The sequence below is a fragment of the Salvelinus fontinalis genome, chromosome 21 (genome assembly GCF_029448725.1).
Source record: "Salvelinus fontinalis isolate EN_2023a chromosome 21, ASM2944872v1, whole genome shotgun sequence".
Taxonomy (NCBI): domain Eukaryota; kingdom Metazoa; phylum Chordata; class Actinopteri; order Salmoniformes; family Salmonidae; genus Salvelinus; species Salvelinus fontinalis.
The window spans coordinates 15,184,611-15,306,506 of record NC_074685.1 but is presented as its reverse complement, the minus strand read 5'-3'; the positions used below and the strand labels follow the sequence as shown (position 1 = coordinate 15,306,506).

The 121,896-nt window shown below is 43.7% G+C and overlaps 2 protein-coding genes, 1 long non-coding RNA gene and 1 pseudogene across 4 annotated transcripts; 3 read left to right on the top strand and 1 right to left on the bottom strand.

Moving 5' to 3' along the window:
* The first annotated feature begins 1,270 nt into the window (after positions 1 to 1,270).
* On the top strand, positions 1,271 to 62,513 carry LOC129818306 (synaptic vesicle glycoprotein 2C-like). Of its 2 annotated transcripts, XM_055874058.1 has the most exons (13): positions 1,271 to 1,521; positions 15,130 to 16,173; positions 18,838 to 19,018; positions 30,767 to 30,918; positions 34,966 to 35,099; positions 40,807 to 40,896; positions 41,197 to 41,304; positions 41,431 to 41,519; positions 42,950 to 43,114; positions 55,865 to 55,998; positions 58,886 to 59,089; positions 59,297 to 59,456; positions 59,565 to 61,913. In XM_055874058.1, exons 2-13 carry the CDS (start codon positions 15,555 to 15,557, stop codon positions 59,746 to 59,748), a joined length of 2,220 nt encoding a protein of 739 aa, XP_055730033.1. In that variant the 5' UTR covers positions 1,271 to 1,521; positions 15,130 to 15,554; the 3' UTR covers positions 59,749 to 61,913. The 2 variants fall into 2 exon arrangements, 1 of the variants encoding a protein (XP_055730033.1); XR_008753921.1 differs by lacking the exons at positions 1,271 to 1,521; positions 15,130 to 16,173 and adding an exon at positions 61,934 to 62,513 and having other exon boundaries at positions 18,778 to 19,018; positions 59,565 to 61,336.
* Positions 62,514 to 72,424: 9,911 nt separating this feature from the next.
* Positions 72,425 to 77,814, bottom strand: LOC129818305 (uncharacterized). Its single transcript, XR_008753920.1, has 4 exons — positions 77,588 to 77,814; positions 77,320 to 77,391; positions 75,385 to 75,659; positions 72,425 to 75,256 (listed from the first exon to the last, which is right to left on the bottom strand). It is a non-coding gene; the product is annotated as an uncharacterized LOC129818305 (long non-coding RNA).
* Positions 77,815 to 77,854: 40 nt separating this feature from the next.
* LOC129818304 (proteinase-activated receptor 1-like) lies at positions 77,855 to 83,671 on the top strand. The gene is made up of 3 exons (XM_055874056.1): positions 77,855 to 78,105; positions 79,161 to 80,054; positions 80,195 to 83,671. Exons 1-3 carry the CDS (start codon positions 78,045 to 78,047, stop codon positions 80,614 to 80,616), a joined length of 1,377 nt encoding a protein of 458 aa, XP_055730031.1. The 5' UTR covers positions 77,855 to 78,044; the 3' UTR covers positions 80,617 to 83,671.
* A 918-nt stretch (positions 83,672 to 84,589) lies between these two features.
* On the top strand, positions 84,590 to 94,840 carry LOC129818303 (proteinase-activated receptor 2-like; annotated as a pseudogene).
* The last annotated feature ends 27,056 nt before the right edge of the window (positions 94,841 to 121,896 follow it).

The following is a 121,896-nucleotide window of genomic DNA, read 5'->3' as shown; positions in this document are numbered from 1 at the left end:
CACAAGCCTCTTTTGAGGTGTTCAGAGACAAGCCTCTTTTGAGGTGTTCAGTCAAGCCTCTTTTGAGGTGTTCAGAGTCAAGCCTCTTTTGATGTGTTCAGTCAAGCCTCTGAACACCTCAGCTCATGCCTCATACCCTCATTAAGTCCCTGCTGTGATCCCTTACCAAAACGGTGTAAGTAGCCCTCTCATTCCCATTCCTCATAATATTGTACTATAAATATCTTTATTAAATGCTTTAGGTTAAAATAATTACTCTTTGACAATATTTTTAAACACACTTTGATGTCTCTGTGCATTCCGCTCCGATACCGTGGGTCTCCCATCCTCCTCAATTTTTCAAGTCCCCAGCCTCCACTGATGTTTACATACAGTATAGTGGCCATAAGATTAGCCAATTATTCTAAGCAACACATACAATTAGGTAGGTTTATCCTTGCATCTGTTAAAGTATATTTGTTTTTATTTCTGGACCAGTATCTCTCTGTCTGGGGGACAACCTCTGGGAGTGGCGTTACATTTTGGCATTTGAAGAGCCAGGAGGCTCTTGGGCAAAAGTATCCTCTCTCATCCACGTTTAGAAAATGCGGTGATGCTAAAGATCACAGGGTTGGATATGAATCAGAGTGAATTATTTGTTGTCATGGAACCTTCCTGAAGTATGCGAGGGAGATGTGTCTGCTGCATGAGGCAAATGGTGGTCACACCAGATACTGACTGTTTTTCTGGTCCACGCCCATTTTTTAAGGTATCTGTGACCAACAGATGCAAATTTGTATTCCCATTCATATGAAATCCATATATTAGGGCCTCCATCAGAATAGTAGTGGCCAAGCTGCTGGAGTGACTTCTCTCAAAATATATTTGTATACATCATTGTTAATCATCATTACTGTGTATGACAAATACACTTTAAATATGACTCATTCGCAAGTTGTATGATTCCGATTGAATTTCAGCCAACTTGAATAGGTCTACTTAAACAAATTGTAAAAAGGAATGCACAACTAGTCTGATAGTTTATGCAGTTATCTTTTGACCTCAAGACCAGCTGTTAGATGTTGTAGCCTATCCTCTTATTTATCTGCCTCATTTTTTTTGTATTTTTTTGTATTTACTCGCAACGTAACCGACAGTGTTCCCTCCAACACTCAACCGTCCCCAGCATCAGATACCATACAGATTGTTCCATTACACGGGATTACCCACTTCACTGGTATACGATTATTGATTTCATTCTTCCTAGTCCCTCATATACAGCACACCCCCCATCCCCTCTCTCTTTCTCCCTCGCTCTTTCTCTCTCAGGGTCCTCTCCTCTTTCTTTGAGTACTGCAGAGGCACGGCTGCATCGTGCATCGCGGAGGAGAGGAGAGCGGGAGAAAAGAGAAAGAACCCTCAGCGCGCGGGTACTAACTACCTACATTCCTGTGTCGCGAGGGAAACTAGGGGAAATCGACTGGAAAAGCACACAGCTGGCTCCCTGCGATGTTGTAACGAACTGCCTATTTTCTGTAGTCGGTGAGTATTTCTTCCCCGTCTTTATACTTTAATTTGAGTTAATCTCTTTGACGTCAACCCTGTGTATTGTGAGTGGGCTATCCCCGTGATCTTTGCTCTGTTTACAGTAGGATACATGTAGATTTGAAAGGTGTATCGAACCGTACTCACATTAGATTAGCTCACCAATAACTATAAATATTTGCTATGTATGCTACAACATGTATAGAATACGAGATCATTAATAAACAGGCTTCACGTTTGCATATTTGAGGGAAACTTAAAAGGTGTCACGTTTCTGAACTTCAAATGTTGTAGGTATTTGCGCATGCTGTGCCCTCAATGTAACTGCTGTCGCTGTTGGAGTGGGACACCTGATCAACACGTTTCATCCCGCTGAGATCACATCACCGCGCATGAATGAATTAGATATTTAGCTGTACTCATGTAGGCTACTCTAGGATACATGGGATGCTTAATTTAATTTATTCAGTAGGTTTATAGTTAAGCTGGTTAGACTAACAGTTCTACAAAAATGTAGTTGATCAATTAACGAATGCGCACAACCCTTTCAAATAAATAAACTTATTGACTGAAAGATAATGAGTTAAAAAACACAACACATATGTTTATGCCTTATAAATCCCCGAGAGCGTCTCGTGGAACTCATCAATCAATCACCATAGGATATTACACTGAATTTGAATTACCCTTATCCGGCTTCGCCTCGGGCTCACTTACACACGCACACACACACACGCGCACATTATGCAGAAAGGGAACAGAGCCATCAATTACAGCAGAGAGGGAGAGAGAAATAGGGAGCGAGAGAGAGAGGCAGAGAGAGAAAGAGGGAGCGAGAGAGAGAGGCAGAAAGAGAAAGAGGGAGCGAGAGAGAGGCAGAGAGATTTCGATGCTGCTACAAATAGTGCTGCTTTACTGAGTAATCTGCGGAGAGAGGAGCAGTCCGAGGATAGAGGAGGATGGATAATTGATTACCGACCACAATGTCAGGACAAGACAGAAAATCACATCACGGGATGCATTTTGCTATAAAAGTCCGGCCGGTGATTGATGTCCTTCCCGACCGGGTTTACTGTGGCCATGCAGTGCAGCCTCCGCACGACTTCACGGAGCCGCGGTAGTAAAGGGTGAATCTGCGGTGCGTGAAGAGAGGGAGAAAGAGAGGAGAAAGACACCGAAGACAGTCTGCCCAGTACTACTATCTCTGCCTCCATTGTCAATGGCTGAACATACACAACTATCCATCGGCCCAATGTCTCTCTTTCTTTTTTACTGTCAAATTGGCTGTGTGACAGTTTGATGGAGACCGATTCTAAACAGTTCATTATGGGAGCTTGAGCAGGACTGGACATAGCATATTGACATTTCCTTGGCTCAGCTATACAGGCAGGTGTGTGTCACAAATGACACCCTATTCCCCATATAGTGCCCTTCTTTTGACCAGAGCCCTATATGCTATGGTCAAATGCAGTACACTACAGTACATAGGGATCAGGGTGCTTTGGGACAGAACCTACCTTAACTCAATGAACCTACCTTAACTCAATGAACCTACCTACCAGAACCTACCTTAACTCAACTTCAGGTTGGAATAAAGGGAGTGTGTATTTTCCCCTGCTTATCTTTGGAGTTCATGCATCATAAAAGGAAATCTTATCCAGCTCATTTATTTTATTTCAACAAAGCCTTAATAGCAGTAAAATACCAATAGCCTATCTGTAGCTAGATGTAGCAGCCTACAATTTATTGGTTTGAAAAATGTGTAATTTATCAACTGATGAGTAGATTGTTCCATTGATATACTCACATTTAATGTAATTACTTTTGCAACTGATTTAGAGACCATATGTTATGGTCTTTATGTCAGTATACTGATTGCATAACAGAACTACAAGCCCCAAAAAATCGAAAATAAATAAAATATTTCAGGCATTGGGAGTTCTCACAAATTCATGTCATCCAACCCACAACATGTTAAAAAAAAGTACAATAATCTGTATACATACAAGTATACAGATAGACAATGATAACATATGCTAGGGGGTACAACAAATTACAGCTTATACAAAGACCTTAAAAGATGCACACATATTGATTGTTTTAACAGCTTTCTTATTAGAAGAATGTTGAATGGTCTTAATGTAGTACTCTAATTCCTTATAGAAAACACGGAAGAGTGGTTTTTTATTACTGAATTTACATTTATGAATTTGCCATTTTGCCATTAGCACAATTAGATTCATGAGGTAAAATTGTTTTTCTTTATCTTTATTATACTTAAGGAAACCGAGCTACACATTCTCCCATAACAAACAGAAGTCATCAAGAATATGAACAATTATAAAACTGTGAATATCTTTCCATAATTGTTTTACATGTAGACAATGCCAAAATAAATGCAAAACTGTTTCTGGATGCTCAACACAAAAAGTACAGTCAATGTTAATGTATTTTTTGAGTTTCTTCTGGTAATGATTCGCAGGGTAATACTTATGGATCATTCTGAAAGAGACCTCTTTGACCTTGTTAACAAGCAGGTATTTGTGTGGTAATAACCATACTTTTTCCCAACAGATATTAGCGGCCAATGTATTCCAGTAAATTGTGACATAAGGAATGGATACAATATCCCTTTGAAATAAAGCACGTATAGATCTGTTGTTCTGAGGGAAGAAGCAGAAACAAATTTTCCCTATTGGAATGTCAACTGGATTAAGCGAGGGTAGGTCAAGAAGGTGAGCTCTGGCTACACCTCTGAATAACATGAGAGTTCCAGATGGAATAGCATGAAGGACTATGGCGAACTCTCTAGGTGTTACAGGGATATTGTAACGAGATAAAAATTCCTCATAATTGAGTAACAATCCTTCTGCATTAAAAAATGTACTCACCAGCAGGATATGATTATTGAACCAGTTCTTGAAAAATAAAGACTTGTTTCTATACAAAAGGTACTTATTGTTCCAAATGGGGAAAAATTATGTTTATATATTATTGACCACACTAAGAATCCTTGTCCTTGTCCTTGTCCTTGTCTATGAAAAGCAGATAATTTTTCAGGAATTTCATCAATGTTATAGTTACAAAGTAACATAAAATTGAGGCCACCAAAACGGGAGAAAATATGAGGGATGAAATTCCAAATTGAAGTTGGATTCTTTAAGAAATGTTTAGCCCAATTTATCTTAAAAGTATTATTCAAAGTAGGAAAATAAAAAAAATTGAGACCACCATATTCATATGAGTTCATAACGACAGATGTCCTATTAAAATGTGTACGATTTTTCCAGATGAAGTTGAAAAGCACCTGGTCAACCGCTTTACCTATTTTGTTGTCAAGATATAGGGACTGGGCTGCATAAGTAAGTTTGGAGATACCTTCAGCTTTAGAAAGCAATACTCGACCTTTCAAGGATAAATCCCTCTGCAACCAATGGTTCAACTTCTTTTAGTTTTTTTCAATAATAGGTATAACATTTTATGAGCATCTTTCCTGTTGATCCTTAGATCCTAAGGTAATCCCAAGGGATGATACTTTTTCCTTGACTGGAATATTGCATATAGAGGGTATCACACAGTCTTTAACAGCAAACAGTTCACACTTATTAAGATTTAGGCAAAGACCAGATGCTTTGGAAAATATATTTATCACATCGACTGCTCTAGGAATCTGGTCAGCATCTTTCAAAAAGAGGGTTGTGTCATCTGCAAACTGACTTATGATAATATCTCTGTCAACAATAGAGATCCCTTTATATCGCTGGATTTAACAGAACTTGTAATAAGTTGGGTTGCAAGCAGGAAGAGGTAATGCGAAATTGAGCAACCGTGCCTAATTCCACTTCTCAAATCGAATGTAGGAGAAGTGCCATGCTTTAATTGAATTGAACTGTTCCCATTCATATAAAGAGTTTTAATAGTACTAAAAAATTATTCCCCAAAACCAAATTTCTCAAGGGAGAGAAATAGAAACTCATGTTCCACTGTATCGAAGGCGTTATAAAAGTCTAAGAAGACAATAAAACTATCTTTGAAGATTAAATCAGAATAGTCAATAAGGTCTAACACCAGCCGGATATTATTAGATATATGTCTATTCCTCATGAATCCAGATTGGGTTTCTTCTATAATTGAGTCCAATACTGCCTTCATTCTTTTTGCAAATATAGAGGCTAATATTTTGTAGTCATTATTGAGCAGACAGATTGGACGCCAATTATCGAGTAGAAGCAAGTCTTTCTTGGGCTTTAGGGATTAATGTAATCAGACCTTGAGTCAAACTGGGAGGAAGAGCATTATTTGTAATGCTTTCAGAAAAGACCTCCAACAGAAATGGGGCTAACTGTTGAGAAAAAGTTTTGTAAAACTCAGCAGATCAGTCCCAGGAGACTTATTCTTTTTAAGGTGTTCAATAGAATAAATGATCTCTTCAACTATAATAGGGTCATCACACTGTTCCCCCCAATTGATTTCACATTCCCCAGAGAGTAAAAAAAAATTGTTATAAAACAATATAAATTCCTGTAGAAGTTGCAACTAAAGTTAGAGATTAATTTGGGATCATCTGTGATGAGACCATTAATATTTAAATGTTAAATTGTATTATTTTTAGAGTGGTATTTTTCTAACCTTAAAAAATAAGATTAATTTTGTTCACCCTCCTCTAGCCACTTCTTCCTAGAACTGACAAAGGCTCCCTCTGCTTTCAATTTATACATATCATCCAACTTGTTTTGTAGCTCAAACAGAACAGATTTGTCCTCCTCTCTGAGACTTTCAACAGGCAGCAGGTAGCCTAGTGGTTAGAGCGTTGGATTCAAAGATTGAATCCCCGAGTTGACAAGAGTGCAAATCTGTCGTTCTGCCCCTGAACAAGGCAGGTAACCCACTGTTCCTAGGCAATCATTGAAAATAAGAATTTGATCTTAACTGACTTGCCTAGTTAAATAAAAGTAAAAACATTTTTTTTTTAAATCGGTGATCTTTGTAATTACACTTTCTTCTTCAGCACTCCTCGTCTTGGCAAGAATACTCTCATATTTTCTTAAATATTTTCCAACCTCATATTTAAAAAGCTCCCAGTTATTACTGTATGAATGGTCATTTATAGCTTTGTTCCAAAAGTGTGTAATTAAATTGTTTATCTCCATCTTGACCAACTCATGTTTTAATATAGAGATAGTAAGCATCCAGTAGGATGCTCTGCCAAGGCCATTATCAGAGATAAAAAGTTTAATGTCAATAAAAATAGCTCTAAGGGGAGTGGCAAGGATGTTAACAGAAATGCCCTGTTTATCAAAACATTTAGACACCAGCCAAAAATCTATGCGTGATTGTCTGGAGCATGCCTCATTACTCCAAGTGAAAGACTTGTCATTAGGAAACTTTACTCTCCAAAGATCTATAATATCAAACCTTTCCATAAACTGCCTCAAACTTGTATTCATAGAAGTGGACTGTCCCGGAGGCCATCTATCAATTAAATTATCCGGAGAAATATTAAAATCCCCACCTACTATAAGTAAAGCATTCGGGAACTTGGTTAGCCAATGGAGAATACGCTTTTCTAAAGATTCAAGTAAGTGATCATTTTCAAGTTTGGAATTGTAACCATAAATGTTGCTAATAATAATGATGATGTTGTTACAGTTGATAACAAGACATAGAAAGTGACCAGAAGGGTCACAGTCGGAGTGCAAAATACTTCCATTGAAATTATTCTTTTGAGTGATAACTCCAGCAAAGCGTTCAGAACCATGAGAGAGACATACATCATTACCCCACTGAGATCTCCAGAAGTTGACGTCGGTAGCAACTGAATGAGACTTGGGAAAAAATATACATCTGTTTTAAGCTGTTTGGCAAATAAAAATAATGCCTTGCGCTTTACATTATTTCTTAACCCCCTAGCATTGAGTGAAACTATAGACAACAACAAAGTGGAATATAGAACAAAGTACTATGAGCTAAACAACAATTGCAAATTGAAAAAGAATGCAAGGAAACCAGCGTTGCACACCAAATAGATATAAATAATTGAGTGAGAATAGTTTAGCATAAGAAAGCTAATTGCCAGAACAAGAAACAACAAAGAGCTTGCTCACTGCCTATACTACAGGTAAAAATATCAGAAGTGAGAGAATAAATAAAATAGTAAATATCCATTACTCCAGTAGTCCTGTGCAGTTAGAACGAAGGTTAAATCACCTTAGAGCCAGGAGTGGGATCTGCTCACATCAGAGGTAGCTATCTAGGTAGCCTATGTTGACCACTAGGCACAGTCCATGGCAATAGTCAAGGAGGAAGGTTGATTTTGGATCCGTTGATGAAAGCGCGCCCTCCGATGAAGTAAGCCGCTTTCCCTTCTTTTTGTGCTTTTTCCACAGCTGGCCACAGTTTCTCTCCTTTCTCTGTCTGCTTTCGAGAGGTCTACAGCAAACCGCAGGTTGTTATCGCGTAGGAAAGTAGATTTCTTGGTTGCTTTCCAAAAGGCATCCCTGTAGATCTGTGATGTGAACTGGAGAATGACACATCTGGGCTTGGAGTCACCCTGCCTTCTCGTGCCAAGGTGATGTACAGTGTCGACAAACTCTGCTAGCTTAGCCTTCTCCACAGGTAGGATAGCTTGGCAGACTTTGATGGTCTCTTGCCGCACGTTCTCCCCATCTGCTTTGGGATCTCCATACCGTCTCAGATTCCACCATCTGGAGTAGCTTTCGAGTTCCGCGATTCTTCTTTGGCACAAGTCCATCTTTCCCTCCTTTTCGACATGCTTTTCGATGTGGGTGACCTTCTTAACATCCCTGATTTCCATGCATGCATAGTCAACTGTTTTTTTTAAGCCCTCGATTTTCATTGCGTTGTCGCCAACCATTTTCTCTAAGGCATCGGACCTTGCATTGATGAGCCTGGAAAGAGTGGCGATAACATCATTATTGGCAGTGGCATCTGGGCCCAGTTCAAACATGCCTTTCTTGGAAGCTGGAGGTTTGCTTGGGGTTATAGGCAAAGAAGGAAAATCCTCGCCTGACACGCAAAGTGTCATAGAGTCTGTCAGACCAGTATAGTTGTCAATCAAAGCATTTGCCTCCTGTATAATGACATTGGATGATGCTTGAGGAGGTAGCGATAAGATTTCTCCTCTGTCAGCGCGCTGTGACATTTTGGAAAATATTGTCACGTCTGCTCCCGCTCTCCCCCGCCCCCCCTGGCGCTTGAGGGCGCCAGAATGCCTTGCATCACTCACTCCTGCCATCCATCACGTACATCTCCCTTTCCTCGTCACGCGCATCAGCGTTATTGGACTCACCTGGACTCTCTTATCACCTGTTCATTTTCTCCCCTATATGTGTCAGTTCCCCAGCTCTGTTCCCCGCTTCTGCAATGATTGTTTTCTGTTTGCTAACGCTGTTTATGTCTCGTTCCATGTCCGTTATTTATTAAATGTTACTCCCCGTACCTGCTTCGTCTCTCCAGCGGCATATTTGTGACAGAATGCAGAAGCCATCACACGAAGCATCGGGGAGTACTGGCGTTCTGGTTGGTTTAGTGGCATCGGCTCTGGGTCACCACCGATGGAACCGGGGGTGCCTAGCCTGCTCGTCGGGCTTCCACGCCCTAGCAGGCTCGAGAGGTTTCCTTGCCCCGGTTGGCTCGGATGGCGCCCATCCCACGTCGGGCCTCAGCTGGATCGTCAGTTCTTGTCTGCCCAGCCGGTCCAGGAGTTTTTTGTTTGTTTGTTTTTTGTTTTGTCGGTGACGTCGGGGGTGGATTCTGCCGCCGATAGAACCGGGGGTGCCTAAGCCAGCCCGTCGAGCTTTCATGCCCTGGCTGGCTCGAGAGGTTTCATTGCCTCGGTTGGCTCGGTGGCTTCCCATCCCACGTCACACTTCACCGGATCATCGGGTTTCCTCAGCGGGATCGACAGGCGTCTTGACTCAGCCGGATCGTCAGGCTCCCATGCCTCAGCCGGCTCGGCAGGCTCTCACGCTCCTGCCGGTTCGTTGGGCTTCCACGCCTCAACCGGCTTGCCCAGCGCCCATGTCTCGGCCGGTTTGCCCAGGTGGGACGCCGGGTGGCGCCCCTAGAGGGGGGGTACTGTCACGTCTGCTCCCGCTCTCCCCCCCCTGGCGCTTGAGGGCGCCAGAATGCCTTGCATCACTCACTCCTGCCATCCATCACGTACATCTGCCTTTCCTCGTCACGCGCATCAGCGTTATTGGACTCACCTGGACTCTCTTATCACCTGTTCATTTTCTCCCCTATATGTGTCAGTTCCCCAGCTCTGTTCCCCGCTTCTGCATTGATTGTTTTCTGTTTGCTAACGCTGTTTATGTCTCGTTCCATGTCCGTTATTTATTAAATGTTACTCCCCGTACCTGCTTCGTCTCTCCAGCGGCATATTTGTGACAAATATAATCTTAAATCATCAATAACCTGGTGTTTTTAGCAAGAAAAGTATTAGTTTGGTAGTTCAAAACAATACACTTTTTCACTATCTTTCAAAAGTTGATATGCAGAGCTCGGTAGGAAGCGTGCTTTCAAGCTGCCATCTTGGAGCCTCCACCAACCCACAACATGTCACAGCTCCAGGATCACGACCTTATGATGTCACAGCCTGCCAGCTGACCACTGGACTGGAACCAAGATGTCTCTCCCCTGCTGGTAGAGAGGTCATGAACTCGGACACACACACACACACACACACACACACACACACACACACACACACACACACACACACACACACACACACACACACACACACACACACACACACACACACACACACACACACACACACACACACACACACACACACACACACACACACACACACAGTCCTCAGTGCCTCTATGAAACTGTCTTGGGCATCCGTGGTGGGTCTCCTACAGGTGCTGTCCAGTCAACCCACACAGCCATCCATCACTAAATTGCTGCACTTAGCCAGGCAGCTGGGTGGGTGTGTGTGTGTGTTTGTTTGTTTGGGTGTGTGTGCACTTGCGTGCGTTCAATCAGGACTTACAGTAAATTGTATACTGGTGTGCGTTTCTGTGTGTGACTGCGTGTTTTTGTCAACAGAGGGACTTGCCAGTGTGCGTGTGTGTGTGTGTCTGTGCCTGTCTATAGCAGAACGTAAATTATAAACTGCTGCGTGTGTATGTGTGTGTCCGTGCGTGCGTGAGTGGGGTTCGGAGTTGGCAGCTCGAGCGGTTAGCACGGGGAAACCATTTCTGATGCTACTGCCGTATCCTGCAGCTACCTAGACTAGAGGATGGTGTCGTTCCTTCCTGAAACATCCTTATAAGGAAACATCTCCAACTTTCACACACACACACACACCACATTCTCTCCCTGAGGAATACCTGGGTAGTGTTCAGAAAGCACCAAACAGGAGAAAATGTTTTTAAATGGAGGAGGTAATACATCGCCATTCCAAGTTTTTTGTCACTCTCCGTTTTCGTGTTTACTGATCATGCTATGTTTTCTTGTTTACTGATCACAACCCTGGTTGGATCTGGAAATATGTCATGCCCGTACCACCTGTCCTGAGCTATTGTCTGTTCTATATCACAGTGCAGATGAAGGCCTTTTTTATTTTTATTCAGCTTTACATTTTATGACCCATAAATGGGACAAATCTCCCCTTCTCTGTGATTCACTGTGTGTGTGTGTGTGTGTGTGTGTGTGTGTGTGTGTGTGTGTGTGTGTGTGTGTGTGTGTGTGTGTGTGTGTGTGTGTGTGTGTGTGTGTGTGTGTGTGTGTGTGCGTGCGTGCGTGCGCTTTTGTGCATGCACATGTGTGTGTGTGATAATGAAGATGGCTGTGTGGCGTCAGCGGGCCATGACAGCCCCACTAGGAGGAAATCATTTGTCCCTCATAGCAGGCTCCTGATTCCAGCCAGCAGGAAATGTGCATTTTGTGTAAAACGCACCGTGAGCCTATAGTAACCATAATCACTGTGCTAGGCACAGCAGCTACGCTACGCAGGGATAGAAATGTGGACAGGCATTTGACTGGATTTGTGGGTGGATGTGTGTGTGAATTCTGCATAAGTGTGATTTTGTGACCACAACTTTGTCAGTGTGTGTGTTTATGCTGATGTACCATATACATTCACAGTGTTATCTGGGAATCTCAAGGTGCACAGCGGCGACTTATGTCAACATTAAGGGCCATTAGCATATTAACTATGTGTAGGAAGGGATGGATCCACCATCATACAGTATAATGAAATGCCAACAGACCGACAAGGCCTTTTAAGTTGCGGATCGCCTTCTGAGCAGCTAACAGATCGCTGCAGCTGTACACAGTCCATTGTGTAAATAGCCCATCCAATCTACCTACCTCATCCCCATATTGTTTTTATTTACTTTTTTGCTCTTTTACACACCAGTATTTCTACTTGCACATCATCATCTGCACATCTATCACTCCAGTGTTAATTTTCTCAATTGTAATTACGTCGCTACTATGGCCTATTTATTGCCTACATCCTCACGCCATTTGCACACACTGTATATAGACTTTGTTTTTTCTATTGTGTTATTGACTGTACGTTTTTTTTCTTCCCATGTGTAACTCTGTGTTGTTGTTTGTGTCGCACTGCTTTGCTTTATCTTGGCCAGGTCGCAGTTGTAAATGAGAACTTGTTCTCAACTAGCCTACCTGGTTAAATAAATAATTTATAATTTAATAATTTAAAAACAAATGGACAGCCGATCTGGCCAGCCGTTTAAATTGTGGCAAGAGAGAGAGAGGGGGTTGGAGGGAGGAAGAGAGAGATAGAGGGGGAGAGAGAAGTTAGGAGACAGCGAAAGAGAAGAGTCTTTCAATCAAACTCTACTTAAACACTTCACAGGCATTCCTATTCCACACTCTATATCCCACCCCTATCTTGGCTGCTTGGTATCCCATCCCCACCAGCATTCATACCCCCCTTTGTAAAAGTTCAGTCTAAGTTAGTTATAGAGTTGATCAGGTATTCCCTCCTTCCCCCCTGGGTGCAGAGCCTCAGTATCCAGTGTGATGATGAGTCTTATGTTCTGCCGGACACCACTGAGCCGTCAGACACTGTGTTAGAGAAGCTACATTACTGTCATAGAGTTTAGGGGAGTTGTCTAACGGAAAGAGAACACTGTCTGTGTCCCAAATGGCACCACTATTCCCTATATAGTGAACTATGTTTGACCACGGTCCATAGCAATATGTAGGGAATAGGGTGCCATTTGGTACGCAGCCTCTGAGACGGCTCTCTCCTCTCTAGATGGGCCAGATGAACAGGAAGTAGAGATAGCTGGGGGTTTGTTTGTTGTCTTGGTGGTGGATTATTGTTGTCTCTTTGTTTGTTGTTACAGTGTGGTTTACCTTTGGTTGACCTGTTTTATCGGACTGAGTTGATTTGGTGGAATGAAGTAGGACGAGAACATACGTATAACATACCTGTGGTGCACACACGTCACATACTGTACACATACTGTACACATACTGTACACATGCATATGGGCACACACACTCACGGATATATAAAGTTGCGTTTTACATCACACACATGACTACAAACATCCCCCCTCAGAACAACGCTGCTTTCCACTCTATTTGACTGCAGCAAAATCTCCAGGGCTGGTTGAGTTTGTTCTAGACCACAGGGCTGGTTGAGTTTGTTCTAGACCACAGGGCTGGTTGAGTTTGGTCTAGACTTCAGGGCTGGTTGAGTTTGGTCTAGACCTCAGGGCTGGTTGAGTTTGGTCTAGACCTCAGGGCTGGTTGAGTTTGGTTTAGACCCCAGGGCTGGTTGAGATTGTTCTAGACCACAGGGCGGGTTGAGTTTGGTCTAGACTTCAGGGCTGGTTGAGTTTGGTCTAGACCTCAGGGCTGGTTGAGTTTGGTCTAGACCCCCAGGGCTGGTTGAGTTTGGTCTAGACCTCAGGGCTGGTTGAGTTTGATTGAGACATCAGGGCTGGTTGAGTTTGTTCAAGACCTCAGGGCTGGTTGAGTTTGATCGAGACATCAGGGCTGGTTGAGTTTGGTGTAGACCCCAGGGCTGGTTGAGTTTGGTCTAGACCTCAGGGCTGGTTGAGTTTGGTCTAGACCTCAGGGCTGGTTGAGTTTGGTCTAGACCTCAGGGCTGATTGAGTTTGGTCTAGACCTCAGGGCTGGTTGAGTTTGGTCTAGAACCCCAGGGCTGGTTGAGTTTGGTCTAGACCTCAGGGCTGGTTGAGTTTGGTCTAGACCTCAGGGCTGGTTGAGTTTGTTCTAGACATACGGTGGCCTCACCCCGCACTCACCTCTCAGCCTCACCCTTCAGCCCAGGCTCACCCCTCAGCCCAGCCTCACCCCTCAGCCCAGCCTCACCCCTCAACCCAGCCTCACCCCTCAACCCAGCCTCACCCCTCAGCCCAGCCTCACCCCCCAACCCAGCCTCACCCCTCAGCCCAGCCCAGCCTCACCCCTCAACCCAACCTCACCCTTCAACCCAGCCTCACCTCTCAGTCCAGCCTCATCTCTCACCCCACACTTACCTTCAGCCCCACCCCTCAACCCAGCTTCACCCTTCAGCCCAGCCTCAGTACTTTACACTCTACTCCACTCGAGTCCTGGGACATAAACAGATATCATGCTAAAACAAGTTTGGAGAATTTATCCAAGATAGATAATACTGTGTACTATCTAAAATAACTCCACTTGAAATAATGTTAGGGATATGTGTCCTATACGGTATGTAGGCTCTGTTAAAATAACATTTGATTTGTTATATGATGTCTGAGATGCTGTCTGTCAGCAGGCTGTGGTGTTGAGGGCAGGGTGGTGATGTGGCTCAGTTGGTAGAGCATGGCGCTTGCAACGCCAGGGTTGTGGGTTCGATTCCCACGGGGGGCCAGTACAAAAACAGTACAAAAAAGTATGAATGTATGTACTTGTAAGTCGCTCTGGATAAGAGCGTCTGCTAAATGACGTAAATATAATAGTAAATATAATAATGGTGAGGCCTGATGTTTTGACAGGCCCTCTGAGATCCTCAGTCACAGTGTCAAGTAGTCACAGAGGAGGACGCCAGTCCCACACCACATGACATGTACTGGACTGTAGTGTACTGTAGCCTGGCCTGGGAGCAGTACATAGATTCCTGGAAGAAAACAGCAGAATACATTGAGCTAGATGGAATGGAACACAAAGGCTCAGACAGAATATACAGACTCTAGACCAGTCTAGACCGAATACAGAATAATGGATAATAGAACTTGACAGATCACACAGACCTAGATGGATGTCATAGACCCCAAACAGAAAACACGGGTGTCTCAGAGGCCCATTCCAGTCAGAGGGTGCATGGAATCTATCCACTTTTATTTATCCCCTTCTCTTTTTTTGGCCTGTTTCAGCCTTTTACATTAATTTCCTTCCATTGACCTCACAGACTGACAGACATATCCCCTGATATTGTTGAGGAAGATTTTTGGCGTACACTGAAGGCCTCAAGGGTTCCTCACTAACTACCGGCAGAAATAGTCCACTCTGCAGAAAGCCTGATTGTCGGAACTTATATTGACAAAGGGAACCTGAACACTGCTGTATCCAAATCATTGTATTTCTCTCTCTCCTCAGACAGATGAGCTGTGACCAGATCTAACCACAGTCTGCATGGTGATCTCTATTACTGGAACTCAGCTGTCTTCACCGCTCAACCTTGTCACTGCTCCCATCCCACTGCCGTAGAGATCTGCTTTCCCTCACCACAGCAGCAACAGCTAGCGATCCTAGCCAACACTAGCACCATTTGAACCACCTCCAAACTTACTGTGGTTTGCTGCAACTGAATTGCCATTCAGTAACTTACACTCTGATACTTCAGAAGAATGTAAGCAAGTAGGCTAACGTAAGTTAAGTTTCTGACAGTTAAGTTGTCCTCCACTGCAGTTCTTTGGCAGAAATTCTTGCCAATGAGAATTGGTTCCCAACTGACCTAGCAGGTTAGATAAAGGACAAATAAAGACAAATAGATAGATAGATGACCAATCAGAGTTAGTGAGATGGATGAGTCGTACAACAACAGGATGTCGCTGGTGAAGGGCGCCAAAGACATCGCCAAAGAGGCCAAACGCCACGCCGCCAAGAAGGTCAGCAAGATCGTGAACCGCGCCACGGACGAGTACTCCTCCCAACGCAACTACAGCCAGTTCCAGAACGAGGACAAAGACAATGACGACATGTGCTACACACAGCCCGACAGCAACGGCCACTTTCCCTGCAGCCGCACAGCCAACGGCGAAGACGGCGAACACTACGCCAGTGACGCCACAGAGGGTCACGATGATGAAGATGAGATCTACGAGGGGGAGTACCAGGGGGTGCCTGCTTACACTGACAGGATGCCCAGGGATGGGCAGGATTCTCTGGGTCAACCTGTCTCAGACAGCCTGAGGGACCGTAAGGAGCTGGAGCTGGAGAGGCAGGCAGACGAGGAGGAGCTGGCCCAGCAGTATGAACTGATCATGCAGGAGTGTGGCCATGGCAGGTTCCAGTGGCAGTTGTTCTTTGTGCTGGGCATGGCGCTGATGTCAGACGGTGTTGAGGTGTTTGTGGTGGGGTTCGTCCTGCCCAGCGCCGAGACTGACATGTGTGTTCCCAACTCTGGAGCTGGGTGGCTAGGTAAGGAAGAGAGTGTGTGTGTGTGTGTGTGTGTGTGTGTGTGTGTGTGTGTGTGTGTGTGTGTGTGTGTGTGTGTGTGTGTGTGTGTGTGTGTGTGTGTGTGTGTGTGTGAGTGGTGTGTTTGTGTTGGTAGAAATAAGGGCAGTGAGGACATTGGATGACATTTTCAAATGTACTCTCATTACGTTAGAACAGGTTTGGTTGTCATGGCACCAGGTATTTGGATGCCTGAGTAGAGAGCTGTGTGTGCGGTATGTGCGCGTACGTGTGCGACTGTGTGTGAGTGCGAGTGTGGAACTGCCATTTGCTCAAATGAATAGAAATAGTTGTAATTAGTCTCCTAAAATGAGAGGTCTGTATTCCTGCTGTACACCAGTCTGTCTGACAGCTGCTCTCAGACAGACCTGTTGATCAGACATCATCCTCAGGGGATTCCCTGGAGCTGGGGGAATCCTCAAAGAACATCCGGAATGTTCCCAATGTTCCAGATCCCCAATTTGTCAGCTGTTTCTCTCTGCTGTCTGCCTTCCTCTCCTCTCATCCTCTCATCCATCCTCAGAACAGAGTGATGAGGAGCGTAGCGTGGAGGGGGAATTATGCTTACACATAAGAGCTAATTATCATCGAGACAAACTCACCACGCCGCTCCCCGCTCGGCATGCTCATCTTGTCTGGTGGAGATAACAGCAGCAGCTAGCATTGAGTTAGTTAAGTCCCTCTGGGCTTAAGGCAGAGCTGCCCGCTGTACCGTACCGTTGGAGAGGAGAGAGCAGAAAGACAGTCTGCAGAAATATTTCTAAAGAGTAGGATTTTCTTTACATTCAATTAGACTAAATGCAGCTACATTTGAATAATGCTTATTACACAGTCATTTGTTGTGGAAGTGAACGTCCCTTACAGCAATTCTCAGAAAAATGTGTGTGAATCCCATTATTTCATAGCAGGTGTTGTGGTAAGAAGTAAAGACGGAATTGCACCCTTTGTAGATCCCCTGTCATCAATGACTGGGAATTGAAGAACCCTTTTCGGTTCCAGTTAGAGCCCTTTTGGTTTCCATGTAGAACCGTCCTGTAGTCTCTGCTTTAGAGTCCAGTGTCTGTTGTCACTTATAATGAATAAGTGTCTCTCATCGTCCCATTTGTACGTCTCAATAAGGCCCTCTACCTTCAGCCTATCAGTCGCTTCACCAACATTCAAAGAAGGGAAACCAGAAGTGAAGAAAACAGGAAGGGTCTGGGTTGTGGGCTCTGGCCTTCCCGGCAGTGATGAGGCATAATGTCGGTAAACGATCACCTCTCCCCACAAACACTGATTATAATTTGTATTAACATTTCTCGATTCTGGAGTGAAGTGGATTATTTTCTGCCCCCTTTTCCCCTCCTCCACTTCCCAGTGTCCCTTGGGACTTGAAGAGAGATCACACTCCCTTCCTGCGGAAAAACAAGACTTGACCATTTCTGTTAGCTCACTCAGACAGTTGTTTTCAGGTCAGTGTTGTGGTATGAAACTCTCCCATATCAATTGCTGCTGTCAGAACACAATATTTTTGAGGTTCAGTTAGAGTTGTGGTATGAAGTGATACTCCATGGTGAGGTTCAGTTAGTGTTGTGATATGAAGTGATACTCCATGGTGAGGTTCAGTTAGTGTTGTGATATGAAGTGATACTCCATGGTGAGGTTCAGTTAGTGTTGTGATATGAAGTGATACTCCATGGTGAGGTTCAGTTAGTGTTGTGATATGAAGTGATACTCCATGGTGAGGTTCAGTTAGTGTTGTGATATGAAGTGATACTCCATGGTGAGGTTCAGTTAGTGTTGTGATATGAAGTGATACTCCATGGTGAGGTTCAGTTAGTGTTGTGATATGAAGTGATACTCCATGGTGAGGTTCAGTTAGTGTTGTGATATGAAGTGATACTCCATGGTGAGGTTCAGTTAGTGTTGTGATATGAAGTGATACTCCATGGTGAGGTTCAGTTAGTGTTGTGATATGAAGTGATACTCCATGGTGAGGTTCAGTTAGTGTTGTGATATGAAGTGATACTCCATGGTGAGGTTCAGTTAGTGTTGTGGCTTCATGGCTGCCTGTGTGTTCTTTATTACTGTAGGTCTGTCTGTCTGCAGGTCCCCAGGCACTGTCCAATCAGATTGACCAGATCTCTGTGATCCCTCAGTTGTTTATCAATGACTGGGAATTGACAGGCTTGGTTAAATCACACCACGTGACCTTGTCTGCTGTGGACTGTACTAATAGTCAGACATGCAGCAATTCTGACACAGGTTATGCGTGCAACACACTGCTTCTGTGTGTGTGTGTCTTCTCCATAGTCAGCAGTTTGCCTTAAAAAATAAACATGCTTGGTCCAGATGGATCAGATAATTCTCAAGTGCTGCAAAATATAAAAGGGACACTTAAAAAGGCAACACTGTGTAAATGAATATTTTCTCACTCCCTCTCTTACCCATTATTCTTTCCCTCCCCCTCTCCCTCCCTCCCACCCTCCCACTCTCTATGTTTGTGTTTCTGTCTTTCTTTCTCTTTCTCTGTCTCTCTCCCCTCCTCTCCCTCCCCTCTCCTCTCTCATTTTCTCCCACTCTTTTTCTTTGTCTGTCTCGACCCCCTTCTCTTTCTCTCCCTCCCCTTCCCTCCCTCTCTCTCTGCAGGTAGCATAGTGTACCTGGGGATGATGGTGGGGGCGTTCTTCTGGGGGGGTCTGTCAGACAAGGTGGGCCGTAAACAGTGCCTGCTCATCGCTATGTCTGTCAACGGCTTCTTCTCCTTCCTCTCCTCCTTTGTCCAGGGGTACGGCATGTTCCTCTTCTGCCGCATGTTTTCCGGCTTCGGGTGAGTGGTGTCCGTTATGTTCTATTCTACTATATTCTACTATACTTCTCTACTCTAATTTACTCTTCTATACTGTACTATACTTTACTATACTATAATATACTGTACTGTACTATACTGTGCACTATTCTGTTATTCTATTCTACTCTATTATAGTACTTTATAATGTGTCATGTCTTGTAGAACATTTCCTTCCTCTAAACCTTTCCTAGAACACTTCATAAGTTCCTGTCACGCTGGTATGAAGAGATTTGGGAGACAGGCGCAGGAATGCGTAATAGTTTTTAAAATGATACCCCAAATTAGGGCGTGCCGTGTAAAGGCACGGGGACGAAGACCAAACAAACACGTAACAAAAACACAGGGTTGAAACCCAAACAAAAAAGCGAGGATGTCACGACTTCTGCCGAAGTCGTTGCCTCTCCTTGTTCGGGCGGTGCTCGGCGGTCGACGTCACCGGTCTTCTAGCCATCATTGATCCATTTTTCATTTTCCATTGGTTTTGTTTTGTCTTCCCACACACCTGGTTTCAATCCCATTCATTACCTGTTGTGTATTTAACCCTCTGTTTCCCCTCATGTCTTTGTCAGAGATTGTTTTATGTCAGTGTTGTTTATGGTTGTATAGGTGCGCGACGGGTCCTCGTACCCATGTTTATTTTATGTATGTACATATTAGTGTTTGGAGCATGTTAAGTGGACATATATTTAAAGACTCCATTTACACTCCGTTTGACTCTCCTGCGCCTGACTTCCCTGCCACCTATACACACGACTCTGACAGAGGAGTACCTTGAATAAATAACACACGTGCACAATGATTAACTCACAGGACAAGACCCGTAATCATCTACGCAATCCACAAGGGCACGAAAACCCAAAACACACAGCACAGGTACACCCACCAACGGACATAGTAACAATCAACCCCCCAATGGAAACCAAAGGGCAAATATCATATATACAGATACTAATCAGTGGGAATAGGGGCCAGGTGTGCGTGATGAAAGTTCTGGAGGGATCCGTGACAGTTCCATTAAGTTCTCTTCCACTAAAAATCTTCCATGACGACATTGTGTTCTCATTGGTTGAGAGGTAGGGGTTTCTTTGACCATGCAGTACTCTACCAGACAGCGCTCTACTCTCATGGCTCTCTCTTTCTCTCTCTCTCTCTCTCTAGCTATTCTCCACTCCTCCAAGGCTCGCTCTCTCTCTCTCTCTCTCTCCCGTCTCCACTCCACAGCTGTCTCTCAATTCAATTAATATCAATTCAATTTAAGGGCTTTATTGGCATGGGAAACATATGTTAACATTGCCAAAGCAAGTGAACTAGATAATAAACTATACACATTTAGAGTAAACATTACATTCATAGAAGTTCCAAAAGAATAAAGACAGTTCAAATGTCATATTATGTCTATATACGGTGTTGGAATGACATGCAAATAGTTCTAGTTCAAAAGGGAAAATAAATAAACATATATATGGGTTGTATTTACAATGGTGTTTGTACTTCAGTGGTTGCCCCTTGTGGAAACAGGTCACAAATCTTGCATACTGTGATATTTCACCCAGTAGATATGGGAGTTTATTCAAATTGGGTTTGTTTTCGAATTCTTTGCAGATCTGTGTAATCTGAGGGGAATATGTGTCTCTATGGTCATACATTTGGCAGGAGGTTAGGAAGTGCAGCTCAGTTTCCACCTCATTTTGTCGGTAGTGTGCATATAGCCTGTTTTCTCTTGAGAGCCAGGTCTGCCTACGGCGGCCTTTCTCAATAGCAAGGCTATGATCACTGAGTCTGTACTGTTGTGTCTTTGGCTATGCCAGATTAATTGCTATGACATGCTATTCTATAAAATAATTTCTCCGTAATTAATATTACCTGATTGAACTAATCATGTAAATGTTAATTAACTAGAGAGGGACACCACGAAATAATATTTGTAGAGCTGTTATCTTTCGAATAAACTCTTAAAGATTTAGTAATATTTTACATCATAGCAGTCACATTAATCGTCATTTTATTCAGTCTCATCTGAAAGTGGTAAATCCTTGGTTATCTGCAAGAATCCTGGCTAACAAGTTGAATCAGCAATACAAAATTGGGTTTAATTATTTATTTACTGAATACCTAACTAATCACACCGAAACACACATACACAATTAAATCATAACTTGATTACAAAGTGCCGTCATAAAGAAAAACGTCCCTAGGGGGCGGAATAGATATGACAGCTTGTTACACAAAGGGAAGGGGCTGAGTTTTAGTGAAAGAGCGGGAGACTGGAACAGGGCCGAAGCTGTGCCATCGTAAATATAGTATCTTATGCATTCTAAATTACCGCCCATTTGAAAAGGAAAATGCAATAAATATTTACTCTGAACTGCGCTTCAGTAGGTTGGTGGTAGATGGAAGACCGTCTTGCCAAACCGAGTCCTCTGTCCTTTGAAGAATGTCTCTGGTGGTCACTGGATACGTTGGAGTAACGTCGTGTGTAGTAGACGGGATACTCTGACTGTCCTTCCTAACCTGCATTTGTAGCAGCTGTTGCCAACTCAACGGCAAGGAGGTATCTGTCATGTTTTGTCTTTGATCATCATGTCTTGTCCCTGTGCTTCCCTCTGCTGGTCTTATTAGGTTCTTTCCCTCTTTCTATCCCTCTCTCTCCTCCTCCCTCTCTCCCTCTCCCGCTCTCTCTCTCTATCGTTCCGTTCCTGCTCCCAGCTGTTTCTCATTCTCCTAACGACCTCATTTACTCTTTCACACCTGTCCCCTATTTTGCCCTCTGATTAGAGTCCCTATTTCTCCCTCTGTTTTCCGCTTCTGTCCTTGTCGGATTCTTGTTTGAGGTTTGCTGTTCTGTGTCCTTGTTCCGCCCTGTCGTGTTTTTGCCTTCGTCAGATGCTGCGTGTGAGCAGGTGTCTATGTCAGCTACGGTCTGTGCCTTCCTGAAGCAACCTGCAGTCTGTGGTCGCGTCTCCAGTCGTTCCTCTCTACTGACGAGAGGATTTCAGTTTCCTGTTTTGGATTTACCTTTGATAATATCCAGGAGAATCATTGTTTGTTTAAGACTGGAATAAAGACTCTGTTTCTATTACGTCGCTTTTGGGTCCTCATTCATCAGCATAACAGAAGAATCCGACCAAGAATGGACCCAGCGACTACGGATTCTCGCAAGACTGCCATCGAGATCCAGGGAGCAATGCTCGGCAGACACGAGCAGGAATTGTCTGCTGCTCGTCATGCCGTTGAGACCCTGGCCGCTCATGTCTCCGATCTCTCAGGACAGTTTCAGAGTCTTCGTCTCGTGCCACCAGCTACTTCCTGGTCTTCCAAGTCTCCGGAACCTAGGGTTAATAACCCACCTTGTTACTCTGGGCAGCCCACTGAGTGTCGCTCCTTTCTCACCCAGTGTGATATTGTGTTCTCTCTCCAGCCCAACACATACTCAGGAGAGAGAGTTCGGATCGCTTACGTCATATCGCTCCTTACTGGTCGGGCTCGGGAGTGGGGCACAGCTATCTGGGAGGCAAGGGCTGAGTGTTCTAACGTTTATCAGAACTTTAAGGAGGAGATGATACGCGTTTTTGATCGTTCTGTTTTTGGGAAGGAGGCTTCCAGGGTTCTGGCTTCCCTATGTCAAGGTGATCGATCCATAACGGATTACTCTATAGAGTTTCGCACTCTTGCTGCATCCAGTGACTGGAACGAGCCGGCGTTGCTCGCTCGTTTTCTGGAGGGACTTCACGCTGAGGTTAAGGATGAGATTCTCTCCCGGGAGGTTCCTTCCAGCGTGGACTCTTTGATTGCACTCGCCATCCGCATAGAACGACGGGTAGATCTTCGTCCCCGAGCTCGTGGAAGAGAGCTCGCGTTAACGGTGTTTCCCCTCTCCGCATCTCAACCATCTTCTCCCATCGGCTCAGAGACTGAGCCCATGCAGCTGGGAGGTATTCGCATCTCGACTAAGGAGAGGGAACGGAGAATCACCAACCGCCTTTGCCTCTATTGCGGTTCTGCTGGACATTTTGTCATGTCATGTCCAGTAAAAGCCAGAGCTCATCAGTAAGCGGAGGGCTACTGGTGAGCGCTACTACTCAGGTCTCTCCATCAAGATCCTGTACTACCTTGTCGGTCCATCTACGCTGGACCGGTTCGGCTGCTTCCTGCAGTGCCTTGATAGACTCTGGGGCTGAGGGTTGTTTTATGGACGAAGCATGGGCTCGGAAACATGACATTCCTCTCAGACAGTTAGGGAGGCCAACGCCCATGTTCGCCTTAGATGGTAGTTCTCTCCCCAGTATCAGATGTGAGACACTACCTTTAACCCTCACAGTATCTGGTAACCACAGTGAGACCATTTCCTTTTTGATTTTTTGTTCACCTTTTACACCTGTTGTTTTGGGTCATCCCTGGCTAGTATGTCATAATCCTTCTATTAATTGGTCTAGTAATTCTATCCTATCCTGGAACGTTTCTTGTCATGTGAAGTGTTTAATGTCTGCTATCCCTCCTGTTTCTTCTGTCCCCTCTACTCAGGAGGAACCTGGTGATTTGACAGGAGTGCCGGAGGAATATCATGATCTACGCACGGTCTTCAGTCGGTCCAGAGCCAACTCTCTTCCTCCTCACCGGTCGTATGATTGTTGTATTGATCTCCTTCCGGGGACCACTCCCCCTCGGGGTAGACTATACTCTCTGTCGGCTCCCGAACGTAAGGCTCTCGAGGATTATCTGTCTGTTTCTCTCGACGCCGGTACCGTGGTGCCTTCTTCCTCTCCCGCCGGAGCGGGGTTTTTCTTTGTTAAGAAGAAGGACGGTACTCTGCGCCCCTGCGTGGATTATCGAGGGCTGAATGACATAACGGTTAAGAATCGTTATCCGCTTCCCCTTATGTCGTCAGCCTTCGAGATGCTGCAGGGAGCCAGGTTCTTTACTAAGTTGGACCTTCGTAACGCTTACCATCTCGTACGCATCAGAGAGGGGGACGAGTGGAAAACGGCGTTTAACACTCCGTTAGGGCATTTTGAATACCGGGTTCTGCCGTTCGGTCTCTCTAATGCTCCAGCTGTCTTTCAGGCATTAGTTAATGATGTACTGAGAGACATGCTGAACATCTTTGTTTTCGTTTACCTTGACGATATCCTGATTTTTTCACCGTCACTCGAGATTCATGTTCAGCACGTTCGACGTGTACTCCAGCGCCTTTTAGAGAATTGTCTCTACGTGAAGGCTGAGAAGTGCGCCTTTCATGTCTCCTCTGTCACTTTTCTTGGTTCTGTTATTTCCGCTGAAGGCATTCAGATGGATCCCGCTAAGGTCCAGGCTGTCAGCGATTGGCCCGTTCCTAAGTCACGTGTCGAGTTACAGCGCTTTCTCGGTTTCGCTAATTTCTATCGGCGTTTCATTCGTAATTTCGGTCAAGTGGCTGCCCCTCTCACAGCTCTGACTTCTGTCAAGACTTGCTTTAAGTGGTCCGGTTCCGCCCAGGGAGCTTTTGATCTCCTCAAGAAGCGTTTTACATCCGCCCCTATCCTTGTTACTCCTGACGTCACTAAACAATTCATTGTCGAGGTTGACGCTTCAGAGGTGGCCGTGGGATCCATTCTGTCTCAGCGCTTCCAGTCTGACGATAAGGTTCATCCTTGCGCTTACTTTTCTCATCGCCTGTCGCCATCGGAACGCAACTATGATGTGGGTAACCGCGAACTGCTCGCTATCCGCTTAGCCATAGGCGAATGGCGACAGTGGTTGGAGGGGGCGACCGTTCCTTTTGTCGTTTGGACTGACCATAAGAACCTTGAGTACATCCGTTCTGCCAAACGACTTAATGCACGTCAAGCTCGTTGGGCGTTGTTTTTCGCTCGTTTCGAGTTCGTGATTTCCTATCGCCCGGGAAATAAGAACACCAAGCCTGATGCCTTATCCCGTCTCTTTAGTTCTTCTGTGGTTTCTACCGATCCCGAGGGGATTCTCCCTGAAGGGCGTGTTGTCGGGTTGACTGTCTGGGGAATTGAGAGACAGGTAAAGCAAGCACTCACTCACACTGCGTCGCCGCGCGCTTGTCCTAGTAACCTTCTGTTTGTTCCTGTCTCTACTCGTCTGGCTGTTCTTCAGTGGGCTCATTCTGCCAAGTTAGCTGGCCACCCCGGCGTTCGGGGTACGCTTGCTTCTATTCGCCAGCGGTTTTGGTGGCCTACTCAGGAGCGAGACACGCGCCGTTTCGTGGCTGCTTGTTCGGACTGCGCGCAGACTAAGTCAGGTAACTCTCCTCCTGCCGGTCGTCTCAGACCGCTTCCCATTCCTTCTCGACCATGGTCTCACATCGCCTTAGACTTTATTACCGGTCTGCCTTCGTCTGCGGGGAAGACTGTGATTCTTACGGTTATCGATAGGTTCTCTAAGGCGGCACATTTCATTCCCCTCGCTAAGCTTCCTTCCGCTAAGGAGACGGCACAAATCATCATTGAGAATGTGTTCAGAATACATGGTCTCACGTTAGACGCCGTTTCAGACAGAGGCCCGCAATTCACGTCACAGTTTTGGAGGGAGTTCTGTCGTTTGATTGGTGCTTCCGTCAGTCTCTCTTCCGGGTTTCATCCCCAGTCTAACGGTCAAGCAGAAAGGGCCAATCAGTCGATTGGTCGCATATTACGCAGCCTTTCGTTTCGAAACCCTGCGTCTTGGTCAGAACAGCTCCCCTGGGCTGAGTACGCTCACAACTCGCTTCCTTCGTCTGCTACCGGGCTATCTCCGTTTCAGAGTAGTCTTGGTTACCAGCCTCCTCTGTTCTCGTCCCAGCTCGCCGAGTCCAGCGTTCCCTCCGCTCAGGCTTTTGTCCAACGTTGTGAGCGCACTTGGAGGAGGGTCAGGTCTGCACTTTGCCGTTACAGGGCGCAGACTGTGAGAGCCGCCAATAAACGTAGGATTAAGAGTCCTAGGTATTGTCGCGGTCAAAGAGTGTGGCTTTCCACTCGTAACCTTCCCCTTACGACAGCTTCTCGCAAGTTGACTCCGCGGTTCATTGGTCCGTTCCGTGTCTCTCAGGTCGTCAATCCTGTCGCTGTGCGACTGCTTCTTCCGCGACATCTTCGTCGCGTCCACCCTGTCTTCCATGTCTCTTGTGTCAAGCCTTTTCTTCGCGCCCCCGTTCGTCTTCCCTCCCCCCCCCCCGTCCTTGTCGAGGGCGCACCTATTTACAAGGTACGGAAGATCATGGACATGCGTTCTCGGGGACGTGGTCACCAGTACTTAGTGGATTGGGAGGGTTACGGTCCTGAGGAGAGGAGTTGGGTTCCATCTCGGGACGTGCTGGACCGTTCGTTGATTGATGATTTCCTTCGTTGCCGCCAGGGTTCCTCCTCGAGTGCGCCAGGAGGCGCTCGGTGAGTGGGGGGGTACTGTCATGTTTTGTCTTTGATCATCATGTCTTGTCCCTGTGCTTCCCTCTGCTGGTCTTATTAGGTTCTTTCCCTCTTTCTATCCCTCTCTCTCCTCCTCCCTCTCTCCCTCTCCCGCTCTCTCTCTCTATCGTTCCGTTCCTGCTCCCAGCTGTTTCTCATTCTCCTAACGACCTCATTTACTCTTTCACACCTGTCCCCTATTTTGCCCTCTGATTAGAGTCCCTATTTCTCCCTCTGTTTTCCGCTTCTGTCCTTGTCGGATTCTTGTTTGAGGTTTGCTGTTCTGTGTCCTTGTTCCGCCCTGTCGTGTTTTTGCCTTCGTCAGATGCTGCGTGTGAGCAGGTGTCTATGTCAGCTACGGTCTGTGCCTTCCTGAAGCGACCTGCAGTCTGTGGTCGCGTCTCCAGTCGTTCCTCTCTACTGACGAGAGGATTTCAGTTTCCTGTTTTGGATTTACCTTTGATAATATCCAGGAGAATCATTGTTTGTTTAAGACTGGAATAAAGACTCTGTTTCTATTACGTCGCTTTTGGGTCCTCATTCATCAGCATAACAGTATCACTTCTGTAGTGAATACGAGTTCAAAGTTCATACCATTTACAACCAAAGTCCATGCTGATGTTGGCTTAGTTCTGTAGTTATTATCTGAACCATTCTGACATCGGATCGTCATCCTAAATGTACCCGTAACAGGAAGTTATATTTTTGTCAATGGCTTTTATAGTGGAGGGAGAGGGGTGTGTCTGAAAAGTTTATAACCCATGTCTCTTCACAGGGGCGGGCCCCTAGTTGAGCAGAAGCCCAAATTTATGAAAATCCAATCTCATTTGGAAGCTAAAATTACATTTAATCTCTTCACAAATAATTTCATATTCAAACAATGGAATTAAACAACAATTCCATGTGAATCCGATACCTCTGACGTTTAGACTTTCCACAGTAGAGTTTATGTCATTCTATCATTGATGAGAATGTGTCAGAGGGCAACCGAACTGACATAATATACCTTAAGTACCACCGCATATGTTCAGTTGGTCGGATTACCAGAATATAGTTCATTTCCCCCCACTTCTGATGTTCCCAGAATCTCTATGTTAACCAAGGGGTTTTCTTATGTCACATCAGTTATAGTAGGGAGAGGGAAAAGGGGAGAAAGAGGTATTTATGACTGTCATAAACCTACCCCCGGGCCAATGTCATGACAGTACATAGTCAACATTTTCCTCAAGTTTGGGTCAGTCACAGTGGTCAGGTATTCTGCCACTGTGTACTCTCTGTTTAGGGCCAAGTAGCATTCTAGTTTGCTCAGATTTTTTGTTAACTCTTTCCAATGTGTCAAGTAATTATCTTTTTGTTTTCTCATGATTTGGTTGGGTCTAATTGTGTTGCTGTCCTGGGGCTCTGTGAGGTCTGTTTGTGTGTGTTTGTGAACAGAGCCCCAGGACGAGCTTGCTTAGGGGACTCTTTTCCAGGTTCATCTCTCTGTAGGTGATGGCTTTGTTATGGAAGGTTTGGGAATTGCTTCCTTTTAGGTGGTTGTAGAATTTAACGTCTCTTTTCTTGATTTTGATAATTAGTGGGTATCGGCCTAATTCTGCTCTGCATGCATTATTTGGTGTTTTACGTTGTACACAGAGGATATTTTTTGCAGGATTCTGCATGCAGAGTCTCAATTTGGTGTTTGTCCCATTTTGTGAATTCTTGGTTGGTGAGAGGACCCCAGATCTCACATCCATAAAAGGCAATGGGTTCTAAAATTGATTCAAGTATTTTTAGCCAGATCGTCGAATTTTATGTTCCTTTTGATGGCATAGAAGGCCTTCTTGCCTTGTCTCTCAGCTCGTTCACAGCTTTGTGGAAGTTACCTGTGGTGCTGATGTTTAGGCCAAGGTGTGTATGTTTTTTGTGTGCTCTAGGGTAATGGTGTCTAGATGGCAAATGGACCTTTTTTGGAACACCATTATTTTTGTCTTACTGAGATTTACTGTCAGGGCCCAGGTCTGACAGAATCTGTGCAGAAGATCTAGGTGCTGCTGTAGGCCCTCCTTAGTTGGTGACCGAAGCACCAGATCATCAGCAAACAGTAGACATTTGACTTCAGATTCTAGTATGGTGAGGCCGGGTGCTGCAGACTGTTCTAGTGCCCTCGCCAATTCATTGATATATATGTTAAAGAAGGTGTGGCTTAAGCTGCATCCCTGTCTCACCCCACGGCCCTGTGGAAAGTAATGTGTGTTTATTTTGCAAATTTTAACCACACACTTGTTGTTTGTGTACATGGATTTTATAATGTCGTATGTTTTGAAATCAACAAAGCATGAGAAGACTTTCCCTTTGTTTTGGTTTGTTTGTTTGTCAATTAGGGTGTGCTGGGTGAACACATGGTCTGTCGTATGGTAATTTGGTAAAAAGCCAATTTGACATCTGTACATTGTTTGCACTGAGGAAATGTAGGAGTCTGCTGTTAATGATAAGGCAGAGGATTTCCCCAAGGTTGCTGTTTCTCTCTCTCCCTCTAGTCTCCACAGTCAGAGAACAGCACAGGAGGTTATTCAAGCTGCCTGGCATCAGCCCTTCCCCTGAGTGGGAGAGAGAAAGAACAGAGAGAAACACAAACATTAGCTAAACATTCACAGCAGACTAAATGTCCTTATTTTTCTGTTTAATGACTGATTCAAAGTCTGCTTGTATAATCACAAATTGTCACTGACTTTGACAGTGGAAAGAAAAACTTTTTTTGTCATGAATAAAAGACTAAACAATAGGTAGAAACATTGATACAAGCTTTGGCAAACTAGAATAAAGCGTTCTGCTAAAAGATGAATAAGCAGATGAGACTGACAGAATATTTGCCCACCACTCTTAGATAATACACTCTCTGCACAATTGATTACCTGGTGATTGTTGCACATGATTGTTATTCATAGCATGACCTGGCTCTCTGGTGCGTTTGCATTAACAAGTAAATGTAATTTAATCTGAGACAGCCTGTTTTGGCCCGAGGGGATTCATAAATCACAGGACTGTTTCTAAAGCAAGGTTTCAGTTGGACAGAGCTGTCAAAATCAATCTGGAACAACACAGTGGATTTACACTCAGCTGTGGTATTAGTATGTGTGTCGTGTATGTGTGTGTTGTGTGTGTGTGACTCATAGACTACACATTATTGCAGTTCCACTCTACCAGTCCTACATATGGCCAGCACACTCTATCTAATACAATGCCTGTCTTATTTTTATTTCCATGTCGATTTAAAGACTCTTCTCTCCTCATCTCTTTGGTAGCCATCAGCTAGCTGGTGGTTTCCACCGGCTGTCAGACAAATTATATAATTTGCATTGAATTGCTACACTTAGCATACATTCGCTTCTCAATGAGACAGAAAAATAAAGAAAAGGCATCGTTCAAGCTTCCTACAGATGTAGGATCTAATTTGATCACTGTTTTGTTAATGATAATTTTCTTGCACAGCAGGAAGTGTAGTGTTTTCAAGGCTTCTAAAGTTTGTAATTTCTACTTAAAAATGTTAGACTTGATTTGCCCTAAAATGTATTAGCCCCTACAGAAAAATCCCATTAATTATAATCCACATAATAATTCACATTTCCTGATGCTGCAGGATTATTTTCCTGGTGTAGCAAACTGTCACTATTTTGTTCCCTTCCCAAACAAACCCATCAGCAGAGATCCTAACAAAAAAAGCAGCAGAAATAGACAGATAATCATCTATTAATAGTTTGATGTCTGTCCTACTGTGTTGCCAGTGGGACCAGAAGAAAGGCTTTTAGGCTACTGACTGCTGGTTCCTCTGGTAGACTATTGATTTTTATCATCCACCAGATCAGACCAAGATGGACCTCTCTCTCTCTCTCTCTCTCTCTCTGGAGGTATGGGGGCTTAGTGGAGCTGTCTGTACGGCTGGAGAGGAGGGGTTGGGTGTACAGTTGTAATGTGGTGCTGGAGGGTGTATTGTATTGCACTGTGTTCTTGTGTACTGTGTAATGTGATTGTGTGGAGGTTGCGGTGGCATGGAGTGCGCTTTCCCTTGGGGTGGGGGTGGGGGGTTCTGGTGGTTTTAGTGTAATGAGGATGTCTCATTTAAGTAAGACAAAAAGTCAAAAGTCTCTCTCTACCTCTCTCTTTCTGTTTCTCTCTCCAGACTCATTACGCCAGATCAGAGCTGCCGTATTGTTTCGCCAGCTGCCCAAAGACCACACAAAAAGTGATGTTTTGAAAGGGACCTGACAAAAAGGACAAACAGGGCACTCAAGAACATTACCCTGATTGTCAGTTAATTTGTCCATATACATGTATTTCTGACATTTTCCATGTCCCCATGCAGGATTGGTGGGGCGGTCCCCATCGTGTTCCCCTACTTTGCGGAGTTCCTTGCGAGGGAGAAGAGAGGAGAGCACCTGAGCTGGCTCTGCATGTTCTGGATGATAGGAGGGATCTATGCCTCGGCAATGGCCTGGCTCATCATACCACACTATGGTGAGTGACTGACAGCCCTGTCCTATCACGCTGCAGGATTATTTGTGCCACACCTAGGTCACCAATCATAGAGATTGATATCAGCAGCCTAGGCCTGAACCCTCAACCCGTATCCAGGGATTACCCGTGTTTACTGTCTGTCTGTCTGTCTGCTACTGTCTACTGTCTGTCTGGCTGCTACTGTCTAATGTCTGTCTGCTACTGTCTGTCTGCTACTGTCTACTGTCTGTGTGCTACTGTCTGTCTGCTACTGTCTGTCTGTCTGTCTGCTACTGTCTACTGTCTTGTCTGTCTGTCTGTCTGCTACTGTCTGTCTGTCTAATACTGTCTATTGTCTGTCTGTCTGCTACTGTCTACTGTCTATCTGTCTGCTACTATCTACTGTCTGTCTGTCTGTCTGTCTGCTACTGTCTGCTGTCTGTATGTCTGCTATTGTCGTCTGTCTGCTACTGTCTACTGTCTGTCTGTCTGCTACTGTCTACTGTCTGTCTCTCTGTCTGCTACTGTCTACTGTCTGTCTCTCTGTCTGCTACTGCCTAATGTCTGTCTGTCTGCTACTGCCTAATGTCTGTCTGTCTGCTACTGTCTGCTGTCTGTATGTCTGCTATTGTCTACTGTCTGTCTGTCTGTCTGCTACTGTCTACTGTCTTTCTCTCTGTCTGCCACTGTCTACTGTCTGTTTCTCTGTCTGCTACTGTCTACTGTCTGTCTGTCTCTCTGTCTGCTACTGCCTAATGTCTGTCTGTCTGCTACTGTCTGTCTGTCTGCTACTATCTACGGTCTGTCTGTCTGCTACTGTCTGCTGTCTGCTACTGTCTACTGTCTGTCTGTCTGCTACTGTTTACTGCTTGTCTGATACTGTCTGTTTGATACTGTATGTCTGTCTGTCTGTCTGTCTGTCTGTCTGTCTGTCTGTCTGTCTGCTACAGTCTACTGTTTGTCTACTACTGTCTACTGTCTGACTGCTACTGTCTACTGTCTGTCTGTCTGCTACTCTTTTCTGTTTGTCTGATACTGTATGTCTGTCTGTCTGTCTGCTACAGTCTACTGTCTGTCTGCTACTCTCTACTCTGTCTGTCTGTCTGCTACTGCCTAATGTCTGTCTGTCTGCTACTATCTACTGTCTGTCTGCTACTATCTACTGTCTGTCTGTCTGCTACTGTCTGCTGTCTGTATGTCTGCTACTGTCTACTGTCTGTCTGTCTGCTACTGTCTACTGTTTGTCTGATACTGTCTGTTTGATACTGTCTGTCTGTCTGTCTGCTACAGTCTACTGTCTGTCTACTACTGTCTACTGTCTGTCTGCTACTGTCTACTGCCTGTGTGTCTGCTAGTCTCTGCTGTTTGTCTGATACTGTATGTCTGTCTGTCTGTCTGCTACAGTCTACTGTCTGTCTGCTACAATCTACTGTCTGTCTGCTACAATCTACTTTCTGTCTGCTACTCTCTACTCTGTCTGTCAGTCTGCTACTGTCTACTGTCTGTCTGCTACTGTCTACTGTCTGTCTGTCTGCTACTGTCTTGTCTGTCTGCCTGCTATTGTCTATTGTCTGTCTGTCTGCTACTGTATACTGTCTGCTACTGTCTACTGTCTGTCTGTCGCTGTCTACTGTCTGTCTGCTACTGTCTGTCTGCTACTGTCTACTGTCTGTTTGCTACTGTCTGTCCGCTACTGTCTACTGTTTGTCTGTCTGCTACTGTCTACTGTCTGTCTGTCTGCTACTGTCTACTGTCTTGTCTGTCTGTCTGTCTGCCTGCTATTGTCTATTGTCTGTCTGTCTGTCTGCTACTGTCTACTGTCTGCTACTGTCTACTGTCTGTCTGTCGCTGTCTACTGTCTGGCTGCTACTGTCTACTGTCTGTCTATCTGCTACTGTCTACTGTCTGTCTGCTACTGTCTGTCCGCTACTGTCTACTGTCTGTCTGTCTGCTACTGTCTACTGTCTGTCTGTCTGTCTGCTACTGTCTACTGTCTACTGTCTGTCTGTCTGTCTGTCTGTCTGCTATTGTCTATTGTCTGTCTGTCTGTCTGCTACTGTCTACTGTCTGCTACTGTCTACTGTCTGTCTGTCGCTGTCTACTGTCTGGCTGCTACTGTCTACTGTCTGTCTATCTGCTACTGTCTACTGTCTGTCTGCTACTGTCTGTCCGCTACAGTCTACTGTCTGTCTGTCTGCTACTGTCTACTGTCTGTCTGTCTGTCTGCTACTGTCTACTGTCTGTCTGTCTGTTACTGCCTACTGTCTGTCTGCTACTGTCTGTCTGCTACTGTCTACTGTCTGTCTGTCTGTCTGCTATTGTATGCTGTCTGTCTGTCTGTCTGCTACTGTCTGTCTGCCTGCTACTGTCTGTCTGTTTGTCTGTCTGCTACTGTATGCTGTCTGTCTGTCTGTCTGCTACTGTCTGTCTGCCTGCTACTGTCTGTCTGTCTGTCTGTCTGTCTGTTTGTCTGTCTGTCTGCTACTGTCTGTTTGTCAGCTACTGTTTGCCTACTACTGTCTGCTGCCTGTCTGTTTTTTTGTCTGTCTGCTACTGTCTACTGTCTGTCTGTTTGTCTGTCTGTCTGCTACTGTCTGTCTGTCTGCTACTGTCTGTCTGTCTACTACTGTCTACTGTCTGTCTGTTTGTCTGTCTGTCTACTACTGTCTACTGTCTGTCTGTCTGCTACTGTCAGTCAACTGTCTGTCTGTTTGTCTGTCTGTCTGTCTGCTACTGTCTACTGTCTACTGTCTGTCTGTCTGTCTGTTTGTCTGTCTGTCTGATGCTGTCTACTGTCTGTTTGCAATGTCTACTGTCTGTCTGTTTGTCTGTCTGTCTGCTACTGTCTGTCTTTCTGCTATTGTCTACTGTCTGTCTGTGCGTCTGTGCGAGAACTTGTGTAACAGGTTCCGCCGCAGAGGGCTCTTCATTGACTGCTGCTGGCCAGAGGCTGAAGGATTCCTCCTCTTCCTGGAAAGCCTCAGTGTGTGTGTGTCTGTCTGAGTGTGTGTGTTCGAAGGAATTAAGTTAAGAGGCGGGTCGTAAATGTTTTGTGTAAAAAATGTGTAATGTTTTATGTGTGAAGTGCGTGTGTATATTGCTGTGTGTGGTTACTGTATATTGTACACTCCTATTTGTGTGTACCCATGCATTTGTGTAAACACCCATGTGTGTTTGTGAGTGTTTTATGCCTCTGTGTGTGTATGTGTAGGTGTTAATGTCATGGGCATTGTGCTGTGACCAAGGACACTGCAGGTGTGTGTGATTGAAGTGTGACACTGCCTTGTTCTACGTAGCGCAGCTCCATAAATCTAGGTGTGTGTCAATCAGTCAGCCATACCCTCCAGTCCATTATAGCTGTAATCTCCCTAATGAGATTTGTACTGGTGGAGTCTAACACAGCCCCATGGGCATCACATACACACAAACACCCCAACAACCCCCAACAGACATGATTTGGTTTACAATACTGTGACATCACATGAACTCCCCCTCACACCTCTGACATCTCCCTGGCTTTCTCCCTCTGCCCCAGGGGCTATCCTGAAGACCACCCACACCCTGACTCTAAACAGACCAACTGTCTGGATGTGTGTCTTTATTGCTGCTGCTGTGTATGTAGGCCTATATATACAGAGGAGAGAGAGAGAGAGAGAGTTAGCTCTTCTGTTGCTATCCTCAGAGATTGATGTATCAGTTAGTCTCACTAAATGCTTCCAATAAGAATTGAACAACACACTTTGTCTCTCTCTCCCCCTCTCTTTCTCTCTCTTACTTTTTCTTGCTCGCTCATTTCCTTCACCATGTGGTGTTCTTCAGTCTCTAGATTCTCATTACCATCATCACGCTGCATCTCATGTGGAAAATAGAAGTGTGTTTTTGGATAATTCCTCATATGAGAGACTATAATGAAATGGGTTGATTATTTAAAGGTACTTGGAGGCACTTTAAGATTTCAGGCCTTCATACTTTTACTTTTATACAAAAAAACGCATAATATTAGACATGGAATATGTATTGTTGTGCTCATTTCTCTTTTTTATGATTGGTGGTTGTGTGTGTGTGCAGGATGGAGTTTCAGTATGGGCTCCGCCTACCAGTTCCACAGTTGGAGAGTGTTTGTGGTGGTGTGTGCTCTACCCTGTGTGTGTGCTGTCGTAGCACTCACCTTCATGCCCGAGAGCCCACGATTCCTCCTAGAGGTAAGGAGTGTGTGTGTGTGTGTCTGCATACCGCCCCAACAGATTCACAGATGACACAATCTCAATTGCACTTCACACTGCCGTCTCCCACCTGGACAAGAGGGGAAGTAACTATGTGAGATTGCTGTTCATAGACTACAGCTCAGCGTTCAACAACATAGTCCCCTGAAAGCTCATCACCCAGCTGGAGACTCTGGGACTGAATCCCTCCCCCCTGCAACTGGATCCTGGACTTTCTGATGGGACAGCCCCTATAAACTTAGAAGTGTGGTGCCAGGACAACAGCAAGAAGCTGATCATGGACCACAGGAGAAAGAGGGGAGAGCACAACCCCATCCACATCGACAGGACTTTTTGGAGCGGGTCGAGAGCTTCACGTTCCTTGGCATCCACATCACTTAACATGGTCCACAAACCCACACACAGTCATGAAGAGATCACAAAGCGCTACAGAGGGTTGTGTGGACAGACCAGTACATCACTGGGGCCAAGATCCCTGCCATCCAGGACCTCTATATCAGGTGGTGTCAGAGGAAGCCCCGAAAAATCACCAGTCTCCAGCCACCCAAGCCATAGACTGTTCACTCTGCTACCGCCCGGCAAACGGTACCGGAGCATCAGCTCTCAGACCAACAGGCTTCGAGACAGCTTCTACCCCAAGCCATAAGACTGCTAAATCAAATCAAACTTTATTTGTCACATGCGCAAGTGTAGACCTTACTATGAAATGCATACTTACAAGCCCTTAACCAACAGTGCAGCTCAAGAAGAGTTAAGAAAATATTTAACAAATAAACTGAAGTAAAAAAGAATAAAAAGTAACACAATAAAATAACAATAATAAGGCTATATACAGGGGGTACCGGTACCAGGTTAATGTGCGCGGGTACAGGTTAGTCGAGGTAATTTGTACATGTACGTAGGGATGAAGTGACTATGCATAGATAATAAACAGTGAGTAGCAGCAGTGTACAAAATAAATGGAGAGGGGGTGTCAATGTAAATAGTTATGTGGCCATTCGATTAATTGTTCAGCAGTCTTATGGCTTGGGGGTAGAAGCTGTTAAGGAGCCTTTTGATCCTAGACTTGGCACTCCAGTACCACTTGCTGTGCGGTAGCAGAGAGACACGTCTATGACATGCGTGACTGGAGTCTCTGACAATTTTTTGGGCCTTCCACTGACAACTCCTAGTATATGGGTCCTGATTGGCAGGAAGCTTGGCCCTAGTGATGTACTGGGCTGTACGCACTACTCTCTGTAGCGCCTTAAAGTCCGAAGCAGAGCAGTTGCCATACCAGGCGGTGATGCAACCGGTCAGGATGCTCTCGATGATGCAGCTGTGGAACATTTTGAGGATCTGGGGACCCATGCCAAATCTTTCAAGTCTCCTGAGGGGGAAAGGTGTTGTCGTGCTCTCTTCACAACTGTCTTGGTATGTTTGGACCATGATAGTTTGTTGGTGAAGTGGACACCAAGGAACTTGAAACTCTCGACCCGCTCCACTACAGCCCCATAAATGTTCATGGGGTTCTGTTCGGCCCGCCTTTTTCTATAGTCCACGATAAACTCTTTTGTCTTGCTCGCATTGAGGGAGAGGTTGTTGTCATGGCACCACACTGCCAGGTTTCTGACTTCCTCCCAATAGGCTCTCATCGTTGTCGTTGATAAGGCCTTTCGCTGTTGTGTCGTCAGCAAACTTAATGATGGTGTTGGAGTTGTGTTTGGCCACGCAGTCGTGGGTGAACAGGGAGTACAGGAGGGGACTAAGTACGCACCCCTGAGTGGCCCAAGTGTTGAGGATCAGCGTGGCAGACGTGTTGTTGCCTACCCTTACCACCTGGGGATGGCCCGTCAGGAAGTCCAGGATCCAGTTGCAGAGGGAGGTGTTTAGTCCCAGGGTCCTTAGCTTAGTGATGAGCTTCATGGGCACCATGGTGTTGAACGCCAAGCTGTAGTCAATGAACAGCACTCTCACATAGGTGTTCCTTTTGTCCAGGTGGGAGAGGGCAGTGTGGATTGCGATTGAGATTGCGTCATCTGTGGATCTGTTGGTTCTATGTGAATTGGAGTGGGTCTAGGGTGTCTGGGAGGATGCTGTTGATGTGAGCCATGACCTGCCTTTCAAAGCACTTCATGGCTACCGATGTGAGTGCTACGGGGCGGCAATCATTTAGGCAGGTTACCTTTGCTTCCTTTGGCACAGGGACTATGGTGGTCTGCGTGAAACATGTAGGTATTACAGGGAGAGGTTGAAAATGTCAGTGAAGACACTTGCCAGGTGGTCCGCGCATGCTTTGTGTACACGTCCTGGTAATCTGTCTGGCCCCGTGGCTTTGTGAATATTGACCTGTTTAAAGGTCTTACTCACATCGGCTACCGAGAGCATTGTCGTCCAGAACAACTTGTCCTCTCGTGCATGCTTCAGTGTTGCTTGCCTCTGTTAGGTTCATATTTTTCAGAATAAATAACTCACGGACACTAGAGAAGCTTTAACCAAGTTTAATTCTTCCCAAAGGTTCTGTACAGCTGTATTCAGACACTCCAACATTTGTCCCACTCAGATATATATATCCCACTTAAAACACTCTCCCTTCTCTACAATCCTTACATCTTATGGTTTAACATGAAAAGAGTAACAAGATACCAAACCCTATTACTCCCTTTAGGTGACCTGTCCTCACCTCCTGACCTCAACCCCTCCTTCATCTAATCCACAATGTCCATCTGTCTTTCCTGTAGCAATGTGTTGCTCTTCTCCCGTCCCCCAAAACATTCCAACACATTCCACAGCTATCTGTCTTTCTACAGAGGCCCAGTCTCTTTCTCCTTTGATTATATGCTTCTTTCCTATAATTTATTTAATATCTCAATGTTCAAAATGTCGAATCCAACACTGCGAATCGAGCATAACAGGCATTTAGCAGGTCTGGTAGGCTCGTGTCACTGGGCAGCTCGCGTCTGGGTTCCCCTTTGTAGTCCGTAATAGTCTTCAAGTCCTGCCACATCCAACGAGCGTCAGAGCCTGGTGTAGGATTCAATCTTAATCTTGTATTGACGCTTTGCTTGTTTGATGGTTCGTCTGAGGGCATAGCGGGATTTCTTATAAGTGTCCGGATTAGTGTCCCGCTCCTTGAAAGCGGCATCTCTAGCCTTTAGCTCGATGATGTTCCCTGTAATTCATGGCTTCTGGTTGGGATATGTACATACGGTCACTGTGGGGACGACGTCGTCGATGCACTTATTTATGAAGCCGATGACTGAGGTGGTATACTCCTCAATGCCATTGGATGAATCCCGGAACATATTCCAGTCTGTGCTAGAAAAACAGTCATGTAGCGTAGCATTCACATCATCTGACCTCTTACGTATTGAGCGAGTCACTGGTACTTCCTGCTTTAGTTTTTGCTTGTAAGCAGGAATCAGGAGGATAGAATTATGGTCAGATTTGCCAAATGGAGGACGGGGGAGAGCTTTGTATGCATCACTATGTGTGGAGTAAAGGTGGTCTAGAGTTTTTTTTCCTCTGGCTGCACATGTGACATAGCCATAAGACTGCTAAATAGTTAATTAATGGTTACCTGGACTATCTGCATTGACCCTATATTGCACTGAATCTAAACACACACACACAGGACTATATATACACACTATGTACACAGTCACTCACACACACTACACAAAACCCACTCACATTATTACGTACTGTACTTACACACACACATAACACACACACATGCATAATGACACCACACAAACACACATACATACATATACACATACTTAAACACACACGCACCTATAGACACTAGGTCCAGGTGATTTGGCATAAAAATCATATCTGGATTTTTTCAAACTTAATTGCCGATTCACAATATATATCTCAATTTTTTAAATGTTCTCTCTAAATAAGCTTTTCTTTACAATTAGGGGTCAAAAGCACAGCATTCCAAACAGTCAGCAATAATCTAATGAATTCAGGGCTTGTGTAATTATACCTAGGCTGAATATAAGTTTTCCACAACCATAAGACCCACTAATAATTTAATGATTTTATCAACTTAGTTTAACCTGCTTTTTTGTTGTTGCAATAATCGCTGATCTGGCTTTCAAGTCTGTCTATGAAAATGCCCTTTTGTATACAAATGTAACCAGAACCATGCGTCACGTTCGTCGTATGAGTGAGACCAAGGCGCAGCGTGGTATGCGTACATTCTCTTTTAATGAATGAAACACTGAACAAAAACAACAAAATCAACGAACGAAACGTGAAGCTATACAAATAGTGCAGACAGGCAACTAAATACAGACAAGATCCCACAAACACAAAAGGGAAATGGCTGCCTAAATATGATCCCCAATCAGAGACAACGATAAACAGCTGCCTCTGATTGGGAACCATATCAGGCCACTATAGACATACAAATACACCTAGATAACCCATCCAAGTCCATCACGCCCCAACCAACACAGATAAAACAGCTTACTATGTTCAGGGCGTGACATACACATTCACTAATAATGTAGCAGGCATTATAGAAGGCTGACACATGCACATTTGTGGCCTGCTGGAGGTCATTTTGCAGGGCGCTGGCAGTGCACCTCCTTGCACAAAGGCGGAGGTAGCGGTCCTGCTGCTGGGTCGTTGCCCTCCTACGGCCTCCTCCACGTCTCCTGATGTACTGGCCTGTCTCCTGGTAGCGTCTGCATGCTCTGGACACTACGCTGACAGACACAGCAAACCTTTTTGCCACAGTTCGCATTGATGTGCCATCCTGGATGAACTGCACTACCTGAGCCACTTGTGTGGGTTGTAGACTCCGTCTCATGCTACCACTAGAGTGAGAGCACCGCCAGCATTCAAAAGTGACCAAAACATCAGCCAGGAAGCATAGGAACTGAGAAGTGGTCTGTGGTCACCACCTGCAGAATCACTCCTGTTTTGGGGGGTGTCTTGCTAATTGCCTATAATTTCCACCTTTTGTCTATTCTATTTGCACAACAGCATGTGAAATTTATTGTCAATCAGTGTTGCTTCCTAAGTGGACAGTTGATTTCACAGAAGTGTGATTGACTTGGAGTTACATTGTGTTTTTTAAGTGTTCCCTTTATTTTTTTGAGCAGTGTATAATAGTTTTTATGCTCATTGCACATTTATAAAACACAGACTAGACAACTAGTGTGGCTAGCAGTACAGAAACGGAACATTCATTTTCCAGAATCAATGTATTCATTGTATTCATTGATGCTCGCGTTTTAGTAGGGTCTGTCTTCACTCAATTTGAGGAGTTGAAACATAAAAAGGGTATCCTCTCAGAGTAAAATAATGTCTAAATGTGTTTCATAAACAGTACACACACTTTTACACTCATCATATGCTGCTGCTATTCTGTTCTTTATTTTACTCTTATTATTATCTATCCTGATGCGTAGTCACTTTACCTTGCATTCATGTACATACAGTATCTACCTCAAATACCTTGTACCCCTGCACATTGATCTGGTACTGGTACTCACTGTACTGTATCTCCATTCTTCATTCCTCTTGTGTTACTATTTTTTAAATGTTTTATTATTATTTTTAAACTCTGCATCGTTGGGAAGGGCTCGTAAGCAAGCATTTCACAGTAAAGTCTACACCTGTTGTATTCACAGCATGTGACAAATACAATTTGATTTGTGTGTGTAACCCTTCTCTCTGTGTTTAGATGGGTAAACATGACGAGGCATGGATGGTGCTGAAACAGATCCATGACACCAACATGATGGCCCGTGGAGAACCAGAGAAAGTCTTCACCGTGAGTATACAGTACCTCTCTCTTTGTCACTCTTTCGCTCTCTTTCATCCTCTCTCTTTTCCTATTTTTCTTTCTTTCTTTCGCTCTCTCCTTCACACAAACACACACACACACACACACACACACACACACACACACACACACACACACACACACACACACACACACACACACACACACACACACACACACACACACACACACACACACACACACACACACACACACACACACACACACACACACACACACACACACACACACACACATAGTGTATTGACTCTGAGTCTCCCCCTGTAGGTGAACAGAATAAAGCTCCCTAAGCATCTGGATGAATTGGTAGAGATGCAGTCAGACTCAGTCAGACTTGGCAAAGTCCTCTTCAGGATCAGGACTGAACTCAGAGGGGTATGACTGTGGGTGTTAGTGATGGGTTGCAACAAAAAATATTATATGAAATCATTATGAATAATGACTTTTTTAGGTATTTATCCATCTCTGTCTCTCTCTCTCTCTCTCTTTCTCTTTATCTAGATCTGGTTAACATTCATGAGCTGTTTCAACTACCCAGTGAAAGACAACACCATCAAACTGGCCTTCGTGTGGTTCACACTGTCTTTTGGGTAAGCAGTACATATCGCAGTTATCAGTTTCTCCTGAGTCTGTGTGTTCATAATGAAGTAACTGACTCTTAGAGCCAGTGTCTCTCAAATAGCGCTATGATGATGAATGCTAACACGCTAACTGGGAAAGAGACCACCCATCTAAATAAAGCACCATTAGGAACATCAATGCTAAATCCCAATACTTTTGGAATGTATCCACAACATAACAAATCACACAACACAGCTAGAGTCAGATCCCTGGAATGTTAGCTACTCTACAGTATTCAGACCCCTTGACTTTTTCCACATTTTGTTACGTTACAACCTTATTCTAAAATGGATTCAATTAATATTTTTCCTTATCAATCTACACACTATACCCCATAATGACAAAGCAAAAACAGGTTTTTAGAAATTGTTGCAAATGTATTAAAAAGAAAAAACGGACTTACATAAGTATTCAGACCCTTTGCTATGAGACTTGAAATTGAGCTCAGGTGAATCCTGTTTCCATTGATCATCCTTGAGATGTTTCTACAACTTGATTGGAGTCCACCCGTGATAAATTCAGTTGATTGGACATGATTTGGAAAAGCACACACCTGTCTATATAAGGTCCCCCAGTTAACAGTGCATGTCAGATTATCTGGTCTGATAAAACCAAGATTGAACTCTTTGGCCTGAATGCCAAGCGTCACGTCTGGAGGAAACCTGGCACCATCCCTACGGTGAAGCATGGTGGTGGCAGCATCATGCTGTGGAGATGTTTTTCACCGGCAGGGACTGGGAGACTAGTCAGGACTGAGGGAAAGATGAACAGAGTAAAGTGCAGAGAGATCCTTGATGAAAACTGTTCCAGAGCGCTCAAGACCTCAAACTTGGGCAAAGACAGTGCAGGAGTGGCTTCGGGACAAGTCTCTGAATGTCCTTGAGTGGCCCAGCCAGAGCCCAGACTTGAACCCAATCTAACATCTCTGGAGAGACCTGAAAATAGCTGTGCAGCGACACTTCCCATCCATCTTGACAGAGCTTGAGAGGATCTGCAGAGAAGAATGGGAGAAACTCCCCAAATATAGAGGTGCCAAGCTTGTAGCGTCATACCAAAGGAGACTCAAGGCTGTAATCGCTGCCAACGGTGCTTCAACAAAGTACTGAGTAAAGGGTCTGAATACTTATTTAAATGTGATATTTCAGTTTTTTTCTTGATAAATTTGCTACAATTTCTGCAAACCTTTTTTGCTTTGTCATTATGGGTATTGTGTGTAGATTGAAAATTGGAAAAAACGATGTAATACATTTTAGAATAAGGCTGTAATGTAACAAAATGTGGAAAAAGTCAAGGGGTCTGAAAACTTTCCGAATGCACTGTATATCCTAACTAGAGAATGTTAAGAATATTATTCCTGTGAGTGGTTACTAGTCTGTCAGTGACGCCATATCCTTTGCAGGTACTATGGCCTATCAGTGTGGTTCCCTGATGTCATCCATCACCTGCAGTCTGATGAGTATGCCTCTAGAGTGAAGACTCACAACAACGAACATACAGAAGACTTCACCTTTAACTTCACCCTGGAGAACCAGATACACACCAACGGAGTATTCGTCAACGACAGGTACTGTGTCAAAACGCACACACTGTTTGTGTTTCACCAATGTAGTCTTCATCAATGATGGTTATTGTAACCAACAAACTCACTTAAAGAGACTTTAATGAGTTAAACAGGCTCTATCACACCCCCAGTTTATCCAGTTAAAGTAGCCTATCCCATTCCAGGATAGCAGTGTGATCCGTCATTCCTGTAAACAACAAACCGCTCTCTGTAATGTTCTTCCTTTCCTTTATCTACACTGCTTCCAGGAAATAAAAAAATGTATCTCTCGCCCTCTCCTTCTCTCTACCGTTCCCTCTCTCTCTCTCTCTACCGTTCCCTCTCTCTCTCTCTCTCTTCTCTCTCTCTCTCTCTCTCTCTCTCTCTCTCTCTCTCTCTCTCTCTCTCTCTCTCTCTCTCTCTCTCTCTCTCTCTCTCTCTCTCTCTCTCTCTCTCTCTCTCTCTCTCTCTCAATTCAATTCAATTCAATTCAATTCAAGGGGCTTTATTGGCATGGGAAACATGTGTTAACATTGCCAAAGCAAGTGAGGTAGATAATATACAAAAGTCAAATAAACAATAAAAATGAACAGTAAACATTACACATACAGAAGTTTCAAAACAATAAAGACATTACAAATGTCATATTATATATATGCAGTGTTGTAACAATGTACAAATGGTTAAAGCACACAAGTTAAAATAAATAAACATAAATATGGGTTGTATTTACAATGGTGTTTGTTCTTCACTGGTTGCCCTTTTCTGGTGGCAACAGGTCACAAATCTTGCTGCTGTGATGGCACACTGTGGAATTTCACCCAGTAGATATGGGAGTTTATCAAAATTGGATTTGTTTTCGAATTCTTTGTGGATCTGTGTAATCTGAGGGAAATATGTCTCTCTAATATGGTCATACATTGGGCAGGAGGTTAGGAAGTGCAGCTCAGTTTCCACCTCATTTTGTGGGCAGTGAGCACATAGCCTGTCTTCTCTTGAGAGCCATGTCTGCCTACGGCGGCCTTTCTCAATAGCAAGGCTATGCTCACTGAGTCTGTACATAGTCAAAGCTTTCCTTAAGTTTGGGTCAGTCACAGTGGTTAGGTATTCTGCCACTGTATACTCTCTGTTTAGGGCCAAATAGCATTCTAGTTTGCTCTGTTTTTTTGTTAATTCTTTCCAATGTGTCAAGTAATTATCTTTTTGTTTTCTCATGATTTGGTTGGGTCTAATTGTGCTGTTGTCCTGGGGCTCTGTGGGGTGTGTTTGTGTTTGTGAACAGAGCCCTAGGACCAGCTTGCTTAGGGGACTCTTCTCCAGGTTCATCTCTCTGTAGGTGATGGCTTTGTTATGGAAGGTTTGGGAATCGCTTCCTTTTAGGTGGTTGTAGAATTTAACGGCTCTTTTCTGGATTTTGATAATTAGTGGGTATCGGCCTAATTCTGCTCTGCATGCATTATTTGGTGTTCTACGTTGTACACGGAGGATATTTTTGCAGAATTCTGCATGCAGAGTCTCAATTTGGTGTTTGTCCCATTTTGTGAAATCTTGGTTGGTGAGCGGACCCCAGACCTCACAACCATAAAGGGCAATGGGCTCTATGACTGATTCAAGTATTTTTAGCCAGATCCTAATTGGTATGTTGAAATTTATGTTCCTTTTGATGGCATAGAATGCCCTTCTTGCCTTGTCTCTCAGATCGTTCACAGCTCTGTGGAAGCTACCTGTGGTGCTGATGTTTAGGCCGAGGTATGTATAGTTTTTTGTGTGCTCTAGGGCAACGGTGTCTAGATGGAATTTGTGGTCCTGGCGACTGGACCTTTTTTGGAACACCATTATTTTGGTCTTACTGAGATTTACTGTCAGGGCCCAGGTCTGACAGAATCTGTGCAGAAGATCTAGGTGCTGCTGTAGGCCCTCCTTGGTTGGTGACAGAAGCACCAGATCATCAGCAAACAGTAGACATTTGACTTCGGATTCTAGTAGGGTGAGACCGGGTGCTGCAGACTGTTCTAGTGCCCGCGCCAATTCGTTGATATATATGTTGAAGAGGGTGGGGCTTAAGCTGCATCCCTGTCTCACCCCACGACCCTGTGTGAAGAAATGTGTGTGTTTTTTGCCAATTTTAACCGCACACTTGTTGTTTGTGTACATGGATTTTATGATGTCGTATGTTTTACCCCCAACACCACTTTCCATCAATTTGTATAGCAGACCCTCATGCCAAATTGAGTCAAAGGCTTTTTTGAAATCAACAAAGCATGAGAAGACTTTGCCTTTGTTTTGGTTTGTTTGGTTGTCAATTAGGGTGTGTAGGGTGAATACATGGTCTGTTGTACGGTAATTTGGTAAAAAGCCAATTTGACATTTGCTCAGTACATTGTTTTCATTGAGGAAATGTACGAGTCTGCTGTTAATGATAATGCAGAGTATTTTCCCAAGGTTACTGTTGACGCATATTCCACGGTAGTTATTGGGGTCAAATTTGTCTCCACTTTTGTGGATTGGGGTGATCAGTCCTTGGTTCCAAATATTGGGGAAGATGCCAGAGCTAAGGACGATGTTAAAGAGTTTTAATATAGCCAATTGGAATTTGTTGTCTGTATATTTGATCATTTCATTAAGGATACCATCAACACCACAGGCCTTTTTGGGTTGGAGGGTTTTTATTTTGTCCTGTAACTCATTCAAGGTAATTGGAGAATCCAGTGGGTTCTGGTAGTCTTTAATAGTTGATTCTAGGATTTGTATTTGATCATGTATATGTTTTTGCTCTTTATTCTTTGTTATAGAGCCAAAAAGATTGGAGAAGTGGTTTACCCATACATCTCCATTTTGGATAGATAATTCTTCGTGTTGTTGTTTGTTTAGTGTTTTCCAATTTTCCCAGAATTGGTTAGAGTCTATGGATTCTTCAATTACATTGAGCTGATTTCTGACGTGCTGTTCCTTTTTTTTCCGTAGTGTATTTCTGTATTGTTTTAGTGATTCACCATAGTGAAGGCGTAGACTCAGGTTTTCCGGGTCTCTATGTTTTTGGTTGGACAGGTTTCTCAATTTATTTCTTAGATTTTTGCATTCTTTATCAAACCATTTGTCATTGTTGTTCATTTTCTTCGGTTTTCTATTTGAGATTTTTAGATTTGATAGGGAAGCTGAGAGGTCAAATATACTGTTAAGATTTTCTACTGCCAAGTTTACACCTTCACTATTGCAGTGGAACGTTTTACCCAGGAAGTTGTCTAAAAGGGATTGAATTTGCTGTTGCCTAATTGTTTTTTGGTAGGTTTCCAAACTGCATTCCTTCCATCTATAGCATTTCTTAATGTTACTCAGTTCCTTTGGCTTTGATGCCTCATGATTGAGTATTGCTCTGTTCAAGTAGACTGTGATTTTGCTGTGGTCTGATAGGGGTGTCAGTGGGCTGACTGTGAACGCTCTGAGAGACTCTGGGTTGAGGTCAGTGATAAAGTAGTCTACAGTGCTACTGCCAAGAGATGAGCTATAGGTGTACCTACCATAAGAGTCCCCTCGAAGCCTACCATTGACTATGTACATACCCAGCGTGCGACAGAGCTGCAGGAGTTGTGACCCGTTTTTGTTGGTTATGTTGTCATAGTTGTGCCTAGGTGGGCATATGGGGGAGGGAATGCTGTCACCTCCAGGTAGGTGTTTGTCCCCCTGTGTGCTGAGGGTGTCAGGTTCCTGTCCAGTTCTGGCATTTAGGTCGCCACAGACTAATACATGTCCCTGGGCCTGGAAATGATTGATTTCCCCCTCCAGGATGGAGAAGCTGTCTTCATTAAAGTATGGGGATTCTAGTGGGGGGATATAGGTAGCACACAGGAGGACATTTTTCTCTGTTAAGATAATTTCCTTTTGAATTTCTAGCCAAATGTAAAATGTTCCTGTTTTGATTAATTTAATGGAGTGAGTTAGGTCTGCTCTATACCAAATTAGCATTCCCCCAGAGTCCCTTCCCTGTTTCACACCTGGTAGTTTGGTGGATGGGACTACCAGCTCTCTGTAACCTAGAGGGCAACCAGTGGGTCCGTCTCCTCTGTACCAGGTTTCTTGCAGGATGACAATGTCTGCATTACCGATTTCTTTGGTGAAGTCCGGGTTCCTGCTCTTTAGGCCAAAGGCAGATGACCTCAGACCTTGGATATTCCAGGATGATATAGTGAAGGCTTTTTGTTCCATAAAGTGTCCAATGTTGTTGGTCGGGGTTTGGCCTCAGGCCAGTAAGTGTGAGCAGAGCCTGCTGAGCATCTGGTACATGCCGTTGGCTTGGGCGAGTGTAAGAGTGGGGGTTGGGCCTGTTTGCCCGCTCACTACCTGGGCGTATGTGTGACTTCCATGTTGATGCCCTCTTTGCGGGGGTAGGGTGCATGGGGTGGGCAGGAGTGGCATGGGTCTGATCTGAGGGGGCCTAAATTGGGTGTGGGCATGGTTGATGTGGGGGGGGGGTGTGTAGGTCCAGGGGGGGGTCCTGGAGGTCTTGGAGGGTGTCTCGCTGGTCTGGGTGGGGTGTCTATTGATCTGTTGCTCCTGTGTGAAGTGTTGGGGCTTCGTTTGAGAGCGATGTCCTTTAAAGTTCCGGGCAAAGGTGGGCACTGCTGCCTTGTAGAGGTGGACCTGGTCATAGAGGCTGTTCAAGTCCAGGGTGGAGTGGTGTGCCAGAAAAACATTTGGTTTTGAGGCACAGTCACGGGAAATGCTTGCGTTTACCCGCTGTATTGTAGCAGGGTGGAAGTTTTTCGTGGTAGCAGGGTGGAGATAACCACTTGTGCGTTGGGGAAAGTAGAAGAAGCTTTTTCAATCACTCCCTTCAGTGCTGTGGCCACCCTTTCCTGCTGTGCTCTCAGGTCGTTTGTGCCTGTGTGTATTATTATGTGGCTAGGTAAGCCTAGTTTGTCCTCAGACAGAAGGTCTAGGGCGCGCTGGGTGTTTGGACACCAGAGTTTAGACACACTGTGTTTGGGAAAAGTCTTTTTTCTTCTATATATTCCCCATTTGAGTCCATAAGAAGGACAATCTGTGTCTTGTGTTTGTCCTCAGTGGGTGTGGGGGGGTTGTCAGGAGGGCTATCAGGGTGGCTGACAGGGGGGGTGCTCAGAGGGGGTGAGAGCTGCTGGGCTTGGGGTTTTTCTTTTGTCTGTTCTGTTGTGATGTCGTTTTTATGGTCAGGGTCTGGTGTGGACTGTTCTGCTGTGGTGTCGAGACTTTTGTAGGGTGCTGAGGTGGGCTGTTCTGCTGGCGTCTCTGTGGGGATGGCCACCTCCCTAGTGGGTTGTTCTCTGTCACATGCCATCCCCCTCAACCTCTCCTCCAGCAGTCTGATCCTCTCCTCCATCCCCCTCTCCCTCTCCTCCTGTAGTCTGATCCTCTCCTCCATCCCCCTCTCCCTCTCCTCCTGTAGTCTGATCCTCTCCTCTAGTGCTCTGTTCTTCTCCTGCTCCTGCTCTTTCTCCTGTTGATGTTGTCTCACCACTGTCCATAGTGCAGATATGTCTCTCTCCACCTCCAGCTCTCCAGGTCTGGTTAACCTGTCTAGGATCAGCGTGGCGCTAGCGGCACCCCCCCCCCCCCCCCCCCCCACTGAAAAACCAGTGCCGCGAAATTCAAAAAAAATATATTTTTAAAATATTTAACTTTCACACATTAAAGTCCAATACAGCTAATGAAAGACACAGATCTTGTGAATCCAGTCAACATTTCCGATTTTTAAAATGTTTTACAGGGAAGACACAATATGTAAAGATGTACATCTATTACCTAAAAACACATTAGCATAATCCACCATCTTTTATTTGTCCACCAACACCAGTAGCCATCACCAATTCGGCTAAACTAAGATATTTATAGCCCCTAACCAACAAAAAAACTCATTAGATGACAGTCTGATAACATATTTATGGTATGGGATAGGTTTTGTTAGAAAAAAGTGCATATTTCAGGTAGACTTCATAGTTTACAATTGCACCCACCATCACAAATGGACTAGAATAATTACAATGAGCAACGTGTTTACCTAACTACTAATCATCAAACATTTCGTAAAAATACACAGCATACACGAATCGAAAGACACAGATCCTGTGAATACAGACAATATTTCAGATTTTCTAAGTGTCTTACAGCGAAAACACAATAAATCGTTATATTAGCTTAGCACATAGCAATTAGCAGCCCAGCATTGATTCTAGCCAAAGTGAGCGATAAAAGTCAACATCGCCAAAAGATATTAATTTTTTCACTAACCTTCTCAGAATTCTTCCGATGACACTCCTGTAACATCACATTACAACATGCATATACAGTTTGATCGAAAATGTTTATATTTAGCCACCAAAATCATGGTTAGACAATGTGAAATGTAACTCAGCTGGTCAGAATTTGTCCTTGCGCCACTTAGACAGTGATCTACTCTTATACATAAATACTCATAAACGTGACTAAAAAATATAGGGTGGACAGGGATTGATAGACAATTTAATTCTTAATACAATTGCGTTATTACATTTTTTAATTTATCCTTACTTTTCAATACAGTTTGCGCCAAGCGAAGCTACGTCAAAAAACATGGCGTCCTAAGCCACTAAAATGTTTCGACAGAAACACGATTTATCATAATAAAAATGTCCTACCTTGAGCTGTTCTTCCATCAGTATCTTGGGCAAAGGATCCTTTCTTGGGAGAAATCGTCTTTTGGTGGAAAGCTGTCCTCTTGCCATGTGGAAATGTCAACTGCGTTCGGGATGAACTGAAAAGCGTGCCCAACTTTTCACATCGTTGCAAAAATAAATGTCCCAAAATCGCACTAAACGGATATAAATTGCTATAAAACGCTTTAAATTAACTACTTCATGATGTTTGTAACTCCTATAACGAGTGAAAAGATGACCGGAGAAATATAACAGGCTAAACTAACGCTTGGAACAGGAGAGGGTCGGTGTCTTCCACGCGCGTTACGCAGCAAGAAAAGACTTGCTAGCTAAAGGTTTTTTTCATTTGTAGGGCCTGTGAACGAGCAATCGACCCCGTTGGAATCGTCATCACGTAAAGGCATCCAGGGGAAGACGTAAGAAGTGTCCGTATAGTCATAGCAACGACAGTGCCCTTTTAACTGACTTCAGAAAAGTGGCCAACATTTCTCAAATCTGACTCCATGTCAGGGAAATTGCTGTAGAATGGGCTCTGTTCCACTTAGAGACAAAATTTCAACTCCTATAGAAACTATAGACTGTTTTCTATCCAATAATAATAATAATATGCATATTGTACGATCAAGGATTTTGTGGGAAGCCGTTTAAAAAATTAGCCACATTAGCATAAATAGTCTAAACAGCGCCCCCATCCCCAACAGGTTAAGGGGGTGTTGTTGTGCTGGACTGTTGTCTGGGTCTGTGCTGACTGGAGTGTGATCACCTGCTGTTCCAGCTCCACCTGCCTTACCTCCAGCTGGGTGAATTTATCCTTCATTTCAATGAGGGAGAAGTACTCTGTACTGGGAGGTTGACTGTCTGCTGAGGGTTGCTCGTCTGTGGGGTTATATGGTGAAGAGGTTTGGTCTGACCCACTTGGGGTGGGGGTATCTTTATCAAGGGAGAGCTTCTCCTGCTGGGCTAATTCTTTGATTAGGTGAAAGTCCAGCTGAAACTGTTTGTGGTTGCCCTGTACAATTACTGTTCCAGACTTATAGAGATTTATATTAGCTGACTCCTCGTCCTCGTTGTCAAGAATCCTGAGTTTCCACCCCTCGTTAACCCCCCCTCTCTTAACAGAGGGGTAGTGTGCTAATATAGCACTGTGCCATGCCTGGGGATGGTTTGTGTGGAAGATAAGGTTGCTGATGTTCCCATTTTTGTAATAGTCAGCAAAAGGTGTCTCTTGATTTTCCATAAGGAGCTTCATTTTGTGATCTTTTCTTGTCTTATCATTTTTTACATGCACAGGGTACTGTATTTTAATTACTTCTGAACAGCGGGAGGCAGCTTCCAAGGCCTCTCCATTTGTTTGGGGTAGACTATTCGACTCTCCTGCCATTGTTGGGCTAATGGGCTTTGACACCTCTCACTTGACACTTAAGTCCTAGTTGAAGCTGTATCAAGCTTGGCAGAGTTATGTTACTATTCAGTCCTTATAAAGTAGTGTCATGTATTTTTCTTCTTGGCTTTTGGAAATCAAATATAGTTTCAGACTAGACATTACTCACTCAGTTCCAGGTTGGGTGGTGTTCTCAGGTTTCTGTTGTTTTCCAGAGAATTTGCTGTATAGAATAATTAATCCTTGGTAGATGTGAACCATTCAGGTGATTCCGTAAATCCTTCCAAAATCAGGTTGTAGGTTTTGAGTTTTGATTTGAAGTGAGGGTTATGTTGTAGAGGGTAGCATCCTGTATTTGTTCTTGACAAAAAATCCAAGTTTATCTAACTCTAAATGTATCTTTTTTAAAGAAAATGCAGGAAAGTGCAGGAGCTCATCTGACCCTGACCTCTCTCTCTCTCTCTCTCTCTCTCTCTCTCTCTCTCTCTCTCTCTCTCTCTCTCTCTCTCTCTCTCTCTCTCTCTCTCTCTCTCTCTCTCTCTCTCCTTCTCTCTACCATTCCTTCTCTGTCTCTCTCTCTCCTCTCTCGTTCTCTCGTTCTCTCTACCGTTCCTTCTCTCCATCTCGCTCTCCTCTAACGTTCCTTCTCTCTCCCTCTCTTCTCTCTGCCTCTCCTTCTCTGTCTCTCTCTCTCCCTCTACTTCTCTCTAACGTTCCTTCTCTGTCTCTCTCTCTCCCTCTCCTCCTATCTCCTCTCCTCTCTCTCGCCTCTCTTTCTTTCTCCACCCCCCCTTCTCTCTCTCTCTCTCTCTCTCTCTCTCTCTTCCTTCTCTCTCATGTCAATATTCTGCACTTGTACTATGCTCCCCCCCACTACCTCTAACAGAACAACACGACACAACATACACTTGAAGTCTGAAGTTTGCATACACCTTAGCCAAATACATTTAAACTCAGTTTTTCACAATTCCTGACATTAAATCCTGGTAAAAATTCCCTGTCTTAGGTCAGTTAGGATCACCACTTTTTTTAAAGTAACTGAGTCAGGTTTGTAGGCCTCCTTGCTCGCACACGCTTTTTCAGTTCTGCCCACAAATTTTCTATATGTTTGAGGTCAGGGCTTTGTGTTGGCCACTCCAATACCTTGACTTTGTTGTCCTTAAGCCATTTTGCCACAACTTTGGAAGTATGCTTGGGGTCATTGTCCATTTGGAAGACCCATTTGCGACCAAGCTTTAACTTCCTGACTGATGTCTTGAGATTTTGCTTCAATATATCCACTTACTTTTCCTACCTCATGATGCCATCTATTTTGTGAAGTGCACCAGTCCCTTCTGCAGCAAAGCACCCCCACAACATGATGCTGCCAAAGCACCCCCACGTCACGGTTGGGATGGTGTTCTTCGGCTTGCAAGCTTCCCCCTTTTTCCTCCAAACATAACGATGGTCATTATGGCCAAACAGTTATATTTTTGCTTCATCAGACCAGAGGACATTTCCCCAAAAAGTATGATCTTTGTCCCCATATGCAGTTGCAAACCGTAGTCTGGCTTTTTTATGGCGGTTTTGGAGCAGTGGCTTCTTCCTTGCTGAGTAGCCTTTCAGGTTATGTCGATATAGGACTCGTTTTACTGTGGATATAGATACTTTTGTACCTGTTTCCTCCAGCATCTTCACAAGGTCCTTTGCTGTTGTTCTGGGATTTATTAGCACTTTTCTCATCAAAGTACATTCATCTCTAGGAGACAGAAAGCGTCTCCTTCCTGAGCGGTATGACGGCTGCATGGTCCCATGGTGTTTATACTTGCGTACTATTGTTTGTACAGATGAACGTGATACCTTCAGGCGTTTGGAAATTGCTCCCAAGGATGAACCAGCCTCGTGGAGGTCTACAATTTGTTTTCTGAGATCTTGGCTGATTTCTTTTGATTTTCCCATGATGTCAAGCAAAGAGGCACTGCGTTTGAAGGTAGGCCTTGAAATACATCCACAGGTACACCTCCAATTGACTCAAAGTATGTAAATTAGCCTATCAGAAGCTTCTAAAGCCATGACATCATGTTTGGGAATTTTCCAAGCTGTTTAAAGGCACAGTCAACTTGGTGTGTGTAAACTTCTGACCCACTGGAATTGCGATACAGCGAATTATAAGTGAAAAATCTGTCTGTAAACAATTGTTGGAAAAATGACTTGTGTCATGCACAAAGTAGATGTCCTAACTGACTTTCCAAAACTATAGTTTGTTAACAAGAAATTTGTGGAGTGGTTGAAAAACGAGTTTTAATGACTCCAACCTAAGTGTATGTAAACTTCCGACTTCAACTGTACATACCGGTACATTAGATTAGATCAGAGGCAGGAGCTAATACAGGAGCTGTAGGGGTGGATAAGAGACAGGCAAACTGGGACATATCAGACACACAATATCACAGGAACATATTGACGTACTACACCCCTTCCACTAGAACCCCCTGGTTAAATGTGTGTGTGTTTGTATACAACAATACTGGCCTGTGGACTTGCGTTTCGTCTTTGTTTTGTAAAGTGTTTAACCTGTCTAGGATCAGCGTGGCGCTAGCGGCACACCCCCCCCCCCCCCACTGAAAAACCAGTGCCGCGAAATTCAAAAAAAATATTTTTTTTAAATATTTAACTTTCACACATTAAAGTCCAATACAGCTAATGAAAGACACAGATCTTATGAATCCAGTCAACATTTCCGATTTTTAAAATGTTTTACAGGGAAGACACAATATGTAAAGATGTACATCTATTACCTAAAAACACATTAGCATAATCCACCATCTTTTATTTGTCCACCAACACCAGTAGCCATCACCAATTCGGCTAAACTAAGATATTTATAGCCCCTAACCAACAAAAAAACTCATTAGATGACAGTCTGATAACATATTTATGGTATGGGATAGGTTTTGTTAGAAAAAAGTGCATATTTCAGGTATATGGCATAGTTTACAATTGCACCCACCATCACAAATGGACTAGAATAATTACAATGAGCAACGTGTTTACCTAACTACTAATCATCAAACATTTCGTAAAAATACACAGCATACACGAATCGAAAGACACAGATCCTGTGAATACAGACAATATTTCAGATTTTCTAAGTGTCTTACAGCGAAAACACAATAAATCGTTATATTAGCTTAGCACATAGCAATTAGCAGCCCAGCATTGATTCTAGCCAAAGTGAGCGATAAAAGTCAACATCGCCAAAAGATATTAATTTTTTCACTAACCTTCTCAGAATTCTTCCGATGACACTCCTGTAACATCACATTACAACATGCATATACAGTTTGATCGAAAATGTTTATATTTAGCCACCAAAATCATGGTTAGACAATGTGAAATGTAGACAAGCTGGTAAAGAAAACGTCCTTGCGCCACTTAGACAGTGATCTACTCTTATACATAAATACTCATAAACGTGACTAAAAAATATAGGGTGGACAGGGATTGATAGACAATTTAATTCTTAATACAATTGCGTTATTACATTTTTTAATTTATCCTTACTTTTCAATACAGTTTGCGCCAAGCGAAGCTACGTCAAAAAACATGGCGTCCTAAGCCACTAAAATGTTTCGACAGAAACACGATTTATCATAATAAAAATGTCCTACCTTGAGCTGTTCTTCCATCAGTATCTTGGGCAAAGGATCCTTTCTTGGGAGAAATCGTCTTTTGGTGGAAAGCTGTCCTCTTGCCATGTGGAAATGTCAACTACGTTCGGGATGAACTGAAAAGCGTGCCCAACTTTTCACATCGTTGCAAAAATAAATGTCCCAAAATCGCACTAAACGGATATAAATTGCTATAAAACGCTTTAAATTAACTACTTTGTGATGTTTGTAACTCCTATAACGAGTGAAAAGATGACCGGAGAAATATAACAGGCTAAAATAACGCTTGGAACAGGAGAGGGTCGGTGTCTTCCACGCGCGTTACGCAGCAAGAAAAGACTTGCTAGCTAAAGGTTTTTTTCATTTGTAGGGCCTGTGAACGAGCAATCGACCCCGTTGGAATCGTCATCACGTAAAGGCATCCAGGGGAAGACGTAAGAAGTGTCCGTATAGTCATAGCAACGACAGTGCCCTTTTAACTGACTTCAGAAAAGTGGCCAACATTTCTCAAATCTGACTCCATGTCAGGGAAATTGCTGTAGAATGGGCTCTGTTCCACTTAGAGACAAAATTTCAACTCCTATAGAAACTATAGACTGTTTTCTATCCAATAATAATAATAATATGCATATTGTACGATCAAGGATTTTGTGGGAAGCCGTTTAAAAAATTAGCCACATTAGCATAAATAGTCTAAACAGCGCCCCCATCCCCAACAGGTTAATCAGTCAATTTCAGTACAGTATAACGTGTATCCTTATCTCTATTGGATAGAAAGAGTCAGCGTACAGGCCAGGCTGTTCTCCCAGCTAGTGATCTCACACCGCTGGTTACTGGAGGGGATATCATCAATCTTTTATTTGCTCTATCACTATCTCAACTCCTCTGCTTTGGATAGACAAAAAAAATAAGTGTTGATGGTACAATTGATTTTTCTTTACTGTATTCATCTTCTTTATTCTTATTTTCCTCCTCTCCTCTCTTCCTCTCCTCCTCTCCCCCTCTCTCTCTTCCTCTCTTCCTCTCCTCCTCTCCCCCTCTCTCTCCTCCTCTCCTCTCCTCTCCTCCTCTCTAGGTTCATCAGTATGAAGTTGAAGTCCGTCACCTTTATAGACTCCACGTTTCAGAACTGCTACTTTGACGACGTGTCAACAGTGGGCTCATTATTCAAGAACTGCACCTTCGTAGAAGCCTTCTTTTATAACACAGGTGAGTCCACACACACTCACACACATGCATGTATGCGCCAGGGTTTCCATTAGCCGGTAATGGCTTTTGTCATAAAAGGAATTGAAGCCGGCCAATTGTCTCAGAGAAGAAGAAAAAATCTCATTGTGAAATAATGATTTTTAGCCTGTTCTTTGTTGGAAATACCAGTCGATGGAAATACATTTGACTGGTCATGCTTATCGATCTATTGGTTAATTTGCATAATTTAGTGGAATTAAATTGGCGCGTGTACAGTACATTTGTTATGTATCTTTTTTATCACACTCGTACAGCATACAGATACAGAGCCTTTAAGTGGAAAATCTGTCAGACGCTGCTAGAGCTGCTGCTACAGCATCTTGTGGTGCTTTCAAGACATCTGGGAACTCTGAAAAATACGATGTGAAATCATGACGTCAGAGATCTTCAGGTCGGAAAGTCGAAGCTTTAGGAAGAGGCTCAAGTGCCTGAGTTTGAATTTTTTCCCAGTTGTCTTAAACACACTGTCAGAAGTCTGAGATTTCCGAGTTCCCAGTTGTGTTGAACTTGGCATCAAACGGCAACGGGAGGCAGGCTTCATCAGCGCATCACACCACCTTGGCATTATGCATTTTGAAAACATATACATTTTTTGAAACCTGAACGTTTTAATAGATATTATGAGGCATGTCTTAACTTGATTAATTAGCCTATTAGATCTCCTCTCTTTCTAAACAGATATTTTCATCTCTGTCACATCAAACCGCTCGCAATGGCAGTGTGCTTTTGACTGTATTTTCCCGATAATTGCATTATGGAAAGAACATTTGCGTGTAGTCTACTGCCTTGTTTGCATTGCTGCGCTTATAATGTGAATAAATCATATTTTAAACTGAAGCTTCTGATCTGTTGCATCAGAATCATTGCTTTTTAACATATTTTTTAAATGTATCCTAGGCCTACTGCTTGTTTGAATTTGGGATCTATTGTCCCACAACTGTTTGGAATATGACATGTCTTTCTCAAAGAGCTGACCAATAGACTAGGTAGCCTACACTTTTCTAATATAGTAGATTGACATATGCTAGTGATTTTGCTGTTCCTTACTCGTCTTGTTGGCCGAGGAAAAGTAAATGTTATTTACAGTTATTTTAACATGTTCAAAGTGCACATCAGAATTGGGTAAGAAAGACCGCACATCGTTGCATCCTCGACATGCCTGTTCTGTTAACATGCTTTACCATCATCTAAATGGGATTTCTGTCATTCTGAGCACCGTGGGTGGACACCCTAATCAGGTTATACACTAAACTCATATGGGTCCGCAAATTTCTGTCCCTTAAATTACAATGTTGCCGTTCAAATGTCTGGCGCCACATTTTCCTGACAGAAACCCTGGTATGCGCACGTGCTCGCACACAAACAAACACACATACACACACACTTGGTTGTTTACTTCAAATGTTACTCATTCTATTCATTCTGAGCACATCTCTTCCTCACAGCAACCATGTTATAGATGAGGTGTCCCCCTGCCTCTCACAAAACCCTTCAGACATAACTCTCTTCCTCTCCTCTCTCTCCTTTTTCCTCTCTATCTCTCTCTCCCTCTCTCTCTCTCTGCTCCCTCTATCTCTCTGCTCTCTCTGTGTTCCCTCTCTGTCTCCCTCTCTCTCTCTCTCTCTCTGCTCTGTCTCTCTCTGCTCTCTCTCTCTGTTCTCTCTCTGTCTCTCTCTCTCTGCTCTGTCTCTCTCTCTCCCCCTCGCCCTCTGTCTCTATCTCTCTGCTCTCTCTGTGTTCTCTCTCTGTCTCCCTCTCTCTCTCTCTCTCTGCTCTCTCTGCTCTCTCTCTGTTCTCTCTCTGTATCCCTCTCTCTCTCCCCTGCGCCCTCTCTGTCTCTCTCTCTCTCTACTCTGTCTCTCTCCTGTCCCTCCTGCAGCAGTTCAATTCTATCTGATAGAAGATTAGGGATGGAAATACGGTGTTCTAAAGTGAGGTGGAGGGAAGGGAAGATATCTTTTCTATTTTGGCTTGACATTACACAGACCAATGCACGCTGTAATATCATCTCAATGTACACTTGAACACAGTTCTTGGTTAACGTTATCTTTCAATACTGTACATCTGTACATCTGTTATATCATTATTACGACTGTGTTATGTAGCCCTTATGAAGGAGGGTTCATGTGGAGTACAATCTAATTATAAGAGGAGCTGACTAATAGTTGAACCAGGAAAGGCAGGGTCTCTGAGGGAGTAGTGAATTAGGGGGGACCGCTAACGGCCACGATGTGGTTCAGCTGACTCAGACCATGAGGGGCCGCAGGTTTAGAAACGGTTCCATCTCAGCATTTAGGAAACAGCTGAACATGAAAACAATCTGGGCGTGTGAGCTTGGTGGCAAAGCCTCATGGGAGACATAGTCTCATTGCCTCAAGCAGCGACACAGAGAGGAAGGGGGTGAGGGAGGGTGGAAGGGAGGAATAGAGAGAGGTATGAAAAGGGCATAGTGTTTGCTGCCTTTGCTCTTTTTCTGTGATGTCGTGTATTAATAGGTTTTCCATCAGGGGAGAGTTACGTAGTTATCCCTAAAAGACCTGGGATGTTTTGCAGACGGACCATATTTGCAGACGGACCATATTTGCAGACGGACCATATTTGCAGACGGACCATATATCTGACCCCCCGGCCCTGTTCTATCTTCCCTTCATCAAGAGAAGAGACACTCACAAGAGGCAGGCTGAGACCATGTCTCAGAGTTAAAGGCCCATGGAAGCAGCATTAGATAATAAGTATAAACCCAGCACAGTGTCCATTCAGAAAGTTCACCTGCCAGACAAACAGAACATAAAGGAGTCAAAATAGTACACTTGTCTGATTCTCTATTTCTCTCTTTGTCTTTCTCCAGATATTGACGATTCTAAGCTGGTGGGGTCGAGGGTGATCAACAGTTCGTTCCACCACAACAAGACGGGCTGTCAGATGACCTTTAATGATGACTACAGCGCCTACTGGGTCTACTTGGTCAACTTCCTGGGGACGCTCGCCGTGTTGCCCGGCAACATAGTCTCCGCCCTTCTCATGGACAAGATAGGGCGCCTGAGCATGCTGGGTAAATTTTTGAAATTCTACTTCATACAGAGTATGTATTTGATATTCAGACAAATGTTCGATTTTGTGACTGTCCCCCCTGGGGTTTTACATATCAGTACCTATGAAATGAAATAAAAAATGTATCACCAAAAAGAGAATGTATTTGTAATCTGTTATCATGTCTTTTGTTGTGATATGATGTGTAATAGCATGTTTTCTCCCCCAGGGGGCTCCATGGTGCTGTCAGGCATCAGTTGTTTCTTCCTGTGGTTTGGGACAAGTGAGTCTATGATGATCTTCATGCTGTGTCTTTATAACGGCCTCAGTATATCAGCCTGGAACTCCCTGGACGTTGTTACTGCTGAGCTCTACCCGACTGACAGGAGGTGGGTACAACACGCAGGCAGGCACGACACACACACACACACACAGACACACACAAACACACACCCTCCATCGTTGACTCTCTCCTCTGCCCTCCTTTTCTTCTCCAGGGGTACAGGTTTTGGGTTCTGTAATGCCATCTGTAAGCTGGCAGCGGTGTTGGGGAACCTGATCTTCAGCTCTCTGGTTGGCATCACAAAGACCATCCCCATCCTGCTGGCGTCGGCTGTACTAGTGGGAGGAGGCCTGGTGGGACTACGACTGCCTGACACACGCGGCAACGTCTTGATGTAGAACTACACTACCCAGCAGTCTTCACTCATGTACCCATTGGGCTTTAGTTGAACACTGTCATAAGGACTAAATATGTAACATTGTTTTATGACAGTGGTATGTAGGCCTTATGATAGTGTTCAAGTAAAGGGCTACATGTTGAAGTGCAAGTGCTAAAGTGCAATTAGTCCAACATTTTGTTAAGTTGCATTTGGAATATTTTTTTAAACCTTAGGTACTCTGTACCTGCGACCAGAGGGGTGGAGCTGGAATTCAGGGTGGAGTGCGTGGGAAGAGTTGAACGCTATTTTATTAACCTTCTGGAGGGCTCTGCCCAGGTAGAGAGATGATTGCTGTTTCTGCCCCAAGACCGGACTATCTTGCCTAACCTATTTTTCAACCTTGGCATTCCCAAACCAGCTGTTTGTTTTAGGTTATTTGTTGTTGAATATCCAGGCGTTTCGTTTGGGCAGTTGATCAATATTCAGCTCTGTTTAAGCAGAAAGCAGGAGGTTTTAATTTGATGAGATATGAAAAAGCCATTCTAATCCTAGCCTAAGTTCAATCAAAGGTACCTATTGCTTCTGTCCTCAGTGCTACGGGTCTGACATGAATACAAGTTAGGTGATAAGATACGTTCTTTAGTCAGCCTGGGTACCATAGTTACTATACGTTACAACATAACCATTCTCTAAGGGCAGAATCCTAACTAGAGAAGCGTCAATTTAGGTTTCAGGCTTAAGCTCTTGTGAGCACACGACTCTGTTGGCATGTTAAGGGATATTTAACCTATTTCACTGAAACCTAAAAGTATAGTTTGGAGTGAACTATGCCTTTAACATATTCATGACTTTGCAGTATCATAATGGCATCATTGCAGTACATGCTTTTGCATTTGACCAGGTATGGATCATTTGTGTAAATGTACAGTATGTGTGTGTGTATGTATGATATTGTGTGTGTGTGTATAATATATTGTATATATTCAAACATTGTTAATTTCCCAACCATGGGTTGGGGTCGATGTTAATGAGTTGACTTGACTCACTGAAGTGTCTGACTGGTTTCCAAATCAATTCAAACTTTATTTGTCACATGCGGCGAATACAACAAGTGTAGACCTTACCATGAAATGCTTACTTACAAGCCTTTAACCAACAGTGGAGTTCAAGAAGAGTTAATGGTTAATGGTGTGTTAATGAGTTTGTCTTTCAGCCTGTCCTACTGCATCACTTGCAGCCATCCATCCCTCATCACGTCACTCTCTGTATGAAACTACACTTCTGTTAAAAATAGGAAACTTTGCCTGTGTGTTACTAAAGTATTTATGTTGTGTGTTCTGTTGTTGTGTCTGCTACAGGGATGTAGTTGTAGGAAAACATGAAGGTGGCTAAACACTAGCTGGTTGAGATAACAGAGAGAGTAACATAAACACTACAGGTAACAATGCTCATTTGGTGGAACAGCCAGGTGTGTTAACAACACAATTCACAAAATAACCAGTGGTGTAGTCTGTGTTTAGGTGTGTTTCCACTCCACTACATCCCTGCTGCTGTTCTGTGGACGAGCAGCCATGTTCATCTGGGTCAAAGATGACTGTATCATTCTGGTGAGTTCCTTGTTCTGTGGGCAGACGTCCGTCCGTTCTTCTGGGTAATTTTGATGGGGCATGCAGTGGTGAAATGACTGTACTGTACGGAGCTACAGACATGCTATAGATTAGGACTATTCATCTCCAGCCCCTCCAGGTCCCTCCACAGTACTGCTGGTTTCCTCTTCTCCCCTTCTGTCCCTCTTCTCACTGATCAATATATCAAAGTATAGTGCTTTTTTACAAAAACATTTGTCACAAAGTGCTTAACCGTAACCTGATCTAGACACAGAAATAACAAGCATGTCATTGATTGGCCAGATAATCCACTGACCGTGTCTGAATCAGTCCCTGATTAGAGGGGAAGGATGAAAACCAGCAGTTCTGTAGTTAGTAGATCATGAGGCCCAGGTTTGAATAGCCCTGCTATAGACAATACATGGAGGTGTGTGTTAAATCATTTGTCAAATACCTGTCCTTGATCTGATTTACTTTGACTAGGGAAGGTTACCAGGTGCAATGTGAAGTATATAGAGGTAGGTTCCACTGGGATCTACACGTAATGTATTCAATAAAGAGTTACATTCTCTAACAACCATGGTACTTTGATTACAGACTTTACAATTGGTGTCATTTATCAAGCTGGCCAGAAGATGGAACTGTTCAATCAGTGTGTGGGCGTGCATGTTCAGGTGATGATCAACCTTGCATGAGACCTGAGGAGTTGCTTTGGCTAAGTGGGCTAATGCGCTCTTCTGTTGCGCAGGAGGCCCTGCTTCAAACCCCCTCATTCACAATCTAATGATTATAACTGTAGTGAGCTTTAATAGGATCATAAATCAAAATCAAATTAAAATTGTATTGCTCGTGTACATGTATTTTGCAGATGTTATCGCAGGGGTATCGAAATGCTTATGTTCCTAGCTCCAACCGTGCAGTAATACCGAACAATACAAAACAATACACACAGATCCCCAAAAAATGTAAGAAAGGAAATTAAGAAATATAGAAATATTATAACGAGCTTTGTCAGAGTCTGGAATATAAATATGTAGGTATATGATGGTGTGTGTCTAGACATTATGGACATTATCTGAATAAAAAGCCTTGACTAGAATACAGTATATACATACAGTATGAAGTGGGTAAAACAGTATGTAAACATTAATAAAATGATACGTGTTCAATGACTATATACTGTTGTCATGATGTTAGCACTTTCTGTGAATTGGCTAGCAGAGATGTGAACAACCCCCTCTCCTGTTGGGAGGGGGGGGGGGCAGTTTTACAACTTAACCCCCACGTCATAAATTCCGTAAAGAGACTCTCCCTGGCCATGCAGTATGGAGAGAGTTTCACAGTAGAACAAATGAACTTCTACTACATCACAGAATTTGAGAACTGAACAATATCCATATTTTGGAGAATGTGTAAACGGTCGGTGGAGAAGCCAGCTACGACCCGGTCCATTTTGTTTCATGTTTGTGACCTCAGGAAAGACAACACAGCCACATTACCCTAACTCGGTTTATACAGGTGCCTCAGTGATGAGGTTTGCATCAAATTCTTGTATAAAATGAATGAGTAAAGATGCAACTATTTGTGAAATGATGTAATGTGATGTTAAACCTTTAAAACAGAAGAGGTATTTTGAAGACATTGCATCTCTAACACACATTCGTTGCAGTAGAACGCTTCAAAGAGATACATTCTTAAAGCTTTTCTATTGGTACTCTTATTTTGAAGGAATGTTTTCAAGTTGGTGTTGCCAGCATAATTTTGTGCTGCTGAAGATCTACTTTCTCAAAATGTGTGTTTACATTTTAGTAATTTAGCACACTGTCTTATACAGAGTGACTTACAGTTAGTGCATTCATCTTAAGATAATGTAGCTAGGTGGGACAGCCACATTATCACAGTCATAGTAAGTACATTTTTCCTAAATAAAGTAGCTATCAACAAAGTCAGAGCTGGTAAGGGGGAGGGGTGATCTGCAGACGAGATTGTAGCATCATTCCCAAGAAGACTCAAGGCTGTAATTGCTGCCAAAGGTGCTTCAGCAAAGTACTGAGTAAAGGTTCTGAATACTTATGTAAATGTGATGTTTAAGTTTTTTATTTTTAACACATATGCGGAAATGTCTAAAAACCTGTTTTTGATTTGTCATTATGAGGTATTGTGTGTAAATCTTTTTTAAATACATTTTAGAATAAGGCTGTAATGTAACAAAATGTGGAAAAAGTGAAGGGGTCTGAATACTTTGCGATTGTACTGTAGATATTGCTTTGCCTGGAGTTCCGCCAACCTCTCAGATAAGTTTTATTGATGGGAATTCACTTTACAGCTGCTAAAGGAATAGGACTATGGCACTGAATTGAACCCCCACTCTTTTTGAATAGAGATCAGATATTTTTTTATGGGTTAAGAGAACTACTCTATTGGTTTACTGATCAAGTCACTTGGGTTATTTAGTCAAATAGAGGGTACAACTCTAGTAAACTTCCTATTATGGAATAAAATACAGTGAGGTGTATCCTCCTGAGACTCAGCAATTCATTTTTGTCCTCTCTAGTGGATATCAGTTCTGGGTCCGTATCTCTGAGGCTATACAAGACACTGTATTAAGTCCTGTTGTCCCTTTGAGAGGACAGTATGGGCTTTTCAATGATATCACGTGCGGGAGTGTGACCTTGTCAACCTTATCTTCCTGGTTCTTAAAATAATGGCTGCCGTCAAAATTAGCACATTAGTAAAAATAAAGTAATCCCCTTGAATGAGTCGGTGTGTCCAAACATTTGACTGGTATTGTATTTTCTGAGGAAACTGGCACAAATAATTCTGTTTTTACCGATCGCACAAATAAAATTCTATAATGAGTCAGCTGTTCAACAGATTAATAATATTTCTAAATAAAAATGCTGTCTTTCCGGCTATGTATTGTGTGAGTGGGCGATGGTGCAGATGCACTCTCTCAAAAAAAACACTAGTCACATCATCTTTCCTGTAGCTCAAAGACGGGTTTACAAGAAATCTCCCCACTTACATCTTTATGTCTGAAAACAAACAACATCCGCTCAAAAAGACACACTATGCCTGCTGTGTCCCTCATTTACTGGTTAATAATAAATGCTACATGTCCAACAGAACAACAACAATGGCACGTAAGCCGTTTTTTACCCCCAAGCTTCCCCCTCGTGTTCAAACAAAACTGATAACCTCAACTCCCATTTGTTTTATAAATTCTTACTAAAACATTGTATTTATTTTTGTCTTCAGTATTTTTATCATCTCACTGTGAGTTCCCATCAGGCCCCAGCAGCTACCAGGTGTGACCCTGTAGCCTATCTTGTTCTTCCTGTGTCTCTGACGCACGGATGCTGGGACACAACAGAGAGATGAGTCTCATCTAAACATCTATGTGGACCCCTCTCACTAAAAGCATTGTATTTGGTTCAAAACATTCTCTAAGACCTTAACCTCAACTGGAGTTGTGTATAAAGGGTGTGACCATTGAGCAAGTTGAGGAAGCTAGTTGAGGATCTTGTAGGTTTTTTGAGAAGTATTACTGTAATGAACATTCCAGATTCTCTGCATAATCAAATAACATTCAGCTCAGACACACAAGACATGCAATCAGGTTTCTCTTCACAGTTACTATGTCCAGAACTAATTCATGGCAACACACAGTATTACATAAAGGCATGATCACAAATTACTCAGGCAAACAGTAAAAGGACCTTTAAAAAACGGATTAAAATATATCTCATTGTGAGGGGACACACGCACACTGACACTCCAACACACACATCATTTTGTTGTTGTATTGTTTGTATTATTTGTTAGTTGTATTGTTTGTATATCATTGTATGTTACATTTGTTTGACTGTCCTTGTCTATCAGTGTATCAGTGTTTGTTAATTGTCATGTTTTTGTGTGGACTCCAGGAAGTGTAGCTGCTAACGGAGATCCAAATAAATAAACCAGAGAACACTCACAGAGAGCCACCCAACCAGAGCGACTTGACTCACGCCGTCCGTCCGTAGAGGAGCACCTGTCGCGTCTGTGACGTCATGTTGTCGCTAACACCATTACTGGGGACTCATCCAGAGATTAGGTACACTGTTAGACCACACGCTCTGAGGGTACACGCACTCAGCGACAAACACAAACAGTCCGAGGATGGCAATGCGGTGCAGTTACTTCCTCTTTTACATAGACTCTAGTATGTCTTTTCTATTTCTTTGCCATGTCCAGTCAGTGTGCCCCCTCTGTAAACTACCGCTGACAGATATTTTTTAAATAAATAATTATGATAAAACGTGGGCAAAAAACGTATGTTTAATAATTTATTTAACATTGACATTTTTACAACAGGACAATCTGAGGGGGCAGGTGCCTTTGTGCCCCTATGGGCATGAAGCCACTGTCACGAAAATAACAGTCTGTTTCAACACATAAGTATAAACAGCTGTATCAAAATGTACAAGCATTGCATACTCAACAACAGTTTGAGGGAATCGGTCCGTTCACCAACCAAGGTGAGAGTCTGTTACTATAATTGAAATAAAGTTAGAACAGCTTAATCATTTACATCTTGAATTAAGTATATTTAGCTTTTGTGCCAAAAGGTCAGCGGTGCAAAGTTCATCCTGTAGGCGACACCCCCACAACCACCAGCGGAAACAACCACAGCCTGAACCTCAACCCCTGAACCGCACTGATCTAATCTAAACGCCTACTCACACACAGACAGTGCTACAGCCCATGGGACTGTTTGAGAAAGGACAGTAGCCTGTCACATCAAATCAAATCATCAAATCAAATGTTATTTGTCACGTGCACCAAATACAACAGATGTAGACCTTACACTGAAATGCTTACTTACAAGCCCTTAACCAACAATGCTAAAATAATTTAAGAAAACTAATTCAAATAAGTATCTTAGGGCTAGGCGTCCCGCTAGTGGGACAACTTCCGGTGAAACTGGAGGGCGCGCAATTCAAATAAATAAGCATAAAAATTATGGATATTAAACATTTAGGTACATACAAGTGTCTTATTTCGGTTGAAAGCTTAAATTCTTGTTAATATAACTGCACTGTCTGATTTACAGTAGCCATTACAGCGAAAGCATGCCATGCAAATTTTTGAGGACGGCGCCCCACATCAAAATATTTTTCCACAGGCACAGGTTTCATAAATTCACAAATAGCGATTAAATATTCACTTACTTTTTGAAAATCTTCCTCTGGTTTGTCATGCAAAGGGTCCCAGCTATAACATGTAGTGTCGTTTTGTTAGATAAAATCCTTCTTTATATCCCAAAAAGTCAGTTTAGTTGGCCTCATCGATTTGAGTAATCCACTCGTTCAACATGCAGAGAAAGGAATCCGAAAATCTACCGCTAAACCTTGTTAAAACAAGTCAAAATATGTTTCCATTGACTCCTCAGATACCCTAAAATGTAATAAAACTATAATATTTCTTACGGAAAGAAATATGTTCAATAGGAAACCGATATTAGCAGGTGTGTCTTGTCTTCATCATGCGCCCAAACACGAATTTCCAAGAGTGTGTCCTTCTACTAAAACTCATATTTCTTATTAGTTTTGGAAGTTACAAGCCTGAAATCTTAAACATAGACTGCTGATACCCTGTGGAAGCCATAGGAATTGCATCCTGGGAGCTAGAATTCATAATGCCCCTATACCTGTCCTCTGCCGTGCCTTGATTGTATTACTGGTAATGATATCTGGAAATGTGCATGTACACCCTGGCCCATCTTCTGTTGTTAGCCCCAATTCTGACTTGTGCTCTGATATATGCTTCACTGGTTTCTGCTCCAGTAAAAGCCTGGATTTTCTGCATGTTAGCTGCACGTTAGCTGTTCTAACTTCATTTCAATTATAGTAACAGACTCTCACCTTGGTTGGTGAACGGTCTACAGTGTAATTGACATGGGGGGCTACAGTCCGGGTTCCAACAGATAATAAGTAATGTTCTACACTTAATTTGTCAATTGGGATGTTTTCCCAGTACTGCCCCATTCCTGGTAGTCTGGCTGGTCATCCTGTGCCTGTTATATAAACTTGTTTAGAACTGGGCTGCATCTTAATCCAGGAAAGTTCTCTCCTAGAATCATCCCTAGCCAACTAAAGTATGCCAGGGAGCTAACCACGCTGGATACATGGCAGCATTATTTATATCACTTACAGCTGTCCAAGTGTCTGACATCTGTAGAGGGTAGTGAGCAAGAACAGAACAGAAAGTAGGGAACGCAGCCCTGGTCCGAGGCCATAGTTGAGCCCTGGGCTCTGTGTTATCATGGTCAGTATCCTGCCTCCTCCCTTAGCAGGAATGAGCTGATGTTAGTTTTGGATCAGCTAGTGGTCTCCTGAGCAACGTGACCCAAACACGGGGTGCTGTTTTGAAGTGCAGCTGCATCTACAGTGGAGAGGACAGAATATGATGTGATATATAACACACACATGCAAGCACAACATGCACGCTAAAAGACACACACACACACTAAAACACAAACATACACATTAAAAACACACACACACACACACTTGCATATGGGAGAGTATGGGAACTGAATACATAACATTACATAATTAATTATCAACTATCAAAGCATATTGGAGACAGTTTCATCATATTGAAAATCCTAATGTTTCCCTAATGAGTGAAGTATGAGGGAGTTAAGAGAGCGAGAGACAGAGAGTTTGTTGTTTGAACCCAGGGAGTCTGGTTCTGTGTTTTCTCACTGAGTCATGCTTCCCCTCCCACCCACACACACTCCCACTAATTCCACACGCATGCACGGACGCACGCACGCACACACCCACACTCCCACTAATTCCACACACACACACACACACACTTACTCAATAGTCCCCACACGGCAATAACATTTCCCTCTGTCTTCAGAGGCCCCTGACGAGTCCCCCATACAGCCAAGCCCAGCTCAGCATAATCTAATAGATGACAGTGATGGATGCTCTGACCATTTATTTGTAACATCAAAGTACAGGTGCAGTATTATTTGTGTTTTAGAGGAGTTTGTACAGTTTTAATATTTCAATATTTTCACTGTAAATTGTGAAATTGTACAATGTAGTATTGCTTTCCTGAACACATTGCTTCTCTCTCAAACTAAATTCTACATAGCAGTATTTGTGCCTGTCTGAATTTGTCTATCATGAGAGGAGAGTTTACTGATGCAGCCAGGCAGTGTAGACAGACAGTAGCATGTCCAGCACTGTAATTTCAGCAGTAATGTAGGATTGGTTGAACTGGCCTTCCCACCTCATTCACTGGCTCTGGCACTGGCTGAATAATGTCATGTGATCTCCGGGAAAGAGAGGGGACCATAGCCAGACAGGGACAGAGCTCTGTTAACTCAATCACAGGATACAAAGACACCTCCCTATACACGCATGCACACACAGACACACAAGCACACACACACACACACACACACAGACAGCCGGCTGGATATAATAGCCTCATATTTAATGTGCCTCTCTAGACAGGAAAGACATGAACAGATAACACATGGTGGATTTGCAGCTCTCTGGACTCTGGTGCTGCTTTAGGTCAAAATTAGATGATCCAGTCTCTTCCATAAAGAAACATGTCTTTCTTACGTGTTGTCTTTGTAACTGTCCCCTATGAACCTTTCCCGGCAGTTTGTGGCCGTTACCATGAAAATGTCTGATTTGGGAATCGTTAAACTGGAAGGCAGATCCCACCTAACCCAATTGCACGCCATCTGTATGAGTTACTTGACACTGTGAACCAGATTCCAGGTGGTGAATAGGTGTGTCAAAGTTCACAGTTATATTCTGATACCGTTACATTCAATGTCATGTCATTAGATAGAGGTTGATAAACAGCACGCACAACCGGTCTAGCTTGATTCTTTGTCAAGAATTGGCTTCCACTGGCTTCCCTCCTTTTTTAAAGTCAGCTACAGACAATATGTTCCCACTGGGCAAACACTGGTTGAATCAGTGTTTTGAAATTACGTTGAAATGAAATTACGTTGAACCAACATGGGATAGACGTTGAATTGACATCTGTGCCCAGTGGGTTATAGAATGAGGTTGACAAAGATGGTTCAGTGTTTCTGTGAATTCCTCTCCACACAGGAAGCTATTACTATTACTATTGGCAGCAATATCCTTGCCTGTAAAGACCTTTTTGTGCAAAGCAATGATGGCGGCATGTGTTTCCTTGCAGGTAACCATGGTTGACAGAGGAAGAATAATGATTCCAAGTACCACCCTCCTTTTGAAGCTTCCAGTCTGTTATTCGAACTCAATCAGCATGACAGAGTGATCTCCAGCCTTGTCCTCGTCAACACTCACACCTGTGTTAACGAGAGAATCACTGACATGATGTCAGCTGGTCCATTTGTGGCAGGGCTGAAATGCAGTGGAAATGTTTTTTGGGGGTTCAGTTCATTTGCATGGTAAAGAGGGACTTTGCAATTAATTGCAATACATCTGATCACTCTTCATAACATTCTGGAGTATATGCAAATTGCCATCATACAAACTGAGGCAGCAGACTTTGTGAAAATGAATATTTGTGTCATTCTCAAAACTTTTGGCCACGACTGTATATGCAGTTTGCCTGGCTTCCATCTCCATTACTCTCTAAAATACAGTAAATCCACAGTTTTCCAGTACTTTACATTATGCATAGCTGTGTAAGTGCCCTGTTTGGTTATTGAACAGACATCTTACCTGGACATATTGATACCGGAGTTCTTACACACGTTCACCATTTCTCTCAGGGTACAACTGCTTCATCCTTATTATGTTTCTCTAGGACTCTGGCAATTGTCGTTGTGCTGACCGTATTCACACTCCCAAAAGTGATATTGTCTGCCAGCACTCTGTCCCGAATTTTATTGCATTGATGCCAATTACCATGTCAACAATGCCAATTTCCTGCGTATCTGTAACGGCAGTCCTCCTCCTCTTCATCTGAAGAGGAGGAGTATTGAGGGAACCAAGGCGCAGCGTAGTGAAAAGACATATTTTATTAACGAAACACGAACTTGATTAAACTAACAAAAACAACAAACGGTGTAGACAGACCTAGACGACGTACTTACATAAAAACAAGAAAAACGCACGAATAGGAACATAGGCTACACAAACCGAACAAACCGTAAACAGTCCCGCGTGGTGTACAGACACAGACACGGAAGACAATCACCCACAACGAACACTGTGACAACGCCTACCTAAATATGACTCTTAATTAGAGGAACGCCAAACACCTGCCTCTAATTAAGAGCCATACCAGGCAACCCAATAAACCAACACAGAAACAGAAAACATAGAATGCCCACCCAAACTCACGTCCTGACCAACTAACACATATAACAAACTAACAAAAATAGGTCAGGAACGTGACATAACCCCCCCCCCATAAGGTGCGAACTCCGGGCGCACCAGCACAAAGTCTAGGGGAGGGTCTGGGTGGGCATCTGACCACGGTGGTGGCTCAGGCTCCGGGCGAGGTCCCCACCCCACCATAATCAATCCTAGCCTCCATCTCCCCCTAAGAATGTCCACCCTCATTTTACCCCCACAAAATCCTCTTAGTAACATCAATGACAGGGACAGCACCGGGACAGAGAGATAGATCAGAATATAGAGATAGCTCAAGATAGAGAGGGAGATCAGGATAGAGGGGCAACTCCGGACTGAAGGGCAGCTCCGGACAGAGAGACAGCTCTGGACTGAGGGGCAGTTCTGGGTATATAGCCGTTTCTGGCTGAAGGGCAGCTCATGGCTGACTGACGAATCTGGACGCTCATGGCAGGCTGACGGCTCTCGACGCTCATGGCTGGCTGACAGCTCTCGACGCTCATGGCTGGCTGACGGCTCTCGACGCTCATGGCTGGCTGACGGCTCTCGACGCTCATGGCTGGCTGACGGCTCTCGACGCTCATGGCTGGCTGACGGCTCTCGACGCTCATGGCTGGCTGACGGCTCTCGACGCTCATGGCTGGCTGAAGGCTCTGGACGCTCATGGCTGGCTGACGGCTCTCGACGCTCATGGCTGGCTGACGGCTCTCGACGCTCATGGCAGGCTGACGGCTCTCGACGCTCATGGCAGGCTGACGGCTCTCGACGCTCATGGCAGGCTGACGGCTCTCGACGCTCATGGCAGGCTGACGGCTCTCGACGCTCATGGCAGGCTGACGGCTCTCGACGCTCATGGCAGGCTGACGGCTCTCGACGCTCATGGCAGGCTGACGGCTCTCGACGCTCATGGCAGGCTGACGGCTCTGGCCGCTCATGGCTCTCTGACGGCTCTGGCCGCTCATGGCTCGCTGGCGGCTCTGGCCGCTCATGGCTCGCTGGCGGCTCTGGCAGATCCTGTCTGGTTGGCGGCTCTGGCAGATCCTGTCTGGTTGGCGGCTCTGGCAGATCCTGTCTGGTTGGCGGCTCTGGCAGATCCTGTCTGGTTGGCGGCTCTGGCAGATCCTGTCTGGTTGGCGGCTCTGGCAGATCCTGTCTGGTTGGCGGCTCTGGCAGATCCTGTCTGGTTGGCGGCTCTGGCAGATCCTGTCTGGTTGGCGGCTCTGGCAGATCCTGTCTGACGGACGGCTCTAGCGGCTCCTGTCTGGCGGGCGGCTCTAACGGCTCCTGTCTGGCGGACGGCTCTGTAGGCTCATGGCAGACGGGCGGCTTTGCAGGCTCATGGCAGACGGATGGCTCAGACGGCGCTGGGGAGACGGATGGCTCAGATGGCGCTGGGGAGACGGATGGCTCAGATGGAGCTGGGGAGACGGATGGCTCAGATGGCGCTGGGGAGACGGATGGCTCAGATGGCGCTGGGGAGACGGATGGCTCTGGCCGGATAAGGCGCACTGTAGACCTGGTGCGTGGTGCCGGAACTGGAGGCACCGGGCTAAGGACACGCACCTTCATACTAGTGCGGGGAGCAGGGACAGGGCACACTGTACTCTCAAAGCCCACTCTATACCTGGTGCGTGGTACCGGCACTGGTGACACCGGGCTGAGGACAAGCACATCAGGATTAGTAGGGGGAGAAGAAACAGTGTGTACAGGGCTCTGGAGACGCACAGGAGGCTTAGTGCGTGGTGCCGGAACTGGAGGCACCGAACTGGATACACGCACTACAGGGAGAGTGCGTGGAGGAGGAACTGGGCTCAGGAGACGCACTGGTAGCCTAGTGCGTAGTGTAGGCACTGTAGGTACTAGGCTGGGGCGGGGAGGTGGCACCGGAAATACCGGACCGTGGAGTACTGGCACTCTTGAGCATTGAGCCTGCCCAACCTTACCTGGTTGAATGCTCCCGGTCGCCTGACCAGTGCGGGGAGGTGGAATAACCCGCACCGGCCTATGTAGGCGAACCGGGGAAACCATGCGTAAGGCAGGTGCCATGTATGCCGGCCCGAGGAGACGCACTGGAGACCAGACGCGTTGAGCCGGCCTCATGACACCTGGCTCAATACCCAATCTAGCCCTACCAGTGCGGGGAGGTGGAATAACCCGCACCCGCACTGGGCTATGCACTCGTACAGGAGACACCGTGCGCTCTACTGCGTAACACGGCGCCTGCCAGTACTCCCGCTCTCCACGGTAAGCCTGGGAAGTGGGCGCAGGTCTCCTACCTGCCCTTGGCCCACTACCTCTTAGCCCCCCCCAAGAAATTTTTGGGTGTTACTCACGGGCTTTTTGGGCTTCCGTGCAAGACGTGTTCCCTCATAACTCCGGTTCCTCTCTCTCTTTTCCTCCACTCTCCGAGCTGCCTCCAGCTGTTCCCATGGACGGTGATTCACTTTAGCCCATGGTCCTTCTCCGTTAAATATTTGCTCCCAACTCCACAAGTCCTGTATACTTCCCCGTTGCTCCAAATTACGCTGCTTGGTTCTGGATTCTTGGTGGGTGATTCTGTAACGGCAGTCCTCCTCCTCTTCATCTGAAGAGGAGGAGTATTGAGGGAACCAAGGCGCAGCGTAGTGAAAAGACATATTTTATTAACGAAACACGAACTTGATTAAACTAACAAAAACAACAAACGGTGTAGACAGACCTAGACGACGTACTTACATAAAAACAAGAAAAACGCACGAATAGGAACATAGGCTACACAAACCGAACAAACCGTAAACAGTCCTGCGTGGTGTACAGACACAGACACGGAAGACAATCACCCACAACGAACACTGTGACAACGCCTACCTAAATATGACTCTTAATTAGAGGAACGCCAAACACCTGCCTCTAATTAAGAGCCATACCAGGCAACCCAATAAACCAACACAGAAACAGAAAACATAGAATGCCCACCCAAACTCACGTCCTGACCAACTAACACATATAACAAACTAACAAAAATAGGTCAGGAACGTGACAGTATCTGATAATATTTTGCTTCTCCCTCCTGTGGGAGGCAACCTTTGGATCCTACTGAAAAACACAAAACAGTCAATATATTTCAAAATGTAAGTACATGTAAGTACATCTCACCTGTTGTTTTGCCAGAAAATTTGTACCATTGATGCAACTGTTGAACGCTGCAGGTTTGGTTGCACCTTTAAACTTGCCTCTCTCAAAGAGAGACCATGGTTTACAACATGGTCAATAATTGTGGACCTTATCTCATCAGAGATCACCGCTTGGTCTTCCTCTCCTTTGTCATCCACGCATTCTCCCTCTCCCTGTCACTCTTCTATCCCCACCAACCTGTCTTCCTTGATCCATCTTTCCAAATTAAATCATTCCAAAGTCGTCCTCTTTTGTCTGTTTGGTAACGAGACTAAAAACAGGACACTTGGATAGGCTTTCAGCTGAAATTGCAATCAGCTGTGTTTGGAATAATTCTATATTCTGCCAAGATGTTCTATATGTTTCAATCTGGTTACTGCAGAAATGCACGACATTTGCCATCATTCTGTTTTGAATGTTTTTTTAACAGTTTGGAAACAGTGTGTTAGCATTTGAAAACATGTTCTGCAAATATATAGTTTTGCAAGTAGGCTGCATCCTGCCTCCTATTTTGGTCTGGCCACAGCACCTCATCTACATCACAAGCCATGTTCTCCCTGGCTAAACAGCGGGGAAAGAATCTTCTGGAGTGACGGATTCAGCCGCCGAAAGCCCCCACAGCAACTTCACCACATGCACCCTCCATTGCCTGGAGAAAAGGCATGCGTGTGAGGGGATGGAGGTCATGCACCCTCCATTGCCTGGAGAAAAGGCATGCGTGTGAGGGGATGGAGGTCATGCACCCTCCATTGCCTGGAGAAAAGGCATGCGTGTGAGGGGATGGAGGTCATGCACCCTCCATTGCCTGGGGAAAAGGCATGCGTGTGAGGGGATGGAGGTCATGCACCCTCCATTGCCTGGGGAAAAGGCATGCGTGTGAGGGGATGGAGGTCATGCACCCTCCATTGCCTGGGGAAAAGGCATGCGTGTGAGGGGATGGAGGTCATGCACCTTTCATCGCCATCCTGAAAAAAACTCTTCAGTTGGGTTTAGGAATGGGGAATATGGTGGGAGGTATAGAACAATCAATTGTGGGTGGTCGATGAACCAGTTGCGGACCAGAGCAGCCAGGTGGAAACTCACATTGTCCCAAATGACAACATACCTGGGCTGCTCTGGTCCACCCCTCTGCTTCACTGAAATGATGATGCCATGTAGTGTGTCCAGGAATGTGATGAGAAGGGGGGTGTTGTAGGGACCAAGGTTGGCATGGTGATGGAGGACGCCTTGCTGGCTAACGGCTACGCACATGGTGATATTCCCTCAACACTGTCCAGGAACATTATTGGCCATTGTGAATGTTCCGTCCCCTTCTTTTGGCTAGGTTGAAGCCAGCCTCATCAATGTAAATATAAACATGCTGAATTGCAACGGCATCCAGCTCCAAGACTATCTGAAACAGACAAGACAATGTGACATAGACCTAGAGCAGTCACTATGGTGAGGCACAATACACTGGATTACAGTACTGTAATACAGTGCAGTGCTGATATGATAGTAAATTCACAGTATAGTACTTACAAATATTCATATGGCTGTTTTTTAACACTGAGTTTCGCTCAAATGGCGCCCTGTAGACCTGTTTCATCCGGATTCGGTTGCGCTGTAATACACGGTCCAATGTAGACAAGCCCACCTGGTGAATGTTATTGAATATTCTGTTGTCTGCAATTATGTGGTTCTGGATTTCTCGTAGTCTAATGGCATTGTTTGCCACCACCATGTTCACAATAGCGGTCTCCTGTTCTGGTGTGAACAGCCGGTGTCTTCCACCATGGCCTGGCCGTCTCTCAGTTCTGCAGAAGATCCACAAATATGATATGATTCGGATACAGTAAGCTAAAATAACCATTTTTTTCTCAATATGAAATGACATTACTGTAACATAGGCCAACAATCACTGAGTAACATAGGCCTACTGGTATGTCAGACTGCAGTATACATACATAAAGAGCATAGTGTAGATGGTAGGTAACTTACTGGTTGTCATTTCTGAATGTACGGATGATAGATGCAACTGTGTAGCAGCTCAGGTTGGGCGGAACTCTCTGCCCAGCCTCCCTCATACTAAATCCATGGTTGATCACATGGTCAACCAATGTGGCCCTGATCTCATCTGAGACAACTGTCCTTCCTCATCCTCGTCCTCTCACTTATTCACCTCTAGCTTCATCATTGACTTCCATTTTCCTCCAAAACAGGAGAGCTCATCTGTGGCCTTTTATAGTGCTAAAGCTCTGATTTCTAAGTGAACAATTCAGCAACTAGTGTTTACATCTGTGAGGAGTGGGTGTTGCCAATTGGTACATAGAGTTTGGCATTGTGATTGGCGTTGCTATCCTAAGGGACTAAATAGATTTTAAATTTGTGCCTAATGTAGAGAACTTTTGTTTATTTTTTTATTTAACTAGGCAAGCCAGTTAAGAACAAATTCTTTTTTACAATGACAGCCTACCGGAAAACAGTGAGTTAACTGCCTTGTTCAGGGGAAGAACAACAGATTTTTACCTTGTCAGCTCAATTGAAAATTGAGAACTGAGTGTAAAGCAGGAATTGTGCTTGCAATTTTGCAGATTTGGTTTAGGGATTTGGTACATGAGTTTCAGGTTTCGGTGATTGCTTTCAAGTTCCAATTTTAGTGTGTAAACAATTGGGAAAAACTGTAAGCATTAATCACAGAAGGTGATTGCAGAAAATCCAAACTTAGTTTTAGTTTTACACTAATTTAATAATCTAGGAACAATGTTCATCATGATTGTTGGAGGATTCTTTAAGCTGAATACTTTGTTCTGAACCTTGACAGGCAGACAGAACATTGGGATGGGGCTAGTTCAAAACAGCAAGGTCAGTTTACTTTCCCAAGGAAAACTAGCCTCTGGAAATAGACAGGAAAACATCGTTTTTTTTTTATTCTTGAGCGAGGTCAACATCAAATGCATCCCTCTTTCCTGCTCCGTGCAGCATTTAAGGCCTCTGCAGAAGTCAGGGCGTTCATACTTCTTGCGCTTTGTGGAGCAACGCGGAATTGTTGTGAAGGAAGTTGTCAAGGAAGTGAGTTTCTGATTATACAGGACTTAATGTCAATGCAGAGCTACAGTATACAGAGCCCTCCGTATTGTTACAAAATTTGAGGAGCACGGCGATGCGCTATCGAACTCAATGGCGCCTCCGACCACATTTTCGGATTAAGCATAAATTGGCTCTTACAAGAATCACACTAAACCCAGACATTTTGATTTGTATAAATTATAGCGGCTTATAAATTACATTATCAAGTACATTATACAATAATGTGTTGTCCCACAGCTTTGGACCACTGATTTAATCATTGTTATAAATGTGCTCTGCAGTACCACAGGAGACTCAGCTGCAACTGTTGTCTTGAGGCCATTAGTAGTCTGTTTTTACAGAAAGTAATTCCTCGCCAAATTACTTCCTGTACATTCTTATACCCACCCTTTCGCTCTTGAAGATCACAATTGGGCATTTCCTGGAAACTCCTGATGCTGACCATTATCAACGTCAGTTCTGCACAAAATAGAGGAAATACATCATTATATTATCATCAGCAAGCACCTCACCAAACAAAACATATCAAACTGACAAACAGCATACTTCAATATTCATATGATCTCAAAAGCGTTTTAGTTTAATGAAATTGTTGAAAAATATGAGTATCTCCTCTTGTCAGAATCTAGGAGTATAGGCGTACTGTGTACTGCACCTGGCTGTGTTCATATCGAACATTCATTCAAATGATAATAATACAAAGAAAAAGCAGGCACTAACTGGGCCCGCCAGTGTAAAAAAAGAGTGACATTTTATATTTAACAGTTGTCCTAACAAGAAAACAGCATTGATCTCCATTCAGTAATTCCATTAAACGTTAACTGTCGACCCATGTGAAAGTTAGTCCTGTTGTTGACTCAAGTAATGACATCAGAAGATAGGAATGCGCGCCACCCTGGACAATTTCCATATTCTGCGTCACGGATGGACTGGGGAGGCGTAAACTGTCTGAAAGCGACAGTTAGTTCTCTATGCAGCAACAGAGAAGGAGACCAAACATACATACATACATACAGGTTGATAATAATATGTGTTCAGATCTAGAATAAACGCTTTAGGCTACATTAGTAAACATTTTCATCTTTACTGGACTTCATTACAGTTCTGCGAGAATGCTTTTCAAAGCCGTTCTATTCCTGGCAGGCGTGCATGCGGTTTCAGGCGTTTTTAACGGTGAGTAGAATTCGCCTGATACGTGATAAAATGTATTACATACAAAGAATGTGTAGCCTACGCTTTTAGGCCCTACCTGAATTATAGCCATAGACTATTATTTGGAAAAGTTTCATTCTATGATATAAGCGGGTCGGTGTGGCACGGTGACTTATAACCGTCGCAACATAAAGTATTATGTGTAGTATTCATGAAACATTTACAGACAGTTACATATTCCAAAGTATAAAATACTACACTGAACAAAAAATATAAACGCAACATGTAATGTATTGGTCCCATGTTTCATGAGCTGAATTAAAAATCCCATAAATGTTCCATACACAAAAAAAGTTTATTTCTCAAAAATTGTCTGCACAAATTCGTGTACATCCCTTTTGGTGAGCATGTATCTTTTGCCAAGATATTCCATCCACCTAACAGGTGTGGCATATCAAGAAGCTGATTAAACAGCATGATTATTAGGTCACACCAAAATGTCCACTTTCGTCACACAACATACATTTTGAGGGAGCTTGGCTGCACCCCTGCCCAGTCATGTGAAATCCATAGATTAAGCCCTAATGAATTTATTTAAGTTGACAAATGTCCTTATATGAATTGTAAAATGAAATTGTTGCATGTTGCGTTCAAATTTTTAAGTGTAAGTCAGGGATATTTATGGAGTTTTATTATAGGCCTACATTTTATCCTTTGCTTTCCTTGTCTGAAATAGCTCTCCTTTTTATGATGCAACAAAACCGGTTGAAATGTATTGCGATACAATTGTAGAAGTGGTCTTGTTGAACACCATTTAATTGACAGAACCAGCATTTTATCAACAACGGAAAGTAGATTTTAAAGAGTTATTCCAATACCCATGTAGCACCTCTCATTTTCAGGACACACATTATAGTCATCCCATTTTCAAAGGGATCCTATAGGAACTTCAAACAGTCTGTTTCAGGTCCTCCATAACACTGAGCTCTATGACTATTATAATGTAAACTGCAGTGCTCCACACACCTATTCCCATGTGGGACTGACTTGCGTCTCTGTATTGTTTTTTTCCACAGGCAGCTCCATCGTGAGGACCTTTGCCAGGAGGTTAGTCACGGAAGGGTCCGCGGTCACAGACGAGCCAATAGATCTAGACCTACTGGACTACTACCCAGACATAGGCAGTAATGGGACTGGAGTTGGACTAAACAATGTGTCCGGACCGGGAGAGAGAGTTGGGTTTATAAATGGGTCCAGACTGGGACCGTTGGAACTGGGCTCTGCCAGGAATGCTACAGAAGTCTGGTCTTACACCATCTCTGTTATGGCCAACAACTTCCTCACAGGCCACCTCTCTACCATCTTCATCCCGACGCTTTACACCTTCGTCTTCTTCATCAGCGTGCCTCTTAACATTGTTGCCATGGTGACCTTTGCCCAACGGATCCGGCCCATGAAGCCGGCAGTGATCTACATGCTGAACCTGGCAGCCGCCGACCTGCTGTTCGCCCTGCTGCTGCCCTTCAAGATCGTCTACCACTACAATGGCAATGACTGGGGCTTCGGCGAGGGGTTGTGCCGCCTGGTCACTGCGGCTTTCTACTGCAACATGTACTGCTCCATCCTCCTCATGACCTGTGTCAGCGTGGACCGCCTGCTGGCAGTGGCCTACCCCATCAACTCCCTGGCCTGGAGGAGCCCCCGCAACGCAGCCTTGGCCTGTAGCGCCATGTGGATCCTGGCTGTGGGTGGCTCGCTGCCTCTTGTCCTCTCACAGCAGACGGTCTACTACGACCCACTGGATATCACCACCTGCCATGACATCCAGGACCTGGAGCTGTTAGAGGAGCAATACGTCTTCTTCTTTCCTATACTCTCCTGCACCCTCTACTTCCTGCCGCTGTTCATAATGGTGACCTGTTACTCCCGGGTGGTGCAGGTGCTCAACAAGGCTCCGCGCGGTGTTGTAGGTAAATACAAACCAGGGAAACCAGACATAATGTACTTAATTTGGCTAATCTGTTTCTTAATCTTGATGCAGAAGGTCTGTTTAAAAAATACATCTCATTAGAGGATAATATATTTTCTATTGTAATTTGATCTGATCTAGGCCGTTCAAGGCAGAAGGCGCGGGCTGTGGTGATGGCGGTTACCGTGCTTGTGGTGTTCGTGGTCTGTTTCACACCCACCAACTCCATTCTCCTCGCTCACTACCTCCAGATCGCTGGGCAGGTGGGTGGGGAGCCGGACGCTACCCATGTGGCCTACCTGGTGTCACTATGTTTGGGGAGCATCAGCTGCTGCCTGGACCCGCTGGTCTACTATTTTGGCTCGTCCCAGTGCCAGAGGCAGCTGGAGGGGGCGCTGGGATGCCAGGTGGTCGCCGAGGGAAGGAAGAGTCTGGCCTCGTCCTCTGGTTCCTCCAGGACCAGCACCAGGACCAGAATAAGCACGAGGACCAGCACTAGGATTACTAAGGTGGACACCTTCCAGGCCAGCCTCAGCAGCCAGTACAAGAAACTCCTGGTCTGATGGATAGATGGAGACACAGAGAGCTGTTTCTTTTTCACTGACAAAAATGTAAAAAATATATTTAGTATATGCTGTATTTCCACTGTTTCAGACAGTGCAAGATGCTTCTGGTCTGACAGATAGACATGGACCAAAGCTAGGCTATTTCTGAGGAGAAAGAATGGATTTGGCTTGTATGATGAATTCAGTCAGACATTCATCCATAGGTCTGGGTTAGCTATGCCCAACTCTAAATATGAAGAAGAGATATACATTTCCGTTGTTTCAGACAGTGCAAGAAGCTGCTGTCCTGATTGTCATGGGCCAAAGTTGTTTCTGACCTGTACGACACTACAGTACCAAGAATATATATTTAGGGTAAGAGAAAAGGAAAATGTAAGTTTTGTGAAAATGTAATGGATAACACCATTTTTAATCTTTATCTTAAATATATTTCCCGTTGAAGTTGGTATTATTCCCCAAAACGGTTTAGTTTAAGTTTGACGGTCTGCGATAAGGGAATAACAAAGGAGTCTTTGTATAATCATGTATTGTACCATTTCTTAAACACTCACTGTGAACAATACAAGGAAATGCTTTCGACGGCCTGCTGGCCGTAGAGACATTTACCCAGCATTGTGAAATGTGTAGCCTATGCACTATGTTGTTAATGTTGTATAGAAATACCATGCAGTTTATTAGGTACACCCATCTTGTACCAGGTCGGACCCCCCTAACCCTCAAGAACAGCCTGAATTCTTTGGGGCGTGGAAAAGTTGCACAATTTCTATAAAGGGACCTAACGTCTGCCAGGAAAACATTCCCCACACCATTTCACCACCGCCACCAGCCTGTACCATTGACACCAGGCAGGAAGGGGCTGCTTATGCTGCTTACGCCAAATCCGGACTTTGCCATCATCATGATGCAACAGGAACCGGGATTCGTCGGACCAGGCAATGCTTTTCCACTCATCAATTGTCCAGTGTTGGTGATTACGTGCCCACTGAAGCCGCTTCTTCTTGTTTTTAGCTGATAGGAGTGTCCCGGTATGGTCGTCTGCTGCAATGTTTTTAGAAACTTTTACAAATGACTCAAGACATTTCAGCTTTTCATTTTTAATTCAATAAGTATTCAATTATTTTGTTATGGCAAGCCTAAAAATGTGCTTAACATGTCACATTACAAGTTGCATGGACTCACTGTGTGCAATACTAGTGTTTAACATGAATTTTGAATGAGTACCTCATCTCTGTACCACACACATATCATTATCTGTAAGGTCCCTCATCAAGCAGTGAATTTCAAACACAGATTCAACCACAAAGACCAGGGAGGTTTTCCAATACCTTGCAAAGAAGGGCACCTATTGGTAGATGGGTAAATATAATAAAAGCAGACATTGAATGGTGTATCAATACACCCAGGGATACAGGCGTCTGTAGGAGCGAAGCCTTTTCGTGAACAAGGTGGTGTACCTTAATCAACTGACCACTGTGTGTATATTATCACTCCAATAACTTTAGCTCACACTCATTATTACTAAATGTTCCATTTGTGTGAATGTATAATCTATGCATTCAGAATTGGAAGAGCTGTTTGACTACTCAAATACCCAGACAAGTCGAGCAAAATGCATCAGAGCAGGTACTATGCTGCGTACAGACACGCTTGCGCACTCAACGATCGAAATATAACGTATTGCGGTACTACTTTGAGAGTAAGAAGTGCTGTGATACCCCCTATTGGTGTGAATTATACATCCTTCAAGTCAAGTACATTTACAGCACTTTGTCACAGTCCTGCATGTTGCATTACATACAGCAGGTGGCGCTACATACCTATTTAGTACAAACAAGTATTCCGTGGGATTTATATTTTGTCTGGAGGATAACATTAAATGAAAAAAATATTAAATGGTCTTAAAACCTCTCTGGGATAGGCGGGACGCTTGCGTCCCACTTGGCCAATAAGCCAGGGAAAATGTAGAGTGCCAAATTTAAAAAAAATGATATAAAATCAAACTTTCATTAAATCACACATATAAGATACCAAATTAAAGCTACACTCGTGAATCCAGCCAACATGTCAGATTTCAAAAAGGCTTTTCGGCGAAAGCATAAGATGCTATTATCTGATGATAGCACAACAGTAAACAAAGAGAGTGTAGCATATTTCAACCCTGCAGGCGCAACACAAAACGCAGAAATAAAATATAAATCATGCCTTACCTTTGACGAATGCCTTACCTTTGAAGAATGCCTTACCTTTTGTTGGCACTCCAATATGTCCCATAAACATCACAAATGGTCCTTTTGTTCGATTAATTCCGTCCATATATGTCCAAAATGTCCATTTATTTGGCGCGTTTGATCCAGAAAGAAAACAGCTTCCAATTTGCGCAACGTCACTACAAAATATCTCTAAAATTACCTCTAAACTTTGCCAAAACATTTCAAACTACTTTGGTAATACAACTGAAGTTATTTGTAAACGTTAATAATCGATCAAATTGAAGACGGGTTTATCTGTTTTCAATACAGGAGGACAACAAACTAACGATACTTTTCTAGTCTTGCGCAACTCTCAAACAGTACACAAAACGTTACACTGATTCCAGATGGCCGTTCTTCTTCATTGCACAAAGGAATAACCTCAACATATTTCCAAAGACTGGTGACATTCAGTGGAAGCGGTAGGAACTGCAAACAGGTTGATTAGAACTCTAGTATCCCAATGAAAACTCATTGAACAGACGGTGACCTCAAAAATAAAAAAATCTGAATGGTTAGTCCTCGGGGTTTTGCCTGCTACATACGTTCTGTTCTACTCACAGACATGATTCAAACAGTTTTAGAAACGTCAGAGTGTTTTCTATCCAAATCTACTAATAATATGCATATCTAATATTCTGGGGATGAGTAGAAGGAAGTTGAAATTGGGCACGCTATTTATCCAAAAGTGAAAATGCTGCCCCCTATCCTAGAGAAGTTTTAAAGAAGGTATTTGTGCCATACTGTTACAGAACATTACAAAAAACAATGGTAAATGTTTCAAATAAAGCTATCTGATTTTTTGTGTGTGTGATGATGTATATTTTGTTTGTGGTTTAATTTCTTTCAAGTTAATTTAAGGAATATAAATAATGGACACTGAGGCATTGTGAATAGCTGAAATATTGAGTAATACATGTTTATGCACACACACACACTGGCAGTGACTCACCAATTTTGTCTCATAATTTAAGGTAGTTGACCAAATTAATTCCACATTAAAACCTTTTCATTTAGATAATTTATTTCCATTATGATTTGAAGACAATAGGTCAGATAACATTGTTACTTCTTGTCCCCTCTGTCCTTTCTTCCAATCATCACCATTCCTCTCCATTTCATACCTCCGTTTCACCTGTACAAAGAAAAACAGAGCAAGAGAAAAGCACCCGAGAGTCCTCAAGCAAATAGCCATCTGCTCTGTTTATTGAACCAAACAGAGATGCTAGTGACTAACTCAAACAAAAAGATCAAACTGTTGTAACTTCCACTGACCCTGCCCTGAGTACACTGGACCTGATGCAAGGCACACCACTTTCTCGTTACTCTCATAAACCTTTGCTCTGTGTTGCAACTGGGAACATAACGACAGAGAAGAGGGCAGGAGACATCAGCAGACAGGGAATCATATTCTTTAATTGTGAGGAAATGTTCTTGATGCACTCCTCTTTTCCATTGAAAGGCTATCCCACTATTTACTAGCCTACCTACTACACATGCTGGTAGGTCTACTCTACTGCAGTACTGAGCTATACATTTCCTTATGCCTATGCTTGTAAAGGAGGTACATTTGCACATCCGTTTTTCTGCATGTGGTAGTGAAGGTGCCCCTAGGCACAGCTCTAGGATTAGTTTATACCTTCCTCAACTTCAAGCCTAGGTGGAAAAATATAAAACTGACCTTAGATCAGTGTCTGAGGGCAACATCTGGACATACTACATCTGCTCAGGCAGACAACCTGAACGACACAGGTGTGCATGGTCACGTGTCTTATAACATTAGCAGGTTTTTTTCTTCCCACCTGTTATGTAAGGAAGGGGTGTGGTACCCTACCTCTTCCGTTTACTTCAACGTCGCACAGACAAAAGGAATACACAAACGCGTGTATCAGCATTCAACACTCTTCATACATAGCAGATAGATCAATGTTGGAAGCTTTTGTGGAAGTTAACATGGGTTTTCAGCCACATTGGTTGAAACTTATATTTTTATTGGCCTGCGTCGATCTCTGTCTGTCTCAGAAACATGGTAAGAGAAAGCTTTTTGCCTCTAATTCTCTCGTTATTAGTTTTTTCCCCGATCAGATAGACGTTATGATATTCTTTATTGCTTTGGAAAATGTATTGTGTCGGATTGCCTCGATCTGATTCCTTTGAATGCAGAGTTTGTGAAATACCCCCAAAACGTGATGATATTTCCAATGTCGGTGTGGTAACAAACTTCAAGACATCAATGAGTGATGTCATCATCCCACATGGCAATGGGCTTGTTCAACATTGCTGCGACAGTGCAGGCGACTGCTTACTGACTTATCTACAAATCACCTTGCATTTTTATTTATTTATTTATTTCACCTTTATTTAATTGAGAACAAGTTCTCATTTACAACTGCGATCTGGCCAAATAAAGCAAAGCAGTGTGACACAAACAACACAGAGTTACACATGGAATAAACAAACGTACTGTTAGTAACATAATAGACAAGTCTATATACAGTGTGTGCAAATGAAGGAAGATTAGGGAGGTAAGGCAATAAACAGACCGTAGTGGCGAAATAATTGGTGAAATAATAAACACCGGAGTGATAGATGTGCAGAAGATGAATGTGCAAGTAGAGATACTGGGCTGCAATGGAGCAAAAAATAAATAACAATATGGGGATGGGGTAGTTGGTTGGGCTTTTTACAGATGGGCTATGTACATGTGCAGTGATCTCTAAGCTGCTCTGACAGCTGATGCTTAAAGTTAGTGAGGGAGATATAAGTCTCCAGCTTCAGTGATTTCGTTCTAGTCATTGGCATCAGAGAACTGGAAGGAAAGGCGGCCAAAGGAAGAATTGGCATTGGGGGTGACCAGTGAAATATACCAGTGGAGCGCGTGCTACGGGTGGGTGTTGCTATGGTGACCAGTGAGCTAAGGCGGAGCTTTACCTAGCAAAGACATAGTTGACCTGGAGCCAGTGGGTTTGGCAACAAATATGAAGCGAGGGCCAGCCAACGAGAGTGTACAGGTCGCAGTGGTGTGTAGTATATGAAGTTTTAGTGACAAAACGAATGGCACTGTGTTAGACTGCATCCAATTTGCTGAGTAGAGTGTTGGAGGTTATTTTGTAAATTACATCGCCGAAGTCAAAGTTCGGTAGGATAGTCAGTTTTACTAGGGTATGTTTGGCACCATGAGTGAAGGATGCTTTGTTGCGAAATAAGAAGCCGAGTCTAGATGTAATTTTGGATTGGAGCTGCTTAACACTTCTTATGGCTGCAATCCCGTTAACGGGATGATATGACAACAGCCAGTGAAAGTGCAGGGCGCCAAATTCAAACAACAGAAATCTCATAATTAAAATTCCTCAAACATACATGTATCTTATACCATTTTAAAGGTAATCTTGTTGTTAATCCCACGAAAGTGTCCGATTTCAAATAGGCTTTACAGCGATAGAACCACAAACAATTATGTTAGGTCACCGCAAAATCACAGACAAACACAGTCATTTTTCCAGCCAAAGACAGGAGTCACAAAAAGCAGAAATAGAGATAAAATGAATCACTAACCATTGATGATCTTCATCAGATGACACTCATAGGACTTCATGTTAAACAATACATATATGTCTTGTTCGATAAAGTTCATATTTATATCCAAAAACCTCAGTTTACATTGGCGCCATGTTCAGAAATGCCTCCAAAATATCCGGAGAAATTGCAGAGAGCCACGTCAAATAACAGAAATACTCATCATAAACTTTGATGAAAGATACATGTTTTGCATAAAATTAAAGATACACTTGTTCTTAATGTGAGTCTGGTAGGAGAGTTCACAGTCTACCAGACAGACATCATCAATAACGACTCATTATTAGTTGTAGATCAGTTAGTCAGTCACAATTTACCCATGATACATCACGGTTTTGATGCTCGAACACGGCCACAGACACACATTTTCTCAGTCGAGAGTTTTGATAGGGTGTAATTGCAGCTGCAATTCGGGGCGTTCCTGCATGCGGGCATTCCTGCATCGGCAGGAACCCCTCTTTATACACTACATCACCAAGAGTATGTGGACACCTGCTCATCGAACATCTTATTCCAAAAACATGGCATTAATATGGAGTTGTTCACCCTGAACTCATCTGGGAAGGCTTTCCACTCGATGTTGGAACATTGCTCTGGGGATTTGCTTCCATTCAGCCACGCGCCTTAGTGAGGTCAGGCACTGATGTTGGGCGATTAGGCCTGTCTCGTAGTCAGCGTCCCAAATTCATCCCAAAGGTGTTCGATGGGGTTGAGGTCAGGGCTCTGTGCGGGGCAGTCAAGTTCTTCCACACCGATCTCGACAAACCATTTCTATGGACCTCGCTTTGTGCACGGGGGAAATGTCATACTGAAACAGGAAAGGGCCTTCCACAAACTGTTAAATGTTGGAAGCATAGAATGGTCTAGAATGTCATTGAATGCTGTAGCGTTACGATTTCTCTTCACTGGACCTAAGGGGCCTAGCCCGAACCATGAAAAACAGCCCCAGACATTATTCCTCCTTCACCAAACATTACAGTTGGCACTATGCATTGGGGAGGGTAGCGTTCTCCAGGCATCCGCCAAATACAGATTCATCTTTCGGACTGCCTGATGGTGAAGCGTGATTCATTACGCCAGAGAACGCGTTTCCATTGCTCCCGTCCAATGGTGGCGCATTGCGCATGGTGATCTTAGGCTTGTGTGCGGCTGCTCGGCCATGGAAACCCACTTCATGAAGCTCCCAACAAACAGTTCTTGTGCTGACATTGCTTCCAGAGGCAGTTTGGAACTCGGTAGTGAGTGTTGCAACCGAGGACGGATGATTTTTGCGCTACGCGCTTCAGCACTCGGCAGCCCCATTCTGTGAGATTGTGTGCCCTACCACTTCGCGGATGAGCCGTTGTTGGTCCTGGACGTTTCCACTTCACAATAACAGCACATGGAGTTGACCGGGGCAGCTTTAACAGGCCAGAAATTTGACAAATTGACTTGTTGGAAAGGTGGCATCCTATGACAGTACCAGGTTGAAAGTCACTGAGCTCTGCAGTAAGGCCATTCTGCTGCCAATGTTTGTCTATTGAGATTGCATGGCTGTGTGATCGATTTTATACACCTGTCAGCAACTGGTGTGGCTGAAATGGCCGAATCCACTAATTTGAAGGGGTGTCCATACCTTTTTATATATAGGGTACTCCTACTTTTAAGCTAGGACTCTGGTACACAGCGACAGCGGGGTCGCTCCAGTACAGTAGGTAGCAGTAATGCACCATATCGTTGGATGCCAAAGGCCAATAAACCCCACAGAAAAAGAGGCGGAGGCAACAACAGTTTCTAGCTAGCTAGGACAATGGTAGATACTGTCCTCTGCCCCAGCCTGTCAGGCACTGTTTTCCAGCAGTTCTGTTAACAAGGGTGAGAGCAGGTGTTTAGGAACCAGGGTGCTAGTTAGCAAGCTAGGACTTGGTACACAGCAGGCGGGAGAGATAGCTAGCTAGCACACGGTAAACTGTGTACTTTGCCCCCGCCTGTTTTCCCGCAGTTCTGTTAATGACGGCGAGGGTCAGTGTTGTAGGTGTTCGGCAGGTGTTTAGGACACTGGGTGCTAGCTCGTTAGCTAGCTAGGACTCTGATACACAGCAGGTGGGATAGATAGTTAGCTGGCAATAGCTAGGATACCAGTAGACAGTGTCCTTCGCCCCTGCCTGTTGGGCACTGCTTTCCCACAGTTCTGTTAACAACGGCGAGGGTAGATGTTCTGCAGGCGGGAGCGAAGGACACTGTGTGCTAGCTAGCTAGGAAGACTCCGGCACAAAGCAGACTAGGAGTGACACCGGTAGCTAGCTAGTTAGGACACCGGTTGACTGTCATTTTTTACTGAAAATGACCACTTTAAGGAGTATACTACAAAGCAGGATCAATGAATTAGCCAGCTAACCTTGATGACCAGAAATAACTTTTTCTGGTTCATAAAGAAAACTACACTTAAATACAGTATGTGTTTTTTGGTTGTTGAGTTAAGTAGACATTGCCCACTTATCCTTATTCTCCTTGTTCCTACTTTTTGTTTACCCCTCTGGCGTCTTATTAGTTGATTTCAAATAAATGTTACTTTTGATATAGTTGACATAACAACAATAAAAAAGTAATAATCGAGGCATCTACCTGACAGCGAAGTAAATAAGTCACAAATGTCTATTGTATTCAAATGGCATACATTGTAACCTCATTGTTGGAAGTCCTTAAACAGTCCTGTTTATAATCCCCTTGTTTCTCTCCTCTTTCTCAGAGCGTTTTAATGCTGCCATTGACGACCGAGGATTCTCAGGGAACGAGACAATGGAGGGGGTGGGGGTCTCCCTGACGGCCCTCATGGTTCTGGACAGTCATCTGACCACGGTGTTCCTCCCCATCATCTACATAGTGGTGTTTGCTGTGGGGCTGCCCACCAACACCATGGCCATCTGGGTCTTCCTGTTCCGGACCAAGAAGAAGCACCCTGCCACCATCTACATGGCCAACCTGGCTCTGTCTGACCTGCTCTTTGTCATCTGGACGCCTCTGAAGATCGCCTACCACTTCAACGGTAACGACTGGATCTATGGAGAGAGGCTGTGTAAAGTCCTGGTGGGCTTCTTCTATGGGAACATGTACTGCTCCATCCTCTTCATCACCTGTATCAGTGTCCAGCGCTACTGGGCCATCGTTTACCCCCTCTCCCAGGATTGTAGGAACAACCATGTAGCCATCGGTGTCTCGGTCGCAGTCTGGGTTGTGGTCTGGCTGCTGACCACCCCTCTCTACCTCTATGACCAGACAGTCAAGGTGACCAACCTCAACATCACCACCTGCCACGACGTCGTCCGGCCCAGCCAGAATAGCATGGCCGTCGGCTACTTCCTGACCATGGGAACCCTTGGATTTGTAGTTCCCACTGTGGTGTGCGTGGTGGCCTACGTTCTGATGCTCAAGTCCCTGAGGAACTCAATGACGGACAGCAGCATCACCAAGAATCGTCGCAAGGCTGTGGTGCTCATCATTACTGTGCTGGTCATGTTCCTGGTCTGTTTCACCCCCAGTAACATCATGCTGATGGTGCACACTAGTAGTGAACGATGGCTACGGCTTTTACATCACCACCCTGTGTCTGGCCGCCCTCAACAGCTGTGTGGATCCATTCATCTACTACTTCATCTCAGAGGAGTTCAGGGAGCACGTGAAGAACACGCTGAGGTGCCGCAGTGAGAGGACAGTGGCGAGGATGAGGGTCTCGTTCAGCGCTCTTAAGTACTCCAAGAAAAAAAGCACCTACATGTCAGACTCAGGGAACACACAGAGCAGCTCCTGTTAAGGGGGTTGTCATGTGGAGATGGAAGTTGGCTGTACTGATGTTTTTAAAGTACTGGACGGGTGAAAGGGAATAGCTGGTGACCATCTGCCATGTTGCTTTCACCTGACTTGTTTCATCATTATTAATGGAAAAGGGGCCATTTTAAACTGAGATGCAACCACAGACTACTTCATATTATGTGCTAGTGTTACATTGGCTTCTCTTCCCTCATACATTATATTTATATGGAGATTTTGTTTGTTTTATATAGAGGGCAAAATTAGTAAGAGTGATGAGGCAAATAGTTTTTATTCCACGTTACTGATCCATCCTCCACGTTTAGACAATCAGATGTCCATTAAGTTTGTTCCAGTGTGGAGCTCTCCGAAACTGTCAACTTAGTTCTCAGTGCCCTGCACTGACCCTTCACTTCTTTAAGTGAGCCATTCACCTACAGTACCTAGTGAAAGTCTACACACCCCTTGCACAGTTATGGCATTTTCTATACCACCTGCTTGACATTTTCAAAGTGAAAGAAAAGGTATAGACAATGTTTGAAAAAAATAAACAAAGATGTCTTGTTTGTATTCACATCCCATAGTTAACACTTAGTGGAAGCACCTTTGGAAGCAATTCCAGCTGAAAGTCATTTTGAATAACATTCTACCTAGTGTTAGCTTAACACGAGTCATAAACCCGAATCCGGGATCCCCCCATCAAAAAAGATGACTAGCATAGCCTAGCCTAATGCGACTGGGATATCATATAATATAATTTTCATGAAATCACATGTCCAAGACACCAAATGAAAGATAAACATCCTGTGAATCCAGCCATCATTTCTGATTTTTAAATTTTTTCCAGCGAAAACACAATATGTATTTCTATTAGCTAACCACAATAGCAAAAGACTCAACCGCATATTTTCCCGCCATTTTTTTACCGCATAGGTAGCTATTACAAATCCGACCAAATAAAGATATAAATAGTCACTAACCAAGAAACAACTTCATCAGATGACAGTCTTATAACAGATTTATTGTATAGCATATGTTTTGTTTGAAAAATTTGCATATTTCAGGTATAAATCATAGTTTTACATTGCAGCCACCATCACACATCTCACCAAAGCAGCTAGAATAACTACAGAGACCAACGTGAAATACCGAAATACTCATCATAAAACATTTATGAAAAATACATGGTGTACAGCAAATGAAAGACAAACATCTTGTGAATCCAGCCAATATTTCAGATTTTTTAAGTGTTTTACAGCAAAAACACAATATAGCATTATATTAGCTTACTACAATAGCCAACCACACAACCGCATTCATTCAACGCAACGGTAGCGATAGCGAAAAAACCAGCAAAAGATATAAATTTATTCACTAACCTTCACAATCTTCATCAGGTGACAGTCCTATAACATCATATTACACAATACATATATGGTTTGTTCGAAAATGTGCATATTTAGCGGTACAAATCGTGGTTTTACAATGTGAATACGTAGTCAAAATGCAAAAAAATTGTCCGGAGAAATCTTGGAGAGGCACCTAATCTAATCAAATAACTAATCATAAACTTTACTAAAAAATACATGTTGGACAGCAAATGAAAGATACACTAGTTCTTAATACAACCGCTGTGTTAGATTTTTAAAAATAACTTTAGTACGACATACAGCTTACGTTATAGCGAGACAGCGCCCAAAATCAGGGCGGAAAATACGACTACACATTTTCGACAGAAATACGAAATAACATCATAAATGGTTCCTACTTTTGATGAGCTTCCATCAGAATGTTGTACAAGTTGTCCTTTGTCCAGAATAATCGTTGTTTGGTTGTAGAATGTCCTCTTCACCTGTCGAATTAGCAACCAAAGCTAGCCATGTGGCGCAGGAGTGTCCAACTTCACCATAACGCAAAGAAAAGAAAATGCCGAAAATCGCAATAAACTGATATAAACTGATATAACTTGGCTTAAAATAACTACTTTATGATGTTTTTAACACATATATCAAATAAAATCAGAGCCGGAGATATCTAACGTCTATACAGAAAGCTTTTCAGAACGCAACCTTGGGTCCCTTCTCGCGCCTTCCTGAACAATGAAAAGTCTGGTCACGTCATTCCAAAAGCTCTTGTTCGGCCTCAGATCAAGCTATACACCCCATTCCACCTCTCACTGCCTCGTGACATCTAGTGGAAGGCGTATGCAGTGCATGTAGATCCATAGATTTCAGGCAAATTAATAGGATGGCCCTGGAACAGAGCCCCGATTTCAGATTTTTTCACTTCCTGACAGGAAGTTTGCTGCAAAATGAGTTCTGTTTTACTCACAGATATAATTCAAACGGTTTTAGAAACTAGAGAGTGTTTTCTATCCAATAGTAATAATAATATGCATATTGTACGAGCAAGAATTGAGTACGAGGCAGTTTAATTTGGGAACGATTTTTTACAAAGTAAAAATAGCGCCCCCCTATTGACAAAAGTTAACATTATATCCATTGTTTTTGTCAAAATTGCTCAAACTCAGTGCATTTGGTTGGGAATCATTGATGAAGGCAAACAGTCTTTGGTTGTCAAGCAGATTTAAGTCAGGATGGAAACTGGACCCCTCTGAAACACTCAACACCTCTTGGAATGCCATTCTGGTGTGTCTTGTTATTCAAATTTCTGTAATTGTCCCCCTTGACTTTTTCCACATTTTGTTACGTTACAGCCTTATTCTAAAATGTATTAATTAGTTTTTCCCCCTCTTCAATCTACACACAATACCCCATAATGACAAAGCAAAAACAGTTTTTTTTGGGGGGGGGAGAAAAAAAATATATATATCAAATTTACCTTTACTCAGTACTTTGTTGAAATCTTCTTGGGTATGACGCTACAAGCTTGGCACACCTGTATTTGGGGAGTTTCTCCCATTCTTCTCTGCATATCCTCTCAAGCTCTGTCAGGTTGGATGGGGAGCATCGCTGCACAGCTATTTTCAGTTCTCTCCAGAGCTGCTCAATCGGGTTCAGGTCCGGGCTCTGGCTGGGCCATTCAAGGACATTCCTGACTTGTCCCGAAGCCACTGCTGGATTGTTTTGGCTGTGTGTTTAGGGTCGTTGTCCTTTTGGAAGGTGAACCATCGCCCCAGTCTGAGGTCCTGAGTGGTCTGGAGCAGGTTTTCATCAAGGATCTCTCTGTACATTGCTCCGTTCATCTTTCCCTCGATACTGACTAGTCTCCCACAGCATGATGCTGCCACCACCGTGCTTCACCGTAGGGATGGTGCCAGTCTTCCTCCAGACGTGATGCTTGGCATTGAGGCCAAAGAGTTTAATCTTGGTTTCCTCAGAACCTGAGCATCTTGTTTCTCTTGGTCTGTGAGTCCTTTAGGTGCCTTTTGGCAAACTCCAAGCGGGCTGTCATGTGCCTTTTACTGAGGAGTGGCTTCCGTCTGGCCACTCTACCATAAAGGCCTGATTGGTGGAGTGCTGCAGAGATGGTTGTCCTTCTAGAAGGTTCTCCCATCTCCACAGAGGACCTCTGGAGCTCTGTCAGAGTGACCCTCGGGTTCTTGCTCACCTCCCTGACCAAGGCCCTTCTCCACCGACTGCTCAGTTTGGCCGGGGGGCCAGCTCTAGTAAGAGTCTTGTTGGTTCCAAACTTCTTCCATTTCAGAATGATGGAGGCCACTGTGTTCTTGGGGACCTTCAATGCTGCAGACATTTTTTTGGTACCCTTCCCCATTTCTGTGCCTCGACACAGTCCTGTCTCGGAGCTCTATGGACAATTCCTTCGACCTCATGGCTTGGTTTTTGCTCTGACATGTACTGTCAACTGTGGGACCTTTATATAGACAGGTGTGTAACTTTCCAAATCATGTCCAATCAATTGAATTTACCACAGGTGGACTACAAACAAGTTGTAGAAACATCTCAAGGATGATCAATGGAAACAGAATGTACCTGAGCTCAATTTTAAGTCTCATGGCAAAAGGTCTGTTTTTTATTTTTTTTAATATAAATTGGAAAACATTTCTACAAAACTGTTTTTGCTTTGTCATGATGGGGTATTGTGTGTAGATTGAGGATTTTTTATTTATTTAATACATTTTAGATAACCAAATATGGAAAAGGGAAGGGGTCTAAATACTTTCCGAATGCACTGTATTTACCTGGGCTTTGCTCCTTTCATTTTTCTTTTGATCTTGACAGACTCCCCAGTATCTGCCGGGGACAAGCATACCCAAAATATGATGTTGCCACCACATTACTTGAAAATACAGAGGGTTGGTAGAATCTTATTTAAAATTATTTTCAGCTGTAATTCTGAAGACCTGCACAATCAAGACATCTTCATAATGCATTTTTGTACAGTTCCTATTCGTTGTCTTTCACTTTGAAAATGTGGAGCAGGTTGTGTAAATCGGTAGAAAAAAACTAGAATGTATTCCCTTTTTAGAATTGAGGCAGAACCTTTTGAAAACTGTTCAAGGGATGTGTAGACTTTCACTAAGCATTGTAAACCATGAATGTATGATATTTCTATCACCTATGCATATGCTCGTGAAGCTCATCTGATAAATAAAATGTAAATATTGTACATATTACATTTGTCTATAACAGATTGTGTGTAATGTTTTATTTTTCAATAGAAATACAAAAACAAAAATGATTGGCCTTGGCTTTGTCAGCCGAGTGGCATTTAGCAATGGTTCCCTTTCTGTTGTGACATGAGTTTACATAAACAACTACCAAGTAGAAAAGGGGAAATTCTGATCATTATCTTGAATGTACAGTATAGTTTTGTATAGGAGAACTTTCGCCTACACCCTGAGAGATGTTGCAGCCTTAACTAAAATGGCAAAGAGAACCAATACTAGATTGGCATAGCTCTGATTTATTTAGAAATAGGTTTTCTCTATCCTATAAGATTTGTCTGGGTTATCCTTGGAAAAAACCAAGCAGGTTAGACCCGTGTAAAGTAGTATTCTCAGCCACAAGCATACCTTCCTTCCCCGTTCAGACTCGAGAGGTTGTGAAAGCCAAGGGGAACTACTGTTATGCTTATCAAATCAAAAATCTAATTTTATTGGTTGCATACATTTAGCAGATGTTATTAGTGAAGGAGTACAGATTTGTAAGCAGCATATAAATATGGTGTTTCATATATTGGCATTTTTCCTATTGGCTTACTCACTCCCAAACCATATTACCCAGAGGCATGTGTAAATTAACAGACACTCAAAACCATGTAATATGCGTGAGAAAGTTTCCAAGGAGTGTTCCCAGACATTCATCCATAGCGATGAATGTGACCATGGCACTCCTAAGTCTAGGTTAGCTATGCCCAACTCTAAATATGAAGAATGGACATACACTGAGTCTATGAAACATTAGGAACACCTTCCTAATATTGAGTTGCACCCCCTTTTGCCCTTAGAACAGCCTCAATTTGTCTGGCATGGACTAGAAGGTGTCAAAAGCGTTCCCATAGTTGTGCCAAGTTGGCTGGTTGTCCTTTGGGTGGTGGACCATTATTGATACGCACAGGAAACTGTTGAGTGTGAAAAACCCAGCAGCGTTGCAGTTCTTGACACACAAACCGGTGCGCCTTGCACGTACTACTATACCCCGTTCAAAGGCCTTCTCATCCTTTGTCTTGCCCATTCACCCTCTGAATGGCACACATACACAATCCATGTCTCAATTGTCTCCAGGCTTAAAAATCCTACTTTAACCTGTCTCCTCCTCTTCATCTACACTGATTTAAGTGGATTTAACAGGTGACATCAGTAAGGCATCATACTGTAGCTTTCACCTATATTCACCTGGTCAGTCTATGACATGGAAAGAGCAGATGTTCCTACTGTTTTGTACACTGTGTATGTATATTGTACATTTCCCTTGTTTCAGACCATGCAAGAAGCTGCTGGTCTGATTGACATGGACCAAAGCTGTTTCTGACCTGCACCCGACTACCACGAGGATACATTTAGGGTAAGAGAAAAAGAGAAAAACTGTAATGGATCATATTCTTTTCTTTCTATTACATCTTAAATCTTTATCTTAAATATATTTCCGTTGAAGTTGGTTTACTGAAGCAGGTTTAAAGTCTCTAAAACCGTTTCTATGAAGTTTGATGGTCTATGAAAAGGGTAAATCCATTTGAATTCAATCCCTTTTTGACCGCATCACTTTTAATTTAAACAAAACTTTCCATACATGTTTGCCAATGGAAGAAGTGGTCAGAAAGTGACTTTTTGGATCTGAATGCCAAAACAAAAATGGTAATTTCTTGACCTTTAATGTCAATTATCTAAACTCAAACTCTGATATTTTTCATAATCGCGCATGTTGTAGTTGAGACACAACATGCTCTTGAATACACGGTGGGTGTCATTGTTAAATAATTGAATTCATAGAACGGACCTACTGTATCCCTTCAGACCAATACAATTTTACTGGTACACCTTTGAAATTGAAATTTGAACCCCTAATTACTACCACAGATGTCTATTCTATTATCTATATTTCTATTATTTCAAAAAGTTTCCTATGGAAGTTTGACAGTATAATTTCAAACAACAGATATTCCCATTGAAGTCAACATTCTTAAATGTGTGGACCTCCAACCATTTTAGTGGTAACATTTGAAAATAAAAATTTCCATTGGATTCCTATTTTAGTACATTTATCGCCAAAACGTGACACTCACCCGGTATTCAAGAGCATGTTGTGTCTCAACCGATGGCGGGCACAACATAAAAACCTCAGATGTAAATTAGGTTCTAAGCAAAAATTGAAAAAAAGGGAGTTCACAATCTTTTATAACTTACGTTAATGGTAAAAAATGACATTGTATTAATAAATTGTTCGACAACTCTGTTTGTAAGCTTTTAAATTGTCTCATTGTATGGTGGGGTTTGCAAAACAGTCAAACTTTGAGCACCTTTATCTCTTGAATGTTTTGGCATTCAGTTCCAAAAAGTTATTATTATTATTTTTTTTATATTTTATTTTTGCATTTTCCAATTAACAACATTCAAGACAAACGTGAAAAGATATTAGACAACAATAAGACAAAGTGACAGTGACAGATGAGCGTAACAAAGAAAGAAAAAATAAAACAAATTATAATTATATATACAAACATACAATAAAAAAAATATATAATGAGACATTGGATCATATGGTCACCTGCTGTAGGCTACATATTATACATTACGTGTGAAACATTATATAAGGATAATATAGAGATTCATTCAATGTGATGTGGGGGGAGATTCTCCATATAGTCAATAAAAGGTTGCCAAATTCTGTAAAATGTATTTAACTTATTCCTCAAGCGGTAAGTAATTTTCTCCAGTGGGATACAACTATTAACTTCTGATAGCCACATTGCAACTGGCAGGGGGGAATCCAATTTCCATTTCAAGGCGATACATTTCTTGGCAATCGCTAGCAATATTTCTGTTAGCTTTATAGTATGGCTTTGCCAAAGATTGGTGTTAGTAAAGTTGCCCAGTAGACAGACCTCCGGGTCTAAAGGGAATGCAACCCCATGAATTGAGGATATGGTATCGCATACCCCCTGCCAGAAACCATGTAGTTTTGAACACTGCCAAGTGGAATGGAGGAATGTTCTTTCATCTGAGCCACATCTAAAACATAGGGAGGAGATATCAGGGTTGAACTTGTGCAGTCTAGATGGGGTGATATAGAGCTGATGGAGGAAATTAAACTGGATCAGTCTGTATCTGGAGTTCAATGTGGATGTAACACCATCCCTGCATAGGTCACTCCATAGACCCTCATCAAGATCAATACCCAGATATTTTTCCCATCTAAGTCGGGGTTTATCTAGCCCAGGCAGTGTTAGTCCTGACATAAGAGCATCGGAAACACGGGAAATGGCCTTGAACAGTGGTTGGTCTGCGTGGCAGAGTTCCATTGTCCCTTGAGAGACATCCTAATAAAGTTTCGTAGTTGTAGGTAGCTAATGAAGTCCCTGTTAGGCAATTGGTATTTCTGTTTCAGCTGATCAAAAGACATAAGAACTCCCTCCTCGTAACAATGTTCCAGAAGAGGGGTTTCTGGAAAAACATAGGAATCAATCTATTGTTCCATAAAGGAGTTTTAGGGGAAAGGAATCCCCCTCGTCCGAACAGCTCATGCAGTTTGCACCATGCCAGGACAGAATGTATGACTAAAGGGTTGTCTGTGATGGTTTTTATAGATTTTCTGTCCCATTTGTAAAACAATTCTGCCCCAGTGTCATCATTTACCTCAAGCTTTTCAATGTTCAACCATGAGGGAGAGGGACCCTTGTCAAACCTCTAAGCCAGAAACCTAGACTGTGCTGCCCAGTAGTACATTCTAAAATTGGGGAGGTTTAAGCCCCCTTGACTGTGATCCAGGGTCAGTTTATCCAGGCCAACCCTAGGGGTTTTGCCGTGCCAGATAAACCGTCTGGTCATCTTGTCGAGAGAGGAAAAGAATGCTGCGGGAACAGGGATAGGGAGAGATTGAAACAGATATAGAAATCTGGGCAGGACATTCATTTTAATTACATTGATCCTACCCAGTAGAGTGAGAGGTAAGTCCATCCATTTACAAAGGTCACCCTCCACCTTTTGCAACAAACTGGCCAGATTGAGTTTATTGAGGTTGTTCAGGTTACCATCCACCATTATGCCCAAATATGTGAAGCCCATAGGCGACCATCTAAAGGAAACTTGTGCTTGATGGTATGATGGTCAAAGAAAGACAACGGTAAGATTTCACTTTTATCTAAATTGACCTTATATCCAGAGAAAGAACTATAACACTGTAGTAGGATCTGCAAGTGAGAGAGGGAGTGTTCTGGGTTTGTTAGAAATAAGATAAGGGCGTCCGCAAAGAGTGATAATTTATGGGTATGGGGGCCCACCTCAAAGCCATGTATGTCAGGGCACGTTCTAATAACCTCAGCCAACGGTTCGATGGCGAGGGCAAAGAGGTGGGGCTAATTGGGCAACCTTGTCTGTTCCCCCTATAGAGAGGGAAAGAGGAGGAAGTAATCCCATTGGTAGCAATCCTAGCTTTAGGAGATTTTTAGAGTGATTTTATCAAATTTACAAACACGGTACCTAAACCAAACTTTTCCAAGACGCGAAAGAGGTATGGCCATTCAACCCTATCAAAGGCCTTCTCAGCGTCGAGGGAGACTGCGACACTATGTATTTTGTTTTTGTTAGCAAGGTGAATTATATCAAAGAACCTTCTGAGATTATTGGAGGACAATCTATTAATTATGAAGCCAGTCTGATCTGGGTTGACCAACAGGGGAAGACATGACTCCAGTCTCTTAGATAGCATCTTGGTGACCAGTTTACAATCTGTGTTAAGGAAAGAGATTGGTCTATATGAGGCGCACTTTAGCGGATTTTTCCCTTTCTTGTGGATTACAGTAATCACTGCTTGAGAGAAAGACTCTGGAAAGCAGTTGTCTTCCCTGGCTTTTTTAAGTACCTCCATAAGGTAGGGGACCAACAGCTCCCTAAATTCTTTATAGAACTCTGGAGGGAAGCCATCCTCCCCAGGAGATTTATTAGAAGGTAAGGATTTAATGGCCTCCAACAATTCAGGAACTGAGAAGTGTTCACTCAGGCGCTCGCTGTCTTCCCCTGACAGGCATGGGAGGTTGAGAGAGGAGAGAAAGGAGTCGATCTCTGATAGATCATCGCTTGATTGGGAAGTGTAGAGGTCTTCATAGTATTTCTTAAAAGTATTATTAATTTCAGTAGGGTCGAAAGATATCTCATTAGTAAGAGTTTCTATAGCATTAATTGTCCTCTTACTTTCCTCTGCTTTCAGTTGCCATGCCAATACTTTGTGAGCTTTCTCTCCAAGCTCGTAATAACGCTGTTTTGATTTAGTGATGGCCCTCTCAGCTTGATATGTGTTCAGAATATTATATTTCAGTTTTTTATTTACCAAAAGCCTGTATAGATCTTTAGTCTGGCCTCTGGTAGGTTTTCTCTAGCTCTGAGATTTCAGATTCAAGGGCACTCAGTTCCACACTGTGTTTTCTCTTCAGCCCTTTAGTATAGGAAATGATCTGTCCCCTCAGATAGGCCTTCAATGTGTCCCAAAGAATGAAACTGTCAGGAGCGGAGGGTTTGTTTGTCAAAGTGAAAATATTGATCTGCTCTTTGATGAATGCGCAAAATTCAGGTTGCTTTAGGAGTGTAGAATTTAGTCTCCATCTATATGCTCCATTTACCTTGGTAGGAATGGAGATTGATAATACCAGGGGAGAATGGTCACTAAGCAATCTGGGGAGATACTCAACATCTAACACTCTATGAAACAGTTGTGTCGACAGTAAAAAGTTATCTATGCGTGTGTGTGTCTTGTGTGGGTGTGAATAAAAAGAGTAGTCCCTATCCTGTGGGTGCAACTGTCTCCAGATGTCTAGTAAATTGAGATCTTTCATGAATGACATGGTGAGCTTGCTGGCTTTGGTAAGAAGTGAGGGTTTATCAGAGGACCTATCAAGAACTGTATCTAAACAAAAATTAAAATCTCCTCCAACCAGTAACCATCCTGGTGGTGCTTGAGCAACCTGAAGGAAGACATTCTGAATAAACATATGGTCATCGAAGTTAGGAGCATAGATATTCAATAGGGTCCAAGACTCTGAAAACATATGCCCCTGCACCAAAACAAACCTGCCAGAGGGATCAGAGATGGTGTTGTTGACGCAGAAGGGGATGTGTCTACTTATCAAAATTGCAGTTCCTTTTGCTTTGGAGTTAAAAGAGGACGCAAAAACTTGTCCTACCCATTTCCTCTTCAAGTTCTTGTGTTCACTGGCTGTAAGATGTGTTTCTTGTAAAAACACAATGTCAGCCTTTAATTTCTTAAGGTATGTATAGACTCTCTTCCTTTTAAATCGGGCTGTTAAGACCTTTTACGTTGAATGTGACATATTTTAGTGGATTAAGCATAGTTGGGTTTCAAATATGTAACTGAATGGAAATCTATCAAATGTAGATAGTTAGGAAATGTTTCAACTTTGGTTTGAACACAGAAGTGACCTATGTGTCTCTTTAGGAAGGAAACAATAAACATAGAAAAAAGGGGACTAAAACCACAATCCCAACAATCAAACATGAATACACTTGTAGAGATACGTTGCTGCTCGCTTTCCATCTTGCTCTTACTAGCTAAACCTTGGCGTAAACTAAAACCTGCGAACTCTCTAAATTGAAAACAGACGTTGTGAATTGTAAGGGCTGTTGTCCTCCTCTTCCTCAGATGAGGAGAGGAGAGAAGGATCAGTGGACCAATACGCAGCAGTAGGGAAATAAGCCATCTCTTTATTTGAATAAGACGGCAACACGAAAACAAAACACTTACAAAATTACAAAACAAGAAAACGACGTAGACGAAACCTGAACATGAACTTACATAACTAAACGTAGAACTTACGGACAGGAATAGACTACATCAAAACGAACGAACAGCCAAACAGTCCCGTATGGTACAGACATAGACGAAACAGGAGACAATCACCCACAAACAAACAGTGAGAACACCCTACCTAAATATGACTCTCAATTAGAGGAAAACGCAAAACACCTGCCTCTAATTAAGAGCCATACCAGGCAACCCAAAACCAACATAGAAACAGAAAACATAGACTGCCCACCCAAAACTCACGTCCTGACCATATACACATACAAAAACAACAGAAAACAGGTCAGGAACGTTACATGAATAGACATTTATGGCTGAATATTTACTGCCCACGGTAAGGGCTGCTTGAGTCTCTTTTCGAAAGATTAACATAAATGAGGGGGAAAGCAGTGGGCCTAAACCCACTTATTTGCTTCGCCCAGTGATATGGACTAAACCAAAATATACTCTACTGTAAATGTAATAGAACTCACCCACAAACAAACTGCATCTTATCCCCCAAAGAGACCGTCCTGGCTCAGACGTTGCTCAGTTCTTTGAGAAAAGTGTACACTTCTCCCGGTGTGTTGAAGAGATGGCTTCGGCCTTTGTACTGAACTTTCATCCGCGCAGGGTGGATGAGGTAGCCGGTGATGTTCTTCTCCTTCAGTGCTTTGGCGGCAGGTCTGAACTGCTTGCGACGTCTTGCGAGATCCGCGCTCATATCCGGGAAAAGGCTGACCCTCTTGCCATCAATGGTGATGTCCCCTTTGGCTCTTGTGAGTTGCAGTACCTTCTCTCTGTCTTGGAACTGGAGGAACCTGATCAGGACGGCCCATGGGGGCTCATCTGGCCGGGGTTTCGGCGCTGATGTTCTGTGGGCGCGTTCGATTTCCAGTGGCTTTGTGAAGTTGATTATGCCTAGGACATCCGGGATCCATTGAGTGAAGAAACGGACCGGGTCACGGCCCTCGCTGTCCTCTTTCAATCCCACCACACGGATATTACTATGTCTGCTCTGGTTCTCCATCTGATCTACCTTGTTTTTGAGGTAGTCATTGTCCTTTTGCAGTTGTATCAAGACCTGGTCATGTCGAGCGATGGTGTCTTCAACTGTGCTAATGCGCAACTCTGCCTCAGTCGTTCTCAAAAGGAGATCATTCATGGAGGATTTCAGGTCGTCAATGGAAGAATGGAGTTCAGCCGTTTTCTTATCGATTTTCATAGAAAGACCTTTGTTACCATCCTGAATTTCCCGGAGGAGAGTAGCCAGCATGTCGGCAGGCTCGCAAGAGGCCGAGAGCAACAGTCTGGAACTGTCGTTTGAGTTATGAGGGCTAATGCTAATCTTGCTAGCGTTATCGTTATCTTGGGAATCAACGACGTTTTGGTCGTCCTTCTTGCCTCTCGGTCGGAGGTCCATGGCTCTTTGGGAAGGTAAGTACTTGACAATTTATCAGCCAATGTTAGAATATTGTTTCAACGTTGTTATTTAGGTAATAATAGAATAACTTTGAAGAGCTCGGTTTGTCAACGTCTGCTCAGCTCCGCGGCATCACGTGCTCTCCAAAAAGTTATTTTCTGAGCACTAGGAAAATATGTATGGAAGTTTTCATTCAAATCAAAAAGGTTGCTGCCAAAAAGTTATTAAATTCAAGTGGATTTACCTAATAACAAAATAGACTTTGTATAATCATGTATTGTACCATTTCTTAAACGCTCACAGTGAACAATACAAGGAAATGTTTTTCTACGCAAGCTAAGTGAGGTCACTTCTATGCCTGTAGTGTAGAATTATTGTTTTGTTTATTTTGTCACCATTGTTTATATGTAGAGACATTTACTCAGCAATGTGAAATGTATAGCCTATGCACATTGTCAATGTTGTATAGAAGCACCATGCACTATATATTATCACTACAATAACTTTTTAGCTCATACTCATTATTACTGAAATGTCAATTTGTATGAATGTATAATCCATGTATTCAGAAATGGGAGAGCTTTTTGATTTCTCAAATTAGGGGTGCTAATGTAGAGTAAGAAGTGCTGTGATGCCCACTATTGGTGTGAATTATACATCCTTCAAGTCAAGTACATTTACAGCACTTTGTCACAGTACTGCATGTTGCATTACATACAGCAGGTGGCGCTACATACCTATTTAGTACAAACAAGTATTGCATTTACTAAATGGGACTTATATTTGGTCTGGAGGATATTATAATTATTTTTTAAAGATCTTTAAAAAGGTATTTATGCCATAAAGTTACAGAACATTACAAAAAAAATTATGGTAAATGTTTCAAATAAAGAAATCTAATTGTGTGTGATCTTGAATTGCTTGTGGTTTAATTAATAGGGCTTGCTAAGCAAGAGTCCCAACTTTAAATCTTCAACATACTTCTGACTTATTGCTAATGGGACTTACGAAAAACAAATGTCCAATTCTATATCTTCGTCATACTACTTGTTCTCAACGCTACTACTCCTCTAACATGGGTCCAGCCCATAGCTTGTGCTAGCGAATTTTCAACATTGTATAAAATATTCCGGGCCCTCAGCACAAATGAGTTTGGGACAGCCACAGCCACAGCTGTAGGCTATTTGCACAAGGGATAAGAAGCAGTGCTTGATTTGGGCAGGAGCTCATCAGAGCTGAGTACCAACACCCAGGGTTGGGGAGTAACAGATTCCATGTATTCCGTTACATGTAAGGCAGGGGTGTCAAACTCATTCCATGGAGGGCCTAGTGTCTGCAGGTTTTTGGTTTTTCCTTTCAATAAAGCCCTAGACAACCAGGTGTGGGGAGTTCCTAACTAATTAGTGATGTTAATTCATCAATCAAGTATAATAAGGGAGGAGCGAAAACCCGCAGACACTTGGCCCCCCGTGGAATGAGTTTGACACCTGTGATGTAAGGGATTACAAGAAAATGAAAACAAATATTTGACACTTCTCTGGTTTCTCAATGACATTCAAATCAGCATTGAAAAAAGGAGCAAGTTTAAGTTTGTGCCACCTGAGCGAGTCTGACCACAAGTCAGAGACCACTATGATGACACACCAAATGTGTTTGATGGATTGCAGGAAAAGAGCAGTTATAGGCTTTTGTAGGCTACAGTCCAAGCTATGTCTTCCAATGGTGCAACTGCTGTTGGCATCCAAAGATTATCCAACTTGAATAAACGCTTGGAGGTAACACATGGAATCATGCAGTAACCAAAAAAGTGTTAAAAAAATCGAAATATATTTTAGATTCTTCAAAGTAGCCACCCTTTGTCTAGCAACACCTTAACTGGAGGGAGACAACTCTTCATAGGGTGACAAATTCCCATGATTTGTGGATCTGTTTCAGACCGAACAGCTAGCGCTAAGATTTCAAATAATTTCCTGATCTGGACGACCTAGATTGATAAAGATTAGATTTATAACGCTCATTAGCTTCGTCTTTCTTCTCAAGAGCATGCTCTAAATAACTCAACTTGCTGGTTTGCCTGTCTGTAAAGAAAAGGGTGGGCTGTACGTTGATCCTGCTGCTCTAATTGGGTAGAGCGAAGCTGTGTCCGTTCACTTTCTTCATATTTAATCAGACCGCTTCTCCTCGCACTTCTTTCACTTTTCACACTCAACTGTAGTTTAGACATTGACCACAACCACACAACTACTGACAACAACACAACTGCTGACCACACAACTACTGACCACAACATACCACACCTACTGACCACAAGCACACATATACTGAACACAATTACACAACTACTGACCTAGCCTACTGACCACAACCACACAACTACTGACCACAACTACTGACCACAACCACACAACTACTGACCACAACCACACAACTACTGACCACAACTACTGACAAAAATGACTGACCACAACAACACAACTACTGACCACAACATACCACACCTACTGACCACAAGCACACATATACTGAACACAATTACACAACTACTGACCTAGCCTACTGACCACAACCACACAACTACTGACCACAACTACTGACCACAACCACACAACTACTGACCACAACCACACAACTACTGACCACAACTACTGACCAGAACCACACAACTACTGACCACAACTTACCACACCTACTGACCATCAATAACCATGGCTACTGACTACAACTACTGACCACAAGCACACAAATACTAAACACAACTACTGACCTAGCCTACTGACCACAACCACACAACCACTGACCACAACTACTGACACAACCTACTGACCACAACTATACAACTACTGACCAAAACTACTGAGCCACAACCACACAACTACTGACCACAACTTACCACACCTACTGACCATCAATAACCATGGCTACTGACTACAACTACTGACTACAAGCACACAAATACTGAACACAACTACTGACCTAGCCTACTGACCACAACCACACAACCACAACTACTGACATAACCTACTGACCACAACTATACAGCTACTGACCTAACCTTCTGACCACAATCACACAACTACTGACCTCAACCACACAACTACTGACCACAATACTGAGCCACACAACTACTGGCCACAATTACTGACCACAACCACAACCCACAACTACTGGCCACAATTACTGACCACAACCACAACCCACAACTACTGACCACAAAAATATTTTGAGAGCTGTCATCACTAGATCCACCATCATATATATCTCCCCAAATAAAAACCCAAAACTCTAATCATTACACCATTCAACTAAAATCAAACCTAATTTACACTGAACATTTTACAAAAGTAAATCATGCATCTATTTTTCTGAAACCCACAGCATGAATGATTCAGAATTGCTTTGCTTTCGTAAGAGTGTTGTCCACGTGATCCTGCCTTTTATTCCCATCTCCCATCTCTTTGTCCTATGTCTTTCTCCTTTCAGTTTTGACACTCAGCAACTGTAGTTTAGACATCATTTGTGATCTATTTTAACTTCCCCACGATCTAAAGTAATACGGTTGATAGACTACTATATCAGAGTAATGAGACCTGTAACGGTCCTGACCTGTTTTATGTTGTTTTTGTATGTGTTTAGGTCAGGGCATGTGTTTTGGGTGGGCAGTCTATGTTATCTGTTTCTATGTTGGTTTTGGTTGCCTGGTATGGCTCTTAATTAGAGGCAGGTGTTTTGCGTTCTCCTCTAATTAAGAGTCATATTTAGGTAGGGTGTTCTCACTGTTTGTTTGTGGGTGATTGTCTCCTGTGTCGTGTCGATGTATGTACCATACGGGACTGTTTGGCTGTTCGTTTTCGTTTCGATGTCGTCTGTTTCTTGTCCGTGAGTTTACGTGTAGTTATGTAAGTTTATGTTCAGGTTTCGTCAACGTCGTTTTCTTGTTTTGTTATTTCGTAAGTGTATTTGTTTTCGTGTTTCCATCATCGTCGTTAAATAAAAGTATGGCTTATTTCCCTAATGCTGCGTATTGGTCTGATGATCCTTCTCTCCTCACCTCGTCCGAGGATGAGGAGAAAGACAGCCCTTACAGAATCACCCACCACGCTAAGACCAAGCGGCAAGGGAAAACTAAACGGAGTAAGGGACAGGGCAACAAGGACTTCTGGACTTGGGAGCAGATATTGAATGGAGAAGGTCCCTGGGCTAAGGCAGGAGAGAATCGTCGCTCTCAGGAAGAGAGGGAGGCAGCTAAAGCCCAGCAGCTGGAGGCACTGAGGAGAGCAGAGGCTACCGGAGAGAGGAACCGGAGCTATGAGGGAACGCATCTGGCACGGAAGCCCAAAAAGCCCGTAAGTAACTCCCAAAAATTTCTTGGGGGGGGGGCTAAGAGGTAGTGGGCCAAGGGCAGGTAGGAGACCTGCGCCCACTTCTCAGGCTTACCGTGGAGAGCGGGAGTACGGGCAGGCGCCGTGTTACGCAGTAGAGCGCACGGTGTCTCCTGTACGAGTGCATAGCCCAGTGCGGGTTATTCCACCTCCCCGCACTGGCAGGGCTAGATTGGGTATTGAGCCAGGTGTCATGAGGCCGGCTCAACGCGTCTGGTCTCCAGTGCGTCTCCTCGGGCCGGCATACATGGCACCTGCCTTACGCATGGTTTCCCCGGTTCGCCTACATAGGCCGGTGCGGGTTATTCCACCTCCCCGCACTGGTCGGGCAACCGGGAGCATTCAACCAGGTAAGGTTGGGCAGGCTCAATGCTCAAGAGAGCCAGTACGCCTCCACGGTCCGGTATTTCCGGCGCCACCTCCCCGCCCCAGCCTAGTACCTACAGTGTCTACACTACGCACTAGGCTACCAGTGCGTATCCTGAGCCCTGTTCCTCCTCCACGCACTCTCCCTGTAGTGCGTGTATCTAGCCCGGTGCCTCCAGTTCCGGCACCACGCACTAAGCCACCTGTGCGTCTCCAGAGCCCTGTACACACTGTATCTTCTCCCCCTACTAATCCTGATGTGCTTGTCCTCAGCCCGGTGTCACCAGTGCCGGTGCCTCGCATCAGTTACAGAGTGGGCTTTGAGATTACAGTGTGCCCTGTCCCTGCTCCCCGCACTAGTAGGAAGGTGCTTATCCTTAGCCCGGTGCCTCCAGTTCCGGCACCACGCACCAGGTCTACAGTGCGCCGTATCCGGCCAGAGCCATCCGTCTCCCCAGCGCCATCTGAGCCATCCGTCTCCCCAGCGCCATCTGAGCCATCCGTCTCCCCAGCGCCATCTGAGCCATCCGTCTCCCCAGCGCCGTCTGAGTCATCCGTCTGCCATGAGCCTGCAAAGCCGCCCGTCTGCCATGAGCCTGCAAAGCCGCCCGTCTGCCATGAGCCTACAGAGCCATCCGCCAGACAGGAGCCGCTAGAGCCGTCAGCCAGACAGGAGCCGCTAGAGCCGCCCGCCAGACAGGATCTGCCAGAGCCGCCCGCCAGACAGGATCTGCCAGAGCCGCCAACCAGACAGGATCTGCCAGAGCCGCCAACCAGACAGGATCTGCCAGAGCCGCCAACCAGACAGGATCTGCCAGAGCCGCCAACCAGACAGGATCTGCCAGAGCCGTCAGAGAGCCATGAGCAGCCAGAGCCGTCAGAGAGCCATGAGCAGCCAGAGCCGTCAGAGAGCCATGAGCAGCCAGAGCCGTCAGAGAGCCATGAGCAGCCAGAGCCGTCAGAGAGCCATGAGCAGCCAGAGCCGTCAGAGAGCCATGAGCGTCGAGAGCCGTCAGAGAGCCATGAGCGTCGAGAGCCGTCAGAGAGCCATGAGCGTCGAGAGCAGTCAGCCTGCCATGAGCGTCGAGAGCCGTCCGCCTGCCATGAGCGTCGAGAGCCGTCAGCCTACCATGAGCGTCGAGAGCCGTCAGCCTGCCATGAGCGTCGAGAGCCGTCAGCCTGCCATGAGCGTCGAGAGCCGTCAGCCTGCATAGACCTGCCAGAGTCCCTCAGCCAGGATCTGCCAGAGTATATCAGCCGGGACCTGCCCCTTGTCCCGGTGTTGCCCCTTGTCCCGGTGTTGCCCCTTGTCCCGGTGCTGCCCCTTGTCCCGGTGCTGCCCCTTGTCCCGGTGCTGCCCCTTGTCCCGGTGCTGCCCCTTGTCCCGGTGCTGCCCCTTGTCCCGGTGCTGCCCCTTGTCCCGGTGCTGCCCCTTATCCCGGTGCTGCCCCTTGTCCCGGTGCTGCCCCTTATCCCGGTGCTGGTCTTTATCCCGGTGCTGCCCCTTGTCCCGGTGCTGCCCCTTGTCCCGGTGCTGCCCCTTGTCCCGGTGCTGCCCCTTGTCCCGGTGCTGCCCCTTGTCCCGGTGCTGCCCCTTGTCCCGGTGCTGCCCCTTCTCCTGGTGCTGGCCGTTTATTTAGGGGATGTGAGTTTTAGGGTGGTCATTAGGAGGGGAAGACAGAAGCGGGGAGTGACTATGGTGGTGTGGGGACAGCGTCCTGAGCCGGAGCCACCACCGTGGTCAACTGCCCACCCAGACCCTCCCCTGGACTTTGTGCTGGTGCGCCCGGCGTTCGCACCTTGAGGGGGGGGTTCTGTAACGGTCCTGACCTGTTTTATGTTGTTTTTGTATGTGTTTAGGTCAGGGCATGTGTTTTGGGTGGGCAGTCTATGTTATCTGTTTCTATGTTGGTTTTGGTTGCCTGGTATGGCTCTTAATTAGAGGCAGGTGTTTTGCGTTCTCCTCTAATTAAGAGTCATATTTAGGTAGGGTGTTCTCACTGTTTGTTTGTGGGTGATTGTCTCCTGTGTCGTGTCGATGTATGTACCATTCGGGACTGTTTGGCTGTTCGTTTTCGTTTCGATGTCGTCTGTTTCCTGTCCGTGAGTTTACGTGTAGTTATGTAAGTTTATGTTCAGGTTTCGTCAACGTCGTTTTCTTGTTTTGTTATTTCGTAAGTGTATTTGTTTTCAAGTTGCCATCATCGTCGTTAAATAAAAGTATGGCTTATTTCCCTAATGCTGCGTATTGGTCTGATGATCCTTCTCTCCTCACCTCGTCCGAGGATGAGGAGAAAGACAGCCCTTACAAGACCAATTATTTTACTAAATGTAACTTTAACTATATGTAAATGCTTTTCTTTGAATAGTAAAGTAAAACTTCTTCCATGACCACAAAAATACTTTTAAAAGAGCTTTAGCAAACCCCACAACTTTACTTGTAAAGTTACCATCTAGTTTCTTTAAAATGAATGGAAGGAATATAAATAATGGACACTGAGGCATTGTGAATTGCCGAAATATTGAGTAATACATGTTTATCCACGCACACATCAATTTTGTGTCTCATAATTTCAGGTAGTTGACCAAATTAATTCTACATCAAAACCTTTTCATTTAGATAATTTATTTCCATAAGACAATAGGTCAGATGTTACTTTCTGTCCTCCTCATCCTATCCTTCACCACCATTCCTCTTCATTTCATTCCTCTGTTCCACCTAAACAAAGACAAATAGAGCAAGAGAAAAGCACCTGAACCTGATGCAACTCACACCACTCTCTCAAGCTACCAGTTTGTATGCCAGATGTACAAAATGGCGCCATAGATTTTTTAACTAACCTGTTCTTGCCGAGATATGGAATTCATATCAATAAAGATAGTTTTAGTGGTACTCAGATACAAGATAAAGAGAGACAATTTTCACAATTGGCTGATACAATTTTTTTGGAAAGATCATAATGAAATCAGGAATGCTATTGAGTGTATTAATGCCTTCTCACATGTATCTGGTTTTATCTCTGAATATTAGGAAATGTGAATTATTTGCATTGAAAAGATGTGACTTAAACTCTATGTAAAATCAGAAAGAAAAGGTGTTTGGAATTTTATGAATAATAACTAAACAATTTCTAGATTTAGATAAAACTATAACTAATTTAAACTTTGCCCTGTATTATTAGTATTATTATATGTGATTAATAATGTTAATTCATAAGGAAGGGATTATGAAGTATGTACAAGGAGAAATTAAAACGTAATAAACACCATTCAAACTTAGTCAGAGAGATTTGTGCTGTGGGTTATAAAGTAAGCAAAAAGGGTTGTTAAACTATGGTTGAACTGACCCAACTTAGCCCTGAGATGTTTAGATACAATTGAGTAACTTTTTAGGTCTTCCATTATCTTGAGTTGTCTGCTAAAGTGGTAATAAATTATAGTGAGCCTTCAGGAGAATAAATGATATTGTGTGTCATGTGTCAAATGGGAAGTTGGAATGAACTTTTGAACCTGTTTTATATTGGTCAAGAGGAGGAGATTTATTCTGTAAACCAATGATGTCATATCTTGTATATAAACTGTTGTTTATGGTTAAATGGGTGCGTGCTCCGAGAATAAATACTATTATCTAATTTTAATAAGACTGTATCCTGTCTATTTTATGTTAATAAGTATCTTACAAATTCTTATAAATAGACAGATTGATTTTAATTCATGAGTACATCGAGGAATCATTTAATTTCTTTAACAAAGGCCAACTTAAATTTCTTTCCTATTGTAGAGAAAGTTGAAAGAGATTTAACTCCTGGTTATTAAGAGATCATTCTTTATCTGGATGTGTACTTGTCAAAATCCGATGCCCAGATTAGATTATACCTCCCGTGCCTTAGATGTTCCTCTATCGGTAACTAATGATACTGATACTAAATTATTTAACTTCATATGGAGGAATAAACGAAATTTTTTAAAGAAAAGTGGTCAAATGTAGCACCCAAAGTGAGGGAGAGCTGAATGCACTGGATTTTAAAACCTCTAATATAATCTTTAAGATCAAATGGATACAAAACTATTTAAGAAATGAGCATTGCATTTGGAATATAATCCCTAGTTTAATATTCCAACAGATTGATGGTTCTTAATCAAATGCAACTTTGATGTGGGTTAGGGACCTATTCAACTTCTAACTTTCATAAACAAGTACTTCTAACTTGGAACCTCGTGTACAAACAACTTTTTCGCATATAGATATACAATCTGGAATAATAAAGACATAAAATACAAAAACAAGTCTTTGTTTTTCCAGAACTGGTTTGACAACAGCATTATCTGGGTTTAATAATTATTGAATAATGATGGCCAACTATATGATTATTCAGAATTGCCACGAACCGGCTCAAAGCCCGTAACAAAAGGGAGACAACGTGGAGATAAGAAATAACAAAATATATTTATTAACTAAGTACAATATACAATGGTGTGTGTAATCAGTAATGTAAGTGAGTGTTTTGCATGCATGAATGTGATAATGCAGGGTGTTGAAAGGTGCTAAAGCAAACAACCAAAAACCACCAAGATACACAACAAAATCTGTAAAAGTGTCTGCATGGAGAGAGTCTCCTCCATGAATGGGGAAGTGGTGTATTTATCTTCTACTTGCACACAATCCCGGATCCGGGAGCACCCCCATCAGTAAAAAAGCTGACTAGCATAGCCTAGCATAGCGTCACAAGTAAATACTAGCATCTAAATATAATTAAATCACAAGTCCAAGACACCAGATGAGATACACATCTTGTGAATCCAGCCATCATTTCTGATTTTTAAAATGTTTTACAGGGAAGATACAATATGTAAATCTATTAGCTAACCACGATAGCAAAAGACACAACTTTTTTTTCCCACCATTTTTTTCCTGCATAGGTAGCTATCACAATTTCGACCAAATAAAGATATAAATAGTCACTAACCAAGAAACAACTTCATCAGATGACAGTCTGATAACATATTTATTGTATAGCATATGTTTTGTTAGAAAAATGTGCATATTTCAGGTATAAATCATAGTTTTACATTGCAGCCACCATCACAACTCTCACCAAAGCAACTAGAATAACTACAGAGACCAACGTGAATTACCGAAATACTCATCATAAAACATTTCTGAAAAATACACAGCGTACAGCAAATGAAAGACAAAGATCTTGTGAATCCAGCCAATATTTCAGATTTTTTAAGTGTTTTACAGCGAAAACACAATATAGCATTATATTAGCTTACTACAATAGCCAACCACACAACAGCATTGATTCAGGCCAACAATAGCGATAACGAATAAACCAGCAAAAGATATTAATTTTTTCACTAACCTTCTCAAACTTCTTCAGATGACAGTCCTATAACATCATATTACACAATACATATAGAGTTTGTTCGAAAATGTGCATATTTAGCGACACAAATCGTGGTTATACAATGAGAATAGTAGCCAAGCTGCCAACAAAATGTCGGGAGAAATCTTGGGAGAGGCACCTAATCTAATCAGTAACTAATCCTAAACTTGACAAAAAAATACAGGTTGGACAGCAAATGAAAAATACATTAGTTCTCAATGCAATCGCTGTGTTAGATTTTTAAAATTAACGTTACTACGACATACAGCGTGCGTTAAAGCGAGACCGCACCGAAATTAATGGCGGAATAGTAGTTTGACATTTTTCAACAGAACAACGAATTAACATCATAAATACTTCTTACTTTTTGATGAGCTCCCATCAGAATCTTGGGCAAGTTGTCCTTTTTCCAAAAGAATCGTTGCTCGGTTGTAGATTGTCGCCTTCAACTTTGGAATTAGCAGTAAACATTAGCCATGTGGGCAAGACGTGCCCAACACCCTAGAACGCAGCACAAAGAAATACCCAAAAATCGCAATATACTGATATAAACTGATATAACTCGGTTTAAAATAACAACATTATGATGTCTTTAACACCTTTATCGAATAAAAACAGAGCTGGATATATCTAAGGGCTATAACGGGAGCTTTCTAGAACGAAATCCCGAGGTCCTTTTAGCGTCATGGCGAAGAGAAGAAAGGGAGGACCCCACATTGCCAGCCCATTTATAAGCCCTCAGATCTGCCTAGCAACTCCATTCCAATTCTCACTATTCGCTGACATCCAGGGGAAGGCGTATGCAGTGCATCTCAACCAATAGAATACATGCAAATTAATAAACCGACCTCAGAACAGCCTGCAGATTTCAGCATTCTCACATCCTCATAGGAAAATTGCTCCAACTCGAGTTCTGTTTTACTCACAGATATAATTCAAATGGTTTTAGAAACTAGAGAGTGTTTTCTATCCAATAGTAATAATAATATGCATATTGTACGCGCAAGAATTGAGTACGAGGCAGTTTAATTTGGGAACAAAATTATTACAAAGTGCAAACAGCACCCCCTATTGAGAATTATCCTATGACACAGCGGGCCCAGGTGTTTCCCATGTAGCTGACGACCCTCCCAGCTCCGCCCACCGGCATCCTAATAAGGAAACAAGAACAAAGAGAGAATACGGCAGACAGAGTTGGAGGGTCGTCACAGAATTTATGAAAACACATGATGTTACATTCACTTCTGAGGAGGTTCAAATAAACTATTTTTCAGGACCCTGTCTTTCAAAGATAATTTGTAAAAATCCAAATAACTTAACAGATCTTCATTGTAAAGGGTTTAAACTGTTTCCCATGCTTGTTCAATGAACCATAAACAATTAATGAACATGCACCTGTGGAACGGTCGTTAAGACACTAACAGCTTACAGACGTTAGGCAATTAAGGTCACAGTTATGAAAACTTAGGACACTAAAGAGGCCTTTCTACTGACTCTGAAAAACACCAAAAGAAAGATGCCCAGGGTCCCTGCTCATCTGCGTGAATGTGCCTTAGGCATGCTGCAAGGAGGCATGAGGACTGCAGATGTGGCCAGGTCAAATAAATTGCCATATCTGTACTGTGAGACGCCTAAGATAGCGCTACAGGGAGACAGGGCGGACAGCTGATCGTCCTCGCAGTGGCAGACCACGTGTAACAACACCTGCACAGGATCGGTACATCCGAACATCACACCTGCGGGACAGGTACAGGATGGCAACAACAACTGCCCGAGTTACACCAGGAATGCACAATCAAACCATCAGTGCTCAGACTGTCCGCAATAGGCTGAGAGAGGCTGGACTGAGGGCTTGTAGGCCTGTTGTAAGGTAGGTAGCCACCAGACATCACTGGCAACAACGTCGCCTATGGGCACAAACCTACCGTCGCTGGACCAGACAGAACTGGCAAAGAGTGCTCTTCACTGACAAGTCGCAGTTTTGTCTCACCAGGGGTGATGGTCGGAATGAGCGTTACACCGAGGCCTGTACTCTGGAGTGGGATCGATTTGGAGGTGGAGGGTTGCAGGCAATCTCAACGCTGTGCGTTACAGGGAAGACATCCTCCTCCCTCATGTGGTACCCTTCCTGCAGGCTCATCCTCACATGACGCTCCAGCATGACAATGACACCAGCCATACTGCTCGTTCTGTGCATGATTTCCTGCAAGACAGGAATGTCAGTGTTCTGCCATGGCCAGCGAAGAGCCGGATCTCAATCCCATTGAGCACGTCTGGGTCCTGTTGGATCGGATTGTGAGGGCTAGGGCCATTCCCCCCCAGAAATGTCCGGGAACTTGCTGGAAGAGTGGGGTAACATCTCACAGCAAGAACTGGCAAATCTGGTGCAGTCCATGAGGAGGAGATGCACTGCAGTATTTCATGCAGCTGGTGGCCACACCAGATACTGACTGTTACTTTTGATTTGACCCCCCCCTTTGTTCAGGGACACGTTATTCCATTGATGTTAGTCCCATGTCTGTGGAACTTGTTCAGTTTATGTCTCAGTTGTTGAATCTTATGTTCATACAAATATTTACACATGTTAAGTTTGATGAAAATAAACGCAGTTGACAGTGAGAGGACATTTCTATTTTTTGCCGAGTTTAGTTGTTAGAGCTGTCCCTAAAGGTGCTATTCTTCTTTTAGGAGAATATAACAATACTCCAAGTGTAACTGTTGAGGATTTTGTAGCCTCAATTCAGCTAGAAGGAATTGAAATTTTAAACTATAAATGTAATAACATGTAAGAAAACTGTCAAGTTGTTACTATTCCCTCTGCTAGAATATACTGGAATACAGCATTGGGACAAGTGAACTGGAACAAAGTCTTGTTGTTATCCGGCGATTATTGTACAGTGTGTTCGGAAAGTATTCAGACCCCTTTCCTTTCCACATTTTGTTACGTTACAACCTTATTCTAAAATGTATTAAATTGTTTTCCTCATCAATCTACACACAATACCCCAAAATGACAAAGTGAAAACAGGTTTTTAGAAATGTTTTGCAAATATATTACAAATAAAAAACATAAATACCTTATTTACATAAGTATTCAGACCCTTTGCTATGAGACTTGAAATTGAGCTCAAGTGCATTGACCATCCTTGAGATGTTTCTACAACTTGATTGGAGTCCACCTGTGGTAAATGCAATTGATTGGACATGATTTAGAAAGGCAAACACCTGTCTGTATAAGGTCCCACAGTTGACAGTGCATGTCAGAGCAAAAACCAAGCCATGAGATCGAAATAATTGTCCGTAGGACTCTGAGGCAGGATTGTGTCGAGGCACAGATCTGCGGAAGGGTACCAAAACATTTCTGTAGCATTGAAGGCCCTCAAGAACACAGTGGCCTCCATCACTCTTAAATGGAAGAAGACTCTTCATAGAGCTGGTCGCCTGGCCAATCTGAGTAATCGGGGGAGAAGAGCCTTGGTCAGTGAGGTGACCAAGAACCCGATGCTCACTCTGACAGAGCTCCAGAGTTCCTTTGTGGAGATGGGAGAATCTTCCAGAAGGACAACCATCTCTGCAGCACTCTACAAATCAGGCCTTTATGGTAGAGTGGCCAGAGGGAAGCCACTCCTCAGTAAAAAGCACATAACAGCCCGCTTGGAGTTTGCCAAAAGGCACCTAAAGAACTCTCAGACCATGAGAAACAAGATTCTCTGGTCTGATGAAACCAAAATTGAACTCTTTGGCCTGAATGCCAAGCGTCACATCTGGAGGAAACCTGGCACCATCCCTATGGTGAAGCATAGTGGTAGCAGCATCATGCTGTGGGGATGTTTTTCAGCAGCAGGGACTGGGAAACTAGTCAGGATCAAGCAAAAGCTGAACAGAGCAAAGTACAGAGAGATCCTTGATGAAAACCTGCTCCAGAGTGCTCAGGAGCTTAGACCAGGGCAAAGGTTCATCTTCCAACAAGACAAAGACCCTAAGCACACAGCCAGACAATGCAGGAGTGGCTTCGGGACAAGTTTCTGAATGTCCTTGAGTAGTCCAGCCAGAGCCCGAACTTGAACCCGATCGAATATCTCTGGAGAGACCTGAAAATAGCTGTGCAGCGATGCTCCCCATCAAACCTGACAGAGCTTGAGAGGATCTGCAGAGAAGAATGGGAGCAACTCTCCAAATTCAGGTGTGCCAAACTTGTAGCATCATATCCATGAAGACGAGGCTGTAATTGCTGCCAAAGGTGCTTCAACAAAGTACTAAGTAAAGGGTCTGAATACTTATGTAAATGTGATATTTATGTCTTTTTTATTTTTAATACATTTGCAAAAAAAATGTGCTGTTTTTGCTTTGTCATTATGGGGTATTGTGTAGATTGAGGAGGGAAAAAACGATTTAATCCATTTTAGAATAAGGTTGTAACAAAAAGTGAAGGGGTCTGAATAATTGATCTCATGCCTTTGTCAGTAGCCTGCTTGTAGACACATTGAATTATGTTGAGTTAGCATTCTTGTACTGGGGTAAATCCATTTGAATTCAATCACTTTTTGAAGAATCTCAAATCTAAAATATATTTTGATTTGTTTAACACTTTTTTGGTTACTACATGATTCCATGTGTTATTTCATAATTTTGATGTCTTCACTTTTTCTACAATGTAGAAAATAGTAAAAATAAAGAAAAATCCTGGAATGAGTAGGTGTGTCCAAACTTTTGACTGGTACTGTAAAAATGAAGCCATTTTTCCCCCCCACAAAATTATTGAACTAGGTCATTATTACTTCTGTATCAGCGTTAGCAGAGCAGACAAAAACACTCCTCAGTCACTCCTTTGTGTTGTGCCCGCAATCGGTTGAAACACAACATGCTCTTGAATACAGGGTGGGTGCCATTTCAATCATACCAATACAACTCATAGAATAAACAAATCCCTTCAAAACACTGCAATTTAGCTGGTAGGTTCACCCTAAACCATTGAATGTAAATTGAATTGAAATTGTTACTTCTAATTACTACCACAAAGATGGCCGCTGGTCCACCCACTGTCAAATTCTAATTTAAATGCTCATGTCTATTCTATGATCTATATTTCAATAATTTCCTATGGAGGATTGACAGTATACTTTAAAACTATAGATATTCCCATTCAAGTAAAAAGATAATTATGTATGGACCATTTGAAAGTAGAAATTTTCATTTTATTCCCATTTTAGTACATTTATCAAAGAACATGACACCCACCCTGTATTCAGTAGAGACACAAGACCATGCATGTTGTTGTTTTTGTGTTGTGCAGCAAAACAAAACTCAGATTATGTAAAATAGGGCCAAAGCTACAACATATTCAAAGATGATAAACATAGTTTACACATATTTAGATAATTGATGTTTAAGGTTAAATGACAATTTGTATTAAAAAAATCATTCTTTCAAGAAATTATAAAATAGTTTGACAACCCTGTTTGTAAGCTTTAAATTATATCAATCTCATCCGTTTATCTTTTCAAGTGAAGATATGGATGTCTCATGGTATGGTGGGGTATGCAAAATAGGTCAACTTTGAGCACCTTTATCTCTACAAAAAAGTCACTTTCTGAGCACTGTCAGCAACTCGTTCTCTGGTTGGGACAAGAATGGTGGTCCCAAGCTCCAGCGATGGGGTTGAGCCAGTTCCTTAAGGGTTTTACCACGAGTGATGTCATTAGCAGGATTGTTTACGCTGTCAACATACCTCCAGTCATTGACTTCAGTTGGATCTTGGATTTCCGCATTGCGAGTTCCGACGAACACCTTATACCTGCAGGACTCCGACTTGAGCCAGGTCAGTACAGAGGTCGAATCACTCCAGTAGACGACCCTTTGGATTGCCAAAGTGAGCTTGGCTCGCAAGGTGGAGTCCAACTGGGCTCTGGAAAGGGCAGCGCTGAGTTCCAGACTAGGCACAGACAACTGCTTTTTGTGCGCGACCCTGGACCTGGCCATGACAATGGAGACATGGGTATGGCCTGCCTCATCCTCCAGTCGGAGATAGGAAACCACTCCATAAGCCCGCTCTGAAGCATCACAGAACACATGAAGTTCCCGGCTTGATCCCAGTTGGTCAGCACATGGTGGCACATCTGGACCTTAGAGAGCTCCGACAACTCTGTTTCCCAGCAGATCCATCGTTCCAGTAGGTCAGCTGGGTGGATTGGTTCATCCCAGTCCCTCTTGATCTGCCACAGGTCCTGGACCAAGACTTTGGCTTGGGTTGTGTATGGCAGGATATACCTGAGGGGATCGTATTGACTGGCCAGGGTCCGATAGATGGTGTGCAGAGGGGCGGTTTTGGTGCTCAGGGTTGAGCGGTGCTTGTACCCCAGGGTATCCAGTATGCAGCTCCATCTCAGTCCTAGAGTGGGCTCTTGTGGGTTAGCGCCAGACAGCGACAGCCATAGTTCACTGCTACTTTACCTTGCTACGGCGGGAGGTGCTGGATAACTTCTACTGTGTTGCTCGCCCACTGTCTGACCTCGAATCCCCCTTTGGACAGGTGATTCTGGACTTTGTCGTGGAGTGCTTTTGCTTCAGCAGCGGATGGGGGCGCTTTGTAAGCAGTTATCCACATAGAATGCATTCTCCACTGAATCCCAGACTTTTAGGTCATTGTCTGGGTGCTCCCGGGTGTTTGTTTGCAGAGCATATATGGCACAGCAAGGACTGCATGTGGTGCCAAATGGGAGTACATTCATAGATTGTGGGCTCTGCGTCTCATTCCATTTCTCGCCGTATGAACCGGGGCAGTGTGGTGTCGGAAGGCAGCAGACAAATCTGATGAAACATGACTTTGATGTCTCCTCTGACGGCTGTGGAGTGCTGCCGGAACCAGAGAAGGACACCGAGCAAGGAAGGACCTAAGGTTGGTCCGGGGAGCAGACAGTCATTCAGGCTTTGACCAGCGGCTTGGAATGAACAGTTGAAGACAAGTCTGTACTTCCCACTGTGTTGCTGGATAACATGGTGAGGGAGTTACCAGGATTTGCTGAGTGGGTTTCCCTCTTCATGAGCTGTCATGAAGAGGGAAATGGCCATATGACCATGGTGACATATCCTGCCTTCACAATCGGTTTTGAACTTCAGCAAGCTCAGGATTCTTCACCAGTTGCCGCACCGTTCAGCGAAGTAGTGGGAGTACAGCCCGTGTTGTGGTTGCCAGAGGAGGATGGTTGGGCACCCATAGCAATGGGTTTGCGTACCTCTGAACCTCATCCATTTCAGTGGTGGTGGTGTGCTTCTACAGGAGGTCTAATGTATAAGAATCATGTTTTGAGCAGGTGATCTCCTTTAGCTTCCGGTTGGAGAAGGTGTCCATCTTCCAGAGCATCTGGACAGGGAGATGAAGCTGGACTGCTTCTGGTAAAGAGGACTTGCTGTGACTGTACAGCTTGTGGGGAGAGAAGTAGATGGGCTGGACGCTGCACAGCCCAAACCAAGGATGTATGGACAGCAACGGGCCCTCCTTCTGGTCCAGTTCGTATAGGCTTGGTTGGGGTAATGAGATGTGGGTAGAGTATTCAGGATGAGTGGTGCAACCCTGGCCATGTTGGGATGAGGATATTGCTTCTGTAGAACACTCACCGGGCAGGAGTGCTCTGCGATATTTAGGCCATCTGCCGTGAAGGCATTGGTGATGTTGTAGGCCACATCCCTCTGTCCTGAAGGTAAAACACAGAAGGTCACAGCAGAGCCTTTCACTTGGATAACATCATGACGCACCATACCTCTGGTCGAGGTAGAGCTCATTTGCAGCTCCTACCATGAGCATACTCTGCTCCTTCGGTGCTTGGGGAATTACATCATGCAACACTGTGAGATGGATTTCCTTACAGCGATTGCAAGGTTTCCTCAATGTGCAGATCTACGCTTTATGGCTACGTGCACACATATAGCATCGCTCACCTGAAGTTATCAAGGCCTTCAATTGGGGTCGAGTGAGCTTTTGAACCTTGGGCCATGAGTCCAGGAGGTTCCCCTTACTATTGCAATAGGGGCAGTAGGGCTGGAATTTGATGTTCTTGCTCGAGAGAGATCTTCTTCCTGGGTTCCTCCCTGGCTTCATTCTTTAAGTACATGGTAGTGGGATTTGGCCTTTTATGAACTTCCTTGCATTCAAACTCCTTCATTACCCCAGAGGCTGTGGCTAAGATTGAGGCCTGGTGATCGAACCCTCTTTCAGGAGAATCCCTCTTTCAGAATGCCTTTGTTCAAACAATGTTTGATGAAACTGTCTCTGAAGTAGGCTGGAAGCTCACCAAAGAGCCTGTCTATGTGGGAACCACATGTCAGCTCGTTCCTATGTTCTCCTTCAACGGATTGGATCATCTAGGTCAGGGATTGGACAGCAAGGGAGAACTCTTGGAAGGCAGCATGGTCTCCTGTTTTGATTGGAGACGTGTTCAGGTTGTTGTTTAGTTCATTCTGGACTAGCTGGCGTGGCTCACCTTATCTAGCTTTCGGGTCCAGGAGAGCGGCAGTGTATGGTGTTGCGGAGTGCATAAAGGATTTGGCCAGCTCGTATGCACTTGGAAACCGCAAGTGATCCATCAGTACTTGGTATTTGTATCGTTCTGACAGATGACTGTGAATATCTAGTGGGCTCTCCAATGCCATTTCCAAGAGGATAAAAATCACTCTGCTTTC

Excerpts from the sequence above, each read along its gene's own strand:
- LOC129818306 (XM_055874058.1), top strand. The coding sequence starts at position 15,555 with ATGGATGAGTCGTACAACAACAGGATGTCGCTGGTGAAGGGCGCCAAA. Across the intron at positions 19,019-30,766 it reads CGCATGTTTTCCGGCTTCGG|GATTGGTGGGGCGGTCCCCA; the intron begins GTGAGTGGTGTC and ends GTCCCCATGCAG. Across the intron at positions 35,100-40,806 it reads GCCCACGATTCCTCCTAGAG|ATGGGTAAACATGACGAGGC; the intron begins GTAAGGAGTGTG and ends CTCTGTGTTTAG.
- LOC129818304 (XM_055874056.1), top strand. The coding sequence starts at position 78,045 with ATGCTTTTCAAAGCCGTTCTATTCCTGGCAGGCGTGCATGCGGTTTCA. Across the intron at positions 78,106-79,160 it reads GGTTTCAGGCGTTTTTAACG|GCAGCTCCATCGTGAGGACC; the intron begins GTGAGTAGAATT and ends TTTTTTCCACAG. Across the intron at positions 80,055-80,194 it reads GGCTCCGCGCGGTGTTGTAG|GCCGTTCAAGGCAGAAGGCG; the intron begins GTAAATACAAAC and ends GATCTGATCTAG.